Below are 144,179 nucleotides of genomic sequence, written 5' to 3' on the forward strand. Positions count from 1 at the left end.
CCATAAAGACATGGATGAGTGAGTTTGGTGTGGAGGAACTAGACTGGCCTGCACAGTCCTGACCTCAACAGTACATCAGTCCTGACCTCAACCTCATAGAACACCTTTGGGATGAATTAGAGCGGAGACTGTGAGCCAGACCTTCTCGACCAACATCAGTGTCTGACCTCACAAATGCTCTTCTAGAGGAATGGTCAAAAATTCCCATAAACACACTCCTAAACCTTGTGGAAAGCCTTCCCAGAAGACGGATGTGAAGGCAGATGTCCCAAAACTTTTGGCAGTAGTGTCAGTTCAGGGTTCAGTCAGTGTTGCATTTATTTATTTTCTTCACAAAGAGCTGGTTTGTTTGGTGTATAATGAATTAAAGTATAGTACTGATTCATGCTACAGACAAACTGTCAGCACATTGACTTCACACTGACACTGGAGACTCTTTTCATAAATGTTAAACAGAAAAATTCACATCAATGATTTTTTTTTCCTTTTCAGTTTACGTGGAGTGACTGGCGTTCCCCTGTGTATGCTGTTGCTATAGAAATGAACAGAAATGCATCAATATAAACCTGTAATCTGGCACCTACTACATTTAGGACAGAGCTTGATTAAAATAAAACAAATAAAAAGATTCTGGTGGTTGCACTGACCAGGTCGAGACGAGCCCTCTTTAATCCTCATGGGTTTGGCGACGTTTACTCTGATGGTGCGGCCGAAGAGCTCCGACTCGTTCTGAAGAACACGAAGAGAGAAATTAACATCCTGTAGCATGTGAGAGGAAGTAATCCAGCTGCTGTGGTCTGAGGCGAGGCACTGAACTTGGCCACTGCTTGTAACCTTGAGGGTAACCCTGGACAATCAACTGTCCTTTTCCACCCATGTTGCTAATGTGACACGCTCATGTCGGTTTCTTCTCAAAGTCAAAGAAGCTTTATTGTCACTTCACTGTGTACTGCATCTGCTATATATGGTTGAAGTGAAACAACGTTCCTCTGAGACCAGAGGTGCTACACAGAACACAGACAAAGTACAGTGACGCAGACAAACAGAGATATGACAGAGATAAAAAAAAATTAAACTATAATTTAAAAATTAAAATGAAACTAAAAAATTAAACTATACTTAAGGTGCAGTCTTGTTCTGTACAACATCTGAAGGATTCGACCATTTCTATCCACACAGGTTCCTCAGGTGCTTGTTCAGTCTCTGGTCATTTTGAGACTGGACTACTGCGACCGGCTTCCTGTAGCTGCATCAGATTCAAAACACTGACGCTTGCCTACAAAGCCAAGAATGGACCAGCTCCATCTGACCTCAAAGCTCTCATTACTCCTCACACTGACCCTCGCTCCCTCAGGTCCACTAGCACTACGCAACTGGTCGCACCATCTCTCAGGGTAAGAGGTAGGTATACATCTAGACTCTTCTCTGTTCTGGCACCGAGGTGGTGGAATGAACTTCCCCTAGATGTCCAAACAGCCGAGTCACTGACCGTCTTCAAACGCTGGGTGAAGACCTTTCTTTTCCTGAAACACTTAAACTAGCTCTTATTTTCACTGTTTGTTTTATGTATTGTTGTATGTTGATTAAAAAAAATACACAGTTTTTAGGCTAATGGTATCCTTAGTCCATGATCTATTGAACCAGAGATAATGTATTCATAGATAGAGACTTAAGGCACTCTTGTACGTCTCTCTGGATAAGAGCGTCTGCCAAATGCCATGTACAGGATTTGTGATACAACAATACAGGTATAGAAAACATCAGTGGCTTTTCCACCATATGCCTAAATCTCTCAGTCTGACTCAACTGGATGACTTTACTATGGCTTATTTTTTCTAAAGGCACATTATGAAATGGCAAAAAGGAAAAATATTGCTTTATGAAATGTTCAGAAAACTGTACAGAGTGTGTGTACAAAAACTTTCATTCGATCTTACCATGTTATCGATGGCCGCTGCAGCATCCTGTAAAAAATAAAGATAAAAACAAATGGTTCTATTCGACATCCAATGGAAATGATCAGAGACAGAAATATCTGTGGAAGATTTTTCCACCTAGTCTTTTATTAGTAGCCGAATGCAGAAGAGAAATAAAGTGACGCGCTCACCTCAGCAAGCTCGAACTCGATGAAAGCAAAACCACGGTGCTTCTCTGTGAGGACAAGCACAAACACTTCATCTCTAATCACAATCATAAGAAGAAATACACATATCTATCCGAGATGAAAGTCTGTGCTTGTTATTATTCTTCCTACTGATTACCGGTTTCATAATCCAGGGGGATCTGAATATCCGTAATGTCTCCGAACGGAATGAAGGCCGCATGCAGCACTTTCTCATCCACTTCTTCTGCTAAACCGCCTAAAAACACACACTTTGCATTCAGCGTATGCATTTTATACACTTCCCAATAGCAGTGAATCCCAACTTAGACATGTTATGTGGTGCATATATAGGAAAATGAACTAAAGATAACATCTGGAATCGAGACGGCTGAGGAAACAACAACAACAACTTTTACACCTTTAATACACATGAGGAAAAAAATACATGAACATGGTTTATATATAAGTTAACTAATAAGGAGCTTAAAAATAGACTTAGTGTTTAGCTTAAAGACTAAAAAGGTACAGAAGATGGAAATATCTGGTGGGGAAAAAAAAAACAAAAATGAAGTGATGTAGACGTTTTTTCATTATTTTCATTATAGTATTTAATACCGAAATAAATATAAAATATTTTTTTCCGTGAAAATGTTTTATTAAATAAATAAATAAATAGTAAAATCAAATTAAATTGACAAATAGATAATAATAATAATAATAATAATAATAATAATAATAATAATAATAATAATAATAATAAAAAATCAAATCAAATCAAAAACGCAGGCAAAAACAAACTGGACGATTTTATAAATGCAATTTTATATTAATGTAGAAAAAAGAAGATTTCACATTTTGTCTATTTTTAAAAAGCAAAACAAACAAACAGTTGTTTCTAAAAGACAGAAAAATAATTTGTTTCCTAAATTTTAAAAAATGCACAACAAAAATATTACAAAAATGCCTTTTGTCTGTTTTTTAAACATTAACCACGCATATATTTCCTTTCCCAGATAAACATGGAAAACTACTGAACTAATACTGAACTACTGAAAAATAAAGCCTGAGCAAAATATTACAAAAATAAATAAATTAATAACACTTACCGACATAAAGCACACGTTTGGTCGCCGCCATTTTGTTTCTTTACCTTTAACCTTTGACTAGCGGAAAGTGACGCTGAATGAATTTCTCAGTCTTATTTCTCCCCCACCCGTATTCTGGAAAATCCCGCCTCTCAAACCAGGATTGGTTACTTTCTATAAGGCGTTGCGAGCTGTAATTGGGTCATATGTTAAAGCCTTTATCTAATTGGATAATTCAGACGTCGGTTACGCTACCTTTGCAGCCAGTGAAATGAAATAACGTTGAAGAATACGGCTATAAACAGAAAATAATTTACATTTAGATGTTAGTCCGGATGTTTTAAATCCTGGTTATTTTAAGTGTATTATCAGTTTACGTTTTTATGAGTATAAATTAAAAAAAAAAAGAGTATAATATATTGCTAGTCAGTCAGTGCTAGCTCAGGAGGCGGGGTTAGGCGGAGATAAGGTATGGAAAATATATCCCTGCGCTCTCCAGGCTGCTCTTCCGCCATCTTGTGTTGTGGCGTAGAATTTCTTTAAATGGAGAAATGTTTTATTTTTCTAAGTGTCGAGTGGAAAACTTTACACACCCTTATTTTCAGATATTTATATTAATTCACATTAAATATGTGTGTTACATTTTACAGAAATAAATTCCTTTATCACAAACACAAATGTTACAAAAAAAAAAAAATCTGAAAATAAATAGTGAAATATTTCTTCCATTATTTGGTCGTTTCTTTAAAATGTCTTTCTATTTTATTCTTTTTTAAAATGTTGTTAATGATAATATGTATGACATTATATGACACCGACAAACTAGTGCAAGCTTTCCTATAGCTTCTACACTGGAATATTGGTACATCTCGCTGCTTAGCCATTTAAGCTAGGTCCTAATCCTAAAGTCTGGATTTTCACCACAACAAAAAACACTGTTTTATTCAAGCCACACTCAGTAAAGTATATCTGAAGTAAACAGGGCGGTTAAAGTTAAGAAAACGGCTTGAATTGTTGTGCATTCTGAGATGCTAGTCTGCCCAATACAGATGTATTTGAATTAGCCTTTCTGCGTGCTCAAATTCGTCGACATTTTCTTCTCAGAAAAGGTTTTTGTTTTGTTTTTCGCACCTTTCTGTGTAAACCCTAGAGACTGCTGTGTGTGAAAACTTCAGGAGATCAGCAATTTCCGACACTCACGCCACCCAGTCTGGCACCAACATACCATACCGTGGTCAAAGTCACAGAAATCAATCACGCAGCGGTTTGATACGAACGTTGACCGAAGCCGTATCTGTGGTCACACGAATACATGGGTATATACAGTACCTTCTTTATAATGTGGTGAATGAATATGTTTGAAAAGATGAAGACCAAAACATTTTGAAATAGTCATCCCTTTATTTAGAAGGCCACACCACTCAGAGTTTAAGGAACCAGCAAAAACACACACTTCTCTCAACCGAAGAGAAAAACTCCAAGCTCGATGGCCTCATAGAAAAAAAAAAGGGGTCTGTCCGTCCTGGCCACACTTCCCCGTGTTTAAATATGCTTTAAATAGGGTATGGGTGTTGATTTAAAAATGATTACAGAGTTATAAAATATAAGCCCTGCAATAAAATGTTCAAGTATGTTTTTGACTTTCACTTTTACTCTTTTTTTATGTTTTGTTTTTATATATATATATTTGCGTCTATATGTTTATTTGTATGTCTCCGGGTGTGAAAGGAGGCAGCGGAGGCAGAGTAGTGTCCACTTCGGGAGCCTTCTCTGCAGCCTGGAGGAGAAAACAACAAATAAGAAAGAAAAGGAAGCGGTTAGAAGTGTTTATTAGAGGAATAATCCAGAGGAAAGATCGTAAGGCACGTCATGTCATGTGTCACAACAGAACCATTTGGGCCGTGAGGTTTTCCACGTCATGATGTAGCAGTGGCAGCAGCTACTCCGGCTTTTTGTGTCGCGTCTTTCTTCGCCTGATGAGCCTGAAGTACAGCAACGGCCTCCTCTACCTACACACACACACACACACACACACACACACACACGATGATGACGGATTAGCAAACCAAACTGGTTCCTAAGCACTGTATCATACAGTGCTTGGATAAGGTAAGGAATAAAACTCTGTTAAAGGAAAATAATCAATGACATGGAGGAGTGATGATGTGGAGTTACTCTTACAAATCCAAGGTTGATTATTTTTCTATAACAGCACACCCTGAGATGTTTTATTCCTCTTGTACCACAGCAATATGCCAACGGTTATTAAAGAATGACATCATACTTTCTGTATGTTTATAGTTACGTTAAATATCATGGAATGTCCACAAAAACAAGTTAGTTCCTGTTATCACTTACACTACTACAGCTATAATCATTCATTCATTAATAATATTCATTATTTTTGTCTTATTAACTTAATTGTGAAGTTAATAAGTCAAAAACGCAGCTTGTCGTGTTACCATGAAACGTCTAAGTTCATGTATTTCAGGGTTTTCATCATCATCATCATCATCATCAGAGATCTGAGAGAGTGTGTGTTGTGTTGGCCAGTCCATGCGGTTTTAATTCTGGACTGTATTGCGTGTGAAAATGTAGCAAATTCTGACCTTGGAGCGCAGAGACTCGTGGGACTCGAGCATGTGCAGAAGCTCAGAATTATCAATCTCCAGCAGCATCCCTGTGATCTTCCCTGCCAGAGTCGGGTGCATGGCCTGGATCAACGGGAACAGACGCTCACCTGAGACCGAGAGAGAGAGAGAGAGAGGGAGAGAGGGGGGGCAGTGAGAGAGGAAGGAAGAGGGAAAGAGAGAGAGAGGGAGGGAGAGGAACAGAGAATGAACGAGAGAGAGAGAGAGAGAGAGAGAGAGAGGGAGAGAAAAAGAGAGGGGGGCAGTGAGAGAGGAAGGAAGAGGGAAAGATAGAGAGAGAGAGAGGGGAGAGGGAGAGAGAGAGAGAGAGAGAGAGAGGTGGGGGGACAGTGAGAGAGGAAGGAAGAGGGAAAGAGAGAGAGAGAGAGGGAGAGGAACAGAGAATGAACGAGAGGGAGAGAGAGAGGGAGAGAAAAAGAGAGGGGGGCAGTGAGAGAGGAAGGAAGAGGGAAAGATATAGAGAGAGAGAGAGAGAGAGAGAGAGAGGGGGGAGAGAGAGAGAGAAAGAGACAGTAAGACAGAGAGAGAGAGAAAGGGAGATGGAGAGAGAGGGAAAGAGAGAAGGAGAGAGGGAGTGAGAGAGCGAGGGAGAGAGAGAGAGAGAGAGAGAGAGTACATTAGTGTATTGGGGAAGTGAATAAGAAAGTGAAGCAGATGGAGAATGAGGAACAGCACATACGAGGTGAAGGAGAAACAGGAGAAGATGCAGATAGAGATATAGAGGAGAGAAAAAAGAAGAATGAGAAAAACAGGAAAAATGAGAAGCAGAAAAGGCGTGAGAGTGATTGAGTTCAATGACAATATTAAGGAGATAAGTGAGGAGCAGAAGGAGGAAAAGAGAGTGAAGGACAGAGGTGAAGGACAGAAAAAAAGAGGAAATAAAGAAGGGGATGAAGTGAGAGAGGTGAAGACTAGTCAGGGGTAGAGATCGGCCTTGTGGGTCTGAAACTTTGAATTTTAATGTGTGTGTGTGTGTGTGTGAAAATGTGTATGAGTGTGTGTGTGTGTGTGTGTGTGAAAATGTGTATGAGTGTGTGTGTGTGTGTGTGTGTGAAAATGTGTATGAGTGTGTGTGTGTGTGTGTGTGTGAAAATGTGTATGAGTGTGTGTGTGTGTGTGAAAATGTGTATGAGTGTGTGTGTGTGTGTGAAAATGTGTATGAGTGTGTGTTTGTGTGTGAAAATGTGTATGAGTGTGTGTTTGTGTGTTAAAATGTGTATGAGTGTGTGTGTGTGTGTGAAAATGTGTATGAGTGTGTGTGTGTGTGTGTAAAAATGTGTATGAGTGTGTGTTTGTGTGTGAAAATGTGTATGAGTGTGTGTTTGTGTGTGAAAAATGTGTATGAGTGTGTGTGTGTGTGAAAATGTGTATGAGTGTGTGTGTGTGTGAAAATGTGTATGAGTGTGTGTGTGTGTGTGTGTGTAAAAATGTGTATGAGTGTGTGTGTGTGTGTGTGTGTGTAAAAATGTGTATGAGTGTGTGTGTTTGTGTGTAAAAATGTGTATGAGTGTGTGTGTGTGTAAAAATGTGTATGAGTGTGTGTGTGTGTGTGTGTGTAAAAATGTGTATGAGTGTGTGTGTGTGTGTAAAAATGTGTATGAGTGTGTGTGTAAAAATGTGTGAGTGTGTGTGTTTGTGTGTAAAAATGTGTATGAGTGTGTGTGTGTGTGTAAAAATGTGTATGAGTGTGTGTGTTTGTGTGTAAAAATGTGTATGAGTGTGTGTGTGTGTGAAAATGTGTATGAGTGTGTGTGTGTGTGAAAATGTGTATGAGTGTGTGTGTGTGTGTAAAAATGTGTATGAGTGTGTGTTTGTGTGTGAAAATGTGTATGAGTGTGTGTGTGTGTGAAAATGTGTATGAGTGTGTGTGTGTGTGTAAAAATGTGTATGAGTGTGTGTTTGTGTGTAAAAATGTGTATGAGTGTGTGTGTGTGTGAAAATGTGTATGAGTGTGTGTGTGTGTGTAAAAATGTGTATGAGTGTGTGTTTGTGTGTGAAAATGTGTATGAGTGTGTGTGTGTGTGTGAAAATGTGTATGAGTGTGTGTGTGTGTGTGTGTGTGTGAAAATGTGTATGAGTGTGTGTGTGTGTGTGAAAATGTGTATGAGTGTGTGTGTGTGTGTGTGTGTGTGAAAATGTGTATGAGTGTGTGTGTGTGTGTGTGTGAAAATGTGTATGAGTGTGTGTGTGTGTGTGAAAATGTGTATGAGTGTGTGTGTAAAAATGTGTATGAGTGTGTGTGTGTGTGTGTAAAAATGTGTATGAGTGTGTGTTTGTGTGTGAAAATGTGTATGAGTGTGTGTGTTTGTGTGTGTGTGTAAAAATGTGTATGAGTGTGTGTGTTTGTGTGTGTGTGTAAAAATGTGTATGAGTGTGTGTGTAAAAATGTGTATGAGTGTGTGTGTGTGTGTGTAAAAATGTGTATGAGTGTGTGTTTGTGTGTGAAAATGTGTATGAGTGTGTGTGTGTGTGTGTGTGTGTAAAAATGTGTATGAGTGTGTGTGTTTGTGTGTGTGTGTAAAAATGTGTATGAGTGTGTGTGTAAAAATGTGTATGAGTGTGTGTGTGTGTGTGTAAAAATGTGTATGAGTGTGTGTTTGTGTGTGAAAATGTGTATGAGTGTGTGTGTTTGTGTGTGAAAATGTGTATGAGTGTGTGTGTGTGTGTGTGTGTGTGTGAAAATGTGTATGAGTGTGTGTGTGTGTGTGTGTGTGAAAATGTGTATGAGTGTGTGTGTGAAAATGTGTATGAGTGTGTGTGTGTGTGAAAATGTGTATGAGTGTGTGTGTGTGTGTGTGTGTGTAAAAATGTGTATGAGTGTGTGTGTTTGTGTGTGTGTGTAAAAATGTGTATGAGTGTGTGTGTAAAAATGTGTATGAGTGTGTGTGTGTTTGTGTGTAAAAATGTGTATGAGTGTGTGTGTGTGTGTAAAAATGTGTATGAGTGTGTGTTTGTGTTTGTGTGTAAAAATGTGTATGAGTGTGTGTTTGTGTGTGTGTGTAAAAATGTGTATGAGTGTGTGTGTTTGTGTGTAAAAATGTGTATGAGTGTGTGTGTGTGTGTAAAAATGTGTACGAGTGTGTGTGTTTGTGTGTGTGTGTAAAAATGTGTATGAGTGTGTGTGTGTGTGTAAAAATGTGTATGAGTGTGTGTGTGTGTAAAAATGTGTATGAGTGTGTGTGTGTGTGTGTGTGTGTGTGTAAAAATGTGTATGAGTGTGTGTGTGTGTAAAAATGTGTACGAGTGTGTGTGTTTGTGTGTGTGTGTAAAAATGTGTATGAGTGTGTGTGTGTGTGTAAAAATGTGTATGAGTGTGTGTGTGTGTGTGGAAACTAATCCAACTGTCCCACTTACCCAACATCTGCTTCTGTTCCTGAGGCGGAGCTGCAGCCAGCATGGAGGCCGTCAGAGGCTCCTGACCCTGTACATGCACCGCTGGCTGGGCCTGCAAACACAAACACACACTAACACATCCTCCAACTTCCTATCTTATCAAGAACATCCATTTCAACAGGTCCGCCTACTATATAAGTCATTTTATGAGTGTGAAATGAGTGAGTAGGTGTTGACTCCGTGAGTACGTCTGCTCTCACACCTATTAGTCTTGTTGATTCTGAATCACAGTGAAATCTGATGCTAGCAGTTTATTCGCTAGAAGATATGGATTTCTTTCACACTACACTTAATTAAACAAACTGAAATGCAAAAAACATGTCCAAAGAGTGTGCAGGATTTAAGATATACGGTGGAAAACAAAGCTTTGTGTGTAGAAACCTGGGCAGAATGAACACAGACCCAAAAGTGATTAAATTACAATCTAATTTCATTAATAACAGTTCCAATAGTTAATTAATAATAGTTCTAACATTTTGTGTGTCGAATTCAGTTTTTATTTTCTCTTTATTTTCTGTTGGTTCGAATTTTCAGGCTACATGGAATTTCTGCAGCGCTACAGCTCTGTCATTTGGCTCATCTCACAGAACATTTGGTTCATTTCCTACAGTTGAGTCGATGAGTTAAATTGCTTTCTCGAACCTCTCTAACTGGAGCCACACTGAGACCGGGTCGAGTGGTTTGTCCTGTGCCTGAGGGTGTTCACTGTTTTCTCAACACTAAAGAGGAAAAAGCACAAACTAAACACTGCGTTAGAACTTGTACCAGCACCATGTCCGTGTCACTGCCACCTTAGCGATCCCAGTCGGGGCCAATAGATCACTTCTCTGCCTTTTGGTTATGTTCTTTATTCTCACTTTGAGAAGGCGACAGTTTTGGTTATGGTTCTGTGTAAGTTCTTATTTTGGGCTCAAGTGGTTAAGGCTCTGGGTTGTTGATCGGAAGATAAGGGGTCAAGCCCCAGCACCGCCAAGCTGCCACCGTTGGGCCCTTGAGCAAAGCCCTCGACTCCCCCCTGGTCCACGGGCGACTGACCCTGCGCTCTGACCCTAATGCTCCAAGGATGGGATATGCAAAGAAAGAATTTCACTGTGCAGTAATGTGACAAATAAAGGCTTCTTAAAACTTACATATGTACCTCCTACATTAGCCAATACCAGTCGCTATAGAAACAATCACGTATTAGAATGAGTGCATTAATTAACACTTTCTGACCAATCAGAATCCAGAAGTCATAGGCGCTGTGGTATAATCTGCTTATTATTGCATTAAAAGCATTACTGAAGCATTAAAGCATTCGTTTCTAAGTTCTGGAGAAGAGTACCTGTTGTAAGGTGATGGGTTGGACTACTTGAGGCTGGGTGTTGCGCACCGCGGTGGCATATTTGTAGGGTGGCATGGCACGTGGTGTAGTTACCCCGAGTCCAGGGCGAGCCCCCATGGGCTGACCGCTGCCAGCTGTAGAGCAGAGCAAAAGAACTCAATTCCAAACCCTCCTGATTTACCAGTTTGTAAGCAGAACTTCATGGACCATGTTAGCAGTATGAGCAGGTGGTCAGTGGGGTTCGCTCACCCCCTCTCTGGGCACCTGTTGGCATTGCGCGGGGTCCCTGGGCATTGGCATTGGGTGCAATATGACGGATGCTGGCACGGGGGCCGGGTTGGCGCAACGAGTTGGGCACGGCCTGGAAGCCTCCCTGACCTCTGACCCCTTGCTGTTGCCAGCGTGGGTTCGGTCTCATCTGGGTGAGCTGACTGGGGGCGTAGTACGTGGTTCTGTTCTGGGCCTGTGGGATTGTGGGATAGAAAAAAACAAGCTCTCAAAGTTAAAGCACTTCTCAAGATCAATACAAGGCAAGAATATTACCACTTCTATCAAGAGCTCATGCTAATACTCACTCTTCACCAGAAATAATGCTAATGCACTTCATTCTTCACAAGAGACAATGCTAAGACTCTTCACAGCTAATTCTTTTCATTTTTCAGTAGAACTCATGCTATTGCTCTTCACTCAGTAATGATTACACATATCGTTAGCTTATGTGGAGCCTCCTCTGTATATGTGAATGAGATGTCGCTATAGAAACGATCCCGTATCAGAAGGAGTGTGTTAATATAAATAAATCTTTGATGTGTAGCTGCACTACTGTCAGAGAAAACTAATCAACACTCTCTGTCACGTCTGTGTGGAGCAGAGGGTGAATCTGACCTGCGGCACGGCGGGCATGAAGTATCCGCTGGTGGGCTGGAACTGGTTGATGATGGCGTTAGCGGGCATGGCTCTCATCCCGGCGATGCGCTGCATGTACTGGTTGGTGAGGTGAGCTTTACGCTCCTCTTTGCGCTGCGCCAGCGCCACGTACAGTGGCTTGGAGCCCACGATGCGGCCGTTCATCTCCGTCACGGCCTTTGTGGCCTCCTCAGGAGAGGAGAAGCAGACGAAGCCGAAGCCTTTAGAACGTCCTTCCTCCAGCATCACCTAGAGCAGGAGACACAAATATTTACAGAACGCAAAGATTTAAAGAAGCAGATCAGCGCGTTGGTTCTGACCGGAGGCAGGGCTTATTTCTGGGCCTGAAAAAAAAATCCAGTAAATAAAACTACTGTAAATCATTATTTTTCTAATAATCTAATTAGTGTCATTTTAAGTTAATTATTAGTGTTTTAATCATTTTCATTCAATATTTTAAAAGATAATTCTAATTATTTAATTAAATTTTTTATTCTCATTTTAATTCTAATAAATGCAACTAATATCATTTTAGTGCTTGTTTCTAATTATTTTATTACTTACAAGTCTAATTTTAACTAGAATCAATTTAATTATGAATATATAATAAGTACCTAATTATTGTAACTATTTAATTATTTAAATAAAATTAAATATAAAAATTTATAATAATTAGAATAATACGTCTAATTATTCTCATTCTACACATTACAGTTATTTAATTTAATTTCATTTTTATTTAATTTTTATTTATTTATTTTATTTTATTTTTTGCTGAAAAGTAAACAGGTAAACAGGAAGTGAATTTATTTGCTAGCGCTGACCTTGGCGCTGGTGATGGAGCCGAAAGGAGAGAATTCTTTGCGCAGTTTCTCGTCGTCGATGGTGTCGTCCAGATTTTTGATGTACAAGTTCACACCCTGGAAATAAATATCAGTGTTATGTAAAGTAGCGACAGTTTAGCTTTCGGTTTGCATGATGCTAACTGGTAGTCATGAGATTCCATGGCTTGTTAGCTTAGTTAGCATTCTGAGCTACCTGGTATCTGCTGATCCTCTCCTGCTTGAGCTGCTCGAACTTCCTCTTCAGCTCGGCTTGTCTCTCCATTTTCTTCTGAGCGCGTCCCACGAACACGGTCTTACCGTTCAGCTCTGTGCCGTTCATCTCCTCCACGGCCTGGGAGTGCAAAAACACGCTGCCCTTAATTCATCCATTTATCAATCCATCTCTCCTTTCATTCATCTATCCATCCATGCATCCATCCATCCATCCATGTATCCATCCACGCTTTCATCCATCCATCCTTTATTTCATTTATACAATTATCCATCCATCATTCTACACTCATCTATTTCCATCCATCCTTTCACTCATCCAGCATTTATTCATCCATACATACAGCTGTGAATTTTTTCATTCATCTTTCCAACTAGCCATATAATGCTTTATCCATCCATCCATCTATCCATCCATCCATGCATCCCTCTTTGCACCCTTTCATTCATACATTCGTTTATCCAGCCTTTTCCCCATCCATCCATTCATGCATCCATACAACCATTCATCCCTCCATCCATCTTTCTATATTAATCTTTCTTCTGTCCATTCATCCATCATTTTGTATGTTTCCATTAACATCCATACACTCAACTATGCATTCTTTCATCCACCTAACTATCCATATTTTTTTCTATTCATCCATCTTTCTATATGATGTTTTCTTGCTTCCTTTCATTCATTCATCCATTCTTCCTTCCTTCCTTCCATCCATCCATCCATCCATCTAGTTAGCCATATACTGTTTCATTTATCCATCCATCCATCCATCCATCTCTACACTTTTTTTCCATCCATCCATCCATCCATGCATCCTTCTCTACACTTTTTCTTCCATTAATCCACCGATCTATCCATCCATCCACCCATCCATAGTCTGTACTGTGAGAACGAGGAGTCACTTTATACGAAGAATAAAAACCTACAACGTCTACAATCTACAAACTCGCTCTGAAAACAGACCCAAGCCAAATTCTGCAACCATACATACATTCGTCTCTGCATCCATCCCTCCATCTTTGCCTCCTTTCATCTGTATACTCTACTCTAGCTGTGTCATCTGTCCATCACACTCATCCATCAAAAGACACTGAGTTACAAGCCTTCACGTGACGTTCTAGCAGGAAATGTAGCTTTAACGTGGGGTGATGGCGTTTGTACCACACCTTGTTAGCATCTTCGTGTTTCTCGTAGCTGACGAAGCCGAATCCTCGTGATTTGCCCATGGGATCGGTCATCACTTTCACACTCAGAGTTTTACCTGCAGGTGAGAAAAGACAGATAAAAGATGTTTTTTTTCTCCAGCTTCGAAAAAAAATCTTTTTCTACTGTGTATATAGAAATGTTAAAATGGATAATTACATATTGCTAACAATTCTGATAACAATTAACAATCAAAATTAAAATTAAAGCATTATATTTTTTTTTAGAAAATAGTGTCAAAATAAGCATTCGAATAGGAATATTTAAAAATAATATAATATTAAATTATATAATATAAAATCAAAATGTTTAATTTTTAAAAAAAAATACAGAAAAATGTTAAAAATGTTAGAATCAATAAGAGGTGTGCTTTATCATAAAATCAGTGTTTGATAAAACAATGAACATTTTACTTAATAAATAAACACATAAATGAGGATGTAAAAAGTCAGAATAAAATATAAATGAAATTATTCCATTCTTTTATATTTATTATAAACTGAGCGCTACACTCGTACTGAAACGCGCTTCTCGCTACCGTATTTATCGAAGATTTCTTTCAGCCTGTCGTCGTCCATGTCCTCGCCGAAGTTTTTGATGTAGACGTTGGTGAACTCTTTGGCTTTGGCGCCGAGCTCGGCCTCTCTCTCCTTCCTGGATTTAAACCTTCCCACGAACCTGAACAGTACAGATAAAAAGAGATGTGACTTGAGTGGAAACAGAACAGAGCTGCTGTGTCCAAAATCCCTCACTGCCATTACAGTGAAGGACTGGAAGTGAAGGACAGTGAAGGAGGCCACGCCTCCTTCATTAACACAGACAGGCACATAGGCCACGCCTCCTTCATTAACACAGAAAGGCACATAGGCCACACCTCCATCATTAACAGACAGGCACATAGGCCACGCCTCCTTCATTAACACAGACAGGCACATAGGCCACGCCTCCATCATTAACACAGACAGGCACATAGGCCACACCTCCATCATTAACACAGACAGGCACATAGGCCATACCTCCATCATTAACACAGACAGGCACATAGGCCATGCCTCCATCATTAACACAGACAGGCACATAGGCCATACCTCCATCACTAACACAGACAGGCACATAGGCCACGCCTCCTTCATTAACACAGACAGGCACATAGGCCATGCCTCCATCATTAACACAGACAGGCACATAGGCCATGCCTCCATCATTAACACAGACAGGCACATAGGCCATACCTCCATCACTAACACAGACAGGCACATAGGCCACGCCTCCTTCATTAACACAGACAGGCACATAGGCCATACCTCCATCATTAACACAGACAGGCACATAGGCCACGCCTCCATCATTAACACAGACAGGCACATAGGCCAGACCTCCATCATTAACACAGACAGGCACATAGGCCACGCCTCCATCATTAACACAGACAGGCACATAGGCCACACCTCCATCATTAACACAGACAGGCACATAGGCCATACCTCCATCATTAACACAGACAGGCACATAGGCCACACCTCCATCATTAACACAGACAGGCACATAGGCCACACCTCCATCATTAACACAGACAGGCACATAGGCCATACCTCCATCATTAACACAGACAGGCACATAGGCCACACCTCCATCATTAACACAGACAGGCACATAGGCCACGTCTCCATCATTAACACAGACAGGCACATAGGCCACACCTCCATCATTAACACAGACAGGCACATAGGCCATACCTCCATCATTAACACAGACAGGCACATAGGCCATACCTCCATCATTAACACAGACAGGCACATAGGCCACACCTCCATCATTAACACAGACAGGCACATAGGCCATACCTCCATCATTAACACAGACAGGCACATAGGCCATACCTCCATCATTAACACAGACAGGCACATAGGCCACACCTCCATCATTAACACAGACAGGCACATAGGCCATACCTCCATCATTAACACAGACAGGCACATAGGCCATACCTCCATCATTAACACAGACAGGCACATAGGCCACGCCTCCATCATTAACACAGACAGGCACATAGGCCACGCCTCCTTCATTAACACAGACAGGCACATAGGCCACGCCTCCATCATTAACACAGACAGGCACATAGGCCACACCTCCATCATTAACACAGACAGGCACATAGGCCATGCCTCCATCATTAACACAGACAGGCACATAGGCCACGCCTCCATCATTAACACAGACAGGCACATAGGCCATGCCTCCTTCATTAACACAGACAGGCACATAGGCCACGCCTCCATCATTAACACAGACAGGCACATAGGCCATACCTCCATCATTAACACAGACAGGCACATAGGCCATACCTCCATCACTAACACAGACAGGCACATAGGCCACGCCTCCTTCATTAACACAGACAGGCACATAGGCCATGCCTCCATCATTAACACAGACAGGCACATAGGCCATGCCTCCATCATTAACACAGACAGGCACATAGGCCATACCTCCATCACTAACACAGACAGGCACATAGGCCACGCCTCCTTCATTAACACAGACAGGCACATAGGCCATACCTCCATCATTAACACAGACAGGCACATAGGCCACGCCTCCATCATTAACACAGACAGGCACATAGGCCAGACCTCCATCATTAACACAGACAGGCACATAGGCCACGCCTCCATCATTAACACAGACAGGCACATAGGCCACACCTCCATCATTAACACAGACAGGCACATAGGCCATACCTCCATCATTAACACAGACAGGCACATAGGCCACACCTCCATCATTAACACAGACAGGCACATAGGCCACACCTCCATCATTAACACAGACAGGCACATAGGCCATACCTCCATCATTAACACAGACAGGCACATAGGCCACACCTCCATCATTAACACAGACAGGCACATAGGCCACACCTCCATCATTAACACAGACAGGCACATAGGCCACACCTCCATCATTAACACAGACAGGCACATAGGCCATACCTCCATCATTAACACAGACAGGCACATAGGCCATACCTCCATCATTAACACAGACAGGCACATAGGCCACGCCCCCTTCATTAACACAGACAGGCACATAGGCCACGCCTCCATCATTAACACAGACAGGCACATAGGCCATACCTCCATCATTAACACAGACAGGCACATAGGCCACGCCTCCATCATTAACACAGACAGGCACATAGGCCACACCTCCATCATTAACACAGACAGACATAGGCCACGCCTCCATCATTAACACAGACCGGCACATAGGCCACACCTCCATCATTAACACAGACAGGCACATAGGCCACGCCTCCTTCATTAACACAGACAGGCACATAGGCCACGCCTCCATCATTAACACAGACAGGCACATAGGCCACACCTCCATCATTAACACAGACAGGCACATAGGCCATGCCTCCATCATTAACACAGACAGGCACATAGGCCACGCCTCCATCATTAACACAGACAGGCACATAGGCCATGCCTCCTTCATTAACACAGACAGGCACATAGGCCACGCCTCCATCATTAACACAGACAGGCACATAGGCCACGCCTCCATCATTAACACAGACAGGCACATAGGCCACACCTCCATCATTAACACAGACAGGCACATAGGCCACGTCTCCATCATTAACACAGACAGGCACATAGGCCACACCTCCATCATTAACACAGACAGGCACATAGGCCATACCTCCATCATTAACACAGACAGGCACATAGGCCATACCTCCATCATTAACACAGACAGGCACATAGGCCACACCTCCATCATTAACACAGACAGGCACATAGGCCATACCTCCATCATTAACACAGACAGGCACATAGGCCATACCTCCATCATTAACACAGACAGGCACATAGGCCACACCTCCATCATTAACACAGACAGGCACATAGGCCATACCTCCATCATTAACACAGACAGGCACATAGGCCATACCTCCATCATTAACACAGACAGGCACATAGGCCACGCCTCCATCATTAACACAGACAGGCACATAGGCCACGCCTCCTTCATTAACACAGACAGGCACATAGGCCACGCCTCCATCATTAACACAGACAGGCACATAGGCCACACCTCCATCATTAACACAGACAGGCACATAGGCCATGCCTCCATCATTAACACAGACAGGCACATAGGCCACGCCTCCATCATTAACACAGACAGGCACATAGGCCACGCCTCCTTCATTAACACAGACAGGCACATAGGCCACGCCTCCATCATTAACACAGACAGGCACATAGGCCACGCCTCCATCATTAACACAGACAGGCACATAGGCCATACCTCCATCATTAACACAAATAGGAACATAGACCATGCCTCCTTCATTAACACAGACAGGCACAGAGGCCACACCTTCATCATTAACACAGAGAGACATATAGGCCACGCCCCCATCATTAATACAGACAGGCACACAGGCACATAGGCCATACCTCCATCATTAACACAGACAGGCACATAGGCCATACCTCCATCATTAACACAGACAGGCACATAGGCCACGCCTCCTTCATTAACACAGACAGGCACATAGGCCACGTCTCCATCATTAACACAGACAGGCACATAGGCCACACCTCCATCATTAACACAGACAGGCACATAGGCCATGTCTCCATCATTAACACAGACAGGCACATAGGCCACGCCTCCATCATTAACACAGACAGGCACATAGGCCATGCCTCCATCATTAACACAGACAGGCACATAGGCCACGCCTCCATCATTAACACAGACAGGCACATAGGCCACGCCTCCTTCATTAACACAGACAGGCACATAGGCCACACCTCCATCATTAACACAGACAGGCACATAGGCCACGCCTCCTTCATTAACACAGACAGGCACATAGGCCACGCCTCCATCATTAACACAGACAGGCACATAGGCCATGCCTCCATCATTAACACAGACAGGCACATAGGCCACGCCTCCATCATTAACACAGACAGGCACATAGGCCATGCCTCCATCATTAACACAGACAGGCACATAGGCCACGCCTCCTTCATTAACACAGACAGGCACATAGGCCATGCCTCCATCATTAACACAGACAGGCACATAGGCCATACCTCCATCATTAACACAGACAGGCACATAGGCCATACCTCCATCATTAACACAGACAGGCACATAGGCCACGCCTCCATCATTAACACAGACATGCACATAGGCCATGCCTCCATCCTTAACACAAATAGGAACATAGACCATACCTCCATCATGAACATGGACAGACATATAGGTCACGCCTCCATCATTAACACAGACAGGCATATAGGCCACACCTCCATCCTTAACACAGACAGGCACATAGGCCACGCCTCCATCATTAACACTGGCAGGCACATATGCCATGCCTTCTTCATTAAAACTGACAGGTACATAGGCCACACCTCCTGCATTAAAACAGACAGGCATATAGGCCACGCCTCCATCATTAACACAGACAGGAACATAGGCCACGCCTCCATCATTAACATAGACAGGAACATAGGTTCACGCCTCCATCATTAACACAGACAGGCACATAGGCCAGAACTCCTTCATTAACACTTACAGTCACACGCCATGACAATCACATAGGTCACACCTCCTTTATTAACATAGACAGGCACATAGGCCATGCCTCCCTTAATAACTCAGATAGGGACGTAGGCCACACCTCCTTCATTAGTACAGGCAGACCCATGGGCCACAGCTCTTTCATTAACACAGGTGGGCCCATAGGCCATGCCTCAGTCTTTAACACAGACAGGCACATAGACCAGACCTCCTTCATTAAGGCATACAGGCACATAGGCCACACCTACTTCATTAACACAGACAGGCACACAGGCCTTGCCTCATTCATTAGCAAAGACAATCACATAGGTCACACCTCCTTTATTAGCACAGACAGGCACATAAGCCACGCCCACTTCAGACTACAGAATGACTGTATGCATTGTGATTTGAAACCTTTTTCTACTCTGACCCCCCCTATCACTGCATCCTTCGACCCCCTGCACGGACACTCACACCTTGCGGTCGTTCAGCAGCATGCCGTTCATCTTCTCGATGGCGCGGTCAGCAGCGTCCTGCGTCTCGAAGTGTACGAACGCGTAGCCTTTGGATCCGTTCTCATCACACACCACCTGCAGAAGGAACACTCATCAGCTGCATGACTGAATCCAATGACAAGGCTTCTTATTTATTCCACTGATAACTGTGTCAAGAGAGGACAGGACGTCTACCTTGCAGGACAGGATGTTCCCGAAGGCTGAGAAGGTGTCGTACAGGGCCTTGTTGTCAATGGACTTGTCCAGATTTTTGATGAAGACGTTTCCCACGCCTGACTTGCGGAGTGACGGGTCTCGCTGTGACCACATGATCCTGATGGGCTTGCCCTTCACCACGTCGAAGTTCATCGTGTCCAGAGCTCTCTCGGCTGAAACACAAACACGCTGCTATGAATTTCCTAGAGATTTATTCACTTGTGCAACAAAAACTGCATATTTTTTAATATTTATTAAACAGAACAAGTCAATAAATGAATAAAAAATCCTTCCTTCTCCACTGGCTAATTAGACATGAAATTTTATTTTTGGGTTCTTTGGTTGTGCCTCTGATGGAAGCTTTAAAGATCTTATGTAGAATCCAGTACAAGCTGTTTAGGAGGCAACAAAATCTCAAGAACCCTTTAGAACCAAGGCTGTTTTACTAAACAGTAACACTGGACAGGTCCTAACAATTTTAAAAAATATATTTACCAGTACCCTGTGATGGACTGGTGACCTGTCCAGGGTGTACCCCTGCCTTTCGCCCAATGTGTGCTGGGATAGGCTCCAGCAGACCCCCATGACCCTAATTAGGGTATTTACCAGTAATTCGTATTTTAATCTCCACACACTTCCCCAGTTAACACAGGGTTCCTCAAGGGTTCTTTAAGAGTTCACTGGATAATCACAGGTTCTTAAATACCAAAAAATTGTTCCCAGTCTCTTATGACGGATTTGGGCAGGACAATAAATCCCAAAGATACACCGGTAATAATGACATTAGCTCACCTCGTCATGTGAAACTAATCCTGTCTGAATAGGGCTTATGGGTTTATCAGCATTACACCCAAAAATTCACCAGGATCTGTGTTCGTAGATAGATTTCAGCTTCAATCGAGGATTTTATCTCTCTCACATGCCCCATCTCAGTTTTAAATAATGTATTACTGAATAATAAATATTTAAAAATCATTTTTGATGAGTCTGCTTTTTAGTGAGAGCTCTAAAATACACACACACACACACACACACAGGGCTTTTTTTAAAGGATGACAACCTCTTCACACAGTGGCAGAGTTATTAATCTCTCTCTCTCTCTCTCTCTCACACACACACACACACACACACACACTTAGTTTACCAACCAAGAGATGTGTGAGATGCCTCTCTCTCTCTTTTGTCTGTGTTGGCATGCACATCAGCCACCTTTTGTTCCCGTCACTCCAATACCACACACACACACACACACACATACACACACATCTAGTTAACAACTCTAAACAGCTTTGACTTGCTAAGATCAGCAGTTTGCACAGTGATTGTATTTAGGGTCAGAGAGAGAGAGAGAGAGAGAGAGAGAGAGACAGAGAGAGAGACAGAGAGAGAGAGAAACAGACAGAAGACAGACAGTAAGACAGTAATTAAAGGGGAGAGAGAGAGAGAGAGAGAGAACAGCTAGAGAGAACAGCTAGATAGACAGAAAGAGAAAAAGCAAGACAGACAGAGAGATACAGAGAGACAGAAAGAGAAACACAATGAGAGAGACAGACAAACAGCAAAAAAAGAGAGAGAAAAACAGAGAGATCTGAGAGATCAGTAATACCTCTTCATGTGAAACTAATCCTGTCTGAATAGGGCTTATAGGTTTATCAGCATTACACCCAATAACACCCAATTTGAATAAGATTTCAGCTACATTTAAGGATTTTATCTTAGAGAGAGAGAGAGAGAGAGAAATAGAGAGAGAGAGAGAGAGAGAGAGAGAGATAGTCAGACAGATACTCAAAGAGAGAGAGAGACCATTCTACAAAACCAGTAACACGACCTCTGACCTAGTTCATTAACCCCAAACACATAAACCATATCAAGAAGAATTCTGTTTATCAGAAGAGTAGCGCAAGAAGCTAATCTGTGTGTGTGTGTGTGTGTGTGTGTGTGTTAGAAACTAGCCGGCTAATAACCTGATTGCTAATAAACCCTGAGAGAAAGAACCGGGATAATAAACACCTGGTGGAGGTTATCCAGCTGAAACTCAGGAGTGGCCTCGACTTCACTCACAGATCATTTCACAAACTCATGTGATATATCATGATACTGGAAATCAACTAAATATAATGGAAATGATTCCCAAACTCAAACAGCTACTTGTTCTCTAAAAATCTTCAAAAATATAACCATTAATATTCCGCACATTCATATATATCTGTAAAGTTACAATTATTCTGTACATTAATTCATATATTCTATGCACAATATCCATCTTTGCTCACTTTATACTGTATATTTATATATATATATATATATTTTTGTAAATCCAATTTATATATAGCTTTTATATATGTTCATATTGCACTGCTAGCTTGCACTTCTGGTTAGATGCTAACTGCATTTCGTTGCCTTGTAACTATGTGCAATGACAATAAAGTTGAATCTAATCTAATATGACAAAAATCCAATTCGGTTCACGTCGGCTCGTGAATCCGTTTAACGTCGCATCGCTGAAACATTCAATATCAACTATTCCACAAGTCACATGATCAACAGGAAGTTGCATCATCATCGATCAGCATCATCCTGAAGATCACGGGAAGAAGAAAGGGATGGTTATTCGCTTTATTTCTTGTTTGATATTGAAGTGAAGAGGCCACTTCGAAAGTATGGTCCTGTTACCAAAATTCTAGATTTAAATAAATAAAGAAAGAAAGAAAGAAAGAAAGAAAGAAAGAAAGTACTGCATTTAATTCATAATTAAATATAATATATTGTTAAATTACAAAATTTCATACTATTCTAAATAATGAATTTACTAAATGTTTACTATTGTTTAAAATGTTTATTATTAATGATTATTAATTATACATATTAATAATTAATAATATTTCTTTCTTTTTTTTAAATATAAGTAAATTATCAGAAAGTCCCTAAAGTCCTAATGCCTCATATTTAGCCATTGAGTTACTAAATAAATTATTCCGTTATCCTCTTATACAGTTTAAGACCTCCTAAAAAAGAATGATTAACAAACAATAAGTAAACAAATCAAAGTTAGACTAAATGTTCTGAAATTTCCCCACTTTATCCCACACTAGTTTGCCGCAAACCTAATAAATTACACATGCTTCCGCCTCCATCTTTAAAAAGGCCCTGCGGCTTCTGGATAAAACCGAATCGGTGGAATATGTGAGAAAACCTCCCGCCTTCTTCTGTATTACATCATAACCACACGTCAGCCTCATTAACGGCGGGTTCGATTGGTAACGCGATCAGAGATCCTGTAGGCCGACAGAGATCCTGTCCAGCAGGCTGCGTCTCATTTGTTGGAGTCGTGCACTAGTTCGGTCTATATTTAGCCGAGCTAAAGCTGTGCTCTGGCAGCCAGACCCGAGCTGTGAGCTCCCTGCCCATTGATGGAGCTCAGACGCCTCGGCCAAAAAAAAAAAAAATGCGTGTGACAACTGCTTCCACACGCAGCTGGTGCATGCCGACGACGACACGCTTCACTCGGAGAGAAGGGAAAAACAGACTGTGTGCTTTTTCCCTCCAGCACTAAAATTTCCTCACAGGACCTAAAGATTTATCCTGACTCAAACATTTAAGATCAAGCTAAGCTAAACAGCTAGTGTTTGCTTTTTTACTGACTCTATACCACATACTAGGGTCTAGAGAGGACTTAAACAGGCAAATATACCATTACTGATGCATTCTTCTGATGCAAGAATACACGGACAAGCAAAATACACATCTGAAGTTTGTCAAATGACTGAAAAGTAAAGCAGCAGGACAATTTAACTGCTTTTTTCACCAAAGTTTGGACATTCTCAATCAGTATACAGTAATGAATGATGTTCAGGCTGTGAGTCTGATCTAAAACGAGTCTGTCGTCTGTTTTAGACGTGTGTTTTTCCCTCTGTTGGAGAACCTTACACAGAATTTTAATGGTTGAAGATCACATTTCAGCTGCTTTTTAGATAAACAAGCACTTGGAGAACATCTCAGAGAGCAGAAATGGGTTTGATATCAACATTTACTTTGAAGATACAAACATCTGTGTGGAAAAAATGTTTATATGGAACTTTTCTATGAATATGTCACTCCTAGTAGTTTAGGGAAACAGAAATCCTTCTGAAACACTACGTAGTCTTAAAGTGTCTACTTTCATATGAGCCTCATATTAAACACCACTGTGGAGTGGAGACATGATAAAGACGCTCAATCATCAACATGGACACGAGAAAAACAGGGATGTTTTGTGTAATTTCATGAAATATAAATGTCAGTTCCAGGTTTCTACTCTACAGAATACAGAAAGCTTTAAGGAGGGGTGAATATTTATGCAAACCAGTGCATGTAGTAATACAGTACTCACACGGCAAAAGAACATACATTTAAAAATAAATAAATAAATAAATAAATAAATGCTGTTTTTAATGAGGTAGTCTTTAATAACGTGCAAGGGATTATTATGGGATTGCTCTGACTTTAACTGTTATGCAAATCACTGCGCTGACCAATCAGAATCAAGTAAAGCCAAGTTACTGTTCCACGGTCTCGGTGGTTACGGCATATTTCATTCCTAGACACAAAAAACGCATGTATTTGTAACGCTAACACCTCAAAATGACATCATAGTCTGTTCTTTATTATTATTTTTATTTATTTTTTGTCTATTATTGATTTATTTTCTACAGCTGTAAACACACCGGTCTCTCTTTTTAACAATAATCAGACTAAAGGTGTCATTTAGCCTGACGTTTACTTCACCAAGGAAGAAAACAAACCGATAAAAGTTACACCTCTGACACTGGAGACTCCTTCCATAAGTGTCTCCTCACTTTAAGAAGATTAACATGAACGTGCGAATGAGCTGTTGCTATAGAAACGATAAGCTATTAGAACAACAGTGTTATGTGCCATATAAACCTGTGGTATTACTGTCAGAGACAATCAGTCAACAATATTTAACTGATATTAATGAAATATAAAGACATGTGTTGGATTAGCGGACAGTGATATTTGCAGCACGTGGAGTCAGAAAGTCTCGTCCTGAAGGTTTCATCTCAAGTTTGTGAGTTTAAGAGTTAAACACTGACCTCTTCACCCCTTCTGCTCTGAATAGGACGTGTGTGTGTGTGTGTGTGTGTGTGTGTGTGTGGTGTCTGTGGGGTGAAGGGCCTCAAGCTGAAACGGCCAGTTGGTGTTACAGCAACATGACATTACGTTAAGAATGAATCGGACACTCTGTGTCACGTGACCTCGCCAAACTGGAATAAACAAGTTGCTTTACTACTGGAGTTTATACAATGATTCGTCTGTGTGGGGTTTTACACGCAGTAATCTTAGGTGCAGCCGCAAATCAATTGGTTTGTATTAACGCGTCGTTTTTCCTTAACATTTATGGAAGGAGCCTCCAGTTTCAGCACTTTGTAACAGTCAGAGAGAGAAATGAGAGAGACTGAAGAGAGCTAGCGCAGGAAATGACTGCTATTAGCATAAGGCGACAACAGGCGCTAACTTTGCCTTCCGAACAATCCGCAATATTAACTGTAACTATAAATGGATAAATACTACAATGTTTTGCTCTTTAATAAATAATAAACTGTCACATTAGCTTCAGGATGTGTTGTTTTTTATAAAAACAATCCCCTTGTTGCGTTATATTCCTCACATATCTTGTCGTAAGTGTGTGTTAGTGTCGGAAGTGTGTGTTAGTGTAGGAAGTGTGTGTTAGTGTCGGAAGTGTGTGTTAGTGTCGGAAGTGTGTGTTAGTGTCGGAAGTGTGTGTTAGTGTCGGAAGTGTGTGTTAGTGTCGGAAGTGTGTGTTAGTGTATTATTCATAGTTTGATTGACTGCTTCATGACTAATCTGCGCTTCACTCCTGATTAAAAGCGTTATTTCCTCCAATTCAGCCGCAGATCTCTTCCAGCGTCTCTCAGTGAATCATCGCGCTGTCACGCTTTAGTACAGATGACACACACTCTTACAAGAAAGACAATGATGAACAGGAAATCGGAATAAATCTCGGCAACACAACCTTACACGTGGTAAATAAACCGTGAAATATTTACTAGGACTAGCCTTCAGCTTTGCATGGGGAAGAGAAGCTAATTTAGCAAGCCTAATATTTTTTTTAATAGTCTGCTCTATAGCAGGATTTGTACAGAAACAGGCAAAGATGATATATCAGCAAGAGAAAATATCTTAAACAAGGGCAAACTGATGAAATATTTCGTTTTATGAAACAATTACACATCAAATCGATGCTTGTACATATATCACACCTTAGCAAGTTCAGATTTTTTGCTTGAAAGAAAAGTTTTGGAAAATTTATGGACAAAATGATCAAGCTTAAGTAGAAATTTGTAAATGAAAATGAGCAAAATAGATTTAATAACCACATATTTTGGTTAATTTTGTTCCTAAAAAATATTTATTTGCTATGATGTCATTCTTATCCTCAGAGCTTAGGCCACGCCCCCTCTCTGAGTCTTCTACTAGTGTGGCGTGACATCAGACACTTTACGTCATTTTTGTTCCTTTTTAAAAAAGACTTCCACCGGAACGCCGCTGACCCACGTGTACATGTAACGTGTATAAAGATGTTGAGGGACGTGTTCCAAGCTTTAACAGATCCCGAGATCATCACAGACCCCATTTCTCACACCGTGTCTCTACGAGCTGACACAAAGGCAGCGGAATGCTAATTTCACGACAGCATTCTCCCTTGATCGCACTTTAAATAGCGCAAATGGGTCACATCGTGGCAGCAAATGTGGGTCAACGTGCCAGCGTTCAACCTGAACCGTTTCTCTACACAGGCCTCCTCGGGTACCGCAACCTCAAAGCGGTCGAGTTTGAACTGAACAAATCCCTGATCTTAAACAATATTCCAGAGTAAAGCGCCTCGCTGCTCAGGTAATTCAGTTGCTGTGGAGGAAATGGAGCACTTTATCTATCTAGGACAAATAGCACATGCTTCATTTCCCATCCAGTCCTTCATTTCCCATCGTCCTGAGAAGCTGATGTAACTGGCAGCTCACCTTAATGAATCAATTAGTGTTAAATGATAATTAAATAATGCCAATGATCCTGTACGGTCATATTATTATTACTCAGCTTCTCTTAAACACATTATTAACTCAATGCTGCTGAGTTCTGGCCTCTGATTGGACAGGAGGTTTTGATTGCTTGTCGTTTCTATAGCAACAGCCCGTTGACATAGACGAACATGGCAGAAGGAGATGTTTGTTTATTTAACATCTATGTAAGGAGTCTCCAGCGTCAGAGCTGTGTAACAGGCTGAGCTTACGAAGTTTTCCACAATAATGTACAGAAGAGCTAACTTGTTCCACAACTTAATTATAAATAGATAAAAAAGTATGATTATTTTGGCAATGTTTGAGAATCAGCAAGCTAAAAAGAGACATGTTTTTAGATTTATGATTGTTGTAATTTTAGGTGATAATTTGGGGCTTAGTTTGACACACACACACAGCTTTGTTATATATAATAAATAATTCTCTAATTGAATAATTCTACAAGCTCTGGGATTGTTTGACTTTTTTCAGCCTGGTGTTCATTAAACACTGCAGATTTTACTGCAAAAAAATCAATATAGTGGATCAGTTATGGAAAAATTAATTTTTTTAAACACTTATAAAGATATACAATATTACAGAAACAAATTCAGTAGAAGTCGATCCATATATGACAAAAAAGGTTTTCTTCATCGCCTTGTGTGAACGTATCGCAGCCTAATAAACAATGTGTAGGGTTTATAAATAAAAAAATAACACATGACTAAGCAAGTGGTGGTTGGGGGAGCTCTTAAACGCACATGTGCTGTGTAGTGCAATGTCCAGGCCTGGAGAGTGGCCAGCTGAGCCGGGTTGCCAGATTGGATCTCTCTATACCCTTTGGAGATGATTATTGTGCATAAAATGTACATAAAATGGGTGTAAAGTATATTTAATAACGTATTATATATAGATTTCTGATTAATATCCACGATTTTTAATTACAACATGGGCTGATTAAGGGGTTGCCAGATTGCACTCTTCTAAATTCACTTGGGATGTTTGTTAAAGCCAAAATTTAACAATAAAAATGTTTAAAATGTATTTTTTCGGGGGTTGTTAGACACTATGTAAAATAGAACATAAGATAGTAACTGAGAGGTAGATACAGGTTGCCAGACTGGACTCTTTCTACATACTTGAGCTATTGTTATTCAACACAGTGTAATTTGTAAGGTGCTTTATACACATTTAAGTCTAAATACTAATTTATAAGTCAGTTATAACGTATACAGCGGTAGATGGTTGCCAGATTGGACAATTTCCGTACACTCTAGATTTTTTTTTTTTAAACAAAACAGAACACACAAAATGTTTAGTGTCTATATGTATACTTTAGCCTGCTCACAAGCTTAGCCTATCAAGGAAATAGAAACTGTTACGGATTTTGATGAGTCAATCTGGCAACGCCGAAGGTAGCCATAGCGCAAAATTACTCGAGCCAAAAACGTGGTTCTCCTCACATGTAGTCATAACAGCAGCATTATAATATGGTCTGATACACACACACACACACACATATGAAGGTTACACGGGATACACAACTGAATAGTGCGCCAGTGGAAGGTCACTCCATGCGCTGACATTCCGGTTGCGCACTGACTGTTATTTGTTTATAATGACTTCAGAGTGCGCTAGTGTGTATGCGGGGATATTTGTAGGGGTAAAGGAGACGCAGATCAGCGGTGTGTCCGGTCTGCTCGTGAGCTTAGCTTACCGTCCGCCGGCTGCTGGAAGTTGACGTACGCGTAGCCCAGGGAGCGGCGCGTAATCATGTCGCGGCAGACGCGGATGGAGAGCACCGGGCCGGCCGGGCTAAACTTCTCATACAGCATGGCCTCCGTGATGTCCGGGTGCAGGTCGCCCACGTACAGAGAAGCCATCGGGTAGCTGCTCCCCGCCGCGTTCATGATCCCTGTTCCGCTATCCGAGAGCCGATCCAAAGTGCGTCTTCTTTATTTAACGGGAATAAAACTTTGACACGCGCTTAATTCTCAATCGCCGGTGGTACCGACAGCTGCGGCGTGGAAATCTGGACTGTCTTAGACCAAAACGACGGCAAATAAAATAAATATTACAACACCGAGGCCTGTTCTAATTTTTTGGAAAATAGTGTTATAATAAATGACCTATTTTCTTGATTTTTTTTTTTTTTTTTTGAAAAAAGGTCCTGATTTTTTTTTTTATTGCGGTTTTGTTATTTTTTTAATTTTTATAGAATTTTTTTTTTTTTTTTTTAAAGAGACAAGAACAGTGAGTTGGACACTCACGGTTTGGTGGCCGGGGGGGAAGAGAGCGAGCGGGGGGAACGCACGAGCACTTTATAACAGCGCCGGGATCACACTGTAGGAGGGTGGGAGGGGTAGGGGTGGGGGGGCTTGGTCAGGGGGAAAAAAAAAATAAAAAATGCACAACCGTGACCATGCGCTATGAGAGTCAGAGAGTCCCAACTACAGTGCTCAACTTCCAACAGCGACATCTGGGGGAAACATGAGCAGAGAAGAAGGCGAGGTTGCCAGATCACTCAGTTTTCCCCTCATCTAAATTCTTGAATAGAATTAAAAAACCGCTTATAAACTGAAAATGTTCTGGTCAACCTCAAGTATACAGACTTTGTACCATTATATAGATTTATCACTTGAAAATGATATGCAAAAAGAACAATTAAAACAGCCCTCAATGACTACTGTTACTCTGACCTTTAATTAGCTTTTAGAATAAAATGAACCTGACGAGGTAACAGCAACACACCATAATAAGAACAATGTTTCTGATTAATCTAACTCCTTAGATCAGAGGTGGACAAAGTACACAACTTCCTTACTTGAGTAAAAGTACAGATACTACTGGTCAAACATTAAAAGTACGAAAAGTACTTGAGTATCAAAGTCAAACAAAGCATTTCACATTTAGATTCATTCTTATTTATCCAGTATAATTTACTATTCGCATTTTATACAAGTTATATATTTCTTCACATTTCATTTATACCGTTCTCAAGGCTCCTCCCTCCCACGTTCAATACGTTGTGGGCAATATTACCCGTCGTTCTGGACTTCGAATTTCTACTGGAAGTAGTAGACCGTCCGGGATTTTTTGGAATACTCTTTTCAGCATACTACGATTTGGGGCATACTAATTCTATTTTCGAATACTATTTAGGACAGATACTATGAGAATTTGGACGCAGCATAAGTTTGAGTGTTAACTAACATCATTACCAATGCGTTGGTGGCAACTAGGCAAACACATACATAAAAAAAACAAAACATTAGCCTCACCATACATGCTTCATGGCACAGGCAATACCCATTTCTAGCTTTTACCAGAAATTAAAAGTATACATAGCTCAATATGCTTCTGCAGGTTGGATTGAGAGTTTTTGTAGGCTGTGATGTGGTTTGTTTTCAGTAAAAGAAACAAACATTTAAAACGAAAAGAATCTTTACTCTTTTCTAAAAACTGGAACATGCGTACGGCCAGAGTTCAAAAAAAAAAAAATATATATGATGGAAAACCACTGACCTTCACGACACGAGACGCTACAAGAGTGAAGAGAAAAAAAAAATCCTCTGATTAACGTAACTACTCTCTACTCAGTGACCTTGACAGAAATGTAGTGGAGTAAAAAGTACAATATTTGTCTTTCAAAATGTAGTGACATTAAAGTAACAAGTTTGCAAAAAAATAAAATAAATAACTAGTAAAGTACAGGTACTCAAAAATTGTACCCAAGTACAGTACTCAAGTAAATGAGCACTTACTGTCCACCTCTGCCTTAGATGATAATAGTGTGTGTACATACAGGAGCATAAGTCAAGCCAAGACAGCTCAGCTACATGTTAACACACATCTGACAATTTCTACATATTAATGAGAATAATGATCAATACTTTGCCGTCTGTGCCACACATTTACCTACCCAGTAAATACATAGACTCTTGATGAAAGGAAGGGGGTAGGATTTGTTTAGTCAGAATCCGTTGCAAAAGTAAAAGTAAGCCCACACTACTGAAGAAAAAAAAAAAACATTTTTAATTTCCTGCAGCATTTTTATTGAAGTCAGTTATAGATACAGACATTCACATCACTGACCATACATCGTCTTGTTCAAGCCCCTGCAGACAAGGGAAAAAAAAAAAAAAAAAATGCTGGTGAAGTTGAACTAGACACAAACACCATTTATACCACTGTGCAGTTCTGGATTCTGATTGGTCAGGTGTTAAGCTTCCAGAACAGCAGCTCTGTATGGTACTGTTCCTATATTAACAGCTAACACATCTAACAGATGCAAGAAAAACACTTCTTGGTGTGAGGTTTGCTTTAAAGGTGGTGTTTCAGTAACATTCATGGAAGGAGTCTCCAATGTCCGAGACAAAGCTGTAACCAAGTTTTCCCAACCTTTAGTACAGTGGAGCTTACACTTTATGGTTTCTCAGCAACATAACTTTTGCCTTAAACGTTAAGAGAAGAGCTGCTATACTGCAAGTGATTAACAAGTCTCGTAGATGTTCAACATGTATATAAAAGTAAGTGGTCAGTTTGCTGTTCAACCAAGCATCAAACATTCCTGCAAAAGCAGTCGAGATTTTAAAATTGTGATCAATCATTTTTTTGGAGAATAAAGTTATCCTCACCTCACCATATCCAGCAAGGATTGCATCAGATCCTTTTCCACTTCCTTTGGACTTCCTTCTTCCTCCACCTTTCTCCATTCCGTCTCCAGCTTACTTTTCCTGACCTCCCGCTCATCCATGCTCGGACTCCTTTCTTCTTCCTCATAGCTGAGAGACCTGGATCCGTCTGAAGCTTGACTGAAAGTTAATGTTTTCTTCACGTACCCCGGATTTGCAAAATCATCTCCTTTAAGCTTTTTAACCTCGTTTTCCTGAGGCTTCTCGGGAAGCTTTTCCATCTGAGGAGACACAAAAGCATCCGCTTGCACCATATCCTCCTGGAGATCGTAGTGCTGCGGCCATTTGTAGTTCATAAACACGTCACCTCGCAGTTCCTCCTCTGGTGAGTGACCTCCCTCTAACGCAGAATCATCTCCTCCCAAATCCCAGTCGTTCCTTAAACCAGGCAAGTCAGCCGTGTAAACTTCACTTACACGTTCAGGAATTAGAGATTTCCTATCATTAGCTTCCTGATGCTTTTCTTCAGAGGTGGTCTCAGAGTGTGCTTTTTCACTTGGAGCAACATCCTGACTGGACACACCAACAAAACCGGCTGAACTCTTCTGCTCTGGGATATCGATTACCATTTTCAGAATTGGATCAGGTGAAACATCTACAAAAAGTCCTGGAAACCAGGGCAACAAAGCACTTGCTGGGTCTTGGTTCACAACCCTGATGCTCTCTGACAGCAGAGGTTGAGAGAGCCAGGGAAAGCTGTAGGGAACTTTCTTCTTAGAGTTTCCAGATACAGTGGCACTGCCTACAATCCAGCCTTTTTCCATTGGAGATGGGAAAGTTCTGGATTCTGTCCCATTCATTCCTGTGGAAGACCCAACTTGGGCGGTGGCATTGAAAGAGCTGGACAGTGATTGTTCCTCATTTTGCTCTTCCTTAATGGTGAATGGACCAGTACTCACAAGTGCCTTCAATTCTGAAATAGACCATATTCATAAAAATGCTACAGGTACGACTGAAGCGAAGTTAACAATTTAACTTCCCATAAGACATATTGGTCTTTCAAGCTTCCATAACTACACAAGTTTCCATTAAAACAAGTAGACAGAATGGATACTGACCACCATAGGAAGGAGGACCTTTACATTTTGATGCACAGCACTCGCATACACTTGTTTGGCCAGTCAATTCAACCCAGCTGAAAAGGAAAAAAATAAAAAATAAGGAAGATGACCCTTGAGGAACCAAGCAAATTGTATACATTCCTGTATGTTTGGGAGGTTTGACAAGTTACCGGGAATTGTTCTTGTTGTAGTTGCAGGATTTGGTGTCTGGGGTCACTGCAGAAGAGAAGACCATGCTGCAGTGTAGGTAAACCTGAAGGATCAGTTGGTTAAATTAAGCATTTCTATCATACTGAAGATATCCACCAATAGAATAATTTTCAGCTTAAAAATCTAGAAATAGGTTACAAAGACTCAATCTTAGTGTGAACATTGATCACATTTGCTTTCTCCAATTTTCACTTGCTCAGATTTTTCCACACATTGTTGTCTTTTTGGCCTTTCAACACATTACACCATCCGGAATTGATGGAAATTACGCAGATAAAAACTAAACTGAATATTAAAACCAATGACATCTTGAAATTTGCCATTAATCCAAGTTTAAACCTATAAATCAATGTCTTCAAAGGAACAAGGCCATTAGACAAAAGCCCTCCTCCTATTTGTTGGTAAAAACCCACCTGTGAGAACTTCAGACTGGAGGTATCCAAGCACAAGTTAATGGAATCACGCTGTCTGGAGACAAACTCAATAGCGGACTGTTTAGAAGATACGCATCTGAAAACAAATCATGATATAAAAGGTAAAATAAAAAAAGTTTTAAAAGTAGATAAGAAGTGGATATAGCTGTGCTGTACCCACCCCTTGTTTAGAATAAGAACCGATCTGGATTTCTCCATGGGGTTTGAAGATGGTGTAGCGTAACATGACTGGATGAAGAGCTCCTGGTCTGGTGCAGATGATGAAGCAAACACTTGCAGGTACACTGATTCTCCTTTTTGGTAGATATTAGTCTCAGCAGGACCACTCCAAGAAGCTGGGAAATAAACAGAAAATCCCAGATCAGATAATAACATTAACATTGAAGATGTTCTTTTACTTATCACTAAAGCTTGTTTTTATGACTCACAATTCATCAACCTTAGATCAAAACTGCTTCTTAGATCAATCAAGCTCCAGATCTGAAAAGGTACTGGGAAGCTAGGTCCAACTTTGCTTAAACGAGGTGTCCGTAAAAAGCTTTTGGCTAAAATTTCACCGCCAACGTCTGGCCAGACATCACGAACACCTACCGAGTCAACAGACGGTGCTATAGCAGACAATATGAAATAAACACAAAACCCTACCATCCCCATTACGTTAGGCAAACTACACACCAAACACAATTAAAGTTTTACACCAACATTTTGTTGTCTGCTAAATAATCAGGCATGCCAAACATTACACTTGGTACACCTGAGCAAATTGCAATCAGATGATTCTAATTTAGAGTAGGTGTGGCTTTCTTTTAGGAACATAACCAACGAGTACGTCTCAAAACCTTAATTAAAGCCTCCTTGATACCTCCTTCATCCCATGACATGTAAACCCTAGTAATTTACCATCTTAAATAATGTACCAATTGTTTAATGCACAAAGAGGATTCAAGGAACTAGGATAAAGTGCACTTTTAGAGCACAGGCTCTCAGGCCTGCTCCTGGAGAACCCCCTGTCCTGCAAATTTTTGTGTTTTTCTGTTCTACCACCCACATAGACTTCATCTAAGGAATGGCTAGTAATCAGGTGATTAGCTGAATCAGATGTGCTGGAGAAGGAGAATACTAAATCCTGCAGGATGGTGGGTTCTCCAGGATTAGAGGAGGAACTTGTGGTTTTAATCTTAGATATGAAAGCTCACAACTCTCAACATAGTGCTTATAATTTCCACACCTGGAGTACATAGTGCTGCAATAACTGCCAAGATGACTGGCAGGTACACTTTACTAAAAGGATGTTGGTCACATTTAGGAAGTTCTAAAGGTTTTATTTTCTCTTCTAATGTAATAAATTCAGCTGTTTAAGCATTCAGTAATTGGGTGATTATGAGTTTGGTGTTAGTGAGGCAGTGCTAATCTCTGAAGCACTGCAGCCCTTCAGGACTGGGGTTTGACCCTTGTAAATTGATGGTAAATGCAAAATTATAGGTATAAATTTGTTTTTAAGTGCAGTGGTGTTAAATAATATGCTAATAGTGGTACATCTTTTGGTTTTAGTCCTCAAAACAATGAAATGTAGGCCTGTGCTAGTCACATTCTTCCTTATGTTTTTCTAAATGTTTATCCTTTTTAAATAATCTGTAATATTGTTGTACCGTCTAATTGCTTATTATTGCAAAATTGTGTGCCAGTGTACATTTAATTTATGCCTTTAAGTGATAACCTCTTTTACTAGTACTCACGAATCAGCCTATAGGAAGTGACTGGGGGAAAAACATAAAATAACAATGTTGGAATGTGAAAGAAAAAAAAAAAGCACCTATCTAGTTTTATGGTTTTAATTTTTTTGTCGACATTAAATTTTTTTTTATTTGACTTTGATTTCAACTGAAGTCAATACGTTTAAATTGGAAACGTGCCCTAACCAAAATGGCGTCGCCGTTGACGTGACCCTTCGGATGATCTTACCAAAATGGTCGCAACACCTGTGGAACGGAACTCCGCTTCCACTCCGGAACAATCCACATTACAGCGGGAGCAGAGTTAAAAAGCAGCGACTTTTACAATTTATTAACTAACTGTATAGAGCATTATTTTTGTAATATTTTGTTATATGGTAGTAGAGTGGTATTTGTATGAAGAACCGAGATGTTTAAGTGTTTTTTCCCCCCAGCAGTCGTCTCCTTTCCTACATTATGGACTGTTCCAAATAACGTCAGTGAGTTCGTTAGAGCCGCCCTTCAGGTACAGGGCGTGGAGCATAGGCGGAAAACACGAAGATATGGGACGTCTTTATTTAGAATAAACTGCAAAACATGGGCTCTTTAGACGCTTGAGGATAACATAAAGCAAAAAAAACAGTCGCTATAAAGTCAATATGGGTAAGGATTTTTTAAAAGTTGTATTTAAAGCGTTAAAAACCTGATAATTATGGCTAGGGACAGCCGTTTCTGGGGCTGCGTTCAAGGTGTGTATGCTTTAATTGTTTACGAGTCTGTTTAGTGAAAAAGTAAAGTTTGTAAATCATGCATATATAATGTCACTATACATTTTATTTCTAGAATAAAAACCTTTTATAGCATGAGTATTAAACATCTTTGGGATATTAGTGACTCAGTTTAAATGTACCGTACGATTTAGAAATCGTTTACAAGATCTTGAATGCAGCTCACCCCAGCCATTTTAGGTGTGTTTGTATTACATTTTAATAAATTTTTAATTGTTTAGTGTCAATGCTTTGGTTTGTAAATCACACTACTTTTACCTTAGATCCACGACTTTCATGCACGTGTTTGCTCAACTTAGGTGTTTTTATTTCTAAGTGGTTGATTGCAGTGCTATTAAACATGTTTTCCTTTATTAGTGTTTGCACTATAATATACATAAACAGGATTCTAAACATAAGTTCACCTACAGACTGCTTAGGCTCTTTATAAAATCATTCCATCAGTGCATCTAATCAGAGAAAGTTTAAAGTATAACACTTTCACGGCGTACGGAATCATTAACCTTTCATAAGAGACTCTTATGGAGTTATGCTTGAAGTTTCTCAGGAGAGTTGATTAGTTTCCTGTAACAGCAGCACTGATGGATGATGGGGTTGTCAGAGGTTTGTGTTTCATATGAGATGCGCTCCTTAATTCTCAGGGATTTGTACGGTGAACGCTGTAGATAAACTAAGCTTGATAACAAAATGTCTTTATGTAACAGAAAACTTGTTTAATGTTATTGGAAGGAGTCTCCAGTGTTACTCTTTGTAACAGACAGTGGTAAAGCTGTAAAGACATGCGAAAGTCTCCATAATGAAGGGACGCTTGCTATTATTTTACGACTATTTATTATCCTATATAAAATGTAAAGCAAAATAGTGTTATTTAATTATTGGTTAAGGTTTGCCATCATTTTGCAAAGATGACGTTGGTCTGAACGGATCTTTCTTTGGTTGAGTCATGAGGAGTCATTTGGGGAGTCATTGATTCACTTCATATTGGTGAAGTGAGTCAAATAAAATGACTCGCCTAAAAGAGCCAGAATTCTCTGATATTTTTTGTATCTGATTTTTGTCCATGATGTAAAGACACATTTTTATGTATTTATTTAGAGCAACCAATCATTCAGAAGGTCTTGTTTGTTAGTGATATAAGCATATTGGTGAAGATTTGAAGTGTTTTAAGAGTGTCTGGGGAAACAAGCTGGGTTTTTTTTGTGGTGCATTATTTTGCAACTGAGACAAAGTGCACAGCTGTACTCCCCGAGGAAAGAGGAACACTCCTGTTCATGCCACAGTCATGTGACGAAAGTCCTGAGAGTGGGAACAAACCCTGAAGAACAAATTTTAAATTAAAACGCCACTAGGACGGAGGGTTTTCCTGCTTTAAGCATTTTGTGGAGTTTGCAGATGATGATGATGATGATGATGATCTTTGGATCTCTGGGTCTCTTTTGTTTGTTCAGTTTCACTTCAGTGTCCCAGAGTTCCTGTTTGATTTTAGAGCGCAGAACCTGTTCGACAACTTTGTTGACACACACACACACACACACACACACACACACACACCCACCCAGTGATCCGAGGACGTGCTGCTGCCTGTCGCCTCGTTGTACTGAAGTAAGCAACAGCAGCACTTTGAGTCAGGATTTAAACAGTGACAAAACTGTGCTGGAGATGAAATACAGTGAGGGAAAAAATCATTTGATCCCCTGCTGATTTTGTACGTTTGCCCACTGACAAAGAAATGATCAGTCTGTAATTTTAATGGTCGGTGTATTTGAACAGTGAGAGACAGAATAACAACAAAAAAATCCAGAAAAACACATTTCAGAAAAGTTCTACATTGATTTGCATTTTATTGAGTGAAATAAGTATTTGACCCTTTTGCAAAAGTAGTGGCAGTACTTGGTGGCAAACCCTTGATGGCAATCACAGACATCAGACATTTCTTGTAGTTGGCCACCAGGTTTGCACACATCTCAAGGAATTTGGGCCCACTCCTCTTTGCAGATCCTCTCCAAGTCCTTAAGGTTTTGTGGCTGACCCTTCAGCTCCCTCCACAGATTTTCTATGGGATTAAGGTCTGGACACTGGCTAGGCCACTACAGGACCTTAATGTGCTTCTTTTTGAACCACTCCTTTGTTGCCTTGGCCGTGTGTTTTGGGTCATTGTCAGGCTGGAATATCCATCCACAACCCATTTTCAATGTCCTGGCTGAGGGAAGGAGGTTCTCACTCAAGATTTGACGGCACGTGGCTCCGTCCATCGTCCCTTTGATGCAGTGCAGTTGTCCTGTCCCCTTAGCAGAAAAACACCCCCAAAGCATAATGTTTCCACCTCCATGTTTGACGGTGGGGATGGTCTTCTTGGAGTCATAGGCAGCATTCCTCCTCCTCCAAACATGACGAGTTGAGTTGATGCCAAAGAGCTGGATTTTGGTCTCATTTGACCACAACACTTTCACCCGGTTCTCCTCTGAATCATTCAGATGTTCACTGGCAAACTTCAGATGAGCCTGTACATGTGCTTTCTTTAGCAGGGGGACGTTGCGGGCGCTACTGGATTTCAGTCTTTCACGGCGTAGTGTGTTACCAATTGTTTTCTTGGTGACTGTGGTCCCAGCTGCCTTGAGATCATTGACAAAGTCCTCCAGTGTAATTCTGGGCTGGTTCCTCGCCGTTCTCATGATCATTGAAACTCCATGAGGTGAGATCTTGCATGGAGCCCCAGACCGAGGAAGATCGACAGTCCTTTTGTGTTTCTTCCCTTTGGGAATAATCTGTTGTCACCTTCTCACCAAGCTGCTTGGAGATGGTCTTGTAGCTCATTCCAGCCTTGTGTAGGTCTACAATCTTGTCCCTGACATGGACAGCTCTTTGGTCTTGGCCATGATGGAGAGTTTGGAATCTGATTGATTGCTTCCTTCTGTGGACAGGTGTCTTTCATACAGTTAAGGAGCTGAGATTAAGAGCACTCCCCGAGAGTGCTCCTACTGTAATCTCAGCTCCTTACCTGTATAAAAGACACCTGGGAGCCAGAAATCTTTCTGATTGATAGGGGATCAAATACTTATTTCACTCATTAAAATGCAAATCAATGTAGAACTTTTCTGAAATGTGTTTTTCTGGATTTTTTTGTTGTTATTCTGTCTCTCACTGTTCAAATACACCGACCATTAAAATTACAGACTGATCATTTCGGTGTCAGTGGGCAAACGTACAAAATCAGCAGGGGATCAAATCATTTTTTCCCTCACTGTAAATAATAACGCAGTGTCATGCGGTTTAAAGAGAAAATAAATAAATCAGCAGCAGCAGAGAGGTGTGGTGAAGGGGAGGAGTTCCTGAAGTGGTTTATCCCTCTAATCCCACAGCAATTTTCCTGTAATTATGTGATTGTTTAATAAAGAGGAATTATTACATCATGTTTTTTATTTGTTTATGGTTACATCTCATTAAAACAAGTTAGCACACGTCTCAGAGGCTGTAATCAGTTGTTCCTTCAGCAGGAATAAAGAAGACTAATCAACTGCTTCTGACCAATCAGGAACCAGATCTGTGGGATTAATAGTTATTCATAGAAAAATGAATCAACTGCTTTCGACCAATCAGGATCCCGATCTGTAGGATTAAGAGTTATTTGGTGCTTTAATTTAAATCTGGTGCAGTAAATTTGCGGAATATAAAGATTTATACAAATCTCATTGAAAACAGAGATTTTTAGTTTTTTTTGGAGGAACAGTAAGGCAAAAGATTTTTGTATAATTTCTGCATAGCAAGCAAAATATGAACAAAAACAAAACACTAGGGACTGTTTAAAAAATATGCAATTTTTTTTTCCTTTTCTGATTTGTTCCTTATTTTATTTCTTTGATTGTTTTTAAAAATATTTTTTTTGTAAGCATTTCATAATTTCACACAAACGTCACACAAAAATTGCTGAAATTTTAAATATAAAGTATTAATTAGAATAAAATTGAGTCTAATAAAGAAAAAAAACTTACTTATTTTAATTTTATTAACGTTATTTCTCTCTGACATCTGATAAACAGGAGTCGGATCAAAACATAGTTTTTTAGCTTAAAAAAAAACCCTATTTGTTGTTTTTCTATAATAGGATAAATCAGAGGTTAACTTTTGCCTATTTTATTTTTTTCTAAAAAAAATCATGCCAGTCTTTTCTTTTTGTTCAGGTGTGTGCTGTCGGAGCCTGAAGGATGCCAAGGTCCTGATGAAGATGGGCTTGGGCCTGGTGCTGGTGGGTCACGTGAACTTCCTGTTGGGGGCGCTGGTGCACGGCACCGTGCTGCGTGACGTCAAGGTGAACATTCAGATGGCCACCATCGAGTACGCCATCGGCAACATCATCACCCTGGTCGCCGGCCTCCTGGTACGTCTAGCTGCGTTTCTCCTAATATTGATTTAAAATCTTAACGAAGGAACGAACCACGAGCCAGTGCTTTACATCCTGAGCAGAATGATGGGATTTCAGAATTGTTATACAGTTCCTAACGCACTATTGTCGAGTTCTGGATTCTGATTGGTCAGATGCGAAGGTGTTGATAGCTCAAGTAGGTCTTTGACCAGCAGATCGGGGTTTACTTAAAAAAGAGAAAACACTTGCGAAGGAAGGTATGTTTCTAGCTGCTCTAACGTGAGTGACGTGTTAAATGTGAATACAAACTGATCAAGTCTGTAACATCTAACATTTAATCGGTAAAAACGTCAGTGTTGATAAATGGTGCAGGAGGAATAAAAGACTCGAGGCTGTGCAGTTCTGGGAAATCACATCTGAGGCAGTAACTGGAGCTCCGCTTCATCCAGCAATGTATCACTTATTACACGCATTACAGCGGCGTTACGTAAACGTGAGCTGGATGTCAGAAAGTCCGGAAAATCTATCTGGCAATCAGCCTGTGGGAAAAAGCTGGTGAAATTCCAGGTAGGAAATTTTAAGAAAAAAAGACACAGATGTTCTTCAGTTAAGGATTTGTGTAAACTACTAATGTGTAATTATTGGCACCCTTTAGTGAAGAGGTGTTTTAAAAATAAATAAATGTCTCTGAATAATTAATCGCACATTTAATCAAATATTTAATCAAATTAAATCTATTTTAAGAAACGACGTGCTAGTCGACTCTTAAGCGGTCATTCATGACTTCCTGTTTGAGCCGAGCGTATACACGAGACAACAGGAAGTTTCCGTAGTCCTTAATGATGGGAGGAAGATTTAAAGAATGCGTAATGAAACGAGACAGATTCATGGCCTGCGTGCAGGTTTTCTGTGTTTATAATGATTTATAATCCCACTCTCAGTGTTTATAATGATTTATAATCCCACTTTGTGTTTATAATGATTTATAATCCCACCCTTTGTGTTTATAATGATTTATAATCCCACTCTGTGTTTATAATGATTTATAATCCCACTCTCTGTGTTTATAATGATTTATAATCCCACTCTCAGTGTTTATAATGATTTATAATCCCACCCTTTGTGTTTATAATGATTTATAATCCCACCCTCTGTGTTTATAATGATTTATAATCCCACCCTCTGTGTTTATAATGATTTATAATCCCACTCTCAGTGTTTATAATGATTTATAATCCCACTCTGTGTTTATAATGATTTATAATCCCACTCTGTGTTTATAATGATTTATAATCCCACGCTCTGTGTTTATAATGATTTATAATCCCACGCTCTGTGTTTATAATGATTTATAATCCCACGCTCTGTGTTTATAATGATTTATAATCCCACTCTCACTGTTTATAATGATTTATAATCCCACGCTCTGTGTTTATAATGATTTATAATCCCACGCTCTGTGTTTATAATGATTTATAATCCCACGCTCTGTGTTTATAATGATTTATAATCCCACTCTCACTGTTTATAATGATTTATAATCCCACGCTCTGTGTTTATAATGATTTATAATCCCACGCTCTGTGTTTATAATGATTTATAATCCCACGCTCTGTGTTTATAATGATTTATAATCCCACGCTCTGTGTTTATAATGATTTATAATCCCACTCTCAGTGTTTATAATGATTTATAATCCCACCCTCTGTGTTTATAATGATTTATAATCCCACCCTCTGTGTTTATAATGATTTATAATCCCACTCTGTGTTTATAATGATTTATAATCCCACGCTCTGTGTTTATAATGATTTATAATCCCACGCTCTGTGTTTATAATGATTTATAATCCCACGCTCTGTGTTTATAATGATTTATAATCCCACGCTCTGTGTTTATAATGATTTATAATCCCACTCTCAGTGTTTATAATGATTTATAATCCCACGCTCTGTGTTTATAATGATTTATAATCCCACGCTCTGTGTTTATAATGATTTATAATCCCACCCTCTGTGTTTATAATGATTTATAATCCCACCCTCTGTGTTTATAATGATTTATAATCCCACCCTCTGTGTTTATAATGATTTATAATCCCACTCTGTGTTTATAATGATTTATAATCCCACTCTGTGTTTATAATGATTTATAATCCCACTCTGTGTTTATAATGATTTATAATCCCACGCTCTGTGTTTATAATGATTTATAATCCCACGCTCTGTGTTTATAATGATTTATAATCCCACGCTCTGTGTTTATAATGATTTATAATCCCACCCTCTGTGTTTATAATGATTTATAATCCCACCCTCTGTGTTTATAATGATTTATAATCCCACCCTCTGTGTTTATAATGATTTATAATCCCACTCTCACTGTTTATAATGATTTATAATCCCACTCTGTGTTTATAATGATTTATAATCCCACTCTCTGTGTTTATAATGATTTATAATCCCATTAATGATAAATATAAACTCATTCTTTCTGCTCTTCAGGCGGTCATTGGTGGGATAACAGCCATCACGCTGTCTAAGAACATGAAGAACCAGACGTTGGTAAGTTCACACACATTTCATACAGGAGGCTGTTTGGATAAAACAAAATCCTCAGATCCCTCAGGTTTCACCACACTGAGCCGCATCACTTCCTTCCACCAGAGCGTTGACACAGATAACGATAGAGATCTTTCACTCATTCAGTTATCTGTTTAGATTCTGTAAAGCATATCAATTTAAAAAGGAAATGGATCTCACATCTAACCGTCCACTGTCCAGGACAGAACCCTAGAAAGTGTTGTTTTCTGTTGTACAGACACTCTGGGGAGTCACACACTACAGTCCTGTATAACTGATTTAGTGAGAAAGTTTACTAATAAACATGATTACAGGGTGTGTCCCAATCAGCTCTCTAGTGCCCTAGGTAGTGAAGGACTGACTCTCTGCCCACTGGGACAGTAATGACTCAGTTTCCTCATCGGTCAGTTTACAAACCCAAACATATCAGATATTACTCTTCTGTCTCCCTCTTACTCTCCTCTCTCCTCTCTCTCCCTCTCTCTCTCTCTCAAATGTGATGTCACTGGCAGTAAGAGAACATAGTGAGCTTCCTGTTTTTGTTTTTCAGTTTTTTTTGTGGTGCGCTGTGGGATTTTTTTATTTAAAGATTTTGTGAACGAGAGATAGACAGAACTTAAAATGGCCGAGACTCTGACCATCGTCCTGAGTAGTGACGTAGGGAGAGGATTGAGAGATACACTTGATCACAGCGAGTCAACAAATCTCTCAATCGACTCTGAATTGACTCACCTGTAGGAGGAATGAGAGAAATGAATCATGCTGCATGTTTTCAGTTGCATTGTTTATATAATTAATACTCAGCAAACGAGATAACAGGTGTGAAAGAAGTCATGTAGCACTGATGATGATGATGGTGGAGATGATGGTGATGGTGATGATAATGATAGTGATGATGATGGTGGAGATGGTGATAGTGATGAGGGTGGAGATAGTGATGATGATGATGGTGGAGATGATGGTGATGGTGATGATGATGGTGGAGATGATGGTGATAGTGATGAGGGTGGAGATGGTGGAGATAGTGATGATGATGGTGGAGATGATGGTGATGGTGATGATAATGATAGTGATGATGATGGTGATGGTGATGATAATGATAGTGATGATGATGGTGGAGATGGTGATAGTGATGAGGGTGGAGATGGTGGAGATAGTGATGATGGTGGAGATGATGGTGATAGTGATGGTGGAGATGATGGTGATAGTGATGATGGTGGAGATAGAGATGATGGTGATAGTGATGATGATGGTGGAGATGATGGTGATAGTGATGATGGTGGAGATGGTGGAGATAGTGATGATGGTGGAGATGATGGTGATAGTGATGGTGGAGATGATGGTGATAGTGATGATGATGGTGATGGTGGAGATGATGGTGATAGTGATGATGATGGTGATAGTGATGATGATGGTGGAGATGATGGTGATAGTGATGATGATGGTGGAGATGATGGTGATAGTGATGATGGTGGAGATAGTGATGATGGTGGAGATGATGGTGATAGTGATGGTGGAGATGATGGTGATAGTGATGATGGTGGAGATAGAGATGATGGTGATAGTGATGATGATGGTGGAGATGATGGTGATAGTGATGATGATGGTGGAGATGATGGTGATAGTGATGATGGTGGAGATAGAGATGATGGTGATAGTGATGATGATGGTGGAGATGATGGTGATAGTGATGATGATGGTGGAGATGATGGTGGTGGTGATGATGGTGGTGATGGTGGAGATGATGGTGATGGTGATAGTGATGATGATGATGGTGGAGATGATGGTGATAGTGATGATGATGGTGATAGTGATGATGGTGGTGGTGATGATGATGATGGTGGTGATGGTGATGATGGTGGAGATGATGGTGATAGTGATGATGATGGTGTTGGTGATGGTAGTGATGATGATGGTGATAGTGATGATGATGGTGGAGATGATGGTGGTAGTGATGATGATGGTGATAGTGATGATGGTGATAGTGATGATGATGATGGTGGTGGTGATGATGATGGTGGTGATGGTGATGGTGGTAGTGATGATGATGGTGATAGTGATGATGATGGTGGAGATGATGGTGATAGTGATGATGATGGTGGAGATGATGGTGGTGGTGGTGATGATGATGGTGGTGGTGATGGTGATAGTGATGATGATGATGGTGGTGATAGTGGTGGTGGTGGTGGTGGTGGTGGTGGTGGTGATAGTGATGATGATGGTGATAGTGATGATGGTGATGATGATGGTGGTGGTGGTGGTGGTGATGATGGTGGTGGTGGTGATGGTGATAGTGATGATGATGGTGATAGTGATGATGATGGTGATAGTGATGATGGTGATAGTGGTGATGATGGTGATAGTGGTGATGATGGTGATAGTGGTGATGATGGTGATAGTGGTGATGATGGTGATAGTGATGATGGTGGTGGTGGTGGTGGTGATGATGATGATGGTGGTGGTGGTGATGATAGTGATGATGATGGTGATAGTGGTGATGATGATGGTGGAGATGATGATGATGATCGTGGTGATGATGGTGATAGTGATGATGATGGTGGAGATGATGGTGATAGTGATGATGATGATGGTGATAGTGATGATGGTGGTGGAGATGATGGTGATAGTGATGATGGTGGTGGTGATGATGGTGATAGTGATGATGGTGGTGGTGATGATGGTGATAGTGATGATGGTGGTGGTGATGATGGTGATAGTGATGATGGTGGTGGAGATGATGGTGATAGTGATGATGGTGGTAGTGATGATGGTGATAGTGATGATGGTGGTGGAGATGATGGTGATAGTGATGATGATGGTGGAGATGATGGTGATAGTGATGATGATGGTGGAGATGATGGTGATAGTGATGATGGTGATAGTGATGATGGTGATAGTGGTGATGATGGTGGAGATGATGGTGATAGTGATGATGGTGATAGTGATGATGGTGATAGTGATGATGGTGATAGTGATGATGGTGGTGGTGATGATGATGGTGGTGATGGTGATGATGATGGTGGAGATGATGGTGGTGGTGGTGATGATGATGGTGGTGGTGATGGTGATAGTGATGATGATGGTGGTGGTGGTGGTGATAGTGATGATGATGGTGATAGTGATGATGATGGTGATAGTGGTGATGATGATGGTGGAGATGATGATGATGATCGTGGTGATGATGGTGATAGTGATGATGATGGTGATAGTGATGATGATGGTGGAGATGATGGTGATAGTGATGATGGTGGTGGAGATGATGGTGGTGGTGATGATGATGGTAGTGATGATGATGGTGGAGATGATGGTGGAGATGATGGTGATAGTGATGGTGGTGGTGGAGATGATGGTGATAGTGATGATGATGGTGATAGTGATGATGATGGTGGAGATGATGGTGGTGGTGATGATGGTGATAGTGATGATGATGGTGATAGTGATGATGGTGGTAGTGATGATGGTGATAGTGATGATGATGGTGGAGATGATGGTGATAGTGATGATGGTGGTGGAGATGATGGTGATAGTGATGATGATGGTGATAGTGATGATGATGGTGATAGTGATGATGATGGTGGAGATGATGGTGATAGTGATGATGGTGGTGGAGATGATGGTGATGATGATGGTGGTGGTGGTGGTGATGGTGGTGGTGATGATGATGATGATGATAGTGATGATGATGGTGGTGATGATGGTTATATATTTAACGTATGTACGCCCCTGTCCCTACAGAAATGGCTCTTGTTGGTGGTCAGCATGGTGATCTGCATTTTGGGCGTGGCTGCCGCCATCAGTGTCTTAGCCTCCATCGTTACAGCCATCGACAACGACGGCTCCAGTCTGCTGAAGCAGTGCAAACTGAACGGGACGTACAACACCTACAACACCTACAGCATCACCAACGAGTGTCCCTTCGACCCCACACGCATTTACGTCAGTACACAGCTCTGACCCAGAACTGCACTCACACTCGTTTATCACAGAGAGCTTAACATTAAGAGTTTTATTCATGCTCCCCTCTCTCTCTCCCTCTCCTTCTCTCTCTCTCTCTCCCCCCCTCTATCTCTGTGTCTCTACTTCTCTGTCTCTGTCTCTCTCTCTCCCTCTCTCTACTTCTCTCTCTCTCTCTCTCTCCCCCTCTCTCCCCCTCTCTACTTCTCTCTCTCTGTCTCTCTCTCTCTCCCACTCTCTGCTTCTCTCTCTCTCTCTCTCTCTCTCTCTCTCTCTGTAGGGGACGACTCTGACCCTCTGGTGTTTGATCATCGTCATGTCGTTGATGGAGGTGGTGTTTTCACTGCGCTGTTTTCTCGCCTGCACCAGCTTCCTGCGTCTCCCCTGCCCCTGGAGGAAAACCCCCAAAAAATCCAGGGTAAAAAAACAAAAACAAATCACACACACACACACACACACACACACTACACGTGCGCTTAACACAGAAGGTCAGAAAGTGTTGATTTATGTTCTATCCCTGCAGATCTGACAGATCACAGGTTTATGTAGGATTTATTTATTTAAAGGCTCGACCTGATACTTTATTGTTTCCATAGTAACAGCGTGATCGCAGGGATGGATTAAAAACCTGTAGATTCGTTTATGGAGGGAGTCTCCAGTGTCAGAGCTTTGTAAACAGTCAGAGGTAACTTTAGATATCAAGAGAGAGAGAGAGAAAGAAACATAGAGAGAGACAGACAGTCAGAGAGAGAAAGAGGGAGAGACAGGCAGACAGTCAGAGAGAGAGACAGATAGAGACAGTCAGTCAGGGAGAGCGAGACAGACAGAGAGGGGGAGAGAGAGAGACAGAGAGTCTGAGAGAGAGACAGACAGAGACATTGAGACAGACACAGAGAGAGAGAGTCAGAGAGACAGACAGAGTGAGAGAGACAGAGAGAGGCATTGAGACAGACACAGAGTGAGAGAGACAGACAGAGTGAGAGAGAGTCAGAGAGACAGACAGAGTGAGAGTGAGTCAGAGAGACAGACAGGCTGATGAGTGAACTGTTTTTGCAGATTTTATCATAAGTGTAACCGTAAACGGATAAAAAGTACAAAATGCCGTTGTTATAAATAAAATGTTAAACGTATATAACGTATAGATTTATAAACGTGTATAAACGTATTTTTATTGTTTTCCTGTAAGAACATGACTCTGAGTTGTAACCTCGCTCTCGTGTGATCTTCTGTTTCTAGTTCTGACCAAATAAATAAATAAATGGATAGTAAGCTACATGTCCCATCAGTGTGTTTAAATCTCATTGTCCTCTGTCATATTGCTATATCTGTCTACCGATGTTCCTCAGGTGCGAATCCGGACGCCGAAGAGCTCCGCCCCTTCGTCACCCATCCACTTCCCCGACGAGGAGGATCCTGCAGAGCAACGCGATCTTCTCCACTCCCCCTCACCCACTGAGGAAACCAGCCAGCTGTGAGCCGGAGCGCCGTCACACCTACAGGTTCTCAGATCATCTCCCACTTCTGTGGAGCAGATCCATGAAGCGCTTATTAGCTCGGTGTTCAGATCAGATCAGAATCCAGGATTTGAAGAGAGACAGAATGGAGTTTAATGTCCAGCTAAAAATGAGAACCCGAGTACGACATTATATAGATCAGGTTCTTGGTGAACTTTTGGAATGGAACTGAGACTTTGTGAGAGGTTTTAAAAAATACGCCGTCTTACGATATTGGATTTTTTTTTAACGTATAAATGTCTGTACCTGAGCCGTAAACGTACAGCAGTGATGTGAAGCTGTCTGTCTCTACAAAGGTCAAAACAACGCAATTATTTTCGTGTGGAACGTCGAGAGTGCAGTCGCTTCACCTGAGAGCGTAATAACTCCTCAAACCTGCTGCCATTTCCATAATCTTCCATAATCATTCTCTCCTCCTCGTTTAATATGTACCTTATAATATACATATAATCTCTGTGGAAGAGCACGAATTTTCACTTCACTGATTTTCTTTCCTTTGTTGCCATTTTCTTCAGGTTCAGGTGGGCGGGGCTACGCTGGGCTCTCTTTCATATACTCGTTTGGCCACTAGAAATATCCCAGAAATGCCTAAAGCTCACACAACTTTCTGCCTTTCTAGCTCTATGAAGCTGCCGAGTTTGTGTTTACGTTGCCACATACACTATACTGCCAAAAGTATTGGGACACCCCTCCAAATCATCGAGTTCAGGGGTTGGGCTCGGCTCCTTAGTTCCAGCGAAGGGAACTCTTAATGCTTCAGCTTCATACCAAGACATTTTGGACAATTTCATGCTCTTTGTGGGAACAGATTGGGGATGACCCCTTCCTGTTCCAACATGACTGTACACCAGTGACCAAAGCAAGGTCCATAAAGACATGGATGAGTGAGTTTGGTGTGGAGGAACTGCACAGAGTCCTGACCTCAACCTGATAGAACACCTTTGGGATGAATTAGAGTGGAGACTGTGAGCCAGACCTTCTCGACCAACATCAGTGCCTGACCTCACAAATGTTCTTCTAGAGTAATGGTCAAAAATCCCCATAAACACACTCCTAAACCTTGTGGAAAGCCTTCCCAGAAGAGTTGAAGCTGTTATAGCTACAAAGGGCGGGACAACTCCATATTACATTCATGTGCATGGAAAGGCAGACGTCCCAAAACTTTTGGCAATATAGTGTATTGCCTTTGATATGTGACTTTTATGATAATCTTATGTATGTAGGGTGAAAACAGACAGTGTGAAGGTTTCAGATAAATCGCAGGCAGCGTATAGGGATTTATTTAGTGTTTAAATAAAATTGGAATAGAAATACGAACATGATATAAAAATAACATATTCCTTTTTTTGTTTTTAAATCCAACCTCAGCCTTTTATATTTAATTCACTTTTTCTGGTCCAACATTTTCACACACATGCTCAAACACACCTAATACACACTGACTACCTGCTACACAGGTCAGTATAGGGCCGTGTGAGCATGGGAATGTGGAGTGCATTAAATTACTGCTCTCGATGTTTGGGATTGAAAGAATCTCTGCTAAAGAGTTTTTAACTGTTTTGTAAAGCTTGAGAAAATGACACTTCCATGAAAATTCTATAGTGATATTTTACCGATATATTTTTCGCCACTAGAGGGCAGCAGTGGACGCGTGAAGCTGACTCCAATCAGGATGAGTGATTATGCTTTGTGCTGCTGCAACGTGATTGGCTGACTAAAACACACACACACAAATTGAAGACTTTTCCGATTTTGTCTCATCAGCCCTTTTGGAATAGTCTGATACTTGCTGATGCTCCACCTGCGTTTTATTAAAACACTCCTCATCCTGGAGGAAAGCTGAGAGCCACGATCACATCAATGGGAAATGAGACTGAAGCTCAGGTACGGATTTTTGCGTCAGTTATTTGTTTATTTTTAAACACTGCCGTAATTACGAGTTACAAGCTGTATTTGTCGCCAGTGTTCACTGTTCCACCAGGAGACATGGACTGTTGATGGTACGAGCCTTTTAGCTGTTTTATTGCACTCTTATTCTTTTCTTTTTTTTCTTACACTGCCAAAAAAACAGAGTTCACTGAATTAGTTATAGAGTGTTTAATTTTTTGCCTTATATATAACTTTTTACATGTATTTAGAAAATAACTTGGGTTTAGAATTTATACTGTATGTGCTATCTTGTGTACACACACACACACACACACACACACACACACCTATCGCCTGACTGTTACACACACACACACACACACACACCTATCGCCTGACTGTTACACACACACACACACACCTATCGCCTGACTGTTACACACACACACACACACACACCTATCGCCTGACTGTTACACACACACACACACACACCTATCGCCTGACTGTTACACACACACACACACACACACCTATCGCCTGACTGTTACACACACACACACACACACACCTATCGCCTGACTGTTACACACACACACACACCTATCGCCTGACTGTTACACACACACACACACCTATCGCCTGACTGTTACACACACACACACACCTATCGCCTGACTGTTACACACACACACACCTATCGCCTGACTGTTACACACACACACACACACACCTATCGCCTGACTGTTACACACACACACACACACACACACACACACACACACTCCTATCGCCTGACTGTTACACACACACACACACACACACACACACACACTCACTCCTATCGCCTGACTGTTACACACACACACACACACACTCCTATCGCCTGACTGTTACACACACACACACACACTCCTATCGCCTGACTGTTACACACACACACTCCTATCGCCTGACTGTTACACACACACACTCCTATCGCCTGACTGTTACACACACACACTCCTATCGCCTGACTGTTACACACACACACACTCCTATCGCCTGACTGTTACACACACACACTCCTATCGCCTGACTGTTATACACACACACACACACACACACACACACCTATCGCCTGACTGTTACACACACACACACACACACACACACACACTCCTATCGCCTGACTGTTATACACACACACACACACACACACACACACCTATCGCCTGACTGTTACACACACACACACACACACACACACACACACCTATCGCCTGACTGTTACACACACACACACACACACACACACACACACACACTCCTATCGCCTGACTGTTACACACACACACACATGCAAACCAGGTCCAGAACCAATGAAGCAAATGGATCCACTTTAAAAAAGTTGTGTATTTGGAGTCTGTATGATTTGTTACTGCTTGATTTTTGGTGATAAATAATGGAAACATCTGATACGGAGTAAAAGAGTTATGATTTTGTACAGAAGAAAATAAAAGGTACTTTTAAATTTTTTTATTTTTATTTTTTTAAGAGAAGAAGCCATAATGATATTTTTATCTTGATGTCAGTTGATTGATGTTTCTGTGTGACTGAGCTGATAGTCGTGGGGTTAAAGCCCATAAGCTCCTCCTCCTCTTGCCATCCTGAAGCCTGTAAGCTCCTCCTCTTGCCATCCTGAAGCCTGTAAGCTCCTCCTCTTGCCATCCTGAAGCCCGTAAGCTCCTCCTCTTGCCATCCTGAAGCCTGTAAGCTCCTCCTCTTGCCATCCTGAAGCCTGTAAGCTGCTCCTCTTGCCATCCTGAAACCCGTAAGCTCCTCCTCTTGCCATCTTGAAGCCCGTAAGCTCCTCCTGCCATCCTGAAGCCCGTAAGCTCCTCCTCCTGCCACCCTGAAGCCCGTAAGCTCCTCCTCCTGCCACCCTGAAGCCCGTAAGCTCCTCCTCCTGCCACCCTGAAGCCCGTAAGCTCCTCCTCCTGCCACCCAGGAGCCCGTAAGCTCCTCCTCCTGCCACCCAGGAGCCCGTAAGCTCCTCCTCCTGCCACCCTGAAGCCCGTAAGCTCCTCCTCCTGCCACCCTGAAGCCCGTAAGCTCCTCCTCCTGCCATCCTGAAGCCCATAAGATGCTCCTCCTGCTAACCTGAAGCCCATAAGCTCCTCCTCCTGCCATCCTGAAGCCCATAAGCTCCTCCTCCTGCCATCCTGAAGCCCATAAGCTCCTCCTCCTGCCATCCTGAAGCCCATAAGCTCCTCCTCCTGCCATCCTGAAGCCCATAAGCTCCTCCTCCTGCCATCCTGAAGCCCATAAGCTCCTCCTCCTGCCATCCTGAAGCCCATAAGCTCCTCCTCCTGCCATCCTGAAGCCCATAAGCTCCTCCTCCTGCCATCCTGAAGCCCATAAGCTCCTCCTCCTGCCATCCTGAAGCCCATAAGCTCCTCCTCCTGCCATCCTGAAGCCCATAAGCTCCTCCTCCTGCCATCCTGAAGCCCATAAGCTCCTCCTCTTGCCATCCTGAAGCCCATAAGCTCCTCCTCTTGCCATTCTGAAGGATGGTGGGGGAGGAGCTTGTGGTCATCAGGATGGTGGGAGGAGCTTGTGTTGTTCACAATAGTGGGAGAAGCTTGTGGTCCTCAAGGTGATGGGAGTAGCTTGTGGTCTTCAGGAGAGTGAGGGAGGAGCTTGTGGTCTTCAGGAGAGTGGGGGAGGAGCTTGTGGTTCTCAGGAGAGTGGGGGAGGAGCTTGTTAAAGACTTTACACTTATTACAGATCAGGTTTTGTCTATGAAAATAAATTTTATAGCAAACTGTATTTCTACTGCATCAGTTACATCACACAAAAATCACCATGATGATAACAGTGACTTTCTTTAATTAAAGTTTTCTTTCTTTAATAATAAAATGACTTTTACATAAAACTAGGTTCTTCTTTTTGATTCTCAAGTCAAAGAAAGAAAAAACCAAACGCTAATTCTATTTACACTTGTAGGTTATTTTAACCCCGCAAGAGCAACATGTTGAAATAAAAGACTTTTATTTATACATATGAACCAAAAAAAAGAGAAAGAGAAGATTTTATACATTTTTCTGGTCATTCTTGCTGCGTGTGAGGGTCCTCAGGAGGTTTTTATTTAGGCGTTATTGTTCTGGAGCGATTTGCGGTCAGAAGTGGAAAAAAATCAACCTAAAGTTCTTTTATTTGGACTATTTATACATCGTTAAGCTAAACACAGAGACGCGATCAACGCTGACAGGATTACACACGGTACACAGAGTCGAAACAGTAATGAATAAAAGAGGCTGGTGATGGATGGGTGGGTTTTTTTCCACTCAGCCTTGTTAAACAAGCAATAAACCTACAGGACAATAATTATGGTCTTTAAACAGGAAGTAAAGAAAAAAAACTGTCCTCAAAAAAGGAGGTCATCAGGCTATATACACAAAGGAGAAGAAGTTCTTGTTGGTGTCGGTGGTGGTGCCTCCTCAGTATGGCTGCTCCTGATACTGCCGCTCGGTTGCCGTGGTGAAGTCCTCCAGGACGCTGCGCAGATACTCGAACGTTGGCCGGTTCTCCGGCTCTTCCGTCCAACACTCCTTCATTATAACGTACAGGTCCTCAGGGCAGTTGTCCGGACGAGGCATCCGGTACCCTCTCTCCAGGTTCTGGATCACCTCAGGATTCGTCATACCTGAAAGAGAGACCTCGTAGTGTGAACATCATCCACCTGATCTTCTCAGATGCTAACGGACCTGATCTTGGATTCTGGTTGGCTGGAAACTTGGGGTTCATTTACTGTAAGAGTAGCAGTCTTCACAAGAAAAAGAACATGTACTTAATGTTACGGTGATGCTTTCTGCAAGTAGATGTTTGTTTGATGTTCATGGAATGTTTATCTATCTATCTATCTATCTATCTATCTATCTATCTATCTATCTATCTATCTATCTATCTATCTATCTATCTATAAAACTATATCTGTTTTACAGGAAAACAATCAACTTCAGAGAAAATGATCAACTTCACAGTAGTAACAAGATTACTGCTGTGTTTTATTCCTTTTATATCAAAGCAAATGATTCCATTTCTCAAATTTATGAATGAATGATGTCCAAGAAACAAGTTCTCTCACACGTTATATCGGCTATAAACACTCGTTCCCTCTCCAGACTCGGAGAAACAGAAAACTGCACCACCTCAATGATTACACACGTTTTTTCATCAATTTATATGAACTGTCTGCTGTACAAAAGCCTTATGAATGAGCTGTTGCTATGGAAATGCTAACATATTGTAATATAGGGACAAAATACTAGATATAAGCATGTACCCTATACAGCAATCCTACCTGAAACCATCATGACTCGTCCATAAGATATTCAGAATTACCTTCAGAATTAATAAATAAAGAGGAGTAACGTTTTGATACCTGGGTAAGGAATTCTGCCGTAGGTCACAATCTCGGTCAGCAAGATGCCAAAAGACCAGACGTCTGATTTGATGGAGAACGTGCCGTAGTTTATGGCTTCGGGAGCTGTCCATTTGATGGGAAATTTCGCACCTTTGGGGCAAACAGAGCAAATTCAGATTCTGATGAAATAGAGTCCATAAAGTACAGCAGGGCCACGACTTCTCACCTTCCCTGGCGGTGTATTCGTTGTTCTCGATGAGCCGAGCGAGGCCGAAGTCAGCGATCTTGCAGATGAGTTCCTCAGACACCAGGATGTTGGCAGCTCTCAAGTCTCGGTGGATGTAGTTCTTCTGCTCGATGTAGGCCATACCATCAGCCACCTGCAGGGGGCAGAACATCATTAGGAATGAACTCTGTGTGTGTATGTACACTGGCAGTCGTGGTTTACATAAAGAGGCATTGAGATGTGGGCCAAGTTCCTGACTCAGGGAGTGTCCTGCTTCCCTTTCTTTGACCTTTGACCTGTAATAGTCTTCTCCACCCAGTGATCAGAGGGAGATCATTTATCTTTCAGTAATGGACCATTTCCTGTCCTGTTCTGTGCCATTCTACAGACAAATATTATGACATGGATTCTACCAGTTTCTCTTCTCATTTCACCACCTGCTACCTCAATAACATCTCTTGCCAACCTGAGGCCCACTAGCTCCTTCTTTTACCATCCTGAGACCCACGGGCCCCTCCTCTTGTAGCCCATAAGCTCCTTTCCTGCTAACCTGAGTCATCCAGCTAAACAAGCTCCACCTTCTACCATCCTGAGCCTTACAGACTTTTCCTCCTTATACCCTGAGGCCCATAAACTTCTCCCTTTACCATACTGAGACTCTCCTTAGAGCCATCCTACTGCTCACAAGCTCATTCCCACACCATGATTAGCACCACAAGCTCCTCACCCAACTTCCTTGAACAACTTGCCATTCTTAGACATTATCTGAGGCTCCAAAGGAAACACAGGCTCCTCCCACCATCCTGAGGACCACAAGCTCCTTACACCAACCTGAGCATCACAAGTTCCTCTCACTATCCTGAGGACCATTAGCTCCTTACACTATTGTGAGGATAACAACCTCCTCCCACCATCCTAAGGCTCAAAATCTCCTCCCACCTTCCTGAGCACCACAAGCTCCTCCTCCACTCTCCTGAGGACCACAAGTTCCTTCCAGCATCCTGAGACCACAATCTTTACACCATCCACCATTCTGAGGACCACAATTTCCTCCTCTGATGCATACAAGCTACTTAGTGTCACATTTTGATTCCATATATGGAACATGGGTGGATCTTAGTTGCCTTAAATGGGAATGTGAGTGTGTCTCTGAGATCAGTTATGAATATTAAACAAATCATGACTGTAAAACTAGGTAGGTTCAGTAATAAAAAGGCAGTGAGGGGAGCATTCTGCTTCAACTGGGGCGGGGCCTATTTCTGGGCCAGAAAAATTGAACACAGAAGCCTGAAATGAAGAGACACTCGATTCTTAATATGGAATTTTTAAAGCAGTTTTTAAAAAATGTCAAACTTCAACTTTAAAATGATCCATGCTACAGATTTTAAATGCATTTAGTTCAAACTTTATACCAGCAGAGTGAGGTTTGGAGACGTGTGTGTGTGTGTGTGTGTGTGTGTGTGTGCGCGCAGCTGCATTGTTTCTGTGATGGCAGTAGATAAGAACTCGATGCTTAAAACCAAGGTATGAAAGATATTCATCTTTAGCAACAGAGGCCAACTTTTCAGGAGGTGTGTGTGTGTTTTCACAGAAATGTACCGTCTGAGGGTGTGTGTGTGTGTGTGTGTGTGTGTGTGTGTGTGTGAATTGTTTAAACTGGCAAAAATTTCACACATGTGAGATGTGACAGTTTTTTTGGCAGACAGCAGAGAGAAATGTGTGTAAGGGAGGTGTGTGTGTGTGTGTGTGATTTCATCTTCAATCACTGGCTTTTCGCTGTATATTCACACACTTGCATACAGTTACACATGTACACATACTCACACACTTCTTTCACATCAGATGATTTCCAGTCTAAAAGGCGACTCTACAGGTTTCATGTCACTGGTATAAAAGTCACATGATCTGTGTAGCAACCTACAAACCTGCATTGTGTGGCCTCGTACCACAGCACTGATTAATTCTCTCTAACAGCAGCATTAACGTGCTTGTTCACGTGGTGTTATCGTTTCTATAGTAACAGCTCATTCACAGGGACCTACATGGTGGACGTTCTACATACTCGACCATACTCGATACTCCAGAGAGAGAGAGAGAGACATAGAGAGCGAGAGAAGACAGGTGAAGAAAAGTAGTAGTAGTATTGGTTATAGGGTAGTAGTAATAATAGTAGAAGTACTAGTGGTGGTAGTTTAATTAACAGTAGTAATATTACTTTCAAGAGAGTAGTCATAGTAGTAGTACCAGTGTTGGGGGAACGCGTTACAAGTAACGTGCGTTACGTAATCAAATTACTTTTATGAAGTAACGAGTAAAGAAACGCATTACTTTCTGAATTTACACATTAATATTTGCGTTACTTTTTTTTTGTAAACTAACGTGAGTTACTTTTCAGTTAAACTAATCTTTTTTAACCGTTATGTCTTTACCGAATTAAATTTATTGCCATCACTCATGCGTGCGCGTTAACACGCTGCAGAAACAGACATGGCAGGTCGGAGCTTTACGTTTCCGCGATGGAAATACTTTTATTATTTTAAAGTCGTCGAAGAAAAGGAGAAGGCAATAGTCATCAAATGTAGATTGTGTGCAGGCGAAAAACACAAACTCAAATTTAAAAAAGCATCTCCATGTAAAGCACAGCTCTGTAGAGTTGGAAGCGAGAGAGCCGAATGGTGACGCCTGCACCCCGCCTTCAGTTTCAGTTCACCACCGGGTAAAACAATTAGTTCAACTGAACTCAATAAATTGGTTTTAATTTAAGAAAAAGTAACGTAACACATTACATTTTATAAAAAATAACTAAGTAATGCAATTAGTTACCTTTTCAAGGAGTAATGCAATATTGTAACGCATTACTTTTAAAAGTAACTTTCCCCAACACTGAGTAGTACTAGTGGTGGTGCTAGTGGTAGTAGTAATAGAGTAATAGTAGTATTAGTGGTGGTAGTGGTAATAATAGGGTTGTAGTACTTGTGCTGGTGATATTAGTAGTAATAGGGTACTGGTAATTGTTGGGTAATAGTGGGGGTAGTAGTAGTAGTACTAGTAGCAGTAACAGTAGTAGTAGTGGTAGTAATAGTAATGCTAGTGGTGGTGGTTGTACTTGTGGTGGTAGTATTAGTAGTGTAGTGGTAATAGTTAGGTAATAGTGGGGTAGTAGTAGTAGTAGTGGTGGTAGTTGTAATAGAGTTGTAGTAGTATTAGTAATAGGGTAATGGTAATAGTGGTGGTTTAAGTAGTAACAATGTAGTAGTAATAGATTAATAGTAGTAGTAGTACCTATAGTAGTAGTGTTAGTGGTGATAGGTTTAGTAGTAATAAGGTAGTGGTAATAATAGAGTAGTAGTAATGATAATAAAATAATAATAATAGTAGTAATATTGAAATGGATATTTGCATGTGTTTACTTTATAGAATGTAAATAATTCTTCCTGAATCTGAGTTTTTAATCTCTCACGTTATGAGATTAGAGACTCGATTATCAGAGCTGATTATCCAGCAGCTTTCCGCACTATTGCATAAGCATGCTGTTAGGAAACTCTTGCAGTCTACTTATTTCCAAAAGCCTGCTTAATCCCAGTGGGAAAAGACGGAATATTTATACTGAACGTAGATAACGCTTCACTCTAACGACATTAATTAATCTTCAATAAGAGTACAGTGTTAACATAACACCGGTAACGTTAACAAAATAACGAACACTGGTGTTCCTTAATCAAATAATAAACCAGATCATCAAAGACATGTTAGATATGTCACCTAAATCGAGTCATTTAGAACCAGATAAATTAGCATATAAATCTCAAATAGGTACAAGCAGTGTTAGGTTTTTCTAGTTTAAGCCATGCCCACTTAAATAATAAATATAAATATAGACACTTGCAGCATTAAACAGATTCACACTGCTAAGAAAAAAAATGAAATAAAACAAATATGAATAAAGGCGGGATTATCTAAATGTGCTGATTGTAAGGCTATTATAAATCAAATACAATGATATTCAGCCTGTTTGTTGAGATGCTTTTATGCATTTCAGTCTATTCACACCTCATCGCTTCTAGAAATAAATGGTTAAAGAAAAAAAATGATAAATAATCTGCCAGTAGAGCACAAGAGCTTCGAGCTTGAAATGATTAAAAATGCTTAGTTCAATAGTTATCATATATTGCGTTTATTGGTATTTTCTGACATAGCATTGACTAAAATTAAGATGTTTTCACTGAATGTGAAAGAGTGATGGTTTATTAACTAATTATTGCTAATTTCAACATTTGTAATAGTGAATTAATGTAAAGCATTAAAAATCTATATTTAATGTACAGTGAAACCTCGGCATAGCAATGCTCTCCCTTATGAATTTTTGCCTGAAGAATTGAAATTTTGCCTCAGCATACGAAGCATTTTCAGCATACAAAGGAACCAAACCGGAACGTGCATGCATCCGGGAGTCGTTCAAAACTTGTTAGCGTTAGTAGAAAGCCAACTGAAGCAAGTTTTACAAAAAAAATTTTTATTCAGTGAAAGCTGTTAGGAAAGAGTCAACCCACGATGCCAACGTTGCCTTCAGCATGCGTTCAAAGCTAGGTGATTTTTCGGGTGTTTTTTTATTGACAGATTGGTGGTGTGGGCGGTCTGTTCTATTTTTATCACAAGCTTGGTGGCACGACTTCCTGTGAGGAGCCTTGACATGGAATTCTTGGCTTGGGTCAGTTCTTTGTAAGCAGTCATACAGTTTACATACGCTTCATATTGGGAATATTGCTCATATTTCTGAGCGGATTATCTGCATTTACATTCTTTCTGATGGGAAAATTCGTTTCACAATACACATTTTCACCTTAAGAACTCTCCTCTAGAATGAATTACATTCCTATGCTGAGGTTCCACTGTATGCATCTTTTTCAGTAGTTGGTGGATGTGTGTGAGACGTACCTGTGAGGCCATGTCGATCAGGGTGTTAATTTGCAGATTTGACCCCTCCGGAGTTTTCAGAAAATCCACCAGGCTTCCTGTATACATAAATACAACACACACATGCATTCATTATTAACCCATGACATGTAACATACTAAACAGACCAGTATAACCAATACTCAAAAAAACAGACATTTAACTATTCATTTAAACACCAAAAATAATATAATAGAATAAAATATTTGATAAACAGAAGTAATGTGATCTACATGTCTACATTTATATGCAAAGATGTCTACACATACTGCATTTCCAAGCCTAATAGATACTGTATACTGTATAGATGATACAAAAGTGGGCGTAAGATTGACCCCTGAGGGATGCCTTATGTACTGAGGCTAGGTTTTACTAAGGACAATCCATGAAACATAAACGTTGTACACAGCAGAAGTGCAAGTTTAATCCATAAACAAAAAAAGTGAGGAACAAATAACTTTGGCTACAAGGATAAGAGAAAGAAGAAGAAGGCTAAGAAACTAATCAGTAAGCTAACACAGGGTAGGTGCACACCATAGAGAAACAACCAATGACAGGATAGAGGCGGAGACTTGAACAGAAACCAAAACATTGCTTTTGTTGCTATGGGAACCATGACATGAATAGGGAATTACTGACAAAGAGAGTTGTAAAGGTGTGCACCTTAGCCTTGATATTTTGGGAATATCAGCAGTCTATTATTCAGAGCCAGTGAATACGTGTGTGTGTGTGTGTGTGTGTGTGATTGAAGACTTTGTATCGCATCCAAAATAAAGCAGTTGGTATAAGTGATAGTGATATATAGTGAGAGGGTGAAATAAGGTGAGAGTTTCATTAGTTATTGGAGCATGAACTTGAGTTTCACTCTCAGTGTTTTGGTACACACACAGATGAAGGGAAGGGAGGCGGCACACTAACAAATGATATTTTGCTGCCAAGCGTCTTCCAGGCTTGATATAAGGGCATAAATAGCAACAGAAATGTTTTAGCTCCTAAAAAGAGAACACAACATTCTCAGGAAATCCCGCGGTCAGTCACCGGGAGGCCTCGTGTGAAGAAGAGGAATCGTTCAGCACTTAGGAACTTCCTTTAGGAGGAGTGAGGAAAAGACGTCAGGAAAAAAAGCCCTCGGAGGAACTCATGAGTTAAGATAGATAATGCTAACGCTGAACGCTAGCTCCGCCCCTCACTTCACATTAACGTTCACATGAAATGTTAAAGTCTGCGAATATGCGCTTGTGATGATTATTAAGTGTAGATGAGAGAGTGAGAAAAGGCCCAAAGCAGAAAAAAAAAACAGAGGCTAATGACAACAACAACAACAACAACAACAACACAAGCACCGATTGTCTGTTCTAAACAAAATAGATGATCACATCACGTCTGAATAAAAGCGCTTTTGTTTGCGAGGGCTCTCGAGGAGAATGGCGTGTCCTGGGATTCACATGACAACGGTATGTGTGCAAAAGGAACACCGTGTTTCTAATCATGCAGAGTGCAGCATGAGAGCAGGGTGTGCGAATGTACTGACCCATTCAAGCTTTGTACAATACGTTTAGACTATTGTGTGCTTTTGAGGATTAAAAAAAGCAGCTGGAGCGATGAAGCGACTGACAAAAGCGGAGTTGATTATTTTCCCGTAAGAGTGTGTCCTGTAGCGGTTCATCCCTCCGATACCACAGCAATTTTACAATTACTACAATTTCTTATTTATTGAAGAACGACGTGCCATACATTCCATCCCTTTATTGATACGTTTAACGCAAAACCTTTTAGTCCCTTTTCTCACTTACGTTCTGATCAGCTATAAAAAGTCATTCGCTTATTTTCTTTCTCTGGAAATTAATAAAACGAACATAAGCAAAGTCCTGAAGATTTCTGAAAGGTTATGTGATGGCTGTTCCAAAGGGCCGACACTGGAGACTCCACAAGTCCACCAGGGAAAACCTCACAATGTTTCAGCAATTACACGCCATTCGTTTTGTGGTTGATGCTAAGCATCATTTTCATCATAACACCTTTAACTGGAGGATTTTTTAAAAAGTAAAAAGCTGAATTTCTTTGGTTTATTACGTTCAGCAGTAAATGAGACTCTTTATAGGTGTTATAATCATAATATATTGAAATGCAAATATGAAATGGATCAAAAGTATAACGTCGTCTAATGAACTTAAGATTGCTAATGCTAAAGTATTGTAGTATAAGAGGAGTCAAACATTACAGGATATTCTGTTACAGGAAAATAATCAGCGTTGGAGTAATTACAGTAACACGCTGTTTTCCAATAACAGCTGGATGCAGAGTGTTTTATTCCACATGGAAAACATGGAAAGGGTTGGATATTCCACCTACAGTGCGTCTACTCTGTCTGAATTTACCAGCTTTGTTGCTTGACTTGGTGGGAAGCGGTTTGAAAGGTAAATGCACAGCTGGCATGATATTAAAAAAAGCAGAAAAAGATATGAATAGAATCATGATTTATTACTGTACTTGGTCAGAAGCACAGATTATTTTGAGTAGCTCAAAAAAAAAAAAAGGTTTCAGTTGCTTACTGAAATATCTTGATTAGTAAAAATCTATAGTTAATTACCAAAAGTTGAGGTTGATTACTAAAATTTAAAGTGGATTACACAAAAGTCAAAGTAGATTCTTCGAAAAATGGAAGTAGATTACAAAACAATTCAAGAAGTTTTCTATAATTGAAGTTGCTTAATTAAAGTAAATCTTGAGTACTAATCATTTGTAGTTAATTAATTAATTAAAGTTGAGGTAGATTACTTCAAACTGAAGTAGATTCTTTAAAAAAAAAAATGTAAGTTGATTACTAAAAATGTATCTTAATAAAAATGTGCAGTTTATTACTATTTGTTGAGGTTGATCATTAAAATCTGAGGTTTATTACTTCAAACTGAGACGGATCCTTTTTAAAATCTGTAAGTTGATTACTAAAATGTTAATCTTAATAAATAGAAATTTGTAGTTAGTCACTAAAAGTTGAGGATGATTACTGAAACCGGAAGTCGATCACTTGAAACTGAACTAGATTCTTCGTTTAAAAAAAAGTTGTAAGTTGATTACTAAAAATGTACATCAATTAAAAGAAATTTGTAGAATTTAACTAAGAACCTACATTATACCAGTCTTTATCTTTAACTTAAGATTAGGACTTTTTGTATGTTTTTTGTTCCTGTGTTCTGTAAAGCTGCTTTGAGACAATGTTAATTGTTAAAAGCTATTTGCTATATAAATAAAATGGAATTGAATTGAATTAATTTACCATCTATGTTGCTTTCGTTAGCATGCAAGCTGCAGATTGAAATGTAAAGCACAGCTTGCTCTCTTTTAGCAGTACATTTAAATATGTATTTAATCAGAAGCACAAAGAGAGACCGGCATGATGACCAAAAAAAAAGATGACCACGACCGAGCTAACACACCAATCGCTGCCTCATAACCAAAAAACTGTACCGTACGTAATAACAGTCGAGTTCGTCCTCTCAAGCATGAAACCATATAATGTTTGGGTAGATGAAAGTTGTTATTATTATGGGACGTACAGGTTTATTCTTCTCATGCCGGGTGTTTTATGGTTGCTTAGCATTCATAAAAACATGGTGTTCTGTCTCTCCCATTGTCTGTGTGTGTGTGATAAAGATCATGTTCATTCCTGCATGGACGTCTCCCAGAAGAGAAGTGCGCACTTCTCTCCCGAAAGAGAAGTGAATCAGCGAACGGACAGACACTAGGTCCAATTGTTTTAGAAAGCGGACATACACATTTACAACGGTCTAATCTGGCTCATGAGCAGAAGAATGAGGCGAGTTCCCATATCAACAAACACGAAAACACAGACAGACAGCAGACACGAGCAGAGAACGGTACTACAACTAATTCTTTTGCTAAAAAAATGCCAACAAATCACACCCCCAGGGCTTGTAGAGCATTAGCAATGACACCTTAATGTTCGCTACAGCAAACTCTTAGATGTCCCACCGATAATTCAGTTCAGTTTTATTTGTATAGCGCTTTTAACAATGGACATCGTCACAAAGCAGCTTCAATGAGATATGTGTAAAAATTCAAGATATACAGGATTTTACACGATGGAGTAATGATTAAATCACAGGTGACGATGGTGAGGAAAAACTCCCCGAGACGATATGAGGAAGAAACCATGAGAGGAACCAGACTGCATCCTATAATCATCTGAGTGACACCAGAGATTACAAATCATTTGCCATCTATACAAATTGCAAAAATATCACGATCTCTAAGATTTTTTAAAACTTTTAAAGGTTATTCATCCTTTATTTATGTCTAATAATATTTATGATACATGGAGACTATTTTCACTATTCTCACTATTTTACTTAGTAGATAATTATGGGAAATAAATCACTAAAAACAAAGGAGATTACAAGAAATTTGAGGTAGATGACTAAACATTGAAGCAGATTTCTAAACTTTTATGTTGATTACTAAAATAAGAAGCACATTCCAAAAAGTTTTTAATTTTTTTTACTCAAATTTAAAGTTTAAAAACTTTAAATGGAGTAGTAAAAATATTTGAGTTGATTGCTAAAATTAAAGTTAATTGAAATTGAAATTAGTACCGGATTAATAAAAATCTAAATAGATTCATTTAATAAAAATAAGGTTATTACTAAAACAGTGTGTAAGTTGCTGAAATTGAAGCTAATTATTAAAAGTGTATCTTGGTTAGTAAAAATGTGTAAATAATCACAAAAATTGGCTTGGATTTACTAAAATCTGTAGTGGGTTACTAAATTTTGAAGTTGATGAAAAATAAAAATGTAAATAGATTACTAAAAAAAATATTGCTTGAAGCTATAGATAGATTGCTAAAAATTAAAAGTTAAAATGTCTATCGGTTAAAATATGAGTTTGTAGTTAATTACTACAAGTTGAGGTTGGTTACTAGAAATATTAATTAGATTTCTTAAAGAATTGAAGTTAATTATAAAAAATGTATCTTGATTAATACAAATTTGCGGTTAATTACTAAACGTGGAGGTTTGATGACTACACTATCTGTAGTGGATTACTGAAATTCGAAGTTACAATTGAAGTCAAAAATTGCTAAGAAGCTAAATTTGGAGACTGATGACGACGATCTGTAGTGGAATCCTAAAATTTGAAGGTACATGGAATTGAAGTTCATTTTTGGAAAGTAGATTATTAAAAAAAAACGTAGAAGATTCCTGAATCTTGAAGTTCTAAAAAAAAAAAACCTTGTAGCTGATTATTAAAATCTGTAATGGATTACTTGGAAAAAGGATTCCAAACAGTGAAGTAGATTCCAGTTGAAATGAAGCATTGAAAGTTTACTACAATTAAACTAAAAATTTAATGTGGATGACTTCCATTTTTAGAAGATTATTAAAAATCGGCGTAGACTCCTAAAGTTTTTTAGTTGATTACTAAATTTCTGAAAATTTCAACAAAAATTGAAAGTCTGCGTTTTATATTAAAACGAAGCTGTGGCGGTCTAAAATATAATACAAACAATATAGATATAAAAGATTTGATTATGAATATAAAAAAATAGAAATGTATATAAAAAAAACCCTTAACATTTAGAACTCCAGGGTTCTTTAGTTGTCCATTTGATGAAAGTAGAAAAACAAAAGAAATATTTATTTATTTATTTAAACAATTAAGATCCCTTAATTACACAAATAATTTACAAAAACCCTGTGAAGAGTTTTTAAAGTTTTATTCAGTGTAATACTTTGTCATTGAGAGAGTATGTAGTGACCAGGGGACTGACCAATGGCACCGACTCCATTGGATCATTAATGAACTAATTACAACTTCTTCAAATAGAAGCAACATAAACACCAGTAAGTGTGTTCAGTTCAACGTTTGAAAACACTGTTCCTAAAATTTACATAAGATTTACATCTGAACATAATATAAAAGTTAAGTTTTAGACTAAAATCTACAGAACACAGTGTCTGTTTAGTACTGGGGTGTGTAATGGTGTGAGTAGTGGACCTCCTGGATATCTGTTTACCTCCAAACCACACAGACAGCGAGAGATGTTCATTTTCTAGACGAAGCCAGTGAGTCACGGTGCGGTCTTGACGGTCTCAGTGTAGCTATTTTCAGAGTTGACCTATACCATGTGTGCCACTAGCTTTGATCTTCCTCCCTTTTTCTTTTTTAGAGGCTGCAATAGCAATGCGAGCCTCATCCGGCTTTAAACAACACAAACACACATGGCTTCAGGGTCATATACTGCATTTTCTTTTCTTTTCTTTTTTTTTTAAAGAGGAAGTCAATATGTGTCTTTGTATAACCACACACATTCATGACAGGAAATGAAGCATTAACAGATCTGCATCTTTACACTCCTTGATGTCGTTGTTGTTGTTGTCTTTGTTTTGTTTTCTAGACTGGAAACTGGAAAATTCCCTCTCTGGACTTTTCCCATAAGCCCTCCCATGTTCAACAGACCAGACTGACACAAGGATGAGTAAGTTACTCTCTGAGCCGCATTACCTCACAGCTATTCTGGTTTAGATGAATGTGTGTGTGTGTGGGGGAGTGTGTGGGAGGAAGGGTTCACTGGTTGCTAAAATATGTTCCTATATAAATATATGTTTGTCAAATCCAGTAAACATTAAATACGCCTGAATTATCATCAAATATATAACGTTTTCCCACACCCATTCTAATACCTTATCGTTTCCATAGCAACAGTTCATTCACAGGGACGTGTCATTTAAACGGTTACAGACGGGTCTTCAGTATCAGTTCAATTAAAGTTGAAAGTTTGTGTGTATGTTTTCAGGAAGGTTTTCATTTAAAGTTCAAGCTACTTTTTTTGGTATATTAAATTGAAATAGAGGAAAAAGTAGGGCTGTGAGTGAGAGTTTGTTTTGAGACATTACACAATATATATATATATATATATATATATATATATATATATATATATATATATATATATATATTGTGTTATTTTAATATATATTTATATTAAATATTATATATATATTATGTTATTTTAATATATATTTATTTATAATTATAAAATTAAAATAAATAAATAAATAAATGATTAAATAAATAAACAAATAAATTAATTTATAAATAAATACATTAATTAATTAATTAATCTTTAAATAAAAAAAATAAAAATAAATAAATAAATAAAATAACAATGACTCTAAGCCAAGGCTTCTACAACCCATAGGGTGCCATTACTAATTCACACTCCATTGTAGTGATCAAAATCCGTTTGTAACATGCCAGTGAGAGACTTTCTCTAAGCTTTGTCAGAATCAGTAGCATAAACATTAGAGCTGGAGTTTATATAAGCGTTATACTGGCTGTTTACTTCATCATCGTAAAAAACAAACAAACAAACAAACAAGATTTAGTTTAAATCTCATTTGATCCACTCTGAGAAAGCTATGAGTAAGGGTGTGTAGGGGATTTAGTGATCACGAGGCGTACAGGTTCGAGCCCTTCCTTAGCTAGAGGACATGTGAGCTATTAAACCCTTACACAGCACTTAACACACCTTTTTTTTCAAAATCTGATTTTTTTACACACACACACACACACACACACTGCAATTACATCTCCCTGATCAACACACAGGACAACACATGATTTTGATACACTCAGCTCTACACACTAATCTCAGCCTCTGTCCTGGAAATGTACCTGATGTGACGGAATTAACACAACACCACAGCTTCCTGTTTAAAAAAAAACAGTTTAACAAAAGAGTTCTTATAAAAACAGAAGAAAGAGACGTGTTGAGGATGGTGTGACTTAATCTCTTGCACTCTGAAACAAAAACAAACACAAAAAACTAACTGTGTGAAGAAGTTAAATCCAGATGGAAGTCCAGATAATACTCAGCTTTTTAAACCTGGGACAGGAGACACGTACGTGCTGCTACACGTTTCAGCTAAACAGAACAAAAGTAAGCTAGCGGCGCTAATCAGGAGCCGAATCTTATCGCACGGACACTTTATCAGGGCGCTTGTGATTTAAAGCAGCTGTTGTTGATATAACGTTGACACGATAAACATCACATGCTAACGCTCTAATCAGTTATGCTAACACCAGATTATTTTCCAGTTCACTGTAACAGATTTTTCTACTTTACATTCAACATTTTCCCTGAGTTATTCTGATTTTTTTTTTTTTTTTTAATTTCCTTACAATAGCCTGTTACCCTACGTTAGCATGAACTATCCTGATACATATCGCTAACCTAGACTAGATTCTCACAGTTTTTTAAAAATAATTTTGCTAAACTCAATTTTCCAGTTAGTCTCACAAAAATGTCGCTCTAATACAAAAATATTTCCTAAGCTCAATCTTACTACCTAGCTTTACAAATATTAGCATGCTAGTTTTCCCACTAACTGAAATGCACTAACCGAAATTAGCTTCCAGACTTTACTAACCTGATCAATTTTGCTAGCTTTTGCTAGTCACTAACGTCCTGGTCAGTGTCCTGAGATCATGTGTACTGGTAGAATGATACTTTTCGCTAATCTATATTAGCCAGAAAAGTTCACTCATTTAGATTAGCATTAAGAAATTAACAAAGTTAGCCAAAAATGAGCTCTCTCTCTCACCGTTCTCCATGTACTCAGTGACGATGTAGATGGGTTCCTGTGTGACCACGGCGAAGAGGCGCACGAGTCGCAGGTGCTGCAGGTTCTTCATCAGGTTAGCCTCGGCCAGGAAGGCGCTGATGGACATGGTGCCCGGTTTCAGACTCTTAATAGCCACTCTCCGGTTATTATTGTACAATCCTGAGTGGGGAGAGAGAAGTAAATTTAAGTCACAATATGTTTATCAAATCTCCAGGAATATAGATAGGAGGAAATTTGAAAACTTACGGCTAACGCTTTAGAATAAGAGTCTCGAGGATTAATGAACAACCGTACAGAACCCTGGTATTAAGCATTAATAGATAAACAGGTCTATGACACTGTGTTCATTTCACGCTAAAGGATTTGTAGAGGAAGGGATGAAGAGTGATGCAAAATGATGCTAATATGATGCTGGTGTACGTAGCTGTTTACGGCAAATTACTGAATATAACGCACCTTTCATTCCTGTACTTTCTAATACTGTGTTCTGATGGAGTTTAACACGACGTGCTAATTAGCACATTAACCAATGAACTAACACTTACTAACACAGTTAGCATGACTCAGATTGAAGTAGTTGTTAATTCAGGTATTAGTGCAGGATTATTCATGGACTCTGAAGTGTTAAAGATATTTCTATAAAGAAATGACTCTTTATTCTCGATGTTTGAAGGCGTCTCATGCGTTGCTGAGTAATTTTAAGCTTTCAGCCCCCTGGGTTTAGTTTCATACTGATGATATCATTTATTTTTATTAATTAGTCTTATATAGTAACGGAAATTAGCTTTAAAACTTAGCTAACCCAAAACATTTCCTTAGCCTAGGTTTTAATTTCCAGTCATTCAGAAGAATTTTGCTTAGATTTCCTTCACTTCCCTGAGATCAGCAAGCTTGATGCGTCTTGGTAATCTAGCTTAAGTGGGTAATGTGGATGATGCGGCAGCTATTTCACGGGCAGGTGTCTGACACGTGGGTCACGTCAGTGACGTGTGAAGCTTCACTGAACACACAAAGCTCATGGATGTGAATCACTCAACTAGCTTTTACACTATGCGCTGGGTAGCGTTCACGCTAACGTCCACTTCTTGCTGGAACATAACATGAGTGTGAATTAAATTTCTACAGATGAGATCCACAAGTCTGCTGATTACAACGTGATACACTACCAGTCAAAAGTTTGGACACACCTTCTAATTCCATGGTCTTTCCTGATGTTTATTTCCTTCTACATTGTAAAACCATGCTGAAGGCGGCCGAAATCCACAATAATGTCCTTTGAACAGTTGATATTGAGTTATGTCTGCTACTGATGCTCTGTAAAGCCTTCATAACGCCTCTAATCTGAGGTGCTGTTAATTGGTGATTTCTGAGGCTAAAACATTGAATTAAATGGTGTGTCCAAACTTTTGACTGGTAGTGTAAATAAATTAACAAGTATGCAAGTAATGCTGTCCTTTTGAACTGATGTGCAGTTGTGAGCAGTGGGGTACTAAATCTGGGGCATAAACAAACAAATGTGGACAAAATGACTCTTGTAAATTGTTTGCTATGATGCTACACACGCATTAGGAAATATGTTTTATGATTACATTAATATTTCCTGCTTCTATTTACAGCAAAAATTAGTAAAATGAGCAAATTAATGATGCTATGAGATGCTAGTCAAGCACAACAAATAACACATGAAATGCTAGTTTCCTGTTGATCTGATAAATCAGACTGAACTAACTAATTCCCGACAGTGTGAGGTGAAAGTAAAGGATGATTTGTATGTAAAGACATTCTTATCATGTGCAACTGACTGATAGGATTAAAAAAAATCCTGCTGTTAAATAGAAAAAATGGCCTCTGGTTTCCCAGGTGTGGCGATCCTTATTCAGAGCATCAAGGGAGATTTACTCCAATTACTCATAGGTCAGGTTAAGACACGTCTGCTCACATCTGTCGCTTATTCATTCGATTCCAAAAAAGGGTTTAACTCCGAGACGGAGATTCATGTTGATTCCTGAACATTAGCCGCAAATTCAGAGAGGTGTTTAAACAAACACGGCAGAGACGAATGTCTGATTCATCGAGTTCACGACTCGTTCATTCAGCAGTGTTTGGTGAAGCGGCTCCACTGAACGCAGCCCAACCTCGAAGAGCGGGTCTCTGTGAAATTTAAACCCGAGCCGCTTCGTGTTGTGTACAGCTGCCGGGAAGGTTACAGGGAAATGGACATCAATGGAACTAAACAAGACACGACTTGATAAGAACAGAGTTAAAATCTTCAGACCAATTTCTTAAAGGCGCAACAGTCGATTTCTCTCCTACTTGCACACGGAAAAAATATATAGAATACTCTCTTTAAAAAAAAGAGGTTCCTTGGGGTTCTATATAGAACCTGGGGTTCTGTACTTAGACAATAGAACCTTTATACACTGATCAGGCATAAAATTATGACCCCCTTGCTAATATTGTGTTGATCCTTGTTTTGCTGCCAAAACAGCCCTGACCCATGGACTCCACTAGATCCCTGAAGTTTGGATCGGATCACACGGGCCAGCCTTCGCTCCCCACGTGCATCAATGAGCCTTGGACCACTTTTGATAGATACTGACCACTGCAGACCGGGAACACCCCACAAGAGCTGCAGTTTTGGAGATGCTCTGATCCAGTGGTCTAGACATCACAATTTGGCCCTTCATCAAACTCGCTCAAATCCTTACACTTGTCCATTTTTCCTGCTTCTAACATCAACTTTGAGGACAAAATGTTGACTTACTGTCTAATATATCCCACCCACTAACAGGTGCCATGATGAGGAGATACTCAGTCTTATTCACTAATTCATCTGACACTGCTCACAGTGTTATACCTGACAGGTGTATATTAGATCCCTTGAAGAGCGATGAAGCTTTTCTATCAAAACCATGTTTATTTGTAAAGAATGGGAAAGGTGACCTGGGTGCCATTATTTTTGGAGTTTCCTCTCTGTGTAGATGTTTTGAAACGATGTGTTTATGATGTGTTCATTTCTGAAATAATCGAAACTATAAAACTCTTAGATCAGAGGGAGGAGTTTCACTGGGAACAAAACTAATCACAACACAGTGATGTTATTTCTGTTGGAATAAATTTATACTGTGTTTGAATTTGCTGTGTTTTTTGTATACATTTATAAATAATAATAATAATAATCATCATCATCATCATCATCTAAAAAGAACCATTCAAGTTGGATTCAGAGAACCTAGGTTCTTTTCACTGAACCCTTCGAAATGCATCTGTATAAAGGACCATTTCCGGATCCATACACTCTTACAAATAAAGGTTCTTAAATAGTTTTCTTTTAAAGTTCTTAGGGGAACCAAAAATGGTTCTGTCTATGACACCACTTTTAGTTCTTCCACCATCATTATTTTTAAGGGTGTATATGAAGCAAACATTAGAGCCAATTTAGGTTCTGTATGGAACCATTCTTAGAGTCTGGGAAACCTCTATAGGAAAACTGCTCATCTAATGATATAGCCACGCCCCCTTTCCCCTTCGCTCCACCCCCATCTCACTGTGTTCCGAAGGGAAAACATGGTGGATTCTTTTACTTTTACTGAGTGTAACATTGCTCCTGAAAATGTTAGCATGGAGCAGAACTGGAATAAACCTATCCAAGATGGAGATGCTGGTAAAGGTCTGGAGCTGGATGTAGATTTGATCCTGAATGCAGTGTCTCCAACGCATGGAGAAACGTATATGATGCTAGCAAACTCCCATGTACCTGATGATGCTAACTAGCCGGGCTAGATTTTGCGATCGTTCATTACAGAACATTAAATGTAACTGTAAAGATTCTGAAATCTTGTGTTTTTCTTTAATAAGTGACAATTACCCAGTTGCTGTGAGGAACTGTGATAGAAACAAAATGGTGGTCCAGATGTGTGTGTGTGTGTTTAAACACAATCAATACCCACCCATCCAGACTTCTCCAAACTGGCCCTGACCCAGTCGTCTCTCCAGCTTGAGTGACTCACGCGAAATCTCCCACTCATCCTGCCACCACGGTTTCTGTGGCATTCGCGTCTGGCACGGTTTCACCAGACGTGTGCACAAGCCGTCTGAATCTCCTGCACAGAGAGAAAGAAACAGAGAGAGAGAGAGAGAGAGAGAGAGAGAGAGAAGGAGGAAGAGAATGAGCGAGAGAACAATACCAGGGGTTGAACAATGAGATCTCTTTGATCAGTAAGGAAATGATACACAGCTTTCAGTGTACAGGTTTAAAGCCACACGCTGACGGAAACCAAGCCAAGTGTTTCAGTTCTTTGATGACTTGTAGCTCATCTAGCTCGAGCTGCACCAATTATTCCGTTATACACGTGTGTAAAGGGGTGAGAGTGACATCGTGGCCCCCAACCCCAACACACTGCGACTCAAAAGTACAGCTTTCAGGGCAAACGATGTTTTCTTATAAATGCATGGTGTGTAGGTTTGTAGTGTGTTTTTGTGTCTTAAAGCGAGCGATGTGGTGTGTGTCAGTTAAAAAAGTCGAAACGTCTGGCTTTAAATCTTCAGGAGGATTTATTTCTTCTCTGTAAAAGTTCCTGAGATCATTCAGTGAAAGTAGATCGTTACTGTAGCAGATAGACAGTTACCTGCATTTTCCTCTAGAGAGGAGACGTGTAGTGAAGTTCATAACCTGCTCATGTACTGTATATGTGAGGGATAAGACACTCGTGTCATGCTGTTACAGGAAAGTCATCACCAATGAGATGTTGTAGTGTAGAAACAGTTGACAAATGACATTAATGTGTCATTGGCATGACACAGGTGTGTTTTAGGTTTTATCACTGACAGGCATGTCAAATCCATGTCATAAATATTTCATTGGCATGTCACAGGAAAATCATAGGCATATTACTGAGCATAAGCATGCCATAGGTATGTTGAATGCATATCATAGGCGTGTCACAGGCAGATCATAGGCGTGTCATAAGCAGGTCATAAGAAGGCCATACGCATGTCATAAACATGTCATAGGCAGATCATAGGCATATGATTAGATTGCAAAGGTACGTCATAGGTGTTTCATAGGAAGGTCATCGGCGTATGATAAGATTGTCATGTACAATTTGTAAATGTATCGTTGATATGTCAGGCATGTCATAGACATGTTGTAGGCATATCACGTGTCAGGCACGTCAGAGATGTGTCTTACGCATGTCATACACATATTATAGGCGTGTCACATCATAAGCATACGTTGATTGCGTGTCATAAGCAGGTCATAGGCATATTTATGTTACTGGCAGATCATAAGCATATCATAAGCTTGTCATAGACTGGCACGTCATAGGCAGGTCAAAGGACTGGCAAAGTTGTGTCATAGGCATGTCATGGGCATGTTGTAGACGTATCATTCACATGTTATAGGCATGTCATAGATGTGTCATAGGTGTGTAATAGGCTTGTCATACACGTGTCATAGTCGTGTCATATCATGCCATAGGCATACCCCAGGTGCATTTTACAGGATGATACAGTCTTATTAAATGTTCAGTGTCCAGTGTTGGTTGTACGTACGTGAGTAATGCTTGACCAGCTCAGACAGGGAGGTGAAGGCGATCTTGCTGGTGATGTAGAAGCCGCCGGCGTCCAGGTTGCGGATTCTGTAGTGCTTGATGACGTCACCTTGATTGTGGTCCAGATCTCGCACAGAGAGAGAGAAGCTTCCTGTGAAGCAGAGGAACATTCACGCTCTTACACTCTCAGGCTTTTTATACTCAATCTTACATAGAGGACTCGGGGCATGAGGCGGGGGACAAACTGGTCAGGGCACAATCTCACACACACACTACAGACAATTTAGAGATGCCGATCAGCCTCCAATGCCTGTTGCACAAGATATTATTTTTTCTTCAGTGTGATGTTTTGCATGTTTGCATTGTGAGTAACCGGGTCTGCAGGTTATAGCGCTTCCTCATCGATCCGTTAAATGTCACCGTTCGCTCACGTCACTGATGACTTCAGCAGGAAGTGTGTCGTGTTTGATGTTGTTGTCGTTACCTGGTGTGGTCTCGCTCTCTCTGATCAGGAAGGAGCCCTGTGTGTTGCCGGGAGCCAGCAGTTGCCTCATGGCGTCGTTTCGGGAGAGATTCTTAAAAAACCAGCTGGAACAACAACAACAACAACACAATCATACACTTATACAAAAAACGGGTTCTTTAGGGTTCTATATGGAACCCTGAGAAGACCCCTAGCCCCAACCCCCCACCCCTCAAAAAAAAAAAAAAAAAATCAAACCGAAAAGACGAAACACTTCGATCAGAGGGAGGAGCTTCACTGGGATCGAAACTACAGACAGTTTGATCACAACACACTGATGATGTTTTTATTGAAATAAATTTATACTGCGTTTGAATTTACTGAGTTTTCTGTATAGATTTGTAAAGAAGAACAAGAAGAAAAAGAAGAAAGGAGTTTGTAAGAAAATAAGCATGCGAGCAAAAGAGAAAGAAAGAAAGAAAGAAAGAAAGAAAGAAAGAAAGAAAGAAAGCAAAAAAGAAAGAAAGAAAACAACAAAAATGAAGCCACATTTTAAAAATGAAAAAGAAAAAAAATTGAATAAAAAAAGAGGGAACAACAGAAACGATGACAAATAAAAACTGATAGGAAGAGGGAAAAACAGAAAGAAAGCAAACATTTAAAATAATAAATAAAATATCTAATAATATATATATATATAAATAAAAAGAATTAAATTATGACAAAGAGAAAGAAAGGAGAAGAAGATAAAAGATAGGAAAGATGAGAAAGAAAGAAAGAAAGAAAGAAAGAAAGAAAGAAAAAGAAAAGAAGAAAGAAAAAGTTGTGAAATAATTCAAATCAAATGGTGATTCCATGATGTATTTTCCTGTCTAAATTTGCATGAAATAATAATAATAATAATAATAATAATAATAATAATAATAATAATAATAATAATAATATTCTAAAAGGAACCATCTAATTTGGAGTCAGTGAACCTTTCTCTTCAAAACACATCTATATAAAGAACTGAATCATATGTTCCGTATGTGAAGGAAGTGAGAGTTTTGGGTTCTCTGTGGAACCATTCCATTTTCAGAGTGGATATGAAGCTGGAGGTCTCTCACCCTCTCACTCTCTCACTCGATATATATATTTATCTGTTTAATCTCAGTGTGGTTTCCTTCCTCCTCCACTGCTCCTTTCCCACATTATGGTCTGTGTGATCGGTGAGGGAGCGGAGGCTTCTGACACTGTCATGATGACATTAAGGGGGTATTTCTGAGGTATTTCCTCACTCGCCCCTGCAGTCACCTCTGCTTTCTGTCCTCCTCTGCATGATGTCGTGTCTTTTCTTTTCTAATAGTAGAACTAACCCAAAATGACCTGAACGACCTGACACTTCCTGCTTCCTGTCATGAACACTGTCCCGTTGCTCATCTCAGGACTCAACCACAACACACACTTCTACACACTCTTACACATTTCTACACTTGTATGGTGGATTGAATAATGACTAATCGCACCACACGGGTTACTTTATGAGTCTGTTTTCTCTCGAGACGTGTTTCCTCTTGTGTCTACCAGTCATGCTCTGCTCTTTAGAGACCATCTGAAATCATCTGAGTGACAGCATGAATCAAACGGGACGATAAACTAGTTTATTTTTGTAAAATATTAGAATTTTATGAGAATCCAATCAGTTTCCAGGCTGATATATATTCTGCTAAATATCTTTTAGTACTTTATTTTTTTTTTTAAATTGAATTTAATTTAAAGTGTACTTACAACATAAACGAAAAGTAGAATAAAAATTCTAAAAAGTTTTATAAAAATGTAATAAAAGTAGAATATAGTCACACTAAGAACAAAATAGAGCGTTCTGTACCGTAGCAAAGGGAAAATAGATATGAATAATACACCGATCATAACATTATGACCACCTGCCTAATATTGTGTCAGTCCCCTTTTTTTTTTTGCCAAAACAGCCCTGACCCGTCCTGCACTGTGTATTCTGACACCTTTCTATCAGAACCAGCATTAAATTGATTCTTCAGCAATTTGAGCAACAGTAGCTCGTCTGTTGGATCGGATCACACGGTCCGGCCTTCTCTCCCCATGTGCATCAATGAGCCTTGACCCCCCATGACCCTGTCACCGGGTCACCACTGTTCCTTCCTTGGACCACTTTTGATAGATACTGACCACTGCAGACCGGGAACACCCCACAAGAGCTGCAGTTTTGGAGATGCTCTGATCCAGTGGTCTAGCCATCACAATTTGGCCCTTCATCAAACTCGCTCAAATCCTTACACTTGTCCATTTTTCCTGCTTCTAACATCAACTTTGAGGACAAAATGTTGACTTGCTGCCTAATATATCCCACCCACTAACAGGTGCCATGACGAGGAGATCATCAGTCTTATTCACTTCACCGGTCACTGCTCAGAATGTTATGGCCAATCTGTTTATATACATAGAAAATATAAAAATATACTAATATGTGTAGTGATGATCAGAGCTTTAACCTTATTGGTTAATGCATTTGAATGGACAAGATTGTATATCCTTAGAACAAAAAGAGGACAATTTTTTTTTAGAAGGAAAATCTAAATGATAGAATTTCTCATCTGAAGCCTGAATGAGATTTAAGTCTATTCTTGAATAACTTCAGCTGTCTCCCGTAGAACTGCTTCTAGTGTGGTTTGAACAGCTTTTGGATTATTTTTCTGATCTGTTAGACAGATTTCTGACCAATTCCCTTCCTCTCCTACAGTTATTATTTTATTTTATTTTATTTTATTTTATTTTATTTTATTTTATTTTATTTTATTTTATTTTATTTTATTTTATGGTTTCTGATTGACGTTACTACTGATTTTTTCTCATAGACAAACTAGTACATTAAAGCACAGAGACGCTGTAGAGGATAAAGGTGATGAGGTTTAGTTTGTAAACTTTATGTTTCTGTTCGTTGTCTGTTTAAAGTTTGATTCTCTGAGACGCTGTGAGTTGTGGTAGCGGGTTTTTGTTTTCACTCATGAGCTTAGGCTTATTGCCTTTTTGCACACAATAGCTGTTGGATGTGTGTGTGTGCGCGCGTGTGTGTGTGTGTGTGAGCTTGACGTACGGTTCGGTCTCCATGCTGTTGAGTTTTGCCACAAAGTTGCGTGGCACGTAACCCCTCTGTCCCGTCATCAGAGACTCGGCCATGTACCATTCAGGATCATCCCTGAAATGAAAACAAAAATAATTCCATTTTTATATTCAGTGCTAATTTGTTAGACTCCACACAGCTTCTCATGTCGTTATCATTAATACACTGCAGCGTAATGCAGTTTCCAGAGACACAGGAGGCCTCGGAAAAAAAGGCATTAATCATCTGTTTAAGCAAAGTCGAATGTTCTGTTACCACGGAAACAACTATTTTTATCCTTACAATTTCAGCAGCATTCTATAAGTGACAATTTATCATCAGTACATGAATGTTTATTAGGCATTAAGATGGAAACTGTGGACAAAGCTGCACTGTCTTCTGTTGTTACAAATATTATTATATTTTTAGATCATTTTTGGTGAAGCTTCCCTATACCAAAAATACCAAAGAATTATAATTTTTAAAAAAATATTTATATGCATTATTATTATTATTATTATTATTATTATTATTATTATTATTTTAATTTTTAAAGCATTAAACATGATCATACCAAAAAAATTAGCCATAAAATTTTTAAAAAATATTTTATAATGTGCAAATATTTATATTTAAATATTTATATATTATATTTAGATCTAAATAAATATTATTGTTTGATATTTTATCCAAACATTACACCAAAAATTGCAAATAAATAAATAAATAAATGAATACATTTCAAATAACAAATATTTTATGAATATTGCAAAAAAAAAAAAAAGATTACATTTTTAGCTGTTAAAATGAGTAAATGTTTAAATGTGAGATAGAAGTAATCTGCTGTGCTAAAATCATCCGCAAATTATTTAAAGAAGTTAAAAGAAATAATAAAAATTTCTATAATTATATATAAATAAGGTCCATTAATAAGTAATGTTTTTTAGTAAGTTTATTTCTGTGTATTTGTGTCTGTTTAACGGGTGAATAAAATTATCTTGTGCACACAAATGTGTAGGTCATGACAGAACAGTCCTAAAGGGAGATAAAATGGTGTCTCTGCATTGTTTTGTTAAGCTCGCGAGTAGACATGATTTCCCTGAAAAATTACCCTCTCCAGCCGTATTATTAGGAACACCTGCTCTGTCATGCTGTTATCTAATTGATCGAATGTGTGGCAGCTGTGAAGTGCATCAGATCTTGTCAAGAGCTTCGGTATGAATTTCCAAACCAGAATGATGCTGAAGAATGTCATCTTTATCTGTGCTATCAACATATGTGCCAAGCTGAGTGTTTCAGAAACTGCTGATCTGGATTTTTTGTGCTGGAGACAGAAAACCTGCGTCTTGTTGATGAGAGAGGATCACAGCCACTCTGTACAGCCCTGTTGAGCCGAACATCAATACAAATGAGCTATGACAGGAGAAGACCTCGTCTTTTACACTGATATTCGATGTGAAATGAACCGAAGCTCCTGATACGTTGCTCTTCTGCCACCTGATTGGCCGACTGGATAATCACATGACTGAGCAGGTGTTCCTATTAAAGTGGACGGTGTACATATCCTCACAGTACACAGGATAGAGGACAGTATATGTTGCTTACTGTAAGCATTAATATCAGATATTTATCACCGTAACACTGATCTATTGATGATGCTGTTGGTTTATTCACATGAACAGAGATGAAGAGTGAAGAGGAAGGAAAAAAAATCAATGACAGATTTGTTCCTCTTTGCTCTCTCCATCTCCTCAGGATAGAGCGTATTAACGATCAACTTACTCTCCGATGATCTTCATCTTCTCGCCTTTCTCGAAGCCCAGGTCGTCAGCGTGGCACGGTTTATAGGTGTACTTCGCCACCACTAAGTTATCTGCAAACATTTAAAAAAGAAATTGTTTCTAATCACAAGCAACACCTTCACCAGGCAGAGGTCACAACTTCCCTCAATATTATTCCAGATTTCTGAGTTGTTTAGAATTTAGTTGTGATAAGTGCTTCATTAATGATGAATTGATAAACAGTTACGCAGAATAAAACACTCCATGTGGTGCTGTTATTGGAACATAATCAACGACGCCACGATATCATGAGGCGGAGTCACAGTTACTGCACTGAATAAAAAACACCCAAGTGTTTCATTCCTCTTAAACCACAGCAATTTGTCAATAATTACATTCTATATTTATTAAACAATGACCTGTTGTACTTTTTATCCATTTACAGTTACACTCGTTGTGGTGGAAAGGTTAGACTTGGATTATAGTAGATATAAACAAACGGTCTTGAAATTAAATTAAAATAATAAAAGATTAAAACACAAAAAGGTAAATAAGTAATCACCTTGTAGAAAGTCCGCCAAGACTTTCCTGTTGCTATAGAAACACTAACGTGTCAGAACGAGCGCATTGATATTAACCCTATGATTTGGAGCTGCCGACCAATCAGAACACAGAATTAAAAGATTATGATGTGCGTCAAATCTATTCATCAGACTATGAGAAGGCACCTGAATGGTCTAATCTAGATCAGAGCTCTGATGACCAGGTCTGTGCTGATGTTCAGTGATACCGCAGTTTGGGCAGCACTCGGTGATAACTGACGTTGTTCCGGAGAACAGTCTCACCTGGTAACGGCGAGATTGGAGGGGGCGTGTAGTTGATCGGGAGCTTGGCGTCATCGTACTGAAGAAAAAAAAGAAAAGTAGAAATTACACACCAGAGGTTTTTATCCGAGTTCTAGCGGTTTCCTTCTGAAAGAAATCAGAGTTTAAGCTGAAAGAATCAACAACTTAAAGCTATATGGCAGCCATATTGATATATTTTTCTCTTTTCTTGGTATCTCCCTGCCCCCTCAGGCCACGCCCTTTGAAGTCTGAAGGCTGAAATGTGGAACAGACATTGATTAATGAAATTACGTAAAGATTTGGGCCTGTGTTAAAATTTCTTTATTCGATTTCGACATCAAAATACTTTTATGCAAATCTAAAGAAGGAAGTGTGTCTTGCAGCTATGATGCAGCACCTCTAGAGAAGGCGGGATTGGGGGCCTTGCTCAAGGGCCCAACGGTGGCAGCTTGGCAGTGCTGGGGCTTGAACTCTCACCTTCAGATCAACAACCTAGAGCCTTAAACACTTGAGCTACCACTGCCTCGAAGGAATCTTGCATATACTTTCAGTTGATGTTACAAACAAAGTTCTACAGATCGTTTTCTTATTCTTCAATAAGTGTACAAGCTCCGCCCCTCACCTTTAACCTTTCATTTACTGAGGATGAAGGCGTGAAACGTGTCAAATCTCATGATAAAATCTAAGCCTCGATCATGTGAGTGCTCTGAAGAAACCAATCAATTATAGAAGAACCAATCCCGTACATTTTATCCTTTTATAGTTACTTTTACACAACTTCTCGCTGACTATAACCAGCTATAAACATTCAGGTCCGCTCGCTCGTCAACCCGCCAGCCGTGAAAACGCGGTTTTTCATGTTAACCAGAAACTGTGATGAACTCTTCATTAGCAAAAGCGCTGAAACTCCATCCATGAACCTTAGAAATAAACGTGTCCCTACAGAAAACCTCGCCGTGACTCCTTTCACGTAGAGCGTCCGACGTACAATTCCCTATCAGTGAGCAGTTGGAGACGACAAACTAAAAAGCTAATGTAGCTAAACGGCAATGGACGTTTATAGCTATCAGTTTAGCATGACACGCTGTTCAGCATCTCATACAGATTTCTCTCAGCATACTGATTACTGATAGCTAACATATGTCCTAGAGATTTAAAAAAACAGCCTTAACAACAGCAGTCGAAGAAAATGTGATTTATTTATTAATAATTTTAATTAGTGGGCGTGGCCTAAACGCCTGGTTTGATGATTGTATAATTCAGATATCAGGTTTTGTTATTTTAGTTTTTTTTTTTTTTTGAATCAAGCTTAAGAACATGGCTAGAGGGAAGTGTGTGATGATTGAGTTAATCAGCTAATATATCTCACACACACACACACACACACACACACACACACGCGCACACACGCAGACTGTGCAACACTACATTTGACAGCTATTAACTTCCTGGACTTGTGTTACACTGAAACATGTTTCAGCGACATGCGAAGCGGAGAAGAGGAGGAAATCGTAAATGGTGTTAATTTCAGTTTGCAGGATTGCAAAGTCAGCTGTAAAGCACCAGGAGCAACAATTAAATATTGAAACTGAAACGGGTGTAATGTGTGTGTGTGTGTGTGATATATTAGCTTTTCACAAACATTTAACTTCAAAAACATCGGTTTTCTTTTGATATTTGAGGCTTTTTTATGAAGTTCATGTGGTATATTCTCACCATGAACCCAGCAGCTCAGTGTGGGAACTGTGCGATTTGTCTAAAAGGCTGCAGTAGAAAAATAAATAAATAATGAAAACTAGACTATGGTTTTGAGGCTGATATTAATTCACCATCTTGTGCTGTTTTTATCCATTTATCGCTGCTGAGGTGTAAGTGTAGGTGAAGGGTAATATGATTTATTTCTTTTTTTCAATTTTAACATTTCTAACACCAATCCTATCCTAATCCATAATACTGCAGCATATCTTTCTTGTGAAACGTTTCCCAGGGGTCTCTGAGACGTCTTTAGTGAAGACAGTAAATCAAATCTGCTTCACTCACGCTCTCCGTCACTCGATCTCATAGCTCGATCTCGATCTCAATGTCTCACCACTAAGTTTTCTTTGCCCCTCTTCCGCTCGTCTGTAACGCCACTTCTGCAGCCTGTCGCTTTCTTCTCTCTCTCCATGCTGAGACCACAGAGCCGCGCAGCACGTCAGCATCCGCTCTGTATGTCTAATTGCTCCTATCCTGAGGCCTCGTACGATGCCTCCGCTAACGCCGGTGCTGGATCTCACGCACACTTTTACTTCTATAGTTAGCAACTGTTGTCTAGCAGCTGTGTTACTATGTGTTTCTATTTTACTACAGTGGCTACTAATTAAAGACTAAAACCATTTAGAGTTACATTTGACCCTTTTCACCAGAACACTCACGTCCTCGACTTATAGGACGTTTTCAATCAGTGTAAAGTAATGAATGATGTTCAGGCTGTGAGTCTGATCTAAAACGAGTCTGTCGGCTTTCAGTGTGTTTTAGACGTGTGTTTTTCCCTCTGTTGGAGAACCGTACACAGAATTTTACTGGTTGAAGATCACATTTCAGCTGCTTTTTAGATGAACAAGCACTTCTCAGAGAGCAGAAATGGGTTTGAGATCAACATTTACTTTGAAGATACAAACATCTGTGTGGAAAAAATAAACGCTTTTTGTTAATTTCTGAAACATTTTCATGAATATGTCGCCCCTAGATAGATAGATAGATAGATAGATAGATAGATAGATAGATAGATAGATAGATAGATAGATAGATAGATAGATAGATAGATAGATAGATAGATAGATACTTTATTCATCCCAATGAATAAAGGGTAGGGAAAAACAGAAATCCTTCTGAAACACTACAAAGTCCTGAGTGTCTACTTTCGTTTGAGCTTCATCTTCACCTCCACTGTGGAGTGAGACATGACAAAGACGCTCAATCATCGACAAGGACACGACAAAGACAGGAGGAAATTCTGACTCTAATGTCCAGAAAACAAGATGACATCAAAAAACGTATATCGTTATCTCTTTAATAATAATATCTTTAATAATTAATAATATCTTTAATAATCTACCACCTTCCCTTAATGGAAGGTTTGAGAACTACAGAGTCCTCGTTACTATGGAAACGGTAAAATATATCACAATGAGCGCGTTCATCCAAAGTAAATCAGATTTTTGTAGCTGAGTGACTGAGCTGCTGTAACAGAAAACTAATCACCTTCTGCCTAATCAGATTTTAATTTTCATTAAGCATGATTCCTCTCATCAGTTTTAATGTACGCGATGCAGCGTTAGCAAACACAGCGCGCGGTGATGCACAAAACCAGACACACGCCCATGCGTCACTCGCATAAAGCCAGGTTTCACAGCTAAACACATTAAACTCTACACAGACACAGTGAATGAGATGCAACACAAAGCACCACGATAGTGTGACTGTTTCTGACACGTACCTGGTTCCCCGGAGCAATGGGGCAGTTGCAGTGCTCGCAGATGTCATCATCGGGGTGGTAGGAGAAGCCGTCGTCTGAGTCGTAAGAGCTACAGTTCCCCATGGTCTCTGAAGGACGGACAGCAAACTTGCCATTAAAATCCCATTTGAACACTAGGCAGATGTTTATTTATGGAAGGAGTCTCCAGTCTCAGCACTTTTTGTAAGTCAAGCTGCACCTTTTCCCTGGCATTTTCATGAGGTTTTCAAGCTGTTGTTATTTATTTATTTATTTTTTAAAAAATATCTTATTTCTTCAAGAGTGAGAATAAAAACAGACGGGGGGTGTTGGTGGGGGGTGGGGGTGGGGTTGGTTGGTGAAGAAACCCTTTATTGCTGCTATAATGTGAGTGGGGAAAAAACAGGAAGTGAAAATGAAATTTTATCCATTAAAGTTAAATATAACTATTAAAGGATATCAGAGTGTTGTTTAATAAACGAGGAATTGAAATAATTTAAATTAAGAATTAAATAAAATCTGGGGCGTCACACATCAAGTAAACAGAACGTCCTTAAGGAGGAATCGGTAACTCCGCCTCATCAAACCACTGATTATTTTCCTGTGATTTAATGAGACAGAGGTACTCTCATGTCTAAATATAAACTAAAGCTGAACTATCTAACAACATAAAGCTATATGGCAGCCATATTGACAATTTTTTCTCTTTTCTTGGTTTCTTTCTGCCCCCCTCGGGCCACGCCCTTGGAGTCTAAATGCTGAGATGTGGAAGTGATGTGGATGAGAGCTTAAAGACATTGTTTAATGAAAGTGTGTAAAGATCTGGGCCTGTGTTTAAATTTCTTTATTTCCATTACTCGTCAGCTACATCAGAATACATTCATGCAAATCTAAAGAATGAAGCGTATCTCAGCTGACTGGAGGAAATTTGTGTAAATGATATTTCTTTAAGGACTGTATTAGTGTGTTATAAATTCTTAATAAATCCAAGGACAATCGAGTAAGTTTTTTTTTTAATACTCTTAGCAGACTTTACAAAGAAAGTATTTATGGACATAAAGATCTACAGATCATTTTCTTGTTCTTATTTTAAAAAAAATTAAAGAACAATTTATTTTATTTTATTATATTTTAATGTATTTTTTATTACGTGTGGCTTCATAAGACGTAAAGCACTACAGTATGTGTTGTTACAGGAAATTAAACCAACAACAGAATCTCTGTTATCACTGTTGATTAATATTTCCATAAATTCACATCCTGAATCAGTGATTAGAGTACTTTTTATCTGTTTATTGTTGCATAGTAAATGAATGAGTGTGTGAGAGGGTGAAATCGAAACTTTAAAGAATCAGTAGATCAGAAATCTGTCTAAAGCTGTGTACATTCCTATGAGCGAAGCAATTTGTTCTCAACACAAAAGGTTAAGTGAACATTAAACATTAAGGGCTGCATTCAGGCTCGGTATAACAGTCCGATATTCACGTGGAGAAAGTTCTGAGTGTTCAGAGTTGGGTTACGCAGCTGCTTAGTGTAAGCCAGTGGTGGACCATCAGGGTCAGTAAGGCCTTCTCTGCTGGCCTAAACAGCAGTGATCTGAATCACTGACATGCTTTTTAATATATTTAATATATTTTTCCATGAATGTGTATTAAATTATTCCCAGTAGTCTATTCTCTACATTTCATAGCTTTTCTCTCGGTTGCGCTGCTTCCAGTAGTGTATATTTATGATAAGAGTATTTATCCAATCATATTTCAGACAGTGGCAGGCGCCCGGAGCTTTAAATAAGTGGCAATAAAATTGTTCCATTAACCAATCAGATTTCGAGTTGGTGTCACTGGGGCCGTCTAGCAGGCATACGATTACGTCAGCAATTTCCTGTCCTTTGATTGGATAATTGGAGTAGTCAGAGGCAGCGAACCGCACAAACTAAATAAAATATATATATTTTAACTCACAATGGCTGACAGAGGAGAAGAAATGATTTGGTGAAGGCCTAGGTGTGAAACGCATGGGCCGCCACTGGTGTAAGCTAATGTTTAGTGTAAGATAATGTTCGGAGCTTCCCAGTCAGATCACCTGTGTGTAGTTCATGAATAAAAGAGTTTTTAAATAGCATCTAGATCAACACCATTAGACACAAGCACTCGCCTTGACCCAGGATAGACACCAGGGTCAATATAAACTGAAACTTATCAGATGAAGAAAAACAACAACTGGAAAATCTGGAAAAAATCTGGAAAAAAATTCTGGGGGACCGGAAATTTACATAAAAAGAGTAATAATGAAAAATAAGAAAAATAATTAGATGATTTTGTAATTATTATTATTATTATTATTATTATTATTATTATTATTGCTCTTATTATTATTATTATTATTATTATTATTATTATTATTATTATTATTATTATTTATTATAATTGACACGTAAGTAAAAGAGTTTTGTGTAAGTCGCCTTTGTAGCCATGTCTCTTGCTTCCTGTATAGTTTTTTTTCCTCATTTTAAATCATGAAAATGAAAAAAATAAATAAATAAAAATAATAATAATTATATATGGGATAAGTCTCAATATCAGCTGATAGTCAAGGCTTTAGAATCGTTATCAGAAAAGAAAATGTTTATTGCTTAAACATGAATAAAAAATCAGGGATGGATATTGATTAAGAAAAATGTCTTTAAGCTGAAGATCTGATTTGTGTGTAGCAGCTCAGTTTTACTTCAGTGCAAATACCGAGGAATGAATACTGAAGTATTAAATCCACACTACTCCTGCCACTCTGAACATGGGTAACCCTGTTTCACTGATTACTCTCAAAAGTGTAGAATTTTTCTACAAAATATTATTGTTATATATATATATATATATATATATATATATATATATATATATATATATAAAAAAAATTCTCATATATTCTCTTTGCGACTCTCTCTCAGAGATCTGAATCTGTGAGAAACTTCTGGGTCGGGTCAAGGAGCAAGCTGACCTCCTCGATTTGGAGTGTATTCAGGGAGCGAGGGTTCACGGGTGAGACTGAAAACACAGCCGGAGTCAGAAGTTTCCACGGAGCTCCAGCGAGAAGCTTCCCTTATCGAGTTCCGTCCCAAAATAAAACGAGTCCTGAGAGAGAGACGCAAGGTTAAATATCTGGCTTTTGTGCGTGTGTGTGCGTGTATGTGCGTGCGTGTGTGTGTGTGCGTGTGTGTGTGTGTTGGTTTTTTAATGAGTTTCGCTACATCCTCTCACTTTCCAGAACTGCTTTATGAGCATTTGAGATCCAAAAGTATCATTACAGCTGCGACAACACAAAAGGGAGGAAGTGAATGCTTATGAATACCAGCGACGCATTCACTGAAATCAGGTTCTGTTGGTTCAGAGCTGTCATTACATTCCTCAGGTTTGTGTTCCCACAGACCTTTCAGTATCTGTTACACCTCTGGTGTTAATTCTTAATAGTCTGAAACCACGATGATACTCACTCTTTCGATTAGGTTTATTATCCACTCTTTGTGTGTTGTTCTGTAGTTGAGGTTTGTGAGCAAATAGACTCGTGTGTGCAGAAGAGATGAGAAAATCTGCTCGAAGCTGCATGGTTAGCCAATGGCTAATCAAAGCAGGACAACATGTAAATTCTTACTGTGCAAATTCAAAACAAATTCCTTTTTAAACTTTTAGTCATCTAATTCCATATAACTATAAATCCCCCAGAGACATATTGAAGCCAAGTGTGTGCTAATCAGCGCTAGAAACTATGCTAGCTAGCTAGTTCTTTGCTCTACATGTTGGTGAAAAATATCTAAAGAAATAATGACCATTAAAAAATGAATAATAATAAGAAGAAGAAAAAGAGGAAGATAAAGAAGTAGGAGAAGAAGCTTAGCATCTAGAGAGCTAACAGCTATGAGCTAACATTTCCATCACCACCTCCCACCTAGTTTTATGCAAACCGAGGATGTATGCTAGCTAGCAACTAGTTTGTAGCAAACTACAGTGTGTTTCGGTTCATTAATAACATATATATATATATATATATATATATATATATATATATATATATATATATATATATATATATATATATATATATATATATATATATATATATATATATATAAATAAATAAATAAATAAATAAATAAATAAATAAATAAATCCAGTCAGGGACTCTGTAATGGTCAATAACTGGAATTTCCTTTTATCAAAATTCTAGTAAATGTCACCAGAATACAAAATCTTTCATGGGTAGATGATTACTGCAAAAAAGATTAGATTAGAGAAAGCTAAGAAAGCATTAGCACCAACACAGTCCACCAAAGTACTGTTACAAACCATTCGGAACACGTTAGCAAGCACTAGACATGAACGTGTTAAAGCAGGAAGGAAGAAAGCTCTCTCTCTACATCTCTCTCGACGTTAATAAGACCTACAATGAAGCGTAAACTTCTCTGTCTTGATGATCTCATAAAACTTACAAAGTGCTTACACTGGAGACTCCTTCCATCGGCGTTACATACAGGAAACTTTACCGTATCACTGATTATACTTTTGTTTATCTGTACACATGAATTATTACTAGCAACCACAACGTACAGTATTAGAACTAGTGCATTAGTAAAAAGGTGTGACTGTCAGAGCTGCTGTTATAGGAAACTAATCCACCAATCAGAAGTTTTAATACTTTCTGAACCCAGGCAGATGCTTATTCTCTGAAACGTGGTCTCTGCTACGTGAAGACCGATCGCTCGACGCTTAACGTTTGATCCCGAGGATATGATTTAACGTGTTTGAGGAAATCCTTCAACCGGCCTGTCTGAATCAGAGCTCGGCTTTTACTGTAACACAAAAATGGAAATAAAGCAGAGACGGCTGTGGGCGTCGATTAGGTGGAACGGGATGTGATTAAAAGAGCAAGGTGTTTCCCGAAAACATGAAAAGAAGCGTGTGCATTTTCCAAAACCCACTACATGAGTTTCATTTTGTATTCAACCGGAATCGATGATATACATTGTAAAGCGTCGTGGTAGACAGGCGATCGGCTGAAATGTGACTTTTTTGAAAATTTTTGGTCAAATTTCTTCTTTTTTGAAGTCAATAAACGTGAGAACAGAGATGAGGGCTTTACGTAATGTAAAAAAATCTCCATCTGCACATCTTGGGAGGAAACAACACATCCTGTTTTTATGGACACACCTGAATAGATGATCTCAAAGACGGAAATAAAATTAAAACTCTTTTATTGTTGAATTGAGGTTTCTTTTTTTTTCTTCATGCTTCTTACTTTACAGCCGCAGTTAGTTTAATCGGTTGATTCGTCAGCTCTGAGCCAATCACATCACAGTGCACAACAAAAAAATTGGTCTTGTGCATGTATTCATTTTTTCATCCATGATTTATATATGAGATTTACAGAAAAAGAATAATGTACAGTGTACTCGTAGATGGCGCGTTAAAGAATTTCGACTGCTAGCACAGAGCCGTGACGTGGTTAAAGGGAATCGAGGATGTGTAAAGAATGACCTACATCTCAGATATGGGAAACCAGTGATCGGTTGCCAGATGTTTGACAAGATAGTTTGACATTTAAAAAACACACTTGACCTTCTTTTATATATATATATATATATATATATATATACAAACCATACATGGAACGAATCTGGGATTATATTCATGTGAGGTTTAAGTGGACGTGTTTCTGTGGTTATGTTACATTCGCAGTGCCTTGTTTCTTTCTTTAATTGACCTAATTCTATATTTAACTCTAAATTTAAGCGAAAATTCAATATTGCAGCATTTATTTACTTACTTTACTTACTTACTTTTTATTTACTTTATTTACTTAGATAGAAATAAACGCTACTCCATGCTACTTCATTTACTTTACAGTGCACCTGCTATTAAGGACCTATTTTTTGATTTAAGTTGTATTTTCTTGTTAGATCTCATCTGCCTCATGTGTCTCACTGATTTTCTAATTCAGACAAACTTATTTCCTAATTCCTAATTCCTAATTTATATATATATATATATATATAGGAATATATTTGTTCTTTGCTTTTCACCTCCCAGTAGATTTTAAAATTTATAATAATTGTAGAAATTGTCATCATATAAATCCTTTGGTTTTACTGACCAGACTGAAATGAAATGAAAATGAAATGAAACAGCCTTTATTTGTCACATATACGTTACAGCACAGTGAAATTCTTTCTTCGCATATCCCATCCTTGGAGGTTGGGGTCAGAGCGCAGGGTCAGCCATGATACGGCGCCCCTGTGGTTTGTTGGTCCATGTGTGACCTAATTATGCCACAAAAAACAGCAACTTCCTGTTCACTGACTCACAGCATTAGAAGCCTAAGACATTGCTTAGACATATACGATGCCAAATATACTGAATAATGTATAATATATAATATAAATTGCTTTATATTTACTCAAAGGTACTCGTCGTGGCCAGATGAGGAAAACTAATTCAGGTTTAAAAACGTTGATTAGTTCCCATAGTAACCAGGCCCTAATGAATACCGGCAAGGAAAGAGAAATTTGTCATTATAATACACACATACGATGTGTACTACTATGCAGGTTTTATTGAATCTTTGCTATTTCTGATGTTTGCAGTAACAATGATGATGTGCTGTTCAAAAAAGAAGCTGTTTATATATATATATTTGTTTATTTATTTTTATTTATTTATTTATTTTTCTCATAACTGTAACCGCCTGTTGGCCTGAGCGATCTCTGTTTATGTCTTATGAGTTTGGGTGTGGCATTTCAAACAATATTTCAGCATCCTCAGATCAGAGTATCCTCTCACACAGCTTTAACACATAATACTGAAAAAAAAAAAACAGTACTAAACTAGAGGTTTAAGGTTTTAACTCAAGATATACCTTAAACTTTAGAGTAATCAAACATCATTTAAATACTTATTTAATACTTAAATACTTATTTAAATAATTCCCATAAATCTTTCGTTAGCCAGTAGTGTACATTTAATAGTATGGTTACATAATCTGTACATTCGGGATGTTTTTTTTTCTCTCTGTAATATTAGCTTAAGCTTATTGTGATGCAGCTGTAAATTCATCAGCCTTAAGGTTCAAGAAAACATAGATTAAGCAATATTGTTTTGTTTTTTTTAATGGCTACTTCAATTCTGTTTTTAACAGTCGTCTTCTCACTTTAGCTCTCCATGTTATTCAGGTGTGTAAAACATACTCTATTATATACTACATAATGTGTATAGAGTTGAAGATATGACTGTAAGAAAGCTGCATGGCTGAGACAGAAACTAGTTTATGCTACACAATCCACCATTTTTCTTCTCATCCAAATGATATAACACGATAGACTCAGATTCGGATCATTAATCAGATCACATTTTCTCATCAACACGTGAACTTTTTTTTATCTTCTTTTATCTTCTTACCTTTTACAGCTGAGTTTCCAGTCGAAGGCCTCTGATTTCATTGAAGGCACCGACGGCGTAACACGCTCATATCCACCACGATTCTTAGGATAAAAATGCTAAAAAGATGTCCTAAACTGGCACTATACAAGGGCGTGCGTCGTCAGAGACAGCTCTTTATGAGTGAGGTCGCATCACATACTCGCTAACACACACACACACACACACACACCACAGGCGAAAAGGCAGCAATGTGAAGAGCTTCCTGTCGTTGTGCTGTATCTCACAGGTGCCGTCCACGAGAACACACACACATACAGCTGTGCCCTGAAAGACGTTAGCTAACTTTTAGAAAAAAGCAGGTTAGGATTCCATTTCTGGGGTCAGGTGTGTGTGTGTGTGTGTGTGTGTGTGTGTGTGTGAGCAAAAACACAGATTGTGTGTTTGAGCTCTATCAAGCTTTCAGTAAACCACAAGAAGGCTGTTTTATCCGTCAGTGGAAATAAAGGTGCTTAAATTGGGGAGTCAGAAATGTTCCAGTATGGAGTTTATCCTACTTTTATACATTCTGTGTGTGTGTGTGTGTGTGTGTGTGTGTGTGTGTTTATAGAATCACTGGTGTTGAAGTGACGCCTCATTTAAACACGGTAACACACAGACACCTGTTATTTGTGTTTATTTTCACACACTCATTAAGTAAGCTGCTCACGGATTATCACGATAGCCTCAGGTTCTTGTTCTGACTGGAGAGGAACCTGATGTGGTCTTCTGCAGTTGTACTTCATCCACCTCTAGGTTTGATGTGTTTTGTGTTCTGAGATGCCTTTCTGCTCCGCATGGCTGTAAATACTGATTATTTGAGTTATATATAGCTACACCCTTCCTGTCAGCTCAGACCAGTCTGATCGTTCTCCTCTCATCTCTCTCATCAGTGAGGTGTTCGTTGATGTTTTTTGTTTTTCACACCATTTTCTATGAACTCTAGAAATATTTGTGTGTGAAAAGCAAAGCAGGAGATCAGCAGGGTTCTGCGATGCTCCGGCCGGCCCACCGGCACCCGTGCCAGGTCACAGGGGTCAGACTTTTTCTTTATTCTGATGTTTGATGTGAACAATATCTGAAGATCATGGCTTGTATCTGCATGATTTTATGCATCATGCTGCTGCTGACATGTGATGTAGGGGTTGGAGTAGGAAAAAAAATTATATACCATGCCAATCCATTACAAACAGTCTCTCTCTCTCTCTCTCTCTCTCTCTCTGTCTCACTCTCTTTCTGTCCCTCTCTCACTGTCTCTCTTCCTCTCACCCTCTCTCTGTCTCTCTCTCTCCCCCACTCTCTCTCTTCCTCTCACCCTCTCTGTCTCTCTCTCTCTCCCCCACTCGCTCTCTTCCTCTCACCCTCTCTCTCTCTCTCGCTCTCTCTCTCCCCCACTCTCTCTCTTCCTCTCACCCTCTTTCTCTGTCTCTCTCTCTCTTTCTTTCTCTCTCTCTCTCTCTCTCTCTCTCTCTCTCTCTCTCTCTCTCAGTCTCTATTTCTGTCTGTCTCTCTCCCTCTCCTCTACCTCTATGTCTCTATGTCTCTATGTCTCTATGTCTCTCTCTCTCTCTCTCTCTCTCTCTCTCTCTCTCGTCTCACACTCTCTCTCACACTCTGCAGATGTTGCATGCACCTTGCAGGAAGTCGGCTAGCTCATTTGCAGGAAATTAGCGACATGCTACAGCATTTCATGCTCTAACCTGATCCCCTGTTTGAAAGTAAATGCACTCATGATTGTTTCACTGTGGTTTAATAAACCTGCATTTTTGTGGTGCTCACTGAGCTGAAAATGGGTGTGTGTTTGAACTGCACTCTTTATTCCAGATCTCAACAATAGCGGCAGATTGGTTTATTGATTTAAAAGGCATGGTGATGTAGAGAGAGACGTCAGACACACACACACACACACACACACACACACACACTTGCATGTTTACTTCCATAATCCATGTTTTTTTACAGATCCTGAGATTAAGGCGTGAATCTAATTAGGAACACATTCACGGTGAAATGCAGCCGACCGTCATGGCAGTTTAGTGTCCTGAATGCTCACGATTGACAGGAGAGTTATTAACCAAATTAGCAACAGTGAATTAAAAGTAATTACCCGACTCAGTTGTCTGTGATTGAGCTACAACAACAATTACAATCAAGCAGCAAGTTGGAATTCCAGGTTGGAATTTTGGGAATTTTCTCTAAAAATCTTCTCTAATTTTCTCTTCAGTTTAATTCACACTTTTTTTTAAAGATTAGGTAAATGTACTCTGTAGTATGCTAGTTTTTGCTAACGTTAGTTAACATTACACAAACTGAACACTAACAAGCCACGACAAAACCGAGCGTCCCTTCGGGATGAATAAAGTATCTATCTATCTATCTATCTATCTATCTATCTATCTATCTATCTATCTATCTATCTATCTATCTATCTATCTATCTATCTATCTATCTATCTATCTACGTGTTCTCTATCTAGTAGAAGTTTTGCAAATTTCAAATTTCTAATTATTTTAGTTTTAGGATGTGGAACAAATTTTATTTCTACCTTAAATATTTAGAGGATACGAGTTATGTAACTTTAGCTCGAGAAACATTTGCCGTATTTCATGAACCGGATTATTAGCAATATTAGCTATTCACAATGCTAACGTGATACAAAAGGACAGAAGTGCAGTGGATTCATTGAAATAAAGCAGGAAAATAATAAACCTGTGTGTTGTTTATTCAGTGGCAGTGTTTTAAAGACTTGTTCATGATCTTCATGAGTTATTTTTGTCAGGGACAGAGGTCAGGGCTATTTTTATGTTTCACACACAAGTTTCTGTATCTGCCCTAACCAAGATTTATCGTCGAGATATAACGTAATCTGTGTAACATCGTGTCCTGGGTGTTTTCAGGTGGCCTGACCACAAGGCCTTATCAGCTTTATTTGTTTATTTCTTAGCTTTATTTATATCAAAACATTTGCTCACATAAAGGTGTGATTATCGATCTAAATATAACATCTGGTCAAAGTGATTCATTTGTTTGGAATGATTTTTTTATTATTTATACACATGTTTTGGGGACAAAGTTAGGGAGGCCAGATTAAGATGGTTTGGACATGTCCAGAGGAGGGAGAGTGAGTATATTGGTAGGAGAATGTTGGACATGGAGCTGCCAGGCAGGAGGAAAAGAGGAAGGCCAAAGAGGAGAGATATGGATGTAATAAATGAGGATGTGAAGCTAGTGGGTGTAAGTGTTGAGGATGCAGAAGATAGGGATAGGTGGAGAGAGACGATTCACTGTGGAGACCCCTGAAGGGAAAAGCCCAAAGAAGAAAAAGAAGAAGATTTATACACACGATTCATTTATTTATATTATAAATATAAATAAATTATAGATATAAATATAATTTATTAAATATTATTTATTATCTTTTATTTTTGTATTTTTGATTATAAATATAATTATAAATATAAATATATTATAGATATAAACATAATTTATTAAATATTATTTATTATCTTTTATTTTTGTAGTTTTGATTATAAATATAAATATATTATAGATATAAATATAATTTATTAAATATTATTTATTATCTTTTATTTTTGTAGTTTTGATTTTCTTACACAGTTCACATTCACATTATTTTTATGGAATTGCTTTATTCATATATAATTTATGATTTTCCCTTTTATGGTGTTTTTTTATCATGTTTATTTGATGTTTGAACATTTACTTCACAAATGATTTTTAAACTAAATTTGCTTATTTTCAGGTGAGATTCATAAACTAATCTTATTTACTTTGACATGGGATTCATTTGTATTCACTTGTGATTTTTATGATTCATTTATTTCATGTGATGTTTTTTATTTTCTGATATTCTGCTATTTACATAATTCACATTATTTTCACAGATTCCTTTTAACACATGCCAGACGCCATGGTTACGCTGACTTCGGCTCAAGACTGCGATTCCCATCAGCCACTGCACCTGCCTGGACCATGTCATGTGACTGCACCTGAATCACCTTTTTTTGGGTTAACAAAAAGGGAGAGCTTGTATTTTAGTCTTGTCTTCCGCAGAACACGTTTTCTAGCGTTTTGTCTTTTGTTGTTGGTCCGCATGCTTCATGTTTTGTTTAACTTAATCTGCACTTGCGCCGGCTTCCTCCACGAATCCCTGACATGTGATTTTATTCTTCAGATGTGTTTTTTCACATGAATATTTTTTTTACACGATCACACACTGATTCCATTGATCCGATTTCAGGGCATGGTATGACCACATTCCCTCCATAAGTATTGGAAAGGCAAGGCCGATTCTTTTTCAGTGCTGTACACTGCAGACATTTGGGCCCAGGATCAAAAGATGTATATGAGAGGGTAGATCAGAAATTATCAGACTTCTTCTATATGTATTAAAGAACTTAGAACATGACATCAATTTTTAGGAGAGCAAAAGTATTCGCAAAACTGTTCGCATTCATCTTTTGTGATGCTTTTCAAGTTTTGTAGCGCAGCTGCTTTCAGTTGTTCAGAATTTAATGGGGTTTCTCCCTTCAGTCTTTTCTTCTCTTGGATTCTGGCCAGTCTAAGTCCTTCCTCTCTTTACCCCCGAAAAGTTTTTTCTTGTGTTGGCGGTGCATGGGGAAGTTCCTTCTGACTGTATTTCAAAACTGTCAAACAGAATGTTTCTGTAGACTTCTGAAGTCATCCAGCCATCATTAGGTAAAGTTTACTGAGAAGGTCCCAGATGCAGCCATGCAATCTCAATCCATGACACTACCACCACCATGCTTCACTGATGAGCTTGTATGTTTAAGATCATAAACATGTCCTTTCTTCCACACATCACTTTGGTAGAAGTTGATGTAGGTTCCAGAACTGTTGTGGATCATCCTTGTGCTTCTTGTACTACTTCTTGTCTATTGCTGTTGAGTGGATCATCTTGTGGTGTGTCCTCTATATTTCTGCTCTGTTCATTGATGATGTCACTGACTTCCTTTTGGGTTTTTCTTCTGTCATCATCTTCTGTTGCTGTTGTTTCCGGTTCAGAACTGTCTGTTGTCCGATTATTGTTATTATTATTTCAGCAGTTTATTTCATTCTCAAGATATTCCCATTTGTAGAATTGGATATGCCCAGTGGCTCTGATAAGATTTCCCCTCTTTTCTTGGCTTCTAAATGGCTTGCTTTTCTCCCGTAGTCAACCTACTGGTCTTCATGTTGGTTTATCCTTTTAACAACCAATGCAGTCTTCATAGCTGATATCCAGGGTTTAAACCAAGACTAAACATTCATAGCTACTAATTGTTTAAATATTCAGAGTAAAAGGATATACCTGGCAGCTAGACCTGGGTAATGCCTGTCAGTCACATGTTCCAATATTTTTGATTAGTAGAAAGATGGATTGGTTGAAATAAACGATTGCCATGTTGTACGCTCTTTAACACATCTGGACGTAAATATCTGTAACTGAAAGCTGGAATTCTGATCTGTCGTCCCATATTCACCTTTTAATCTGATATTCAAATGGCTTCAGTGTGTAGTGAAAAAAACCCAACAAAGAATAAAAGAATTGACCATCCAATACTTTCAGAGGAGACTGAAATATTTACATAATCAAATGTCATTTTTTCCGTAATGGAAAGTAACCTCACACCTTCGCTCATGGAGTTCAAATAGATTGATGAGTGGATTTACATTTCTGGCATTTGGCAGACGCCCTTATCCAGAGCAACTTACAATGTTCCTGAGCAGCTGATAGTTAAGGGCCTTGCTCAGGGGCCTAGCAGCCTGGTGGACCTCGTATCTGAACTCACAACCTTCCAATCAGCAGTCCAATGCCTTAATCACTAAGCTACCACAGCCCCTAATGTGATTAATTCACCACTTTACTCATAGAAGATCGGATGTTGTTGGTCTTTAATTAAATTAATTAAATCAACTGTAATTAATTGTGGTCTTTAATTCAACAATTTACAGGAAGTGATCTGGAACACAACAAATTAAAAACAAAAAAACATTGAAATCTACTAAGATACCTGCTCCTTTCAGCTTTTTGCCCCAAAATAACCAGATGATATAGTGATACTGTGTATTTTTTCATAATCGCCTGGAGGGTGTGTTGACACTGAAACACATCCGTAACCCAACACTAGAGAGAAAAAACGAAACACGCTTCTAGAAAGAAAGGCCTCTCTGTATATGTTTATTTATTCACTCTGCTCTCAATGTGAATCTCTTTCACTACACACACTTCCTCTCTCTCTCTCTCTCTCTCTCTCTCTCTCTGATGTTATTGTTATAGTTATTGTATTGAAGTCTCATACAGCCACCCTGCTGTTTTGTCCACTAACTTCCACCCCATTCCCACACATCATCAGTTCTCATTTTCTAGCATCGTAACAGTGATGGAAAGATTATCACCTGTTTCGGATTTGTGTTTACAAGCACAAGTCATTTTATACATCTGGTTAGTCTCAGGATCAAAAGTGTCCTATCTGTAGGATAAATATTACTTGAAACTTTGTCGTTTTTGAATGTCTGAGAAAAATGAAACTTAAAATAAGATTTTATTTCCGGTGTGCTTCCTCTGAGACACATGAATACAGCAACCATGTCTTTTTTAATCAATCCGCTTATCAAATCAAGAATTAGTTAGTAAGTAACCTTTATTTAACTAGGGTAAAAGAGTGACCTTTATTATTATTATTATTATTATTATTATATTATATATATATATATATATATATATATATATATATAAATTTATTTTAAATAATTTTTATTTATTTATTAATTTTATTTTTTTTTTTACAATTTTTTAAAAACTTGTATTTCACATATTTTACTTAATTTTTTTCAAATTGACATTTAGAAAACTTTATATTTTTATATTATGAATTAAGAAATCCCAATCTGGCAACAATGCTTCACCAGCCATCTGATTTCCAGTAAACTCATAAATTAGCTTTAAGGCAACCAGGTTACTTTTTATAAAAAATTTAATTAAATCAACAAATACATTTTGATATTTTATAAAATATTCCATATTCAACAACAGTGTGTCAGATTTCACCAAACTGCTGTGAATAAAGACGGTTATTTACAGCTTTTTGTTGTTTTTCTCACTCTGACTTTTCCTAAAACTATAAACCCAAACCTATATGTATAAGTGAATTATTAACTGGGACTGGATTGATTCCTACCCTACAGTGGATTAGAGGCTTCATGGTTTTTCTGTAGAGCTCACAAAAGGCTTTCTGGCCTTCAGATTTAGGATTTGAACTCACAACCTTCTGGTCATTAGAAAATATTCAGTCAAGTCATTTGGTCCAAATTTGTAATATAGATGTATAACGATAAAGTAACTGTATCATTATCTTAAGAATTCTGTATACACTGCTAAATGTCAATAAGAATGCACTTTATAACATTTAGAACAGTGATGTTTTAATAACCTGTAATAAACATAGTATTACCTTTAAACCTAGACCTGAAAAGCACATATCTTTCACTCCTATATTTAAAACATAAACCTACACATTAGATGTTGTATGTTAGTTTTATTTGTTTGGCTGTAGGATGTCTAAATTCATAAGAAAGGTGTCATTTGGAGCATTTCATGACCATTAGTGATCATAAGTTTAAGTATTAACTTTCTCAAATCCTGTTCGGTCCGCTCCAAAGTAAACACTGCTGTACAGTTTAAAGTGCTGACTGTGTTATATACAGGATTTCAGGAGGGTTTTGAAATCCTGAAGGTTGGAAATTCTGCACAGATATCACTACCGCATTTATCCCAAGTCATAATCCTGAATTAGAAATATTTCCAAACTTTCCCCATGAAGGATTCCACATGTAGTTGCTTTTTTAATGGATTTACAAGTCCAGATATGTACAGATGTGATACTGGACATTTTAAAAAGCTTTATGAATACAGGCTTGATAGTGAGAAAGCACATACAGTAGACAGTAGACGTGTCCAGGAATTCTGAGCTGGATTTTTGGGACACAGCCAGAGATGGGGATGAGAAGGAATAGAGAGTGAGAACCAGTCCAGCTCCATGCCTGAGGTTTGTTTTAACATTTCAATCTTGATGGGAATGATGATGTCCAGGTCATCCTTTATAACTCGGATTGGTTCAGTGTTCTGCTGAAGTTATTTACAGCTTGTATTATTTGCAGGTCCATTTTAGAATGTTTCGTGTTGACAATGAAGTACATAAAGCTGGAACTTCCTTGGAGTGGAGTGTCTCATACGTTCTCTCCGTTTATAATTGTAATGTTACAGTTCCTGTTATCACTCAGCTATAAACAGCTACACAGATTAATCACCTCTGTCCTGAACATGTCTGAAAAGTTATCGCATTACCACTTGAGACACTATTTATAAATGTTAAACAAACAGAAAAACTTCCTTACAGACAAGCATATCAATAATTATACATGTTTTATGTCCTGGTGACTATTGAACACGTAACATAGTGAGCAACCTGTGCTCACTATGTTACGGCAGTGCTGCGGCAGTGCTACGGTTTCTAGAAAACACCTTCTGACCAATCAGAAGCCAGTATTACCAGTGCTGAATTTAGTCCCTATGATCAATGGCCTCTTTCCTACATTTTTTTGTCAGATATAGTTTAGGGTATTTTATGGGATCTTTTGCTTGATTTCTGTAAACAATGATGGCATTATTTGTGATTTTGTTGTATATTCTGTTCTGCTATATATTGATGAATGTACTGTAATGGACATGGAGGCAATGTGACCTTTGTTTGGTGTCATTTGAACCACTTCTTTAAAATGGCCTGACCATAATCTGTGTAATATAAGTAATATATAATTTTTCAAAAATGTTCATTAGAGAAAATACTCAAGTAAAATTTTAAATTTAATCTTGAAAAAAAATTCTATGTTTCCACCTTAAGCTTTTGACCTTAGCGGAACACACACCTTAATCTTAAATAAATTTTCACTTATCTGATGATCCTGATCAATCCTACTGACGATCTTAGTGTTGAGTGTTTACACCCATGACATTATGACATGGTGTTAAGGTCAAATGACGGTCAGTGGAGTCCCAGTAGAGTTGAAGATGGTGAAGAGGATGAATCTCCGCAATCTTAGGTTTAGTTTATCTTTGGTAGACATTATGGCTTATTTCCTTGGGGACAATGTTCTCCAGCCACCAATCTTTTTATATATATATTTAATGATCTTTATTTGCTTTCAGGTTACTTGTGTTTATCAACAAGGGTGCTTTTGTCACACCACAACTTGAGAGGAAGTTGGAGGTCTGGGTCAGCCTAAGCACAAGACCAGGAGTGGAAGCCTTGTAGTGCTTGAATTTAATATTATGATGTCAGATGTGATATATCTGAATTTTAAGAAGTTTTAAAGGCATCACATTCTCTGGCAGAGAGAATCTTAAGATTTTGCTGAGCTTCAACGCTTGAAGATTAGCAAAACCACAGGGCCCTGATCTCCATGAGTTCAAATATGTAAGCTCAGCTGTAAGCTTCTGAGATCTTTTGTAAGCTGCAGATCCCATCTCCAGCGAATGGCTTTCAGAAGTGTTCAGAAGGACATGAATGTCATTAAAGCTACAGATCTTTAGGAGCTGTGAACAAAACTTCCAGAAGCCTGTTACATGGTCTGTCTGTAGCTTGTGAGATCTTTCAGTCTCCAAGGATCTGGAGGTGTTCAGCAGAGGGAGAAACGGCGGGCGTTGAGGTTCATCTTGGTGAGGCCCAGGTGTTTGAGCGGTGTGGACAGGGTGAAAGCGGCCTTGAGAGGCACGTCACACAGCAGGTCACACTCCTCACCGCACTCCTCCAGCTCCAGCGCGGCATCGTCCAGCATCTCCCGATGCCCATCACACACTCGCTCCACCTTCAGACGGTGCAGCTCTCCACGCAAACGGATCAGCTGACGTGCCAACCGCTGGTCCTGCAGCTGCATTTCCCTCTGAAACACACACACACAATTTCAGTTTTTCACAACTCCATTCATTTAAGCTTTTCACAACTTTCACACATTTCCTTCTCTTCTTATACAAAGTCAATGAGTTAGAGAAAGATTAATTTCAGTTTTAATTCAGCTTTAATTCACTATTTCAGTGACTCAGATGTTCCCATACGTTGAGTTGACTGTCTGTAAATAGTCTGGAGGTTTCCAGAAATTGATGTAATGACTTTCTGAAGCTTCTGAATGCCAAATGTCATAAGTGGAGATTCATTTAGAGATGCCATCTCTTGCCATTGGAAAATGAAAGCAACGCAGCCAAAACCTCAGCAAAAAAAACTGAGGACCTTTAAAGATTCTGTTTATGAAGGTTACTGCAGTCACCAGTGCAAACATCTGTATGCAAATATAATAGGACAACATAGATCAGTCAGGAACGAGGAACACATGAACTCTTAGGGATGAACAAACTTTGGTGCTAAATGTTAAACTGAAACTCAAGACAACAACAAAGGAGTTGGAGGCATCAGATGCAGAGTATGTACATCCACCGTTAAGATAGTTCTACATCACCATGTCCCGAAAGGTTGCCATGGCAGGAAGAAGCCCCAACTTCTAGATAAGCGTCAACAAGGCAGATTGTGAAGCATGGGGGTGGCAGCATCATGCTGTGGGTTGTTTTGCCAAAAGAGGAATTTTTTCTTGCCACATCACAAAATAGATGGCAACAAAATCCTCAAGACATCAGCAGAACAATGGTCCTAAACATCCTAACCTCTGAAGCGCTGACCTGAATCCCACAGAAGATTTGTGGCCTGAAGTGTGAGGATGGAAGCTCATAACCCGGACTGAGTGACAACAGTTCATTCAGTAGGAATGAGCAAAAATTCCTGGCATAGTATTGTGAGAAACTTGCAGAAGCTTACAACAAAAGTTTGATTCAAGTTAAAGACCTGTGTGTAAACTTTTGACCCAGTGGAAATCTGATCTGGTAAATAAAAGCTGAAAGAAATCTTTTTCTAATGAGTTTTTATTATTTTGAAATGAACTCTTATGGAAAAAGGCTTAACAAAGAAGTGTGTTGTTTCATGGAATGTGTTTCATGGATCGTGATGCTATAAATGTAATAGAATTAATTGTAAATGTAATATCATCATCATCATCATCAACAACAAGAACATAATAATAATAATAATAATAATAATAATACAGAGATTATTTTCCCACCAGTTCATTTCGCAGCCACTGCAGCGCATCGTCCATGGACCGGAATCCGCAGATGTCTCGCGGGCCATCGCGGTCCTCGCGCTCTGCGGTTACGGTCGCCTCACGCGCGCCTCGGTAGCCGTTCCACGACCCGCTGCGCACGCGCTCCTGCCACTCCAGGTAAGAGGGTCTGCGCGTCTGCAGCTTCAGCTTCTCGGTGAGAGCCTTCACGCTGTCCAGGTCCTCCTCCGAGCTCTCTTCCGGCTCCTTACTCTCCATGCTGCTCGAATGCTCGCGCTTAACGGAGGCGCGTCTGGTCTCAACACGAAAGCAGAAAATATTTATAGCGCGAGAGCACGCGCTGTGTTGTGTTGTGAGTGTGTGTGTGTGTGTGTGTGTCCGCCCACAAGCCATGGGAGAGGAGAAGGTGTCGCTGCTCATGATCAGTATTTCCCACGTGATTCAGAATTCAGGGCTGCAGCGATACGTGGTGTGTCGATTGATATCGCGAGTTCTTCGATATTCTCCTTGGAGAAAAAGTGATACTGATACTGAGTGATATAAGGCACAGTGCTTTAATGTTGTAATGTGTTGTTTAACTCGCTCTAATGTGAACAAGACGATGACAGTGTCGGTTAAAATGTGTGTTGCTCATTGATGTGGTTTATGGAACATTGATGGAGCATTTATGGAAAAGTCTCCAGTGTCAGAGGCAAAGCTGTAACTTTACGTTTTCTGACATGTTCAGGACAGAGGAGTCCACTCTTCTCTTCACAGTAACATGATAAGCTGTGAGGCCTGTGAGAGAGCGACTGTTTATAGCTGCTATAACGTTTAGCGAGAACAGGAAAGGACGGAAGTTTAATGTTTAATGGACATTTCACGCCATTAAATGGAACTAGAAATGGATAAATAATTATTTAACAACTCCTACTATTATATATTCACATTATGTTAGATTCAGTTTGTTGATACTAATATTTACAAAGGAGTATTTCCTTATTTCTACATGGGTTGTGGTTCTCAATCCTACGCCTTATTCTCTGCAGAAACACTGTGAGGTTTTATTTCCTAATAGCTCAATCTGCTGGTCAGAGTTTGGAACTACAGGACAGTGGGCACAGTGGAGTGAAAGAGTCTATTCAGGTTTAGTGGTTGATGTTCTTTTAAATAAACCATGATTACAGAGTTTAAAGCATATTTAAATCACATGCACCGCTTCTGGTAATCTTTGTTGTTAACCTAACTTAAACTTAGCCAGTGGTTTATGATTTAGACTGTTCAATACATTTCATGCTGGATTTGATATTGCATTGATTTTGGAAAGATGAGATGGAAAGATGATTGTAGGAAAAGAAAATAAGGGGGAAAAAACCCAAGTGTTTATTTTTTGTAATGCATGTCTGATTTAATTATTCTGCACTTACTCTATCTACACCCAGCCCAAGCTGTCTTTAGTCTTCAGCCACCCGCCACAGTGGCTTCTTCCACCTACATCATTTCTGTTAATATGTCTTATTCCTTCTTCTCTGGAGCTGAATAACACATCCAGGGACTAAGCCTAGGCCCTGAACCAGTCTAAACCTGAGCCTAATGTGTTCACTGTGATGGGAAAATCTCACCTAATGAATGGCTTGAACTCCTAAAAAAATGACAAGCCTTCCATTTGTTTGAGTGATGCCCAACTTCTCATTGAACTACCTTGCTTTTTGGTTAAGGAACCCAGGAAGTGATTCACAGTACCGAGAGCACAAATCCGTTCTCTCATTTCACTATGTACTCCGTCAGCTGTATGTGGTTGAGATGACAATAAAAGCTTCTTGACTTGACTTGAAATCCCCTTCACCAGAGCAAGAACAAAATGAGCTAATTCGTAAACATTGTCTGTAGCATTACAGAGTAGATAGATAGATAGATAGATAGATAGATAGATAGATAGATAGATAGACACTTTATTCTTCCCAGTGGGAAATTTACAACTTCCAGCAGTATCCATAAACATAGGTAATAAGGCATGCAATAAATACTGAAAAAATACTAAATACTAAAAATTTAAAGGTAATAAAGGTAAGGTTTAAGGGCCTGTGCAAAAACTGAGTGTAAAGTGCATCGTGTACAGTTTGTAGTACAGTTCGGGACAGTACTACCCCCCTTCCCCCCAGGTCTACAACTACACCCCCCCATCTGCTCCTCTGTCAGGAGATGATGCTGTGAAGTGGATGCAGTGGATTTCCCATGATTGACAGTCTCACTTTTACCCATAATGAAAGTGCATGCATTACCTATTATATCTGCAAAGGAGAAAATTCTAGTGTCTTATGAGGCACATGATTCTAATCATGGTAGGGAGAATACACATAATGTTGGCACTGGTGAACTAGCAGACGTTTTTATTGGGGTGAGGGAGGATGTTTCACAAAGGCAGTCCTCCCTCTAGATGAAAGACATGCCTTGTCCTTTTGTTTGGCCCACACCCAAACCACCAATCACTAGTCACTTGCAGGAGCTAACCTCTTCCCCATTCTGGAACACTCCATTCACGGTAAAGGTCAACCTCAGTAACAAAGCTCTTGATGTCACCCTGGATACACCCTTGATGTGCTTCCCTCTCAGAGGTTCATGCAAATTTACTTTCTAAAACTCTGTAAAATTTGCAAAAAGGCCAGCCTTGGATGGCTTAACCAGTTCAACTTGTGCACAGAGCAGCTAACCCTAGGGCTATTATTTGGATGAATATTGGCTTTCAAGTCAAATGTTTCTCTCACTGACACTGATAATTCCTGATCTTTCATAAACCCCCTCATTTCAGGAATGTTAAGGGCATCGACATTTACATTCCATCAAAAACTATAACACTTAGTGACACATCTCCCCTCCTATGTGAGCTAGAGAATGAATGGCTGGAGGAGTCAGAGATTAGAACTTTGAGGTAGACCAGTCATTTGTAATACAAGGAACACCTAAAGTGAGATCCTGCTGGAGCACACTGCAAGCTTGTTTAAGGTCATCCTGGCCCAAACCTAACTAACAGATCATTTAATTGATACCAACAAGGCTAAGTCCATAATTCTATCCCTTACCATAGTTCACTAGCAAAGAAGCAAATCACTGAGGACCAAAATTAAAAAGATGCTGAAGGAGAACTTTAGTGAAATAGATTCAGGCCCATGGGCCACTCCAGTTATGATTGTTAATAAGCCTTGTGGAGAACCTAGCAAATAAAGGAAGAGGCTGCAACAGGGTGACTTTGCAATGTACAAGTAAGAATTTCATTGCGTATTGTACACTGTGTTTGAGAACATGGCAAAGAAACTTCAGTACTTTATTTAATGTTTATTATCTCTACAGTAGAGGATAAAATACAAATATCCTTTCATGTACACTTAAAGCTTATAACATATATCTTATAACATATACCTACAGGCTACAGTATGTATTACAGTGGATTACACAAACATCTATTTAAGAAAACTATTCATTTAAAAATAAATTTAGCACTTAAATAGAGTATTGGAGTAACAATTCTAATGTAAGTAACAATTCTAATTTAGTTTATTGTATGCTGTTGCACTGATATTAATCTGATCAGCATCCCTGTTCTTCATTTCTTCATTGTCTCGTGCCAGTCTTGATTGCAGTGATATTCTTCATCTTTTAAGTGAAATAAATGAATGTTTTTGATATAATTAGTTGAAGAACATTATTAAGCAGATATTAGAAGTCAAGTTAAGTCACTTACCACAAATGACATGGTAGCAAATGAAGTTCGTTTTCTCTTCGCAGTCTCTGTTCTCCCAGACACCAGCTCTGACGTTCCATGCTCCACACCGGAAAGGCTTGGCAGGGCATGAAGGCAGTGAAGTCACCCTCGCGTCATTTTTCAGGTTCACCCAGAACCATGAGCCATCCATGAATCGTAGACTGGTCCAGAAGGTGGGTGTCAGAATTTCTGTACTCCTGTTGTTGACCACAAGGAAATCTGTCACCGAGGTGAGGCTTATCAGGTCAGTGTAGTACGTTCTGCAGTACACCAGAGCCTCCTCCCAGTTCTTCATCTCCTGAACCACAATCATCTGAGGTGTCCAAGTGTAGCAGAAGAAGTTCTGTTCTTCTGTACAGTCTTCATTTTCCCACACATTCCTGCTAATAACCACACAGTTTTGTCTGTCAAGATTTTCAGGTTGCCCATTTGCCCACATTGAGAATGCCAGTACACGTCCATCAGACCACTGTGTAAACATTGTGTCGTTATTTTCTTTTCGGAGGCCGATCCAGGAGCTCTCATATGCCAGACCACTTGTTTGACTTTGAAAACTTTCAGATTCCCATTCTGAGTCAATAACTGACAGGTCTACATAATAATTCCTGCAGTATTTCTGAGCATCTGTCCAGGTCAAATGTTCATTGATATAAATGTGTTTTCTGAAGATAAGACCTGTGGCTGCGTCTACTGTCAGCAACAGGAGGATGGAGAGAACAGACATCATCCCTGACCGTGGTGAGATTGAGCTCGGCTCTGAAGAGTTTACAGGAATTATATTTAGTGACTGCAACACCCAAATCAAAATGCAAAACTAAGTTGCCGAACTGAGGGAAAGGAAAATGCAAACTTTATGCAAGTGCAAATTGGGCATTATCTAAATCTTTTTTTTACTCTAAAAGTGTGTTTTTACCCTTCAGCAAGATTCTCAATTTTATATGTATTGGAGGAATAATGAAATCAAGTATTTAATGTAAAAAGAAAATAAATAAGATAAGATAGAAGGGGGTTTTGTAGCAACAATAAACAAATGATTTATTTGAATAGAGCGTTAGATTCTGGTTCACAAAGAACTGAACTAAAGAACAACAATACAAATAATGAAAATGAACTTTGGGTCAAAAAAAGGTTTTTTACTAGACTTTCATTAGCAGCACCATTACAATTTGTAAGTAAACAAACAGTACATAAAAACAAAATGAAACAAAAACATTTTACTGCCTGTTTCACGCTCTAGGGAGTTTTAGTTGCATTTACGGTCACGAGTCAATGCAAATGCATGTAGTAAAATCCAAAACAAATCACCACTGAGTCACATTTTTTTAAACATAATAATAATGAACATAATAAAATGAGTTTGTATCGTTGGAAAGAATAAAAATTTAGTTGTGAGGCAGGTAAAATTCCAGTGTGTAGTGTTTCACTGATGCCGAATAATGGACATCATTGATGAACAAACATTACCAGGCAACCTCTAAAAGCGTTGTTTACTTTTTATGGTCAAAGCGCAGCCAAGTAAACATATTTACAGTTTGCACTGTTTGCACCTTTTTGCACACATTGCACTTATGTAGCTAGGACAAACTTCTGTCCTTAGCTCTGTGTTGTTGTTTCTGTTTTGTAATTATACGTTGTATGTTTTCTATGTAGCACCAGGGTCCTGGAGAAATGTTGTTTCATTTCACTATGTCCTGCGTCAGCTATACATGGTTGAAATAACAATAAAAGCTTCTTGACTCTTGATTATTAGTCCAGATTAGTCAAAAAAAAATCTTTACAAAGCCATTATAATTCTGGAACAAAATGGACAGATCAACAAAAGAATATGGAAAAGGGCAGGAACCACACATGATCTGAAGCAGATCTTCACCTGATCGCAGAATTGGTTCCTTTGTACTTACTGTTTAAATGACTGCTGACAAAAGCAGCACTTTTGAAGCATTCTTGCACAACAACCCTAGACCATTAAGGGTAAGAAGTGGAATGTTCTCCAATGTTCTCTCTCAGGCAACTGACCTGAATCCCGTCGATCAGTTGACCATAATGAGCTGCATTTCATGAAGTCAGAACACCCCGAGAACAAGCAGGAAGTGAACACGGCTACAGTATTGGCTTGGCAGAACATCACTAGGGAAGATATCCAGTGTCTAGACTTCAAACTGCAAATGACTAAAAAAGAAAAGATTTTATCACCTGACAGAAGTAAGGTTCCAAAAAAAGGTGAGCCTATCAAACTATCAATGCTATCAATCTAGCATCCATTTAATACACTACAGGTGTACGAAGTTGTTCTCTTTGAATTGTAGTGGTCTGGATTGGAAATGCCGTTATGTATCCTTCCTTCCTCTAGAATAACATACTTATTATACCAAAATACTCACATGTAATGTGAGGTGGCGATAGTGAGCTCCGCCAAATCAGCAAACTGGCTTTCACCTTCATATGAAGAAGTTACACTGTCAGTTGTTGTTGTTGTTCTTTCGGCTGCTCCCTGTTTTGGGGAAATCAAAACAAAACAGGGAGCAGCCGAAAGAACAACAAGAAGTTACACTGTCAGTACTGATGAAAGATATGTGACAGGGATAGACGAAAATATGTGCCATCGCCTCTTCCGTGCATGCAACATATGTCGGAACTCAGAGCCCCCTCCGAGTGGACATATCACAGGGTGGAATTTTTGTTTGTATCTATTTCTCTTAGCTTTCCCAATGACCTCCACAAGCTATAAAACTTAGCCGAAATAAAAGAGATCTCAGTCAACAGATGAGAAGAAGCGGGTTTCTTTATTCAGCCATGCAGTCAACAACATGCATATCTGAAGAGAGCAGCTGGTCTCCAAAACCCCGAAAAAGTCCCCTCTACTTTTACCCCAGGCGCCCCGGGGCGCCTCCTTTTCTCTAATTTAAATATTTCCAGCAATTTCCCATTATATTCAGTGTATGGCTACTTTAGTCCCTCCTTCCTTAGTTTATATACGTTTCCCAGTTCCCATTATTTTCGCATTTGTCCCGATACCGCCCCTAAATTGATACCATCCTCCCCTCGATGACGTCAATTTTCCTCCTCTCCAGTTCCCCTTATTTTTAGGCTAAGTCAACAATTTTTAGAAAAAATTGGCGCTTACTTATAGGCGCCACTTCCTTATTGACTTCATTTGACCGTCACCTCTTAAAGGTGCTTCCTCGGCTCATCCTGACTTCGCGCGTTGCCCTCCACACCAATGTGTAAGTACCTTGCTCTCTTCCTCTATGTCATGATGACTTTTCCCTCTACTTACTTGATCTAAGTTTTATTTACTATTTTTAAAATAAGCTGAGCCATTAAGCTGCCTCATATCCTTTTCTCTTTTCACCACTGTTGATTGCAGGTATTCCAATGCTATTGTCTCCTCCTCATGTCACAGTGACCTGGCCTACTTCTCACACTGTGTTCCTTTTGCCTTAGTACACACTCTCTTTTGCTGATTACCTAGTCACGCAATATGCACTTCACTCATCTTCACTCATCTCTCCCCACTTCCCATTATTTTTCCTAGCTCAGTCAGCCCGCCGCGCTATCTTCCGGAGAAGTCCCAGGGGTGCTCTGCGACGCTATCGCCAGTATCAGCTATCCTGTCTGGCCATTGAACTTACTGGTTTCCTGGAACACCTATCTGAATCCTCTATTCCTGAGTTTCCTTACCTCGCTCACCATATCGTGAGGGATACCGTCTGTCTTGATCAGAGCACCCAATTACACCCCACAACCTGTGATCAGTCTACTCAGACCTTCTACTGGCACTGGACACGCACCACCTCTCAAAGCGTCCAGACTGAGGATTTCCCTGTTGAGATCTCCTCTAATGATTCTTCCTCTGACTCTTCTTCATCTCCTAATTCCCCTGACATTCCCCAACTTTCTCCTGAATTTGTGCCTATGCCTTACAGGGTTTCATGATATTCCTCAGTCTTCTCCTGACTATTCGCCCCCAACTTCTCCCACTGATTACTCTCCAACTTCTCCTCAGGATCCCGAGATTCCGTCTTCTACAACTGACCCTCCGGTCCCACTGATCCCATTGGATAGGCTGGCTGACTGAGTTGTAACTCCTAATGTTCCAATAAATCTCTCCTCTTTTCTGTTTCTTCAGTCCCAGTGTGGTTATTACGCTAGCATGCTGCCATTAATAATTCTGCATGATTATTATAGAGACTATGAGGCTATATCTGATTATTATAGCTATTATTAATCAAAGTTAACTACTTAATCAATGGCTAAATAATTCTAGATAGATACATACTACTCTTAGGCAGAATATTGCTAAGTCAGAGCTTAGAGCATTGAGTACATTATTACTTAAGCTACTTTTGAAGCTAGGTATATAATTCAAAGCTGGGTATATTATTATTTTTTTTTTTTTCTTCTCCGACATCACTCCCCCCTTTGAGACTCTTGAGTCTCACAATCAGCTTGTACATGTCTTAGTTCCACTACTCTGTGTTCTTATCCCCCATAGTAGTTACATCATCTTCTTGCGACATTACACACATGGTTTTCATGCACAATGTCCTTTTAGATGAGGCACAATTTCTTCTGACCCAGGCACTTTGCGTGCCGTAGAGGGTCCGATGGAGCTCCTGGGAGAGGTTACCAGCACTTCACCAGGTAGCTCATCACTACACAGTCCAATGTGTCACGTGGACACTATCTATGTCGGGTAGACATCAAAACTGTCAAGTAGACATCAGAAACATCTATGACCATGAAAATTCTAAGTTCCACATTATTAGATTCTTTTCTGTATTTCTAACGCATCAAGTACGCTTTTATATCACTGTTCTAACATCCTCCACCTAGTTTACTCCTATGCTATTGTCCTCTTCCACATTATATTATTCTGTCTATTTTCTTACTATACCCGATGTATTCAATATATTCTTTTTGTTTTTCTATTCCATTGTATTTCTATTACAATAGTATTTCTATTACAATAGTGATGTCCAATAGTGATGTCCATACCATACCCGATGTCCAATAGTGATGTCCATACCATACCCCACATCACTCCCCCTACTCACTCACTATGCTTCTTCTCAAGATGAACCAGGAGTGGGCGAAAAACCCTCAAGAGCCAACTGTAAGGGAAAAGTCCCACTCTGCCCGCACTTTGTCGTTTGCGCGACAGCCTGTTTTGCCAGGATCACCAAACACATACAGACATACATTCATGACATTTTGCACACAGAAACACAATTCACCAGGTCCAGTCAGCACTTACAATGTCACCGATCAGTTCCACCACCAATAGTGGTGTTTGTATAACGCCAAAATCCACTTTGGCAAGGGCACGCGTATGTGCGAGCGTGCCCGCAGCGCATCCCATACGTCGGTGTGCATTTTCATGCCAGCACCTATTCCTTAGGCCACCACTTCTGAGTCTTTATTCTTCCATGCATAAAAGAAGTGAGGCATGGGCTTGAGGTTGTCCAAGCGTCTGCGTTGTCCTTTGGAATGTGAGGTCCACAGAAAGTAGCCACAGAAATGCACAGTCACTACTTGTACCATAGTAGACTGGACAACATTACGCGTGACGAGGAATCCATGCGCCTGGGGACCCCCGTACACCGAAGCCAACGATATGGGACGCGGAAGCAAATACGTGGCCACGGTTAAAGACAGGTTGCGAGGAAGCTCAAAGCATGTCGAGTACTTCTCGACCAACCACCTATCTTCCTCATAGTAGAAGTCGGCCTGTGTGAGCAGCCGCTCGATGGGACGTGCCACTTCCATGCTGAAGGTCCATTCCGGGTCCGTACAACATGCGTGGAAGACCTTCCACCGTGCCTGAGGATCTCGGGACTCATGCAGGGCTTCTAAGGTTGCCATCATATTGCAGCAGGCCACACACTGGAGATTATGCCATTCCAGATAGCCTTTCCCTTGTGAATCAAGTTGTAGTTGTCCACACGGAAGAGATGTTTGGTTAGGCCGATGGTAGCGCCTGCACTGAAAGACTGCACCTGGGCTCTGTGATGCTGCCATGAATCCTGCACACAACATTTATATACACAACAAAGAGGAGAGACAACAGAGAGGAAAAGACGCACAAGAAACAACACATACCAACACCTTTAACTTTCTTTAACAATAGTACGTCATATTGTCCAGCAGGGGACAATCGGTCTCCTGCCTTTGTTTTCCATCTTCTCCATTGTCCTCCGCTGTGCCCATAAAGACGGGGTCGCTCATGTCCTGCATGTAGAGCTGCATATACTGTCCGAAAAGAGAGTGCACAATCTTGTCCAATAAGGCACGTAAGCATGGTATTCCACAACAAGCGATGAGAGCAACTACCAGTAACACTATTAAAATGGTTGTCCCGATGCGCGTGAGTCCGGCCAACCAATCAGAGGAAAACAGCCAGTCAAGCCAGTCTGGGTCTGAGGAAGCATTATTAGAGACCATTTCGTCCCGAGCCGCTTTCATCTGTGATAGCAGCGTGTCCAGTGGCCCTGCAGGGCCCGTATGCAGCGGAATAATGGTACAACAATCAGATCCTATCATGTCACATACTCCCTGATCGGGTCCGCGCGTCATGTCTATGGCAAAACGATTCTGTACAGTCATAAGGGTCGTTGCATGGAGCTGTTCTGATACCAATTTTAATGCCTCAATGGTATGATTAATAAACCGTTGCTGGTTATACCAAATGTAATTAACCCATGCCGTGTTCCAATGTACCTGTACTGCTGGAAGCAAGATGTTCCAAGCTGTAGACGAGCCTCTTCGAAGGGCTAAATGTTCGTTAGGAACTCCAACTGGTATCCCTTCCCAATTTATATAAATATTCGTGTCCGGACCCCATTTTGGGAGTATTGAGGAGTTTGTGACCTGTAAGTACTTTTTTCGATATGAGCCTGGAAGACCAGTACGGGTAAAAATGCTTCTAGCAACTGTGTTTGTGAGTTCACGCTTGGGGCGGCGTAAATGTGCAGGTTCAGACATGGATGCGAGGTATGAGTCATTAAGGGCGATTACCGAGAGTCATCCTTCCAGTACCACTGGGGCACATAGCCCATGCCATAATCTGGGTAGAATTTGTAGGACTTCCGTACCTCCACAATACCAAAAGATGTCTGCAATGGGTAATGTTCCCAGACGCAAGCTTGGGATCTTCAGTTGGACTATAACTATAGGGTGTGCTGCCTCCATTATTTTATCACACGATGCTTTTGGTAGATCCCCTACATATTCCGTACCTCTAGAACGGACGCACAGTGGAAACAAGTCAAAAGGATGTGAGCGTACGCGTATACTGTCAGTAGCCTGAGTGGCAATGGGATGAAAAGTGCAAGAGGAGCTTAACTTACGCATCCAGTCTGCACCATGAGTCCTGGCTACAGACCCCAGCAGACATACTGCAGGGCATAAATAGCTTTCATTATATGGTGGGTTAGCACATTCTTGGATTCCCCTCGTAGGCATCACAAGCAGGGGGCTATGCATGCGGTTATGGCATACCATACATGTGCTGTTGGTAACAGTCTTGCGTGCTGCATCATGTAGCCATTGGCGGTACAGGTTCTGTGGAGATTCAGCGCCGTTTGTACTGTTGTACTGCGTGATCTTCATGATGGTAATATATTCTAGTGCCTCTTGCATATTCTGGTGAAGTGTTCCTACAGTCAAATCACAAAGTGACTCGGTGCTACAGTCCTTAGAAATCTTTACCCCAAAGTCAATCCCCGCCTGGCGGATTTCTGTGTAGGGGTGCCCCGTGGGCACAAACACACGAGCCTTGTAGTCGTCTAGCAGGATGGTCTTCTGAAGATTACGTTTAGAGGTAGCATTCCCAAAGATACTGTAATACCAGAGCGGGTGAATTACTCTGCAGTATGCCTCTTTTGGTTTTCCTGCTATAACTACACTGCTTGTTGGACTGCTTGCATTGTGACGACTATGGGGTGACTTAATACGTACCTCAGCTGTCACTGTATAATTCTCCGCCGAATTGTTCTCCGCCCACCTGATAGGACCCACATTTTCTGGTGGATCGGGCCCCATGTACTCAAAGGAGTACATGACGAACACCCCTTCATTCTTCGGTATCATGTTTGCCTATCAGTCCTATTGCACATTTCAGGTGATCCTGAACCGCGGTCTGAGCCTTCTCTTTTGTAAGATCCAGTGTGCGCTGTTGTCCTCGATACACTGTACGGCCTCCAATGGATGCCACACCATACCCTACGTCTCTTCTGTACCGTGAATTAGCCTGTTTTTCAGAGTGCTGTCGTGTCCCGTGGGTCAGTGTGGGGTGTGATTCATTAACTAGTTTTGTCTGAGTTACGTTTATCAGTGTCATATTTACCGACGTCGTAGTTGTGTGACCAACTGCCGCGAGCATCCAAACTATCCCCAGGTATACACTAATTAGTACTGCCACTATAACGCAGTGGCGCAGTTTCAGCGTTTGTTTGCGGCCTGCTACCATGACCTTCATTCTGACTCTTCTGTACTGTCCTGGGCTATATCTGCTAAATTCAGTGTTGTTAGATCTGATGCATCAAATGCTTGGGACGGTTTATACCCTGATGGACCTGGTCTGGGCTCGCCTGACAAATCTCCTATCGTTTCAGGCTCCCTTAAAAATTGGTGCACTATAGGTTTGAAGTCGAGAGTTGGTGAACTCAGGGGCTCTCCCGGTTGCTCCTCAGTAATCGGGCCTGACTCTATGGTCTGGGACTCCGCCTTCTGCTGCGCTTTCTTTCCTTTTCCCCGTGTATTGTATGCTGGTGCTTCTGGATGTTCCACATCTTCTGGGTCAGTGTCTTCCTCTGAGTGAGCGAGCTGCACCAGTTTTGGGCGCGAGTCTTTCCATTTTGGTCCTTTCCCTGCCGCTCTACAACAATGATTCAAGTGATACCAGTGTTCTCTTCCTTCAACCTTGACCGCCGTTGGCATTGCCAATACTACCTTGAATGGTCCCTCTCTCCTTGGTTGGCTCCAATGCTTTCTTTTGAACACTTTGATATACACGTAGTCTCCTGGCTCCACCTGACGAAGCTCCTCCTTCTCTACCCTCACACCATGTGTGGCTTCGCAGACCTGTGAATACAGAGTTCTATGTATTTGGGTTAGGTGTCTTACATAGCTTGACATTTCGCCCTCTAGCTGTTCCAGCGATGGGCCCTTGTAAGGCCCCCGAATGAAGGCTACTGGCATTGGCCGTCCTGTAAGCATTTCATGTGGTGTCAAGTGAGTGTTCCTGTTGTTCCTGTTGTTCCTGTTGTTCCTGTTGTTCCTGTTGCGAACGCATTTTCATCAGTGCTAATGGCAATGCTTGTACCCAATTTAGCTTTGTGCTCGCACAGATCTTAGCTATCTTCTCTTTCAGCACTCCATTAGCTCTTTCTACAATCCCCTGAGACTGTGGGTGATATACGCAACCTAGACGGTGTTTCAGGCATAAGGCCTCTGCCATAGCTTTCATTACTTCGTTCACAAAATGCGGACCATTGTCTGAGCTCAGCTGATCTGGGATGCCAAAGCGGGGGATCACTTCCCTACACAGGAACTTGACCACTGTCTTGGCGTCATTTTTGGCCGTAACCTGCGCCTCTACCCATCGGCTGAACCGATCTATCACTACCAGAATATACCTCTTTCCTTCCTTTCTTTCTGTAGTTCCCATATCCACAAAGTCTATCACTAGGTGTCTAAATGGTCCCATGGGTTCTGGTATGTGGCTGATGGGTGCCGTGAAATGTTTTCTGACATTGCGTACTGCACAAAGCTCACACGATCGCAGGAATTTGTCCACCATACTCGCTAAGTATGGAGACCACCAGTTCTCTCGAATTGTTTCAATAATTTTTCTGCGATCACAATGATCTATTCCATGTGCTTCTTTGATCAGCATTGGAAGAAAACTTAGTGGGGCCACAAACACTCCGTCACAACTTCTCCATGTCCTAAACTGGGGATCTAATACCGCTCCCCGTTTCTTCCATAACTCTCTCTCCTCTCCTGAGGCAGACTCTTGGAAGGCCCTGATATCAGCCATTGTGACCTGCATCTGCCCTTCATCATCTGGCTCTCCTGTTTGCATCATTACCGTGACACTTGTTTCACCTACTGCTGCCTTTTTAGCTGCCTCATCAGCTACTGCATTTCCTCGGCTGACCCATCCTCCATCTGACTTGTGAGCTCTGCATTTTACGATTGCCAATTCTTTAGGGAGCATCATTGCTCCTAACAGCTCTGAAATTGCCAGCCCGTGTACAATGGCTGATCCATCTGCCCTCTGGAAACCTCTTTGTGCCCAGATTGGTCCAAACACGTGGCACACTCCTTAAGCATAGGCCGAATCAGTGTATATTGTACATGTTTTGCCTGCCCCCAGTTTGCAGGCTGCTGTTAGTGCTTTTATTTCTGCCAATTGGGCAGAGCATGGTTGTGGCACTGCCACGGTCACTACTGTGTTAAATACTCCTTCTTGGTCATCATATTGAACTACTGCATAGCCAGCTTTGTTTCCCTCATTACTACGATAGCATGATCCATCCACAAAGAGGATACATTGAGCAACAGGCAGTGGTTGTGCTTCTAAGTCTGACCTAGCTTTTAGGTATTTTCCTGTTACTTCAGCACACTCATGTGGGGCTCCATCTTCTGGGAGCACCAGCCTATCTGCAGGATTTATTGTGCGGCATTTCTCAATTGTTAGTTCAGGAGCTGACAGAATGACATCATAACCTGTTTTTTGAGCATTGGTTATCACAAATTTTTGACTAGTCAGCAGTGCATGCAAGGCATGGGATGTATACAGGGTCACTGGATGCCCCATTGTGATTGATGATGCCTTTTGATAGGCAAATGCCGCAGCTGCTAATCCTCGATAGCATGGTGGCATGCCCTTCTCCACACTATCGAGTGCCGTGCTAAAGTATGCTACTGGTCTTTTCCCCATGCCTTCTTGTTCCTGTGCTAACACTGCTGAGGCAAACCCTTTTCTTTCAGACACATACAAATAGAATGGTTTACCATAGTCTGGACATGCCAATGCAGGTGCAGATGACAATGCAGTCTTTAGCATATGAAATGCCGCTTTTGCTTCCTCTGTCCATGTTAATGTGGCACTAGACTTTGTTTGGTCTGCTGCTTTCACAATATCCCTGGCTGCGTTTTCATTGCAAAATCACAAATCCACGGTCTGCTAAAACCCGCCAATCCCAAGAAGGATAGCATCTGCTGGACAGTTTGAGGTCTGGGAGCTTTTTGGATTGCTTCTACATGTTCTGGTGAGATTTTTCGTGTAGTGCCTTTGAGCACTCTACCTAAGTATTCTACCTTTTGCTGGCAGAATTGCAACTTTTCTTTACTTACTTTATGCCCGTTTAGGGCCAGAGTTTTTAAAACTTGCACTGAATCTTGTACGCATTGCTCTTTGGCTTGACTGCAGATCAGCAGATCATCCACATATTGCAATATGGTGCTGGACACATCCAAATTAGTCAAATCTCAGGCTAGAACTTGGTTGAAAACTTATGGGCTTTCACAATAGCCTTGTGGCAGTCTGGCGTATGTATACTGCTGTCCCCCATAGGTAAAAGCAAACAGGAACTGTGAATCTGGATGTAATGGAACACTAAAGAATGCCGAGCACAGATCAATTACTGTGTACCATTTTGTTCCTTCTGGAATGTTAGACAAAAGTGTGTGTGGATCTGGAACTACAGGATTTTCCGCTATCACCACCCGGTTTACTGGTCGTAGGTCATGGACTAGTCTCCATTTGTCTGAGTTTGGTTTTCTGACCGGAAAGATGGGGGTGTTGCACTGACTTTTTGTTAAGACCAAAACTCCTGCTTGCGTCAGTCCCTCAATCGTTGGTTTTATCTCTACTATTGCTTCTTTTGACAAGGGATACTGTTTCTGATATGGCAATCGTGCTCCTGGTTTAAGCTGTATCTTAACTAAACCTGCCGACTTTACCAGTCCGACATCTGTTTGATGTTTGGTCCATAGCTGGTCAGGTATTTGTGCTAGTGCTTCCTGCCTTTCTTTCTCTGTGATCTCCTGCTCTTCAGCCCATTGGGGCAATTGTTTCATCTTGTTCTTCTCTATCCTCAAATTCTCAGCTCTGCTTATTAGTACAGTCTGTGGCCTTACCTCATCTATTGCTACCTGCTCTATTTTAAGGAACTTTCTATCTGGGGACACACTGACTCCCTGTCCTATCTGTTTCCACTGCATCCTCTGACTTGCCTCCCTCACCATTGATCCTAATTCTTTTGATTCAAAACCTTGCCCAACCAGCAGGGAGACATGAGGAGCAGCATCAGGAATCTGGTACCACTGTTCGAGTTGTGACGGCAGTTGAACTGATGCAGCTACCCCTTGCGGTCCTACAATTACGTTTATAGTCTTCAGAGTGTACTGTGTTTTTGCAATCCGTTCGTCCCACATGGCCTCGTATTCTTTATTTTGTCCTTCTTCATCATACATCATTGTGCAGTGCCATGGTTCTCTGCTTTCTTGACAGTCTGGTCTCATTTTGATCAGCCAGGATTTCCACTGTGTGTACAGATCCCTTATCCCACTGTGCATGTCGTTTATTTCCAACCAATACACCTTGTCCATTGTACTTAGTTCAAGTTTCGTCTCCATCATGACATACTGTTGAACTAAATGCTCTGGGAGTTCTACCCATACTCCTCTTTCTCCGCAATGTATCTTAGCTCCTAACTTACAGAGCACATCTCTCCCAAGTAGATTCGTTGGAGTTTCTGGGGAGAACAGTAATGGTGCTTGCACTGTCACTCCTTGTATGTTCAGTTCTTGAGGCTCAGTAATGCGTAAAGTCTGTGTTTTCCCTGAGAAGCCTACTGTTTTTACTGCTTTACTGGAGAGGGGGAGCTTTGAGCCTTCTTTGCCTATGCTTGTAAATGTTGCACCTGTGTCGATTAAGAATGATGAGCGAATTTGTCTTCCCACTATTACAGAGACAGTGGGTTCTTGAGCGGGGTGCAGGGAGGTGGTATACTGCACCAGCTCCCCCTCTGGCTTCTCTGGGCCTCCTCACATACTTCCCGGGGGTGGCCCCATGGGGCCTGCTCCCGAGTTCACTCCTTGGGGCTGTTGATTAGGCCCCATCCAGGGTCCCATCCAATTTCCTGGACCTTGCCATCCTTGATTTTGCTGTGCGCCTCCTCTTGGCGACACCATTTCCTGTTCATAGGCATATGGGCAGTCTCGTTTCAGGTGACTGGGATCTTGACATACCCAACATCCTCTTCCTCCTTGGTTCATTGGAGCTCTTCCTCTCAAAGGTTGCTGGTCCCTGACCCCATCCTCGATTCTGGGGTGGGTATTGTTGAACTGGGGGGTACATTACCAGCGGTGGAGATGCATAGTAAGCAGGCTGCAGTTGTTGTGGGGGAATCACTGGCATAGTTTGCGCCATGGCTGCTGGCTGTGGCACTGGAGGTGCAGGCTGAGCCGCTGGGGGTGCTGCTGGTTGTGCCACCAGCACCGCTGCCTGCTTTGCTACGTTTTTCTCCTCCTTTTTCTTTTCCATGCTTTCCTGTTTGTTGCGGGCTAACTCATTCAGTTGAGCCTTGTGGAGCTGCATCACCAGGCTTTCAGCTGCTTTCCTTGCTTCTCTTTCTCTCCGCCTGTGCAGCTCCACATAATGTATTACATTAGTCTCGAAGGTGGGCCACGCCATTGCAGCCAGTCCCACTACTGTGTCCAGTTGGTCCTGGACTTCCACTGGAAGAGCCTTCTTTACCATCATACGAAACAGGGTTTGGCTTGCTGCTGTTTCATCCCATGCTCCTCCCATCTCTTCTCTCCATGCCTTCTGTAGTTTTAATACAAATTCTGCTACACTCTCATTTTCTTCCAATTTGATTTTTTCCACTCTTCCTGGATCTGCCCGTGTTGGGTATGCACTCCGCAGGGCCTTCCAGATTTGGTTACAGTGAGTCCCAAATGGGCTTGGATCATATTTCTGCCCCTTTGCCTCTCTTCTTAGGTCTACATTGTGAAAAATTCCGATCATCTTGGCCTTCCCCAATGACTGAGACAATATTGCTTTGACATCTCCCAGTGCCAATACCTGTCCCATTGTTTGCTCTTCAAACCGTGTAATCCATTTTTGAGCTCCTTCACAAATACTTGGCAATCTGCCAATTAATCCCGTCAGGTCCATGAATGACCATGGGACATAAGCCACATCATTTCCTTTTATTATCACTGGCATCTGGGATGCCTCCATCTGCTGCTCTTCCTTGTTTTCTGGAGGTCCTTCCCCTGCACCTTGTTTCCGTGCAGACCTTAATTCCATAGTCAAAGGGGGTATTACTTTCCTTGTCCTTCCTTTTTCTTCTCCTCTCACCTGGCTTTGCAGTTCTCTCAGCGTCTGCCTGGCTTCCTCCACTTTTTGTTCCAGATTACAGCGTGCTTCTTTTATTTCTTTCTTAAGGTGGGCCAGTTCTTCTTCACTTTTCTTCATTTTTATCTGACTTAGCGCAGACAACTCCCCTTGTGAGTGCTCTAATCCATACACCTTCTGCATTATTTGGCAACGCAGGACCTTATCCTCTGACACGTCTATTTCCATCCTTTCCAGCTTCTTCCTTGTACTTTCCAGTTCTTCTTCTATGTGTGCTTGTGTCTGCCCCCTCAGCTCTTCCATTGTTAAGCGACTGTCTTCCATTCTTTCTTCCATTCTCTCCATTCGTTCACTTATTTCACGGAACCCGCCATCTCTTTTCCCTTTTGTTGATGGCATTAGTCTCACTTTCCCTGTTATGTGATACTCTTCTTCTTCCATTTCCGCTTCGGTTTCTTCCTCCTCTCTGTACTCGCCTTGCTCTCCTTTCTGAGGTGCGGGGTAGAACCCTTCCTTCTGCATGATTTCCACTCCATTGTCTCCCTCATCTGGGGCAGAAACACTTGTTGTCTCAGCATCATTCTCCCATTCACCCGGGTTGTCCCTCTGTAGAGACTCGCTCCCTTCGCTATTCGCTCTCGATGGCGGGTCTCTTATCCAAGTATTTCTGGGTGCGGGCGTGCTTGTTTTGTCTTCCAGTCCTAACCACTCCATCTTTCCTTTGTATTTTCCTTTCTCCAGATTCGTCTGATACTCTCTCCACATGTCAGTTCCTGCCCCCATTCTTCTATATGACACTGGATCCCACGCCAGACTTTCCTTACCTTCTTTCAAACTTCCTTCCTTCTCGGACCCCTCTGGCCTAAAATGGGTCTGCTCCTGCTCTCGCTTCGAGCACTGCATGGCTGCTGCATTCTCTCCTCCTCTTTCATCTTCATTCTGTGTATATACTACTTTGCCTTCAAATTATCCTTCCATTATCTCCAGTCTCACTGTCAGTGGTTGTCCTTCTTTTAATAGGACAGGATAGATTCCTGCTGTTCGTGTTGGGGGCACTTCTCTGTATGGGGGTGGTTTCTCCTGCTCCACAAGCTCCTCTGCTGGTGGGGCTGTAGCCTTTTCTCTTTTTTCATTTATAAGTGCTCTCTGCCGTTCCCCTTCCACCTGGAACCAATCCACAATATCCTTCTTTCTGTCAGTCTTGTCCCTACTTTCTTTCTTTATTTCTCCCCAGCACTCTAGTCTTTCCTTCATCTTTTCACACCTTTCATTATTAAATGTGCCTTCTAGTGGCCACTGCAACTCCCCACGTGTCCGGTCACTCCATTTTTTCATATACTTTTTAATTTCTTTCTCTCCTTCTTTGTGCTTCAGTATAATTACCCCTACGGGTGTGGTTGGTGTCTCCTCTCTACTCATGACACACCCTTGTCTGGCCCTATGGGCTTCACTTCGATGACCCAAGTTACTGTTTAGAGGTGTCCAGGTCACCCTCGCGTAAATTCTTCTTGCAGTTACAGTCTTACACTTGGCCTCACTGGGTTTTTTCTGGATTGTTCTTCAAATATATTTATTCTATCAATCAAAAGTGCTCTTCCCAGACCTCTCTCCCACAGTACTACCCTTGGTTCAATTGTAATAATAACCTTTAGCCCCGAACAATAATTGCTCTGTATTGGTCTAGCTCCAAACACTTCCACTACGGGCTCTTCTTCCTCCCCGTATGGATCATCAATGAAATCATACACTGAAATCACTACCTGGGCCTCTCGTGGTTCAGGAGCTGCCAGTAACGCACTCAATAATGGGCCCAAAACACGAGGTCTCCAGAGTTTCTTAAGCTGTTCTACCCAATTTATTTCAGGAAACTGGTGACGCAATGTGGTTAGCCTGTCAAACGCCGTCAATGCCCACAGTTTATCACAAATCTGCTGTTCTGTCTGTCTTCTTTCAACCCCGTCTCTGTCTTTATAAGTTCTTTCGTCCCAAAAATGTGTTCTCAGTCCCTTTGTTTCTATTGCCAAATCTGCCATACACCGTGCTCACTGCTATTCTCTCTACCCTTTTTACTTTCAGTTTTTCTCAACTCAACTCTCCTTCTGTGTAATGGGGCTTTCCCCTGTGTCTATGTGTGTGTGTGTGTGTGTGTGTCTATATATGCGCTGCTTCTGTGAATGTGTATCTGCTGGGTTACTTACCCCTCCTCTCTTTCCTTTTTACAGCTTCTGCTTACAACAGTATTTATACTAACAGATCTATATACCAGTACCATTAATCACCTATCCATCCACGCCACTACTCCAACTCATGCTTCTATTCTTCCTAACACAATTCCTAAACACACACACCTGCTGCCAGCAGCAATCCTTCCTTTCTTAACAACACATTCTCAACAACGGCACATCACCTCATTTCACACTAACATATCACATTAACACTTTAACACATTTCCTCGGGTCCAACCCTGCGTTCCTGAAAACTAACTATACTGTTCCCCGCAGTGACTCACCGACATCCCTATCATGCAGACCTGTTTTCCATATACAACAGCGGTATCTAGGGACAAATATTCCACCTGCGCAGAATTTTCTCATACTCCACCTGCCTCAACCGGCAGGAATTTTTTTTCACTTGTGCCACCTGCTTTAGCCCACAGGAATTTTCTTGCACACACTTATTCACTTATAAAACCTTAACACTTCATAAAACCAAAAAACACAAACACCTCTCCGCTCGTTCTCATCTGTCTTCACCACCCTCTAATTCTTGGCGTGAGGCCAACTGCCTTCACCTTTCCCAGGGCCACTCTACTCAGGCTACAGATATAGATTTAACACAGACTTTGAATATAACAGGTGTCTGCTTACCTTTCTGTTTTTGATGCCGGCAATCTGCAGCCCGTAATAGTTGCGGTCCTAGCTCAGGTTTCCGGACTCACGTCAGCCTTCCCACGCGAGGTCCCGGGTTTTGGCACCAATAAATATGTCGGAACTCAGAGCCCCCTCCGAGTGGACATATCACAGGGTGGAATTTTTGTTTGTATCTATTTCTCTTAGCTTTCCCAATGACCTCCACAAGCTATAAAACTTAGCTGAAATAAAAGAGATCTCAGTCAACAGATGAGAAGAAGCGGGTTTCTTTATTCAGCCATGCAGTCAACAACATGCATATCTGAAGAGAGCAGCTGGTCTCCAAAACCCCGAAAAAGTCCCCTCTACTTATACCTCCTTTTCTCTAATTTAAATATTTCCAGCAATTTCCCATTATATTCAGTGTATGGCTACTTTAGTCCCTCCTTCCTTAGTTTACATACGTTTCCCAGTTCCCATTATTTTCGCATTTGTCCCAATACCGCCCCTAAATTGATACCATCCTCCCCTCAATGACGTCAATTTTCCTACTCTCCAGTTCCCCTTATTTTTAGGCTAAGTCAACAATTTTTAGAAAAAATTGGCGCTTACTTATAGGCGCCACTTCCTTATTGACTTCATTTGACCGTCACCTCTTAAAGGTGCTTCCTCGGCTCATCCTGACCTCGCGCGTTGTCCTCCACAACAATGTGTAAGTACCTTGCTCTCTTCCTCTATGTCATGATGACTTTTCCCTCTACTTACTTGATCTAAGTTTTATTTACTATTTTTAAAATAAGCTGTGCCATTAAGCTGCCTCATATCCTTTTCTCTTTTCACCACTGTTGATTGCTAGTATTCCAATGCTATTGTCTCCTCTACCCGCCTATCACTGTCATGTCACAGTGACCTGGCCTACTTCCCACACTGTGTTCCTTTTGCCTTAGTACACGCTCTCTTTTGCTAATTACATAGTCACGCAATATGCACTTCACTCATCTTCACTCATCTCTCCCCACTTCCCATTATTTTTCCTAGCTCAGTCAGCCGGAGAAGTCCCAGGGGTGCTCTGCGACGCTATCGCCAGTATCAGCTATCCTGTCTGGCCATTGAACTTACTGGTTTCCTGGAGCACCTTTCTGAATCCTCTATTCCTGAGTTTCCTTACCTCACTCACCATATCGTGAGAGATACCGTCTGTCTTGATCAGAGCACCCAATTACACCCCACAACCTGTGATCAGTCTACTCAGACCTTCTACTGGCACTGGACACGCACCACCTCTCAAAGCGTCCAGACTGAGGATTTCCCTGTTGAGATCTCCTCTAATGATTCTTCCTCTGACTCTTCTTCATCTCCTAATTCCCCTGACATTCCCCAACTTTCTCCTGAATTTGTGACTATGCCTTACAGTGTTCATGATATTCCTCAGTCTTCTCCTGACTATTCGCCCCCAACTTCTCCCACTGATTACTCTCCAACTTCTCCTCAGGATCCCGAGATTCCGTCTTCTACAACTGACCCTCCGGTCCCACTGATCCCATTGGATAGGCTGGCTGACTGAGTTGTAACTCCTAATGTTCCAATAAATCTCTCCTCTTTTCTGTTTCTTCAGTCCCAGTGTGGTTATTACGCTAGCATGCTGCCATTAATAATTCTGCATGATTATTATAAAGACTATGAGGATATATCTGATTATTATAGCTATTATTAATCAAAGTTAACTACTTAATCAATGGCTAAATAATTCTAGATAGATACATACTACTCTTAGGCAGAATATTGCTAAGTCAGAGCTTAGAGCATTGAGTACATTATTACTTAAGCTACTTTTGAAGCTAGGTATATAATTCAAAGCTGGGTATATTATTTATTTATTTATTTTCTTCTCCGACACAATCACAAAGTTAATTTTATTCTGTTCATCAATGACAGAGAAAATGTGGAAACTGTAATGGGGGTGATTTGTTTAGAATTTTACTGCATGTGCTCTTTTGCACTGAAGCATGTCCTAAAAACTGAAACTCACTAATGAGTTAAACTGCATGTCTTTATTAATATACGTGTTTACCCAGAACTATGAATAATGATTTTTGATGTCACTATTCTTGTAAGAAATAAATAAACAGAGATGTTATTTTTGATTTGATCGACCGGAAGTTGATTTTTTTATTATGCTGTTCTTTGATGAACAAAATCTTGGGCTCCATGCAAATAAAGGATTTGTTTATTGTTAACTATTCCATGAGAAAGTAATATCCTAGATTTTATTAAACAAATGTTAAACTGGTGACAAGCATTTTTATACACTAAAAATTTTAGTTGCTTTTTGACTGCAAGAGTGCATGAATTAAAATTCTAAACAAATCACCACGTCCATGTCCATGGCTTGTGATGGTGGAAAGAATAAAATGAGTAAAGTATCTATGTGTAGTGTTTTAATGAAGATGTCACATGGACACTAATCCAGTCTTTTCTCCAATCCAATCTTTTTTTCTGTCAAGTAAGTAAAATCTTTTTATTTGTCACATAAACATTACTGCACAGTGAAATTCTTTTTTCGCATATCCCATCCTTGGAGGTTGGGGTCAGAGTGCAGGGTCAGCCATGATACAGCATCCCTGGAGCAGAGAGGGTTAAGGGCCTTGCTTAAGGGCCCAACAGTGGAAGCTTGGCGGTGCTGGGGCTTCCGGTCAACAACCCAGAGCCTTAACCACTTGAGCTACCACCACTTTGGTTAACAAGGCAACCTGTACTACATAATAGACAGCCTTCAGGTCTTTCTTTCTTTCTTTCTTTCTTTCTCTCTTTCTTTCTCTCTTTCTTCTTCAATAATCATATTCATGTTTGCAAGAGAGCAACCCCTAAGCGTAAGTGGAGAAAACTAAATTAGAAGTTTTTAGAATTGCGTATAAAGACAGTATGCCCAGCTATAGACCGGCTCTAAAAGCTGCTAGGGCTGAGCATCTGAGCAAACTCATAGAAATAAACCAGAACAATCCCAAATTCTTATTTATCACAGTGGCTAGACTAACAAAACATCAGATATCTGGAGAGAGTGTTCCATCACAGTTTAGTAGTGAGGAAAAAATTGATAGTATCAGAAGCAAAATAATGGATGTTCAACCTCTGACAGCATCCGGTGATCCAGACCAGCCTAAAGCTCCACATCTAGAGCTACAATGCTTTACCAGTATAGGGCAGGAAGAGCTATTTAAACTTATCACCATGGATAAATCAAAAACATGTTTGTTAGATCCAATTCCAACTAGATTGCTGGAGAGCCTCTTCTAAACATTATTAATTCTTCGCTATATTTAAGTCATGTCCCTAAACCTCTCAAGTTAGCAGTTATTAAGCCTCTTCTTAAGAAACCTAAACTGGACCCTAATAAATTACCAAATTACAAACCGATTTCAAACCTTCCATTTATATGTAAAATATTAGAAAAGGTGTCAGCTCAATTATGCTCCTTCTTACAGGAAAACAATATCCTTGAAGAATTTCAGTCAGGTTTTAGGCCCCATCATAGTACAGAAACTGCACTAGTTAAAATCACAAATGACTTGTTTTTACCTTTGGACCAAGGCTGCATCTCCATTTTAGTCCTGCTTGATCTTAGTGCTGCATTCCACACTACAGATCATAATATTCTCATAGATCGCTTACAAAATCACACAGGTATGCAGGGACAGGCATTAAAATGGTTTAGATCCTACCTGTCTGATCGATACCACTTTGTAGATTTAAATGGAGAACTGTTCAGTATAATGCCAGTAAATTATGGGGTCTCACAAGGGTCAGTTTTATGACCTCTGCTGTTCTCAGTATACATGCTTCCATTGGGTAACATCATTAGAAGACATGGGATTAGTTTCCATTGTTATGCCGATGATACCCAGTTATATATCTCATCAAAACCAGATGAAATATCTAATTTGTCTAGATTAACTGAGTGTGTTAAAGATATTAAAGATTGGATGACCGATAATCTTCTATTACTAAATCCAGATAAGACAGAGATATTACTTATTGGTCCAAAAACCAGTACACAAAAGCTCTCACAATTCAGCTTGCATGTAGAAGGATGTACTGTTACTACTAGCTGGACAGTGAAAGACCTGGGTGTAATATTAGAATATTGAAAATTATATTTCCAATACAGTAAAACCTTGGTCTGCGAGTGTTTTGCAAGATGAGCAGAAATGTTCAATAAATTTTAACTTGATATACGAACGAGGCCTTGCATTACAGGTAATAAGTATAGTGGAACCCCGGATTGTGAGTAACATGCTTTACGAGTGCTTTGCAAGACGAGCAAAAATGTTTAATAAAATTTAACTTGGTTAACGAGTGATAACTTGCAAGACGAGCACCGACCATGGTTCTTCTCTCTCTGCGTAAAACAATGGGAGCTTGGGTAAGCTTCCCGTGTACTCGTCCTCAGTCTGCGTGAATCTCTCGTACTTGCAACATGCACACGAGCGTACTGTTTACTATAGCATTGTAACTACATGTGTGTGTGTGTGTGTGTGTGTGTGTGTGTGTGTGTGAAAACTTTTTCATATCTTGCGTCCAAGTGTAGTGACTGTTCTTTAGTACTGCCACAATGGCCCCAATAAATTAAAATCCGTAAAAGGAAGGTGGTAAGAAGAAGGAAATGATTACGCTAGAAGTATATTAATCATTGTTATTTGTTTCAGATATTAGGGGCAATAATTTGTATATAAAATACCATTAAAAATGATTTTTATATGAATACTTTTGGGTGTGTGGAACAGATCATCTGACTTCACATTATTTCCAATGGCAAAATTCGCTTTGCGGCGCTCATTGTTCAGCTCTCATTGTGCACCAATGCTGCCCTCTGCTGGCTGCCTGCAGTCTCGTGCAGCCTCTCATATAAATACTATAAAATATTTAAATATAATGTAACACAGGTCGTACGTAACTTTTAGGCAGTATTATTTTATTAACATGTCATGGGGGTCACAGTCCAGTGACTTCTGTGCCATTCCTAAGCCTGGATAAATAGAGAGGGTTGCATCATCCCTCCTGCATCCGACTTGAAACATTGCCAAATTTAATCATGCGAATCGTCAGTACTCTGAATTTCATACCAGATCGGTTGAGGCCCGGGTTAACAATGACCACCATCGGCACCGTTGACCTACAGGATGCCGGTGGAAATTAGGCTACTGTTGGTCGAAGAAATAGAGGAGGGAGGAGAGTGCATAGATAGAGAGAGAAGAGGAAATGTAAGAGTGTAGGACTGAGAATAGGAACTCTGAATGTTGGTACTATGACAGGGAAAGGTGGAGAGCTGGCTGATATGATGGAGAGAAGGAAGGTGGATATACTGTGTGTACAGGAGACCAGGTGGAAGGGGAGCAAGGCTTGTAGTATAGGAGCAGGATTCAAGCTGTTTTATTATGGTGTGGATAGTAAGAGAAATGGGGTAGGTGTGGTCCTGAAGGAGGAGTTTGTGAGGAATGTTCTGGAGGTGATGAGAGTGTCAGACAGGGTGATGAGTCTGAAGCTGGAGATTGAAGGGGTGATGTTGAATGTTGTTAGTGGTTATGCCCCACAGGTAGGTTGTGAGTTAGAGGAGAAAGAGAGATTCTGGAGTGAATTAGATGAGAGTATTCCCACGGGTGAGAGAGTGGCAGATTTTAATGGACATGTTGGTGAGGGGAACACAGGTGATGAGGAGGTGATGGGCATTTTGGAGTTAAGGAAAGGAACTTTGAAGGACAGATGGTGGTGGACTTTGCTAAGAGGATGGACATGGCTGTGGTTAACACTTATTTTCAGAAGAGGGAGGAGCATAGGAGGAGCATAGAGTGACATAGAGAGGCAGGAGCACACAGGTAGACTACATCCTATGTAGAAGAGGCCATCTGAAAGAGGTTAGTGACTATAAAGTGGTAGTGGGAGAGAGTGTATGACAGGGTGCCAAGAGAAGAGCTGTGGTACTGTATGAGGAAGTCAGGAGTAGCAGAGAAGTATGTCAGAGTGGTGCAGGACATGTATGAGAGGAGCAGGACAGTGGTGACCCCTGAAGGGAAAAGCCAAAATAAGAAGAACATGACCGGGAATGAGAGAAAGTGAAGCGGAGTGAACTGAACGAGCAGACAGAATGATGTAGCAATAGAATTTTATTTAATAAACTGAGTAATAAATTTATGACATTTTAATCCTAAGAAATTCACGCTTTTAGGAAAGAGAAAACAACGCCGAAATGCACACGCTAACTAATATGAGAAGGAATGACAGCTATTAAGGATTTTTTTTTCTTTCTTTCAAACTACATTTCACATCGGTGAATACCGCATTTTAATTATAAAGATGTATGTATTGTAATGTAATATTTTCCTTCTGTGTAATGTGTACCATGTGAAGTTAGCCTTGCTAGCACTGTGCACTGACCCTAGCGTGCTTGTCATCATGTGGTGATTAGCATGTATGTGTTGTGTATATTCAGATGATTAACAAGGCAGACAGTTTAGCTGATTTGAAACTGACCATTTACTTGATTGAGTATTTTGGCTTTGTTTGTGCAAGCCTGGGTTTTTCTCCATTATATTTGTAAATATTCGCTTCAGCCGATCCTAAATTCTGTCCATGCCGTGGATACTCATTTTGAACGAATTTTTAATATGACTCACATGAACAACAAGTCGTCTCAGACAACGATTCATTCATTTTGAATGAATCTTTAATATGACTCATATGAACAACGAGTCCCCCTCCCTGAACCTCCACCTTATTGTGGTGGAGGGGTTTGAGTACCCGAATGAGCCTAGGAGCCATGTTGTCGGGGGCCTACTGCTCCTGGTAGGGTCTTGCAAGGCAAATGGATCCTAGGTGACGGGTCAGACTAAAAGTGGTTCAAATCCCCTCTTGAGTGATAAAAGATAAAAGGACCATTAAGTCGCCCAGATTGGCGTTACCAGGGACCCATCCCTCTGACTGTGGACTCCATAGTTGTACTGTAATACCTGGAGGGGCGTGATTGGGAGGAACGCCCCCCACCCATTCTGAACTCGAGTGGTGTTCTGTTATTGGACTTCTGTGCTAGTCACGTTTGTCCATAACAAACACTATGTTCAAGCATAAGGGTGCCCATCAGTACACGTGGTACCAGGACACCCTAGGCCAGAGGTCGATGATCAACCTTATGGTCGTGTCATCTGTCCTTCGGCCATATGTCTTGGACACTTGGGTGAAGAGAGAGGCTGAGCTGTCAACCAATCACCACCTGCTGGTGAGTTGGATCCGCTTACAGAGGAGGATGCTAGACAGACTTGGCAGACCCACAGTTCACACTTGGTCTACCACAGTTCAGCCTCTACAAATGATGATGTTTGCCTACAAAGCCTAAAACAGACCAGCACTCTCTTACCTCAAAGCTCTTATTACTTCAGTCCTCGGCGTCGCCTGCTGGTGGTGGCCGGAAGAGAGGATGTCGCAAGCGGTGCTCAAGGAAGCAGAAGTGCGGAAAACGGGTGGGTGTCCGTGCTAGGCTAAAAACAAACCCTAGCCGGCCGGCACTCCCCTCCATCATTTTGTCCAACGTCTGCTAACTGGACAAAAAATTGGACTACATCTGACTCCAGCGAACTACATGGCGAGAGTTCAGAGACTGTTGCGTTTTTGTTTTTACGGAGACGTGGCTCAGCGACAGAGTTCTGGACGCTGCCATTCAGCTAGCTGGGCTCACCATGTTTCGTGCCGACAGGAATGCAGCTCTGTTACTGTTCATCGCTAGTGGAGTTTGAGACTGTTAGATGCAGACCTTTTTATTTACCCCGGGAATTCACCACCGCTTTCATTTTCGGAGTGTACATTCCACCCAGCGCTAATGCTAGGAGCCTCTGTGTGAGCTCTATGAAGCTATTAGTGAGCTGCAGAATGCTCAACCCAATGGACTTTTTATTATCACCGGAGATTTCAATCATACAAATCTCAAGTCTGTTCTCACTAAATTCCATCAGCATGTGCGACGAGAGGGGCAAACATGCTGAACCTTGTTTACACAAACATATCGACTTTGAGGAGTACATGGCATCAGTGACCGGCTACATCGGGAAGTGCATTGAGTGCTGTCTCCAAGACCATCACCACACGCTCAAACCAGAAGCCGTAGATGACTGCAAAAGTGCGTGCTCTCCTGAAGTTGAGAGACTCCGCCTCCCTCTTCCCGGGAGACTCCCGGCGTATGTGCCAGGGCATTCAGGCGATCACGAACTACAGGACAACATCACCTGCCTGTGACAGTGATGCCTCCCTTCGAGACACGCTGAACAACTTCTACGCTCAGTTCGAGGCACAGAACAACGTAACAGTGAGGAAGACCATCCCTCCTCCTAACAACCAGGTGCTCTGTCTCACCACAGCTGACATGAAGAGAACTCTATGCAGAGTTAACCCATGGAAGTCTGCTGAACCAGACAACATTCCTGGCAGAGTGCTCAGGGAGTGTGCAGAACAGCTAGCAGATGTCTTCACTGACATCTTGAACATCTCTCTGAGCATCTCCATCATCCCAACATGCCTCAAGACAGCGACCATCATCCCTGTGCCTAAGAAGTCTACAGTTTCCTGCCTCAATGACTATTGTCCCATCGCACTCACATCAATCGTGATGAAATGCTTCGAGAAGGTCATCACGAGGCACATCAAGACACAGCTACCATCCTCACTGGACCCCTTGCAGTTTACGTATCGTCATAACCGCACCATGGACGATGCCATCACCACAACCCTCCATCTGGCCCTCACACACCTGGACTGTAAGGACTCATACGTGATGACACGACCCTGGTGGGTCTCATCAGCAAGAACAACGAGCCAGCATACAGAGAGGAGGTGCAACAGCTAACAGCCTGGTGTAAAGCCAACAACCTCTCCCTGAACGTCGACAAGACTAAAGAGATGGTTGTTGACTCAGGAGAGCACAGAGTGACCATTCTCCGCTGTTCATCGATGGATCCTCTGTGGAGATCATCAAAAGCACCAAATTCCTTGGTGTTCATCTGTCAGAGAACTTCACCTGGTCACTCAACACCATCTCCATCACCAAGAAAGCCCAACTGCGTCTCTACTTCCTGCGAAGGCTAAGGAAAGCCCATCTCCACCCCCCCATCCCATTTCTATTTACCTCAACCGATGCTCAACCCAGTCACTGATTGTTTGAAGACGGTCAGTGACTCAGCTGTTTGGACATCTAGGGGAAGTTCAGTCCACCTCCTTGGTGCCAGAACAGAGAAGATCTAGATGTATATCTACCTCTTACCCTGAGAGTTGGTCGGACCAATCGAGCAGTGCTGGTAGATCTGAGGGAGTGTGGTGCAGTGTGAGGAGTAATGAGAGCTTTAAGATAAGATGGTGCTGGTCCATTCTTGGCTTTGTAGCAAGCGTCAGTGTTTTGAATCTGATGCGTGCAGCTACTGGTATAGTCTTTTTCCAGTCTCCACCTGTCCAATTTGGGTGGTCTTTCTAATATTTTACTGTTATCTATAATAACAACTTACAGGAACTTGGATGGCATGCTGTGCACATGGGCAGTTAAAAGTGTGTGTTGAATGGGGTTTGTGTACAGATGCATTTATTTAACATGTTTGGAAGGAGTCTCTAGCCTCTGAGATACTTGCCTGAGATAAAACTATAACTTTCAGTTTCTCTACCTTAAAAGCATGTTTCATTGTGTTCTGGTGTCTCCATCTGCTGGTCACAATCTAGAACTACAGCACCTGGATTAGTGATGACCAGAGATCATGTAAAACCCTTATGGCTGTATTAACCCCTTTATTAGTCACTGTTATGGCCTAAGCCTTGTGTGATTAGTGTTTAAGTTGATTTGGTTTATTTTTCAATTTTGAGGTTAAGCCCCACCCCCTGCACACCTGAAACCTGTTTGGTGCTGTCCTTCTGTGCTTAAATGAGATGGGGAGCAGAGATGCTAGGCTGTGTGCTGCTGCTAGCCATGTGGTCACCATGGTCAAGCTTTTTAAGCCCTGTTATGAGTGTGGCTTGCACTTGATGAGAAGCTCTGTGAGTATTTTGCTGTCCCACCAGCCTTGATGACAAACGATGTGAAATTGAGCTTCATGCATGTCCCGATATCCAGCCTGCTGGAATTTAATAATTAATGGGAATTTATTTAAATTATTTAGAAATTTGGGGAAATTTATATAAACCGTATATACAAACATAAATATAAACATTTTGTTTGGTCATAAGCTGAAACGCAAGCAATTTCATTGTAGATTTAATTGTAAGTAGAACTTTAATTAATTCTTTCATTGAAAACACAAAAGCATAAACGATGAATGTACAAAAAACATATTTCCTTTTGTTTGCTGTAAAATGAAAGCATCCCTTTCGCTTCCAAAAAAGAGGGATTGTGTGTGTGTGTGTGTGTGTGTAGGATGATCTTTTTTAGACAGTGATTTTTTAAAAAATGATCTCACCTAAATGTTTGCTCAGTCAGTGTGTTTTTACAATAGTAAAATTTAGTTTTAAATATAAATGTATGTAATATTTATGTAATTTACATGACTACTCACCAAGATGGATATTTTTTTAAATGATTTTGTTTGCAGGATTCAAGAAATGATCAGTGTATGTTATGGAGGAATGCACAGTGCATGTGGGGGTGTGGCCTCAAATCCTCAATTGAGGGATATACATCTGGTTCATCTGGTTGTTTTAACCAAGATTATTCTGCAAGATATTTTTTTTCAACTACATACTGTATAAGTTCCCTGTTATAGGCTAACCTGCAATTTTGCAAATTCCCAGTTAATTAATTCAAACCATATATTCCCATTAATTCACATGGAACGTTTCCAGCTGTGAAAATTCCCAGAATTTTGCAACCCTATTCACTACAGTGGAGGATAAAAAACAACAACAAATATCATTTATATTACTCAGAAAATGATACAGTTGTGCTCAAAAAATTTGCATACCCTGAAAGAAATGATTAAACATTACCTTTTACTTGGAAAATATGACTGATAACGTAAAATATTTTTCTCTGGATAGTGGTCACATTAAGTCATTGATTATCATTTAGTTGTTTGACTCCTTTTTGATAACTGAAATCACCCAAACAACCCTGATCAAAAGTTTACATATCCTTGAATGTTTGGCCACACTATAAACACACAGGTCGACAAACAAATGGCTATTAAAGGGAAGTTTCCACACCTGTGACTCCTTGTAATTGTAATTAGTGTCTGTGCGTAATTACGTAGCCTAGTCTGTAAGTTTCTCAGCTCATGAGGTGATGCACTGACTTGGCTGGATACTGCACCATGGGGAAAACAAAAGAACTGACAATTGACCTGCATAATAAGGTAGTTGGTCTTTATAAAGCAGGAAAAGGATATAAAAAGATATCTCAACACTTGAAAATGCCAGTCAGTACTGTTCAAACTCTCATAAAGAGGTAGAAAAGAAGAGGTTCTGTTGATACTACGACACAGTCTGGTAGACCAAGAAGGATTTAACCTACTACTGCCAGAAGAATTGTTTGGGACACAATGAGAAACCCACAAACAACTACAAATACAGGCTGCTCGGAAAAAAAGTGTTAATAAGGAGGTACTTGAACAGAAATGACCTGCATGGTTGAGATGCCAGGAGAAAGACGTTTCTGCGCCCATACCACAAAAAGGCCCGCTTTCAGCACCTAGACAAGCCTCACAGCTTCTGGAGCAGTCATTTGGAGTGATGAGACCAAAATTGAACTTTACAGTCACAACCACAAACGCTATATTTGGACGCCATCCCCACTGTAAAGCAACATTCTCTTATGTTTTGGGGCTGAGTGAGCTCCAGTGGTACAGGGAAGTTAGTCAAAATTGATGCCAACATGAATGCAGCATGAAAGCTGCACATGGGACGCTCTTGGATGTTCCAACATAACAATGACCCCAAGCACAAGACCAAGTTGTGGACATAGTCAGACACTCACACACACACACACACACACCAATGGCTACAGCAAAAAGGGTGAAAGTTCATCACAGTCTCCTGACCTCGAGATCATTCAGCCACTTTGGGGAGATCTCAAACATGCAGTTTGTGCAAGACAACCAAAACATTTACAACAATCAACCTCATGCACAATTATTACAAAAGACTGCATGCCATCATTGATGCTAAAGGGGGCAATACATGATATTAAGAACTAAAGGTATACAAACATTTGAACAGGATTCCTCATTTTCTTTATTGTCATGTTTTGTTTGATGATTGTGCCATTCTGTTATGCCTTACATATGAACTTGAGTCCTATTAGGACTAAAGTAAGTTTGTTTGCATTCTCACTCATGTTTCCTTTTAAAAAATGGTACAGATCTTGCAAATTCTCAAAATTCTTTTGAGCACAACTGTATATCAAATAGCACATCATATAGCTATGGGCAACAGTATGCTTTTCGGTGAATTAAACAAACATCCACTAGAGAACATCTACTAAAATCTAACTTAGCACTTAAATATTCAATTCAGTTTATTTTGTATAGCGCCTTTTACAATGAACATTGTCTCAAAGCAGCTTTACAAAAGAAGAAAACAGAGAAAGGGGAGGGGAAAATGAAAAATAATAATAAAAAATAAAAAAAATAACTAATTAACTAGAAATAAGAATAAATGATTAAATTCTATAATTAGACTATTTTATCCTATTTTATCCCTAATAATATACTGTAGTATTGAAGTATTGATTATTGAAGTAATTTAACGGTAATGATTTAGTTTATATTATATGCTGTTTCTGTGATGATAATCCGCTCAGCATCTCTATTTTTCGTTTCTTCATCGTCTCGTGCCAGTCTCGATTGCAGTGATCCTCTTCATTGTTTAAGTGTGTTCTATGGAGGTTATATTTATTAGATTTATATTTCATTTTGTTGTAATTATTTAAAGAAGATTATTAAGTTGGTTTTTGGAGTCACTTACCAAATATCTTGGTAGCAAATGAAGTTCATTTTCTCCTCACAGTCTCTGTTCTCCCAGACACCAGCTTTAATGTTTCGTGCTCCACATCGGAAAGGCCTGGCAGGGCATGAAGGCAATGATGTCACCTGGCTCACCACACGCTGCTTGTTCACCCAGAACCATGAGCCATCCATGAATCGTAGACTGGTCCAGAAAGTGGGTGTCAGAATTTCCACACTCCTGTTCCTGACCATAATGTAATCTATCACTGAGGTGAGTCTTACCAGGTCAGTGTAGTGTGTTCTGCAGTGCATCAGAGCCTCTTCCCAGTTCTTCATCTCCTGCACCACAATCATCTTGGGTGCCCAAGAGTAGCAGCAGACTTTAGACTTATCTGCACAGTTGTTGTTTTCCCAATCATTGGTAGTGAACACACAGTCTTCTTTCTGAAGATTGTCAGGTTGCCCACTTTTCCAATTTGAGAATCTCACGACACTTCCATCTGACCACCGTGTAAACTCTGTCTCATCTTCTTCTTTTCTAAGACCGATCCAGCAATTCCAATTCTAGCTAGTGTACTGTAAGAAATGGGTGAAATTCCATTGTGTGTCAAAAACTGACAGGTCCACATAATTTTTCCTGCAGTATGTCTGAGCATCAGTCCAGTTCATATCCTGATTGTAATAAATGTGTTGTCTCCTGAACAGACCTGTGGCTGCATCTGTTAGAGCCAGCAGGACGAGGATGGAGAGAACAGCCATCGTCGCATATTTTGGTGTGACTGAGCTCAGCTCTGAAGATTCTCCAGAAATTATATTACTGGTGACAGCAGCACACAAATCAAAATGCAAAAGTTGCTCATCTGAGGGAAAGGACAATGCAAACTTTATGCAAGTGCAGAATACCTTTCATGTGGATTTCTTTACACCTTTCACTATGTTTTCTGCTGAATTCCTTTTTTTCCCCTTTTATTATGAAAGGGAAAATATATAAGAATTATTATAAATATTTTTTTTCTTTTTATAAAAAGAAAGAAATGAAATGGAAATATTTAAAACTGAATAAAGTGATTTGTGTGATTAAAAAGATCAACTGCAAACCAACAGTCAAATATTTGGTTACTAATGCAACCTGTGTACACATTGTTTGCATCATGGTAAATGTTAATAAAAAATAACTTAAATTCTTTTTTAAAAAAAATTTTTTCTGCTTCTTTGAACTGGTTCAGATAAATGAAAGATAGTACATGAGAATAAGTAGGGTCTTTGGCTTTTAAGCTGATTAAAAAAGTATGTGTTTTGCAAAAATGACCGTGGGGATGTCCATCAATTTGTATTATACACTACATAAAATGCTCTTACTGAAAATTTAACAGGATTCATTTTATACACAGCATAACGCAGGTGCAGGTTTACCTTCTTCTTCACTTTACTTAGAGGAAGACGGCGGCTTTACAAGGTAAGGACACTGTAGTATGATACTTGGAAGTGGTTATTATCAAATATGATTTATTTTGCAGATAAAATTGTGCTGTTGTGTTATAGTCACACAGAGAGTTTCAAAACTCGGATTAATCATTCCACCACCTCGGTGGCAGAACAGAGAAGAGTCTACCTACCTGTGCTGGACACGTACTCACACACACACACACACACACACACACACACACATAACACACATGCACAAAAGCTGAGAACTGTGTTCCAAGAAGAACTGAACTATGCTGGACACACACACACACACACACACACTAAATTGTCCTGTTTGCACACACATGTCACTTTACATCTCACTTTACATTTTTTATATTAATCCTGTTTACATGTGTCAATTTCATATTTGCACTCACTGTATACTGTTATTTGCACAAAAGTCGGTCTATATGTTGTTTATCTGCACTGTCTTGTCTTGTCATCCTGTGCGCTTCTGTTGTATATCTAGTTTATTTCTTGCAAGTATAGTTTAGTTTTTATCTCTATGTCATAGCTCTATGTTTGTCTGCGTCACTGTACTTGTGTCTGTGTTCTGTGTAGCACCTCTGGTCTAGGAGGAACGTTGTTTCACTTCACTGTGTACTGCATCAGCTATATATGGTTGAAGTGACAATAAGTGATAGAGGCACTAACAGTGTAACAAGAATCAGGAGTGATTAGTGATGTGACATGCTGGGGCTGATGGGTAGTGTAATTCAGCACCTATTGGCACCACCATGGAAATATTATTTAATTTAGTTTATGTGTGATTACCTCGTACATTTATTGTGTGGCGGGGTTGGCTAGAAAGTTTTTGCTCAAGATTAGCCATATACAAAACATGTGTGATCCAGTGATCCACTGTTGTTTTGTGTATAATGAGAACAAGATTGAGATATTTTTGAGAGAAGACTCAGAACAATGAGTGGTGCAAATTTACGGCAGACATTAGCTCAATTAACACCACTCGTGTAGTGAGACATAGTGGTCACTTTTCATCCTGGGAGCCTGGGGTTCTTGTCAAAACTGAAAGTAGAAAAGATGGAGTAAAATACTGATGGGTTTTTCAAAACAACATGCTTTAGGCTAAAGCAAGGTAGAAATTCCTAGAAATGTTCTACAGTGGTGAAATCATAGTCTACACAGTAAGTGCAGTATATAAGTATGCACTGTCATGATTGTAGGTTTTGTTGGTTAGCTAAAGCTTCAAGATACAATAATAATTAAGAATTTCAATTCTTACAAATGAAAAAACACGTAGAACATGCGAAAGAGAACTGTTTAAGTCTCAGCAGAAGTGCATTATTTGGCTAAGCGTCTGTTGTGGTTTAGGAAAACGTCCGTGCAGATCAGAGTACTTGATTGTGTTTGCATGTGCCTCTTTTTAAAGCCACTCCCCATTTTTGCTTGATCTTTTTTTTATTTTGTATTTTATTTCTGAAGGAAAAACAGACCAGTAAGGTCACTAAAGACCATAAATCAGTAGATACATTTAGAATGTTAATAACTTTTGCAATAACTTGAATGTCGGAGTGTGCTTGAAAGTGATAGTAATGCTAATGAACTCACTGAGCCATGTCCTAGGGGATGAAGCGTAAATGTGGATGTACATGTCAACAGCAACTGGTACAATTTCAGGCTGCTGTTCAAGCTGTACATGGCAGCCATGGTTACTACATGGCTACTGAAGTGTAATACAATAGCTTCAAGAAAACAAAGATAGAACAAGCTTGATAATGTGCTAGACAAATGTAACTGGCCAGGGTGGTTATATAAAGTGTTTTGTCTAAAATAGGAAGAGATAAACACAATTGGAGAAATGATGAGTAATGTTTCAGTGAATCCAGTTGTTTTTTTCCCTTTAATCCCCCAAATTCTGCCTAGGGTTAGAAATTCCACCTGTCAGCAGTATGCTGATCCTAAACACGGTAATGCATGGGGAGGTTAAAAACAAAATGGCAAATGTTTTACAGTGGTCAAATCAAAGTCTACTAATTGCACTAGGTAAGCATGCACTGTAATGACTTTAGGTTTAGTTGTGTAGCTAAAGCTTTAAAAAATAACCTAAAAAACCATACAGAACATGTAAAAGAGAACTGTTTAAGTCATAGTCTCAGCACAAGTGCATTATTTGGCTAAGCGTCTGTTGTGGTTTAGGAAAACTTCCATGCAGATCAGAGTACTTGTTTGTGTTTGGACGTGCCTCTTTTTAAGGCCACTCCCCAACTGCCCTTTTTTGCTTGATCTTTTTTTATGTTTGTATTTTATTTTACAATGAAAAACAGAACAGTAGGGTCGTTAAAGACCATAAATCAGTAAACGCATTTAGAATGTTAATAGCTTTTGCAATAAATTCCAGCAGCTGAATGTCAGAGTGCGCTTGAAAGTGATAGTATTGCTAAGTATTAATGAACTCACTGAGCCATGTCCTAGGTGATGGAGTATAAATGGGGATGTACATGTCAACAGCAACTGGCACAATTTCAGGCTGCTGTTCAAGTTGTACATGGCAGCCATAGACATGAAGGCAAAAGGATGCTACTGAAGTGCAATACAACAGCTTGAAGAAAACAAAGATAGAACAAGCTTGATAATGTGCTAGACAAATTTACTGCTCATTGATCACTTAAATATAATAAAACGTTGGAAATATTTGACAGCTTCCTGATAGACCTGAAACTCACAGCAAAGACTTGTTATTTTTGAACAGTTCAGTGATTCAGTGATAACACATCGGATTGTTTTTGGCATCAGTGATGCAAAAGTCAGAGAAAAAAATGAGAAATAAGAAAAACACCTTGAGTTTACCTTGCAGGAGACTATTCAAATCTGCCAAGCCAGTGGCCTTGCCCAAATTCATGTAAAAACTTTTGGTGAGATAACACCAAAATGCATGACTGCAAGTGCAGATGCCACAATCTGTAAAGTTTCTTTTAAAGGAAAGCAAGGCAGACACGTACATGTAAAGCAGAAGGATGGCGTATATATTTGCATGAACTGTTGTACAAACATCAACATAAGCAGTGTCCAGCTTATGGAGAACAGTGTTTAATGTGTAAAGGTAAAAATCATTTTGCTAAGTAATGTTTCTCTAATGGAAAATGAACAATAATACAATAAAAATAATCTTTCAAGATGATATATGAGACTTGTCTGATTGATGAACATACTTTGTCGGTTATCTGTAAAACATGCTTAAATAAAAAGCAGTGAAAGTGTACAATCATCAAAATAAACAGTGACTAAAAATAGGTACCTTGTGCAGTAGCAACAGCATGTCAGACATTAAAAGAATAAGAGAAAAGAAAAAAAACAAGAAAAATGTCAGTACTTCTCAAAGAATGCTTAATTATTCCCAGACAGTTCAACTATGCAAATCTCAAATTGTTTCTTTCCTAAGTTCCATCGACATGTGGTCTTTACAACGAGAGAGGTGAACCTGCTGGATCTTGTTTACAAAAACATCTTTGGTGCATACTGTGCTTAGCCCTGGCCCAAACCTGGGTACTCGTACCACATTTCTGTTATGGTAATTCCAGCAAACACTCCGCTTGTCAAATGCTCTAAGCTGTTTTTGATGCAGGTGAATATCTGGCCAGCAGCCATTTTATTAATCCAAGATGTAGCAGTAGCATGCAGCATCCACTGGGGATCCAGAATAGTGCTATTCACCTGTATAGCCCAACATTTCAAAGTACATGGACACCAGAGACAGCGGTATAACGTATACCACCACCAGGTGCTGTTACAGTACAGTAATCATGCATCAACCAACCTGCATGGCGATGTGCTTGAGAAGCTTTGAGACCTCGTATCCCCAGTCCTCAGCATTGCCTGATGTCGCTGGCTGGAAGAGGGGATGTCAGAAGCAGTGCTTGAGGAAGCGGAAGCATGGCAAGTAGGCGGGTGTCTGTGCTAGGCTAAAAACAAACCCTAGCTGGCCAGCTATCTCATCCATTCTTCTATTCAACTATGCTCCCTGTACAATTAACTTGACTACATCCAGACTACTCCCCTTGGAGTATACAATCCCCCCAGCGCTAATGATAAAGAGGCACTATGTGAACTCCGTGGGCTTATTAGCGATCTGCAGAATGCTCACACCGTTCGACTGTTTAATATTGCTGGAGATTTCAACCATGCAAGTCTCAAATCAGTGCTCCCTAAATTCCATCAGCATGTGGACTTTGCGACAAGCGGGGCAAACATGCTGGATTTTGTTTACACAAATATCCCCGATGCAGAGCCCTGCCCCCACCTTGGCTACTCACACAAATCTTTGTTGTACTAATTCCAGCAAACAGACCACTTGCCAGACACTATATACCGGTTCTAAAACAAATGAAAACCTGGCCAGCAGAATCCTCTGTTCTTCAGGATTTTTTTGAGTGCTCTGACTGGCAGGTGTTCTGGGAGGCTGCAACCAGTGATGACATGACCGTCTTCAAGACCATTACCACACACTCCAATCAGAAGACGTGGATGACCGCAAAGGTGCATTTGCTGTTGAAGTCTAAACGCTCCTTCTTCAGAGCAGGGGATAAGACGGCCTTAAGAACAACAAGAGCCAAACTGTCCCAAGCCATGAAGGGGGCAAATAACACCCCCCCAGAGAATCCACAGCCACTCCAGGACATCTTCACCTGCCTGTGACAGTGACACCTTCCTCCAGATGCACTAAACAACTTCTACACTCATTTGAGGTGCAGAAAAACCTAGTGGTAAGGAAGACTACCCCTCATCCCAATGACCAGGTGCTCTGTCTAGCCATGGCTAATGTGAGGAGAACTCTATGTTAACCCACAGAATTCTTCTGGACCAGTCAACATTCCTGGTAGAATGTGCAGAACACCTAACGTTTGTCTTCCCTGACATCTTCAACATTTCCCTGAGCAGTGCCATTGTTCCTATATGCCTCAAGACAGTGACCATAGTCCCTGTGCTGAAGAAGTCTACAGTGTCCTGCCTCAATGACTATCAACGCATTGCTCTCACACCCATCATGATGAAGTGCTTCGAGATGCTCATCATGAGGTACACAAAGACACAGCTACCATCCAAATTGGACCCCATGCCATTTGCATATTGTCCAAAGTGCTCCACGGACGATGCCATCACCACAACCCATCTGGCCCTCACCTACCTGGTTAATAAGGACACATATGTATGAATGCTGTTCATAGATTTCAATTCAGCATTTAACACAATAATCCCTCAGCACTTAATTGAGAAGCTGAGCCTGCTGGACCTGAACACCTCCCTCTGCAACTGGATCCTGGACTTCCTGACTGGGAGACCTCAGTCAGTCCGGATCAGGAACAGCATCACCAGCACCACCATGCTGAGCACTGGGGCCCCTCAGGGCTGTGTGCTCAGCCCACTGTGGTTCACTCTGCTAACTCACGATTGTGTAGCAATGCAAAACTCATACATATTGCTACACATTGTGTAGCAATGCAAACGCATACAGAGAGCAACAGCTAACAGCCTGATGTAGAGCCAACAACCTTTCTCTGAACGTTGACAGAATTAAAGAGATGGTTGTTGACTTTAGGAGCGAACAGAGCAGCCATTCTCCACTGAACATTGACAGATCATCCTCGGAGATAATCAAGAGCACCACATTTTTTGGTGTTTATCTTCTAGAGAACTTCACCTGGTCACTCAACACTAGCTCCATCATTAGGAAAGCCCTGCAGCATCTTTATTTCCCACAAAGTCAGAGGAAAGCCCATCTCCCTCTCCCTTCGAGAGCATCCTGAGCAGCTGCATTACTGCCTAGGTTGGGAATTGCACTGTCTCAGATTGAAAGACCCTACAGAGGATAGTGAGGACAGCTGAGATCATTGGTGTCTCTCTCCCCGCTATCACAGGCATTTACACCACATGCTGCATCTGCAAAGCCAACAGCATTGTGGATGACCCCACACACCCCTCACACACACTCTACCCTCAAGCCATCAGCCATCATAAAACATAGCTCATTTAAAAATCACATTCTTGTTATTTTTATTTGTTTTAAACAAGATGGAGCGGGAGAAAGACAAGAGGCAATCGAGACCGGTTAATGTTTTGGGTTTTATAAATGCTAGCCTACTGAATCTATAGGACTTCAAGTAATGACACATCACCGGATTGGTGTAAACAGATTGGTAAGCCCAGGCAGCACCTACAGTATGGCTACCAGAGACGCTGGTCGTTTGCCAGGCTAAGTATCTAGTGGCTCTGACTCTGCTGTTCAGACATCTAGGGGAAGTTCATTCCACTACCTTGGTGCCAGAACAAAGAAGAGCCTTGCATACCTACCTTGTACCCTGAGACACAATGGGACCAGTTGACCAGTGCTGTAAGGTCTGAGGGAGCATGGTGAAGTGCAGGAAGT

General features: G+C 40.2%; 6 protein-coding genes and 1 long non-coding RNA gene across 10 annotated transcripts in view; 2 read left to right on the top strand and 5 right to left on the bottom strand.

Annotated features, from left to right (window-relative positions):
• Positions 1-3,272, bottom strand: part of ppie (peptidylprolyl isomerase E (cyclophilin E)) — a 12,611-nt gene extending 9,339 nt beyond the window's left edge. Inside the window, exons 1-5 of the mRNA XM_058398574.1 lie at positions 3,211-3,272; positions 2,262-2,360; positions 2,108-2,151; positions 1,938-1,964; positions 648-729 (exon numbers count right to left, since the gene is read on the bottom strand). Of these exons, the coding sequence (XP_058254557.1) occupies positions 648-729; positions 1,938-1,964; positions 2,108-2,151; positions 2,262-2,360; positions 3,211-3,241 (283 nt within the window). The 5' untranslated portion in view covers positions 3,242-3,272. The remainder of the gene's footprint in view (positions 1-647; positions 730-1,937; positions 1,965-2,107; positions 2,152-2,261; positions 2,361-3,210) is intronic.
• A 1,545-nt stretch (positions 3,273-4,817) lies between these two features.
• Positions 4,818-29,342, bottom strand: pabpc4 (poly(A) binding protein, cytoplasmic 4 (inducible form)). Of its 2 annotated transcripts, none has more exons than XM_058398526.1 (14): positions 28,827-29,342; positions 20,013-20,206; positions 19,798-19,913; positions 14,261-14,400; positions 13,686-13,780; positions 12,502-12,639; positions 12,288-12,383; positions 11,443-11,712; positions 10,822-11,020; positions 10,558-10,691; positions 9,195-9,285; positions 5,799-5,929; positions 5,081-5,198; positions 4,818-4,966 (listed from the first exon to the last, which is right to left on the bottom strand). In XM_058398526.1, the coding sequence occupies exons 1-13, from the start codon at positions 29,017-29,019 to the stop codon at positions 5,106-5,108; spliced, it is 1,890 nt and encodes a 629-aa protein (XP_058254509.1). In that variant the 5' UTR covers positions 29,020-29,342; the 3' UTR covers positions 4,818-4,966; positions 5,081-5,105. The 2 variants fall into 2 exon arrangements, with proteins under 2 accessions (XP_058254509.1, XP_058254508.1); XM_058398525.1 differs by having other exon boundaries at positions 10,807-11,020; positions 28,827-29,339.
• Positions 29,343-31,150: 1,808 nt separating this feature from the next.
• zpcx (zona pellucida protein C) lies at positions 31,151-34,182 on the bottom strand. Its single transcript, XM_058398530.1, has 7 exons — positions 33,937-34,182; positions 33,669-33,843; positions 33,488-33,584; positions 33,035-33,117; positions 32,862-32,938; positions 31,747-32,716; positions 31,151-31,227 (listed from the first exon to the last, which is right to left on the bottom strand). Exons 1-7 carry the CDS (start codon positions 34,160-34,162, stop codon positions 31,197-31,199), a joined length of 1,659 nt encoding a protein of 552 aa, XP_058254513.1. The 5' UTR covers positions 34,163-34,182; the 3' UTR covers positions 31,151-31,196.
• A 1,544-nt stretch (positions 34,183-35,726) lies between these two features.
• On the top strand, positions 35,727-50,890 carry tmem54a (transmembrane protein 54a). Of its 2 annotated transcripts, none has more exons than XM_058398580.1 (6): positions 35,727-35,883; positions 40,187-40,383; positions 42,873-42,932; positions 46,686-46,886; positions 47,185-47,322; positions 48,251-50,890. In XM_058398580.1, the coding sequence occupies exons 1-6, from the start codon at positions 35,880-35,882 to the stop codon at positions 48,377-48,379; spliced, it is 729 nt and encodes a 242-aa protein (XP_058254563.1). In that variant the 5' UTR covers positions 35,727-35,879; the 3' UTR covers positions 48,380-50,890. The 2 variants fall into 2 exon arrangements, with proteins under 2 accessions (XP_058254563.1, XP_058254562.1); XM_058398579.1 differs by having other exon boundaries at positions 35,739-35,969.
• Positions 50,891-53,460: 2,570 nt separating this feature from the next.
• Positions 53,461-92,587, bottom strand: lck (LCK proto-oncogene, Src family tyrosine kinase). 2 transcript variants are annotated; one of them, XM_058398539.1, is made up of 13 exons: positions 91,202-92,587; positions 83,763-83,869; positions 80,285-80,342; positions 79,441-79,531; positions 77,653-77,754; positions 74,562-74,665; positions 74,079-74,228; positions 72,473-72,625; positions 68,502-68,681; positions 59,857-59,933; positions 54,922-55,075; positions 54,714-54,845; positions 53,461-53,975 (listed from the first exon to the last, which is right to left on the bottom strand). In XM_058398539.1, the coding sequence occupies exons 2-13, from the start codon at positions 83,862-83,864 to the stop codon at positions 53,770-53,772; spliced, it is 1,509 nt and encodes a 502-aa protein (XP_058254522.1). In that variant the 5' UTR covers positions 83,865-83,869; positions 91,202-92,587; the 3' UTR covers positions 53,461-53,769. The 2 variants fall into 2 exon arrangements, with proteins under 2 accessions (XP_058254522.1, XP_058254523.1); XM_058398540.1 differs by lacking the exon at positions 91,202-92,587 and adding an exon at positions 86,754-87,731.
• On the top strand, positions 63,469-95,552 carry LOC131359046 (uncharacterized). The gene is made up of 3 exons (XR_009205726.1): positions 63,469-63,752; positions 66,293-66,373; positions 95,125-95,552. It is a non-coding gene; the product is annotated as an uncharacterized LOC131359046 (long non-coding RNA).
• A 3,508-nt stretch (positions 95,553-99,060) lies between these two features.
• On the bottom strand, positions 99,061-102,803 carry fam167b (family with sequence similarity 167 member B). The gene is made up of 2 exons (XM_058398582.1): positions 102,407-102,803; positions 99,061-101,182 (listed from the first exon to the last, which is right to left on the bottom strand). Exons 1-2 carry the CDS (start codon positions 102,797-102,799, stop codon positions 100,919-100,921), a joined length of 657 nt encoding a protein of 218 aa, XP_058254565.1. The 5' UTR covers positions 102,800-102,803; the 3' UTR covers positions 99,061-100,918.
• Positions 102,804-144,179: the final 41,376 nt, after the last annotated feature.

The sequence above is a fragment of the Hemibagrus wyckioides genome, linkage group LG09 (genome assembly GCF_019097595.1).
Source record: "Hemibagrus wyckioides isolate EC202008001 linkage group LG09, SWU_Hwy_1.0, whole genome shotgun sequence".
NCBI lineage: Eukaryota > Metazoa > Chordata > Actinopteri > Siluriformes > Bagridae > Hemibagrus > Hemibagrus wyckioides.

Bases quoted from the DNA above. Each gene is read 5' to 3' on its own strand.
- lck (XM_058398539.1), bottom strand. From the start codon at position 83,864: ATGGGGAACTGTAGCTCTTACGACTCAGACGACGGCTTCTCCTACCAC. The intron at 79,532-80,284 runs GTGAGACTGTTC...AAATGTTTGCAG, and splicing joins TCCAATCTCGCCGTTACCAG to ATAACTTAGTGGTGGCGAAG. The intron at 54,846-54,921 runs GTGAGAAGTCGT...TTTGCCCCAAAG, and splicing joins CGAATACACCGCCAGGGAAG to GTGCGAAATTTCCCATCAAA.
- pabpc4 (XM_058398525.1), bottom strand. From the start codon at position 29,019: ATGAACGCGGCGGGGAGCAGCTACCCGATGGCTTCTCTGTACGTGGGC. The intron at 11,713-12,287 runs GTCAGCGCTAGC...CTCCTGCTCTAG, and splicing joins GCTCCATCACCAGCGCCAAG to GTGATGCTGGAGGAAGGACG. The intron at 5,199-5,798 runs GTCAGAATTTGC...GTGTGTGTGTAG, and splicing joins ACGAGTCTCTGCGCTCCAAG to GTAGAGGAGGCCGTTGCTGT.
- tmem54a (XM_058398579.1), top strand. From the start codon at position 35,933: ATGGCTAGGGACAGCCGTTTCTGGGGCTGCGTTCAAG. The intron at 35,970-40,186 runs GTGTGTATGCTT...CTTTTTGTTCAG, and splicing joins TTTCTGGGGCTGCGTTCAAG to GTGTGTGCTGTCGGAGCCTG. The intron at 46,887-47,184 runs GTCAGTACACAG...CTCTCTCTGTAG, and splicing joins TCGACCCCACACGCATTTAC to GGGACGACTCTGACCCTCTG.
- zpcx (XM_058398530.1), bottom strand. From the start codon at position 34,162: ATGGGGATGGTAGGGTTTTGTGTTTATTTCATATTGTCTGCTATAGCA. The intron at 32,939-33,034 runs GTAACTTGTCAA...TTTCCTTTTCAG, and splicing joins TACAACAAGAACAATTCCCG to CTGGGTTGAATTGACTGGCC. The intron at 31,228-31,746 runs GTGAGGATAACT...CCTTGTCTGCAG, and splicing joins TCCTTGCTGGATATGGTGAG to GGGCTTGAACAAGACGATGT.
- fam167b (XM_058398582.1), bottom strand. From the start codon at position 102,799: ATGGCTTGTGGGCGGACACACACACACACACACACACTCACAACACAA. The intron at 101,183-102,406 runs GTGGGAAAATAA...TGTGTGTTTCAG, and splicing joins AGTGGCTGCGAAATGAACTG to AGGGAAATGCAGCTGCAGGA.